At 46.2% G+C, this 144,179-nt stretch overlaps 1 protein-coding gene across 1 annotated transcript; it reads right to left on the reverse strand.

Moving 5' to 3' along the window:
- Positions 1-3,947: 3,947 nt before the first annotated feature.
- On the reverse strand, positions 3,948-120,020 carry abcg2a (ATP-binding cassette, sub-family G (WHITE), member 2a). Its single transcript, XM_070872997.1, has 17 exons — positions 119,967-120,020; positions 119,477-119,620; positions 100,058-100,278; positions 93,065-93,124; positions 87,282-87,396; positions 85,433-85,585; positions 81,242-81,399; positions 69,460-69,611; positions 64,150-64,254; positions 44,131-44,384; positions 40,213-40,295; positions 39,343-39,432; positions 24,234-24,358; positions 18,479-18,633; positions 16,747-16,836; positions 14,025-14,128; positions 3,948-4,803 (listed from the first exon to the last, which is right to left on the reverse strand). Exons 3-17 carry the CDS (start codon positions 100,258-100,260, stop codon positions 4,656-4,658), a joined length of 1,995 nt encoding a protein of 664 aa, XP_070729098.1. The 5' UTR covers positions 100,261-100,278; positions 119,477-119,620; positions 119,967-120,020; the 3' UTR covers positions 3,948-4,655.
- Between the last annotated feature and the right edge of the window lie 24,159 nt (positions 120,021-144,179).

The raw sequence follows: 144,179 nt of genomic DNA on the forward strand, positions 1-144,179 counted from the left end.
GGCACTGGTATCGATACCCTGCCCCGATCGGCTCCACCTCTCGGGCACCAACCGCCACGAGCCTGAAAGAGCAAACGGTGCTACGGCGCAGCTCCCAGACCCCATCACCACCAAGTCCATACCCGGGAACAAAGGGTCACCCGCAACAGTTCTCCCAAAGGGAACCGGGACCAGCCAGGATCCCAAACCAAACGACGCCCAGGCAAGCGAGTCAGCAGCTCCCTGTGCACTGCTAGACGACAGCTCCTCAGGGAGCAGCAGCGACCCAGGGCGCAAAGAAAGGACAGGGAAGTCACAGGCATCTGTGAACCTCCCGACGCTAGGAGCTACGGCAACAGCCCCGGGAACAGGCAACTTGAGCCAACCAGGTTCCCACTGCCGGCACAGGACACCGCGCCGCCACCAGACTGCCTGGACACCATCCAGCAGTTCAGGAACTAGCTTGTCCTTACGTACCGGTTACCGATCCCTTGTATGAATCAAGAATGCATCTCACCAGTCTCATGTACTTGCCTCACAACTGAACCACAAATGTAATGCTGTTAATGCAAACTTTTTTTTCTGGACTTGAATGTATATGTATGTAATGAGCCTCCGAAAATCTATCTGTGGGGGGGGTGGGGGGGCGGAGGGGAAGAGAATGGAGTGGTCAGGGACACACAAGCAGAAAACACCAGCACTCTACTGCCAACGAAACACCAACCACTCACCCAAGATAGAAATGACCCGCCAAAGGTCAACCAGATAGAGCTAAGCCCAGAGCACAGTCAGTGCAGAGGCAATTTGCACTAAAGGCTTAGGGGAGAGTGATATCATGTATGCACTATCACAAGGTGTGCCACCAGAGTACACAGCAGTGGGAGACTTGCTGGTTACCTGTACAGGTGTGCCTGGCCTAGTATAAAAGGCAGGCCACCATATGTGATCCTCACTCTGGAGTTATCAATAAAGGACTAAGGTCACTACAGTTCAAGTACAAAACATTGCCTCATGGAGTCATTATCAGAGCATTTAAATACATAACGGGGGGGTCGCAGTATTGATTAAGAAAACGATTAAAGCTGTGAGGAGGGGTGATATGTTAGAAGGATCATCAAATGAGGCCATATGGGTGGAACGAACAAAAAAGGGGCAATCACACTGCTGGGAGTGTATTATAGACCCCCAAATAGTCCAAGGGGAGCAAATTTGTAGGCAAATTACTGACAAGTGCAAAAACAATAGGGCAGTAATAATGGGGGATTTCAATTACCCTAATATTAACTGGGATACTATCAGTGTAAAAGGTACAGAAGGCACAGAATTCCTAAATTGCATTCTGGAGAACTTTTATTTAAACTAATACATAGCAAGTTCAACAAGAGGGGTGGGAGGGGGCACTTCTGGATTTAGTGTTAGGGAATGAAGCTGGGCAGGTGGAAAGAGAAGCAGCGGAAGAGCATTTTTGTGGTGGTGATCACAATTCAGTTATTTTTAGCATAAATATGGATAAGGCCAAAGAAAAAACAGAAGTAAGGGTTCTAAATTGGGGGAAAGCCAATTTTACTAGGCTGAGAATTGATTGAGCAAAAGTGGACTGGAAACAGTTACTTGAAGGTAAATCAGTGCCAGAGCATTGGGAGGCATTCGAGAGGGAGGTTCATGGAGTTTCGGGTAAACATGTTTCCACAAAGTAATAGGATAGAACTGCCAAATGTAGAGCCCCCTGGATGACTAGGTGCAGATAAGGGCACGATAAGGCAAAAAAGGGAAGCCTAGATCAGATATCGTGAGCTCAATACTACAGAAAGCCGAGAAGAGTATAGAAAGTGCAGGGGAGAAATTATAAAGGAAATTAAGAAAGCAAAAAGGCATGAGAAAATACTAATAAGTAGAATCAAAGAAAACCTAAAGATGTTTTACAATTGCATAAAGAACAAGAGATAAAGAAGGAAAGAGTAGGGCCTATTAGGGACCAAAATGATGATGTGTGTATGGAGGCAGAGTATGTGGGTAAGATACTAAATGAATACTTTGCAGCTGTCTTCACAAAAGAGGAGGACGATGGCGACATTGAAGTTTAGGAGTAAGATAGTGAAATATTCAATGGGATTAACAGTGAAAGAGGAAGTTTTAAGGGGTTTAGCATCCCTGAAAGTAGATAAATCGCTACGACCGGATGAAATATATCCGAGGCTACTAAAAGAAGCAAGGGAGGAAATTGCAGAGGCTCTGACCATAATTTTTCAATCCACCCTGGATACAGGAGTTGTGCCAGAGGATTGGAGAACTGCTAACGTTGTACCATTGTTTAAAAAGAGGGGAAAGAATAAACCGAGCAAATACAGGCCAGTTAGTCTAACCTCGGTGGTGGGCAAATTACTGCCATCAATTCTGAGGGACAGTAGAAACCGGTCATTTCGACAGACACAGATTAACCAAGATCAGTCAGCATGGATTTATTAAGGGAAGGTTGTGTCTGACTAACTTGGTTGAGTTCTTTGAGGAGGTAACAAGGAGGGTCAATGAGGGCAGTGCGTTTGATGTAGTCTACATGGATTTTAGCAAGGCTTTTGATAAGGTCACACATGGTAGGCTGATCAAAAAAATAAAAGGCCATCGGATCCAAAATTGGCTCAGTGGCAGGAAGCAAAGGGTAATGGTTGAGGGAAGCTTTGGTGACTGGAAGGCTGTTTCCAGTGGGGTTCCACAGGGCTCAGTACTCGGTCCCTTACTTTTTATCATATATATTAATGATTTAGACTTAAATGTAGGGAGCATGATAAAGAAAAAAATGGTTGTGTGGTTGACAGTGAGGAGGAAAGCTCCAGACTGCAAGAAGATATCGATGGACTGGTCAGTTGGGCAGTAAAGTGGCAAATGGAATTCAATCCGGGAAAGTGTGAGATAATGCATTTGAGGAGGAGCAACAAGGCAAGGGAATACATAATAAATGGGAGGATACGGAGAGGTGTGGAGGAACAGTGGGACCTTGGAATATGTTCACAGATCCTTAAAGGTAGCAGGACAGGTCGATAAGGTAGTTAAAAGGACAGACGGACTACTTTCCTTTATAGCCGAGGCATTGATTACAAGGGCAAGGAAGTTATGCTAGAACTGTATACAACATTAGTTAGGCCACAGCTTGAGTACTATATGCAGTTCTGGTCACCACATTACAGGAGCAATTACACTAGAGAGAGTACAGAGGAGATTTCCGAGGATGTTGCCTGGACTGGAGAATTTTAGCTACAAGGAAAGATCGGATAGGATGGGTTTGTTTCTTTGGAACAGAGGAGGCTGAGGGGAGACCTGATTGAGGTGTATAAAATTATGAGGGGCCTGGATAGAGGGATAGGAAGGACCTATTTCCCTTAGCAGACGGGGGGTCAACAATCAGGGGGCATAGATTTAAAGTAACTGGTAGGAGGTTTAGAGGCGATTTGAGGGGAAATGTTTTCACCCAGAGTGGTGGGGGTCTGGAACTCACGGCCTGAAAGGGTGGTAGAGGCAGAAACCTTCACCACATTTAAAAAGTACTTGGATGTGCACTTGAAGTGCCGTAACTACAGGGCTACGGACCGAGAGCTGGAAGGTGGATTTGCCTGGATAGCTTTGTCGGCCAGTGCGGATGCCATGGGCTGAAATGGCCTCCTTCTGTGCTGTTAATTTCGATGATTTTATCTCGGAGGGTTGTGGGGCTAGAGGAGGTTACAGAGATAGGCGCACACTGCACAGACACACAATTTTTATTCAGACACTGTGAATGTTGCAGTCAGTTTATATTGAACTCCAGGTATGTACATATATCGTTAACGCAAGTCGCAAAAATTCACAATGTTTTACCACAATTACCGATCCAACAAGGTGATCGCTTTTAAACTAAACGTCTTATAGAAATAATTTGCAAAATATATTTTCCCAAAAATATATAATTAATATTACAAAATTAAACATACCTTTGTCCTTTCTAAGAGTTTATCAAACAGTATTTTCAGTTTAATTACAGACACGGTATTTTACATTTCAAAAGTATATAAAAAAGTTATAGTATTCTCGCTCATACATAACTGTACCACTGGATAGCAGTGTTTCGCAGACCAGCTCGGAGTTTCCAAAGTGGCATCAAAGCACAAAAGATGTCTTACATTTGTCAGGACTAGCAGCAGTGGAATTGATCATTTACAGTGCTTTGCAACTAGCGTTGCCAACCCTGCAGGATTTCTCCTGGAGTCTCAGGGAATTGAGGACAAATCTCCAGAACACTGCTGTGAGCAAAAACCCAGGAGAAAAATCATAGAGGCAATAAAAAAAAATTGTGTTTCAAAATGTTTCAACACTTGAGTAATTAAGAGTCTTTTCGCTTTCCGATTGGCCCCGAGAAGGTGGAGGCGCCACAAGGATGGACGTGTTGTGCGACCAATGGCGGAAGAATTTGGAGGGGCGGTTGGACGCAGGAAGTCACGTGATGAAACCTCCAGGAATATATCCAAACAGAGTTGGCAAAACTAGTAACTCGTGGAGAATGGCTGATCATTTACCCATGAGATCATTTACTAAAATTCAAACAAAAAAGAATCAGTGAGTGTATGAGCGAGGGGTCCACTCCAGTACAATTTACAAAACATCCTCAAAACAATAAAAAAGATGTCAGTCGGTGCCTACTTGCACAATAACTACGAGAATTTTTTCATAAATCGGAGTTTCATGTAAGAAATCGTCAAGAAAATGATCATCATCAGCGCCAAAGCCACATGATTTTGCCACAAGCCCCATTCAGTTGCTTCAATTCCTTGGCTCGCAAGGAATTGCTCTCCAGTGCACCTACAACACACAAGGCGTCAAAACATTTTTATTTAGTCACAAAACAAATTATTTATTGAGCATGAAGATTTTGGTCTTCCGCTCATATTAAACCATTTAGTCGCCTGCCAGCGAACAAAAACACCTTCTTGCATTTATACAGCGCCTTTAACATAGTAAAACATCCCAAGTTGCTTCACAGAAGCAATTATCAAATGAAATTGGACCCCAAGCCACATAAGAAGCTATTAGGACAGGTGGGGTCAAGGAGGTAGGTTTTAAGGAGCCTCTTAAAAAGGAGGAGAGAGGCGGAGAGGTTTAGGGAGGGAATTCACGAGCTTACGGCCCAAGCAGCTGAAGGCACAGCCGTTAATGGTAGAGTAGTGGAAATTGAACAAGTGGCTAGAATTGGAGGAGTGCAGAAATCTTGGGAGGGTTGTAGGGCTGGAGGAGGTTACAGAACTAGGGAGGAGCAAGGCCATGGAGGGATTTGAAAACAAGGTTAGAGAATCAAGGCATTACTGGACTGGGAGCCAATGTAGGTCAGTGAGCACAGTGGGCGATGGGTGAATGGGATTTGGTGCGTTTTAAAATACAGGCAGCAGAGTTTTGAATGAGCTCATGTTTACAGAGGATGCAAGGTGGGAGGCTGGCCAGGCGAGTATTGGAATAATCGAATCTAGAGGTAACAAAGGCCTGGATGAGGGTTTCAGCAGCAGATTTGTTTTTTATTCATCGGATGTGGACAAGGCCAGTATGTATTGGCCATCCCTAATGGCCCTTGAGGTGGTGGTGGCAAGCCACCATTCCAGAGAGCAATTAAGAGTCAACCACTTTGCTGTGGGTCTAGAGTCACATATCGGCCAACCCAGGTAAGGATGGCAGATTTCCTTCCCTGAAGGACATTAGTGAACCAGATGTGTTTTTATGGCTATCTGTTAGTTTCATGGCCACCATTACTGATATTGGCTTTATTTTTTTTAAATTACAAATTTATTTAATTAACTGAATTTAAATTCCCCATTTGAACCCGTGTCTCTGGATCATTAGTCCAGGCCTCTGGATTACTATTCCAGTAACATAGCCCCTACACTACCATTCCCAGATGAGCTGAACATCTGTAAAATGTCCCTACATTTTCCCACCCTTAGGCTTCAGAGTAGAAAGTGATTGTACATCTACAGAATTCATGCACAGGCACCTTCCACCATTTAAAATTAGTTCATCAGTCACCTGAGTACTTATTTTTAATGTGGAAGCAAGTCATCCTCGACCCCGAGGGACTGCCTATGATGATGATGAAATATAAGATAGTCACTAATGAATCTGACAGAGAATTCTGGTTGCTGCGTGATTAAAATGACAGCTCAAAAATTAAGATAAATTTTATAGAATTTAAACAAGAATTAGGAACAGGAGTAGGCCATTCGGACCCTCGAGCCTGCTCCGCCATTCAATAAGATCATGGTTGGTCTTTGACCTCAACTCCATTTTCCTGCACTATCTCCATATCCCTTGATTCCCTTAATATCCAAAAATCTATCGATCTGAGCCTTGACAGCCTTCTCTAGGGTAGAGAATTCCAGAAATTTACCACCCTCTGAGTGAAGAAATTCCTCCTCATCTCAGTCTTAAATGGCTGACCCCTTATCCTGAGACTGTGACCCCTGGTTCTAGACTCCCCAGCCCGGAGAAGCATCCTCCCTGCATCTACCCTGTCAAGCCCTGAAAGAATTTTGTTTCAATGAGATCACCTCCCATTCTTCTAAACTCGAGAATATTGGCCTAGTCTACTAAATCTCTCCTCATAGGACAATTCCCCCCATCCCAGGAATCAATCTGGTGAACCTTCATTGCAATCTCACTATGCCAAGTATATCCTTCCTTAGGTAAGGAGACCAAAATACTCCAGATGTGGTCTCACCAGGGCCCTATATAATTGCAGTAAGATGTCTTTACTCACACACTCAAATCATCTTGTAATAAGAACATAAGAATAGGAACAAGAGTAGGCCATACAGCCCCTCGAGCCTGCTCCGCCATTCAATAAGATCATGGCTGATCTGATTATGGATCCAGCTCCACTTCACTGCCCGCTCCCCACAACCCCTTATCCCCTTATCGATTAAGAAACCGTCTATTTCTGTCTTAAATTTATTCAATGTCCCACAGCTCTCTGAGGCAGCAAATTCCACAGATTCAGAACCCTCAGAAGAAATTTCTCCTCATCTCTGTTTTAAATGGGCAGCCCCTTATCATAAGATCGTGCCCTCTAGTTCTAGTCTCCCCCATCAGTGGAAACATCCTCTCTGCATCCACCCTGTCAAGCCCCCTCATAATCTTATGTGTCTCGATAAGATCACCTCTCATTCTTCTGAATTCCAATGAGTAGAGGCCCAACCTACTCAACCTTTCCTCATAAGTCAACCCCCTCATCCCCGGAATCAACCTGGTGAACCTTCTCTGAGCTGCCTCCAAAGCAAGTATAGCCTTTCGTAAATATGGAAACCAAAACCGCACGCAGTATTCCAGATGTGGCTTCACCAATACCTTTTATAGCTGTAGTAAGACTTCCCTGCTTTTATACTCCATTCCCTTTGCAATAAAGGCCAAGATACCATTGGCCTTCCTGATCACTTGCTGTACCTGCATACTATCCTTTTGTGTTTCATGCACAAGTACCCCAGGGTCCCGCTGTACTGCAGCACTTTGCAATCTTTCTCCATTTAAATAATAACTTGCTCTTTGATTTTTTTTTCTGCCAAAGTGCATGACCTCACACTTTCCAACATTATACTCCATCTGCCAAATTTTTGCCCACGCACTTAGCCTATCTATGTCCTTTTGCAGATTTTGTGTGTCCTCCTCACTCATTGCTTTTCCTCCCACCTTTGTATCGTCAGCAAACGTGGCTCTGTTACACTCAGTCCCTTCTTCCAAGTCGTTAATATAGATTGTAAATAGTTGGGGTCCCAGCACTGATCCCTACGGCACCCCACTAGTTACTGGTTGCTAACCAGAGAATGACCCATTTATCCAGGCTTTCTGTTCTCTGTTAGAAACATAGAAACATAGAAAATAGGTGCAGGAGTAGGCCATTCGGACCTTCTAGCCTGCACCGCCATTCAATGAGTTCATGGCTGAACATGCAACTTCAGTACCCCATACCCCTTGATCCCCTTAGTAGTAAGGACTTCATCTAACTCCTTTTTGAATATATTTAGTGAATTGGCCTCAACAACTTTCTGTGGTAGAGAAGTTTCTCCTCATCTCGGTCCTAAATGGCTTACCCCTTATCCTTAGACTGTGACCCCTGATTCTGGACTTCCCCAACATTGGGAACATTCTTCCTGCATCTAACCTGTCTGAACCCATCAGAATTTTAAACGTTTCTATGAGGGCCCCTCTCATTCTTCTGAACTCCAGTGAATACAAGCCCAGTTGATCCAGTCTTTCTTGATAGGTCAGTCCCGCCATACCAGGAATCAGTCTGGTGAACCTTCGCTGCACTCCCTCAATAGCAAGAATGTCCTTCCTCAAGTTAGGAGACCAAAACTGTACACAATACTCCAGGTGTGGCCTCACCAAGGCCCTGTACAACTGTAGCAACACCTCCCTGCCCCTGTACTCAAATCCCCTCGCTATGAAGGCCAACATGCCATTTGCTTTTTTAACCGCCTGCTGTACCTGCATGCCAACCTTCAATGACTGATGTACCATGACACCCAGGTCTCGTTGCACCTCCCCTTTTCCCAATCTGTCACCATTCAGATAATAGTCTGTCTCTCTGTTTTTACCACCAAAATGGATAACCTCACATTTATCCACATTATACTTCATCTACTATGCATTTGCCCACTCACCTAACCTATCCAAGTCACTCTGCAGCCTCATAGCATCCTCCTCGCAGCTCACACTGCCACCCAACTTAGTGTCATCCGCAAATTTGGAGATACTACATTTAATCCCCTCGTCTAAATCATTAATGTACAGTGTAAACAGCTGGGGCCCCAGCACAGAACCTTGCGGTACCCCACTAGTCACTGCCTGCCATTCTGAAAAGTACCCATTTACTCCTACTCTTGGCTTCCTGTCTGACAACCAGTTCTCAATCCATGTCAGCACACTACCCCCAATCCCATGTGCTTTAACTTTGTACATTAATCTCTTGTTTTGGACCTTGTCGAAAGCCTTTTGTAAGTCCAAATATACCACATCAACTGGTTCTCCCTTGTCCACTCTACTGGAAACATCCTCAAAAAATTGCAGAAGATTTGTCAAGCATGATTTCCCTTTCACAAATCCATGCTGACTTGGACCTATCATGTCACCTCTTTCCAAATGCGCTGCTATGACATCCTTAATAATTGATTCCATCATTTTACCCACTACTGATGTCAGGCTGACCGGTCTATAATTCCCTATTTTCTCTCTCCCTCCTTTTTTAAAAAGTGGGGTTACATTGGCTACCCGCCACTCGATAGGAAATGATTCAGAGTCAATGGAATGTTGGAAAATGACTGTCAATGCATCCGCTATTTCCAAGGCCACCTCCTTAAGTACTCTGGGATGCAGTCCATCAGGCCCTGGGGATTTATCGGTCTTCAATCCCATCAATTTCCCCAACACAATTTCCCGACTAATAAGGATTTCCCTCAGTTCCTCCTCCTTACTAGACCCTCTGACCCCTTTTATATCCGGAAGGTTGTTTGTGTCCTCCTTAGTGAATACCGAACCAAAGTACTTGTTCAATTGGTCTGCCATTTCTTTGTTCCCTGTTATGACTTCCCCTGATTCTGACGGCAGGGGACCTACGTTTGTCTTTACTAACCTTTTTCTCTTTACATATCTATAGAAACTTTTGCAATCCGTCTTAATGTTCCCTGCAAGCTTCTTCTCGTACTCCATTTTCCCTGTCCTAATGAAACCCTTTGTCCTCCTCTGCTGAGTTCTAAATTTCTCCCAGTCCCCGGGTTCACTGCTATTTCTGGCCAATTTGTATGCCACTTCCTTGGCTTTAATACTATCCCTGATTTTCCTTGTTAGCCACGGTTGAGCCACCTTCCCTTTTTTATTTTTACGCCAGATACGAATGTACAATTGTTGTAGTTCATCCATGCGGTCTCTAAATGTCTGCCATTGCCCATCCACAGTCAACCCCTTAAGTATCATTCGCCAATAATCCTAGCCAATTCACGCCTCATACCTTCAAAGTTACCCTTCTTTAAGTTCTGGACCATGGTCTCCGAATTAACTGTTTCATTCTCCAACCTAATGTAGAATTCCACCATATTATGGTCACTCTTCCCCAAGGAGCCTCGCACAATGAGATTGCTAATTAATCCTCTCTCATTACACAACACCAAGTCTAAGATGGCCTCCCCCCTAGTTGGTTCCTCGACATATTGGTCTAGAAAACCATCCCTTATGCACTCCAGGAAATCCTCCTCCACCGTATTGCTTCCAGTTTGGTTAGCCCAATCTATGTGCATATTAACTGCTGCACCTTTATTGCATGCACCCCTAATTTCCTGTTTGATGCCCTCCCCAACATCACTACTACTGTTTGGAGGTCTGTACACAACTCCCACTAATGTTTTTTGCCCTTTGGTGTTCTGCAGCTCTACCCATATAGATTCCACATCATCCAAGCTAATGTCCTTCCTAACTATTGCATTAATCTCCTCTTTAACCAGCAATGCTACCCCACCTCCTTTTCCTTTTATTCTATCCTTCCTGAATGTTGAATACCCCTGGATGTTGAGTTTCCAGCCCTGATCATCCTGGAGCCACGTCTCTGTAATGCCAATCACATCATATTTGTTAACATCTATTTGCACAGTTAATTCATCCACTTTATTGCGGATACTCCTTGCATTAAGACACAAAGCCTTCAGGCTTGTTTTTTTAACACCCTTTGTCCTTTTAGAATTTTGCTGTACAGTGGCCCTTTTTGTTCTTTGCCTTGTGTTTCTCTGCCCTTCACTTTTCCTCATCTCCTTTCTGTCTTTTGCCTCCTTTTTGTTTCCCTCTGTCTCTCTGCATTGGTTCCCATCCCCCTACCATATTAGTTTAACTCCTCTATTAGTTAGTTAGACAATCCTCTATCCATGCTAATATATTACCCCCAACCCCGTGAACTTTTATCTTGTACAGTAACCTTTTATGTGCCAGCATACCATTTGCTTTCTTAATTGCTTGCTGTACCTGCATATTAACTTTCAGTGATTCGTGTAGAAGGTCACCCAGGTCACTCTGAAAACCAACATTTCCCAATCTATCACCATTTAAAAAATACTCTGCTTTTATATTTTTCCTACCAAAGTGGATAACTTCACATTTCTCCACATTATATTCCATTTGCCATATTCTTGCCCGCTCACTTAGTCTGTCCAAGTGGATCCTTCTCACAACTTACATTCCCACCTAGCTTTATATCATCAAACTTGGATATATCACATGGTCCCCTCATCCAAATCATTGATTATAGATTGTGAATAGTGAGGCCCAAGCACTGATCCTTGCAGTACCCCACTAGTTACAGCCTGCCAACTCGAAAATGACTTGTTTATTCCTACTCTCTGTTTTCTGTCCATTAACCAATCCTCAATCCATCTAGTTTATTACCCCTAATCCCATGAGCCCTAATTTTGTTGAATAACCTCTTGTTTGGCATCCTATCGAAAGCCTTCTGAAAATCCAAATACACTACATCCACTGGTTTGCCCTTATCTATTCTGCCAGTTACAACCTCAAAAACATGATTTCCTTTTCATAAATCCATGTTGACTCTATACAATCCTATTAGTGGGCCGAAAATTCCGACCTCGCTGGGTCCGTACGAAGTGCACCCGGATCCGGGCGAGGCCTCGCAAAAGCCAATCTTCGGGGCAAGATGCGCATGCGCCGAAAACCAGCTTTTCCCATCTGCATCCCCGGGAGAAGAACATTTGCGTGGGAGAGACTGGGCTATTTGCACAACTCATGCCCAGCGAATATCCTTCAAACTTTTACACCCGGTAAAAGCAGGCACATAGCTTACTTTTACCAGCGTAAGAGTTTTAAAACATATAAAAATTAAATTTAAGCACTCATTTTTATATTAAAAACCCTGTCTATTAAGGGAAGTTTCTTTTTAACACTATTGAAACATTTTTAAAAATCTGCAAAATATATATTTTTTCTAAAACATTTAATTACACTTAATTTCAATTAATTTTAAATATGAGGTGTTTTATTTATTTATTATACTGTGTTTCGGTGTTTTAGAGGGTTTTCTCATTGATACTAATCGGAGCCTGTACAAACAGCTCCCATTTTTATCAACGAGAATACTGCACAGTGATTGGTGGTCCAGGCCCAAGTGACTCCAGCATGTACGTACGTATGTACCTCAAAGTCATCTCCCCGTGCGCTGCGCAGCCAACCTAGGCCTCCGACCCGTGTCCTACCTTCCTCCGGGACCACCAGGTACTTTCGGAGATTCTTTTTGGGTTGGAGGCGTTCGTACAAAGGAAGCCTGTGACTGCAATTTTCCCCCCATTATTTTTTTTTTTTTAAGTGCCCTGCTACCACATCCTTAATAATAGATTCTAGCATTTTCCCGACAAGATTTTCGGCCCAACTGGTCCATGCCAGGGTTTATATATCTATGTTATTCACTCCCTGTGGCAGCAAGTTCCACATTCTCACCACTGTCTGGGTAAAGATGTTTCTCCTGAATTCTTTATTGGATTTATTAGTGACTATCTTCTTTTTTGGACCCTAGTTTTGGACTACCCCACATTCCAGTTTTATTGGGGGGAACTTTAACTCAAAAGCAGGTGAGTTGGGGTTGGGTGAGAGGTTAAAATATTAAAAATATGAATCCCGGCCCCAACCTCACCCACCTCCAGGTTTAACGGAGACAGGACGATGAGGGGGTGGGGGGGCGCGGGCGCGGAGCTAATTCGTTCCCAGGTGAAAGGTTGGCATTTATATGTTGACTGAATATTCTAACAAGGCTTGAATCCTCTGTATTAATCCTGCGAGCACAGCTTGGAGAGCACTACTTTTGGGCCGGGTGATGCATGAGTGCATCCTCCTGGCCCCCCAAACTCCCCCACCATTAGCACCCTTCCCCTTCCCCCCAGGGTCGGGGATCAGACTCCCTCGGCCCCAGACCAGACCTTCCCCCTCCCTCCATCAAGACTCGCACCAACCTGTGTGGTAGCCTCTTGTCCAACGATCCCCACCCGATGGCAGCCAGCCTGTCGATCAGGCTGACTTCTGGGCTGGGAATCTGTGGGCGACATCGCACGCTCGCTGCAGAGTTAAAATTCCAGTGTGCAGGGAAATCTGAACTCCCGGGTTGTTCACTCTCACACCCACCTCTCCTCCAACCAACACCACCATCCCAGGCAGGTCAAAAACTTTAAATTCAGACCCTTATATCGCAAAGTAAAGGATCTGGTGACTACAACCCCTCTCTGCCACCAGATGCCGGTATTTCACTGTCCTCCAGATATTTTTTTAAATTGTCCAACAATTTCTAATAATTCAATCTATTTTAAAATCATGGAAAAAATATGTTTGATATGTTACAAACTTAGAGATAGGAGATTGGAACCGAGTAGATCTCATAAAGGGTACTAATGATCAGCCAGCGTGGCTTAGTTATAGGGCCTGGAAGACTTCTCGGTCATGCTTCAAATAACCTCAAACAGAAGCCCTAGCAGAATAGGTTGGTTTGAAGTGGACAAAGAGCAGGACACTTATCGGTGATTTATAATTGCAGGTTTTTAGCCAGTTTCCAAGATCCTGAATGATCATAGTAATGATCTTAATCTGCAATCTTTCAAAAAAATAATCAATTCATCGAATGACACAGTACAGAAGGATGCCATTCGGCCCGTAGAGCATCGTGCTTAGTCCCACATCCCCGCATTTCATCCGTAACCCTGTAAGCTCCTCACCCTCAAGTACCCGTCCAACAATTTTCAGGTCGAACGTTACAGATCCTGGCAGATCTCTGAGTGAGAAATATTCTCATCTCCCAGCTAGATCGTTTGCCAATGATTTTAAACCTATAACCTCCAGTTATTGACTCATTCGCCAGGGGGAATCATTTTTCTCCATCTACTCATTGAAGAGGTGAATCTGCATTCACATATGTAAATACTAGCATACACTCGATCTTTGCGACATTAAACTGAAGTCAGCAGTTTATTCTTCTTTAATACACGTATTTGTTTTCAACTTACATCAGAAATTCAGGAAATGTGCTACAGTTGCTTGCATTCGGAGGAGATATCGATTCAGAGTTGTTGCAGAAGTTCAGACCAACAAATTCATTCACCTCCATAGCCTGTGTAAAACCAAAGCAGCACATTGGGTAATTACTGCAGTCTTGGCACTTCCTTATTTCAAATAATATTGAGAGCACAAAGGGTGAAAGAAGCCTCACAATCCAACTTCTGTGCCTAGTTAGTCCACTCATGGTATAGTGTGCTTCATCAAAATTCAAACATGTCGCATGATTATCTGGCCTATTATTTATGACTATATCAAAGAATACGGCATAGAAGGTGGCCATTCGGTTCATCGTGCCTGTGCTGGCTCTTTGAAAGAGCGATCCGATTAGTCCCACTCTCCCTGCTTTTATGTCTAAAGTTACTCTAGAATCTGCTTCCACCGCCCTTTCAGTCAGTGCATTCCAGATCGTAACAACTCGTGTAAAAATGCTTTTCCTTATCTCCCCTCTGGCTCTATTGACAATCACCTTAAATTCGTGTCCTCGGGTTACCAGCCCTCCGACCACTGGAAACAGTTTCACGTTTACTCTATCAGAACCCTACGATCAAATCTTCTCTTAACCTTCTCTGCTCTATGGAGAACAACCCCAGCTATTATAACATATATTTACTGACATCTTAAAACTTATATACCAGGGCAGCATGAAGGTGCTGAATGCTGAGGTACCAGCGTCAAGGAGTAGGAGTGGTCACTTCCATCCTTCCTGTTAGCGTAGTTCCTAATCAGAGTCTTAATAAGCATCATCCATTGTGCACAGTGCTGGTCCCCACATTTTCTTTTCATTCACGGGATGTGGGCGTCGTCGGCAATTACCCATCCCCAAATGCCCTCGAGAAGGTGGTAGTGAGCTGCCTTATACAACTGAGAGCCTTGCTAGGCGATTTTAGAGGACAGTTGACCTCATTGCTGTGGGTCTGCAGTCACATATAGGCCAGACTGGATAAGGGCGGCAGATTTCCTTCCCCAGAGGACATTAATGAACCAGATGGATTTTTACGACAATCTGGTAGTTTCATGGTCCCCAATACTGATACTAGTTTTTATTCTAGATGTATTTACATTTTTTATATAGGCAGTGGAGAAGGTGCAAAAAAGATTCAGAGGATGATACCAGAACTCAGACGATACACTTATCAGGAACGGCTGAACAGGCTGGGGCTCTTTTCTCTAGAAAAGAGAAGATTTTCAGATAATGAGACGGTTCAATAGGGTAGATATAGAAAAGATGTTCCAAAATTAGGGACCATAGTCACTGATAAATCCAGTAAGGAATTCAGGAGAAATGTTTCACCCTGACAGGGGAAGTTAGATAAGCGCATGAGGGAGAAAGGAAGAGGAGGTTATGCTGATTAGATGGGATGAAGAGGGGTGAGAGGAGGCTGGTGTGGAGATAAACACCGTCACGGACCCGTGGGGCTGAATGGCCTGTTTCAGTGCTATCTTGTGTCGATGTATCTTGATGTAATCAGAGCATTAATGCTCGTCATCCAATTTGAGAATACCTTTTGGAATTGGGATCAGCAACGATTTATAAATCCAACATATGCTTAGCAAAATTGAAGCCCATGGGATTAAAGGGCCAGTTGGTGAATGGTTGTTTTCCCAGACTGGAGGGAAGTGTACAGTGGTGATCCCCAGGGGTCGCTATTAGGACCACTGATCTTTTTGATATACATTAACCACTTGATCTTGTGTATAGGGAGCTTAATTTCAAAGTTTGCGGATAACACAAAGCTTGGAAATATTGTAAACAATGAGGAGGATAGTTACAGACATCAGGAGGACATAGACAGTGGTGAATTGGGTGGACACATGGCAGATGGGACATAATGCAGAGAAGTGTGAAGTGATGCAGCTTAGAAGAAAAAATGAGGAGAGGCAATATAAACTAAATGGTACAATTTTAAAGGGGTTGCAGGAACAGAGGGGCCTGGGGGTGCTCGTGCACAAATCTTTGAAGGTGGCAGGATAAGTTGATAAAGCTGTTTTAAAAAAAACATTTGGGATCTTTATAAATAGAGGCATACAGCAAGGAAATTATGATCATACTTTATATATCACTGGTCAGGCCTCAGCTGGAGTAGTGTGTTCAATTCTGGGCACCACACTTGAGAAAGAAGATCCAGGTCTTGGAGAGGGTGCAGAAGAGATTTACTGGAATGGTACCAGGGATGAGGGACTTCAGTTATCTGGAGAGACTGGAGAAGCTGGGATTGTTCTCCTTACAGCAAAGAAGATTATTGGGAGATTTATTAGGTGGTGTTCAAGATTATGAGGGGTTTGATAGAGTAGATAGGGAGAAGCTGTTTTCCACTTGCAGGAGGGTCGGTAACCAGAGGACTCAGATTTAAGATAAGGGGCAAAAGAACCAGGGGGGGAGATGAGGATACTTTTTTTGTACGCAGCGAGTTGTTGTGATTGGGAACGCACTGCCTGAAAGGGTGGTGGGAGCAGATTCAATAGTAACTTTCAAACCGGGAATTGGAGAAATACTAGAAAAGGAAAAAAATTGCAGGGTTATGGGGAAAGAGCGGGGGGAGTGGGACTGATTGGATCGCTCTGTCACAGAGCCGGCACAGGCACGGTGGGCCGAATGGCCACCTCCTGTGCTGTATGATTCGATATTTATACATCCTCTTCCTATACAGATGATAATTCTATGGTACTTACTGTGAGGCCATACCGAGGGATACTGAAATACTGCAGCCAAGACAACCAGCTCACAACACTCGGCAGGTTCACCAGGAGACCCGAGAAGATCTGGAGATAATTACAAATAGTTAGCAGAAGCACGCAGCCCAAGATTCTAACCACATCAGCAATCACTGAGCTCTCTGATAATATTATGCCCCAAAACGTGATCATTAGAAAATGATAAAAAATAATCCCATTTATCATTCATAAGAAATGTTCTAAAACTAATTTAAAATCTACTGCATACTATAGATTCATGTCGCTCCGCTCGTGTTGAACACGTTCACTATTGGCTTTACACACCGGTGAAGATTAGGTGTATATTGGCTCCCGGTTAAGCAACGCCTCGATTTCAAAATTCTCATCCTTGTTTTCAAATCCCTCCATGGCCCTCGCCCCTCCCTAACTCTGTAATCTCCTCCAGCCCCACAACCCCCCCCGAGATGTCTGCGCTCTTCTAATTCTGCCCTCTTGAGCATCCCTGATTATAATCGCTCCACCATTGGTGGCCGTGCCTTCTGCTGCCCAGGCCCCAAGTTCTGGAACTCCCTGCCTAAACCCCTCTGCATCTCTCTCCTCCTTTAAGAAGCTCCTTAAAACCTACCTTTTTGACCAAGCTTTTGGTCACCTGTCCTAATATCGCCTTAGCTGGCTTGGTGTCAACAATTTTTTTTGTGTTATAATATTCTTGTGATGTTTTACTACGTTAAAGGCACTACATAAATACAAGTTGTTTTTTTTTACAACCACTGGCTGAATGTCCATGTCTGCTGCAAGCATGCAATCTGATGGGAAACAAAAAAAAACAGATGTACGTTAAAGCAACACAGCCTTGGCTCAGTGGGTAGCACTCTCTCTCGCCTCTGAGTTAGAAGGTTGTGGGTTCAAGTCCCATTCCAGGAAGTTGAGCACAAAAATCTAGACTGACACTCCAGTGCAGTGCTGAGTGAGTGTTGCGCTGTTGGGGATGCCATCTTTCGGATGAGATGGTAAACCGAGGCCCTGTCTACTCTCTCAGGTGGATGTAAAAGATCCCATGGCACTATTTTGAAGAGCAGGGGAGTTATCCCCGTTGTTCTGGCCAATATTCATCTCTCAAATCAGCATCACTAAAAATAGATTATCTGGTCTTTACTACATTGCTGTTTGTGGGCACATTAGCTGTCGCGTTTCCCACATTACAACAGTGACTACACTTCAAAAAGTACTTCACTGGCTGTAAAGCGCTTTGGGGCATCCAGAGGTGGTGAAAGGCACTATATAAATGCAAGTCTTTCTTTCGCTTTAACAACTTGGGATTTATAGAATGCCTTTAAAGCAGTAAAACATGCCAAGGTGGTTCACAGGAGCGTAACCAGATGAAATTTGTCACCAAGCCACCAAAGGCAATATTAGGACAGAGGACCAGAAGCTTGGTCAAAGAGGTAATTTTTAAGCATTTTTAAAGGAGGAGAGAGGCAGAGGGGTTTATGGAGGGAATTCCAGAGCTTAGGACCTAGGTAGCTGACGGCACGTCTGCCAATGGTGGAGTCATTATAAATCAGGGATGCGCAAGAAAGCAGAATTGGAGGAGTGCAGAGCTCTCGAGGTGGGGTAGGGGGGATGGCGGTTGTATGGCTGAAGGAGATGACAGAGATAGGGAAGTGGGCGAAGCCATGGAGGGATTGGAAACACAAGAGTGAACAAAAATCAAACAGATGTTTCGTACGATCATGAGAACGAAGATAACAGTAATTAAGAGGTTTGCAACAGCTACGATGTTTTGTCCAGTTGCAACAGCCAATCCCAGAGAAGTGGCTGTAAGGGACACTTGGATTAAGGTCAGCAATGCGATGAAAAAGGCACCAGCCTGTAACTTGAAACCTGAAAAATAAAATAAAAACACAAGCTCTAATTTTCAAAGCGACAATCAAATTGTGACCTAGCAAATCAAAAAAAATCAACTCTACTATAAATTTTTTTTCAATAACAGCTGTTGCACCTTTATCAAGAAGCATTTCTAAACAAGTTTCACCTCTGAGCTATGAAGGTTGTGGATTCAAGTCCTATTCCAGAACTTGAGCAGAAAAATTCTAGCTGACACGCAGATGTAGTAAGTGTGCTAGGCAGGTAATGCAGGAGCCCCCCACCGTGAGTCCATCTTGTTTTCAAACCGATATTCATTCTGAGTATCGGTGAGGACGATGGTGCCTCTGGGGAGTGCAGCCAGAGCCAATCCCACGGCACCACGGGTGACTCAGCTGCACAGGGGGGAGGGACGAAGAACAAAAGTGCCCTAGTGAGAGGGGATTCTGTAGTTTGGGGACCAGACAGGCCTTTCTGCGGCCGTAGATGTGACTCCTGGTGGCAGGGTCAAGGATGTCACAGAGCGGACGCAGGGCATCCTGGGGCGGGGTGGAAGGAAGGATAAACAGCGAGAGGTCGTGGTCCATATCAGGACCAACGACATAAGTAAAATGAGGGATGAGGTCCCACAGGAAGAATTCAGGGAGTTAGAAAAAAAATTACAGGGTAGGACCTGAAAGGTAGTAATCTCCGGGTTACTCCCGGTGCCACGTGCTAATGAGTATAAGAATAGAAGGATAGAGAGGAGGAACACGTGGCTGGAAAGTTGGTGTAGGAGGGAGGGCTTTACATTCTTGAGGCATTGGGACCACTTCTGGGGGAGATGGGACCTGTACAAACTGGATGGGTTGCACCTCAACAGCACCTGGACCAATATCCTCACGGGGAGTTTTGCTAGTGCTGTTGGGGAGAGTTTAAACTAGCTTGGCAAGGGGATGGGAACCTGAGAACAAATTCAAAATGGAAGGAAGTAAAGCAGAAATTGGACAGCAACTCTCACTACTTTTAAGAGATGGTTGAATGGGCACCTGACGTGCAGCAACCTGAAGGTATGGACCTAGAGCTGGTAATTGGGATTGGGATTAGACGGTATGACCTTTTGTTGGATGGCGCAGATATAATGGTAAGCACTGCAGGGAATCGAATACGGCTAGGGTGATCTCCTGGACTAGTTTCGATCGCCTGGATGGGTCGGAGAGGAATTTTCCCAGATTTGTTTCTCCCTAAATTGGCCTGGGTTTTTATCTCTCCCAGGAGATCACATGGCTTCAGTTGGGGTGGAGTGTAGAATGTTTCAGTATAAAGGGTGTTGCAGTTGTGTGAGGCAGACTGGTTGGGCTGGGTGCTCTTTGCCTTTCCGTCATTGTTCATAGGTTTATATGAAACCTTTAGGGCTGCTGACCAAATGTCGTGCGGCTCTTTGTCGGCCGGCGTGTCTGAGTTTCTCTGACATTCCAGTTCAGTGCTGAGGGAGCACTGCACTGTTAAGAGGTGCCGTCTTTCGGATGAGTCGTTAAACCAAGGCCGTGTCTGCCCGCTCAAGTGGATGGCACTATTTCGAAGAAGAGCAGGGGAGTTATCTCCAGTGACCTGGTGAATTTATCCCTTAATCAAAATCACTAAAGCAGATTACCAGGTCACTATCACATTGCTGTTTGAGGGAACATGCTGTACCCAAATTGACTATCGCATTTCCTATATTACAAAAATGACTACACGTCAAAAAGTACTTCATTGGCTGTAAAGCTTTGGGACGTCTGATGGTTGTAAAAGGTGCTATATAAGGACTATATTGTGCGAGGCCCCTTGGGGAAGAGTGACCATAATATGGTAGAATTCTTTATTAAAATGGAGAGTGACACAGTTAATTCAGAGACTAGGGTCCTGAACTTAAGGAAAGGTAACTTTGATGGTATGAGCCATGAATTGCCTAGAATAGACTGGCGAGTGATACTTAAAGGGTTGATGGTGGATAGGCAATGGCAAACATTTAAAGATTACATGGATGAACTTCAACAATTGTACATCCCTGTCTGGAGTAAAAGTAAAACAGGGAAGGTGGCTCAACCGTGGCTAACAAGGGAAATTAAGGATAGTGTTAAATCCAAGGAAGAGGCGTATAAATTGGCCAGAAAAAGCAGCAAACCTGAGGACTGGGAAAATTTTGTAATACAGCAAGGAGGACAAAGGGTTTAATTAGGAGGGGGGAAAATAGAGTATGAGAGAAAGCTTGCTGGGAACATAAAAACTGACTGCAAAAGCTTCTATAGATATGTGAAGAGAAAAAGATTAGTGAAAACAAACGTAGATTCCTTGCAGTCAGATTCAGGTGAATTTATAATGGGGAACAAAGAAATGGCGGACCAGTTAAACAAATACTTTGGTTCTGTCTTCACGAAGGAAGACACAGATAACCTTCCAGAAATACTAGGGGACCGAGGGTTTAGCGAGAAGGAGGAACTGAAGGAAATCCTTATTAGGTGGGAAATTGCATTAGGGAAATTGATGGGATTGAAGGCCGATAAATCCCCGGGGCCTGAGAGTCTGCATCCCAGAGTACTTAAGGAAGTGGCCCTAGAAATAGTGGATGCATTGGTGATCATTTTCCAACAGTCTATCGACTCTGGATCGGTTCCTATGGACTGGAGGTAGCTAATGTAACACCACTTTTTAAAAAAGGAGGGGGAGAGAGGAAACAGGTAATTATAGACCGGTTAGCCTGACATCAGTAGTGGGGAAAATGTTGGAATCAATTATTAAAAATGAAGTTGCAGCACATTTGGAAATCCAAGTCAGCATGGATTTATGAAAAGGAAATCCTGCTTGACAAATCTTCTAGAATTTTTTGAGGATGTAACTGGTAGAGTGGACAAGGGAGAACCAGTGGATGTGGTGTATTTGGACTTTCAAAAGGCTTTTGACAAGGTCCCACACAAGAGATTGGTGTGCAAAATTAAAGCGCATGGTATTGGGGGTAGTGTACTGTTGTGGATAGAGAATTGGTTGGCAGACAGGAAGCAGAGAGTTGGGATAAATGGGTCCTTTTCAGAATGGCAGGCAGCGATGAGTGGGGTGCCGCAGGGCTCAATGCTGGGACCCCAGCTATTTACAGTATACATTAATGATTTGGATGAGGGAACTGAGTGTAATATCTCCAAGTTTGCAGATGACAATAAGCTGAGTGGCAGTGTGAGCTGTGAGGAGGACGCTAAAAGGCTGCAGGGTGACTTGGACAGGTTAGGTGAATGGGCAAACGTGTGGCAGATGCAGTATAATGTGAATAAATGTGAGGTTATCCACTTTGGTGGCAAAAACACGAAGGCAGAATATTATCTGAATGGTGGCAGATTAGGAAAAGGGGAGGTGCAACGAGACCTGGGTGTCATGGTACATCAGTCATTGAAAGTTGGCATGCAGGTACAGCAGGCAGTGAAGAAGGCAAATGGTATGTTGGCCTTCATAGCTAGGGGATTTGAGTATAGGAGCAGGGAGGTCTTACTGCAGTTGTACAGGACCTTAAGTGAGGCCTCACCTGGAATATTGTGTTCAGTTTTGGTCTCCTAATCTGAGGAAGGACATTCTTGCTATTGAGGGAGTGCAGTGAAGGTTCACCAGACTGATTCCTGGGATGGCAGGACTGACATATGAGGAGAGGCTGAATCGACTGGGCCTGTATTCACTGGAGTTTAGAAGGTTGAGAGGGGATCTCATAGAAACATATAAAATTCTGACGAGACTGGACAGGCTAGATGCAGAAAGAATGTTCCCAATGTTGGGGAAGTCCAGAACGAGAGGACATAGTCTAAGGATAAGGGGTAAGCCATTTAGGACTGAGATGAGGAGAAACTTCTTCACTCAGAGGGTTGTTAACCTGTGGAGTTCCGCAGAGAGTTGTTGATGCCAGTTCATTGGATATATTCAAGAGGGAGTTAGATATGGCTCTTACGGCTAAGGGGATCAAGGTGTATGGAGGGAAAGCAGGAAAGGGGTACTGAGGGAATGATCAACCATGATCTTATTGAATGGTGGTGCAGGCTCAAAGGGCCGAATGGCCTACTCCTGCATCTACTTTCTATGTTTCTATGTTTCTTTAAATACAAATCTTTCAAGATTACAAAAAGTATTGCCCAGCACAATGCTGCGGAAGATGCTATCTGAAATTTTAAAATTTTGCATATGACATAAATGTCATATTTTGGGGACGATTTGCTGAGTGCACTCTGTGTGAATCCATTTTTAAAGAACAGGTTTATAACTAATGTTCTCTTTAAGCTGCGCAAAAGTGCAGTGATCTGGAGGTCCCACACAGGCCGTTGGGCTTCTTTTAAATGGAAAATTAGCGCATGTAAATTGGAATGGGCCGTGCAGCCCGTTAAAGGGGCCACACACCCAAAGAAAAATTAGCGGGAACATTGCTTGTGACATATTTCTCTTTTATTGAGGTACCCTGACATGCTACACAGTCTCTGAATTTCACGTTTTAACTATCACGACTTTAAATTTACCTGTGATCAGTTTTAAAAAGGTTTCCTAAAATAAAATCTATTTGTTGTTGAAGGCATTGGATTTCGGATCGACCTTGTATTCACATTTTTCACAGCTGCTCCCAGTGAACATTTGCCCACTATTTGTCCCAGAATGTGGTAGACCTGAAATATTCCCATACCAGTGGTCACTGGGGTTATATTACTGGGTTAAAAACAGAAAATGCTGGAAATCTCAGAAGGTCAAACAGCATCTGTGGAGAGAAACAGAGTTAATGTTTCAGGTCTGTGACCCTTCGTCAGAACTGAAAGAAGGGTCATCGACCTGAAACGTTAACTCTGTTTCTCTTTCCACAGATGCTGCCTGACCTGCTAAGATTTCCAGCATTTTCTTCTTTTAATTCAGAGTCCAGCATCCGCAGTATTTTGCTTTTGCTATATTACTGGGTAGTAGCCGGAGATTAGATGTAGTGGCAATAGCAAGATAGCTGTTCAATTTTCCAATTATTATATTGAATTAATAGAGTTAGGGATCTGGGAAGTGTGTGGAGCTATCAATTCACCAATTCAAAGTTTCCATTTTATATTGAATACAACTGACAACAGACGCCAGATTATCCCCTCCCCAGTTCGACATGATTTACCCCAATTATAGCAAGGGCTGGACAGTGCTCAGTCTGTGCACACCCCAACGATAGGTCCATTGGGAGAGATTTGATCCCCATTTCTCATATATTAAATGTACTTGATAGATATTTTAAATTTTGGAACATAGGAACAGGAATGGGCCATTCAGCCCTTTGAGCCTGTTGCGCCATTCACTGAGATCATGGCTGATCTGTATCTTCACTCCATCTATCCGCCTTGATTCTGTAACCCTCAATGCTCTTGTTCTGGACTCCAACCCCCAACGCCCCCACCACCCCACCCCGCACACCAGAGGAAATAGTTTCTCTCTGTCTACTCTATCAAATCCTTGAATCATCTCAAACACCTCAATTTGATCACCCCTTAATCTTTTAGCACTGCTATGTGTGATTGAAAGATGTATTGGTGCCATTTACATTTACTGCCCTCCGTAAAATTATGCCCTTGGAAGCTCGAGACTGAAAATGATGAAATTCTGCTACTCACCCATTAGGAAGTAAGTTACACCTGTAAATAATATTGCTGGTATCGCCCTCATGGGGATCAGATCAACCAATAACTTTGCTATGAAGTAGGCAGCTATTCTGTAGTATCCACTGATATATTCATGCCTGTAAGTAAGATAAAATCACCATAACATAGGATCAAATTACTATCACCAGAGATCAGAGATAGAACACCACCTTACCATATACGTGCATCAAAACATACATGCATTCCTCTGTAAGTACCCACACAAGTAATTTACTGACTTTGTGCTGCTGCCTAGGAGCCTTACTCATCGGGAGCACTAATCAGAAATTCAGACACTCACTGCGCACAGTTTTCTAACCAATATTTTTAAAGAGGACAGAAGATTGTGTTGCCACTGAATTTGACTGCCCTCGTCATTAGTTTGTGGATCCAGTTCTCACCGAAATAGGACATTCTCCTCGTTGGGTCATAGGTTGGGGAAACATTCTCCTCGTTGGGTCATGGGTTGGTGGAACATTCTCCTCGTTGGGTCATGGGTTGGGGAAACATTCTCCTCGTTGGGTCATGGGTTGGTGGAACATTCTCCTCGTTGGGTCATGGGTTGGGGCAACATTCTCCTCGTTGGGTCATGGGTTGGGGCAACATTCTCCTCATTGGGTCATGGGTTGGGGCAACATTCTCCTCGTTGGGTCATGGGTTGGGGAAACATTCTCCTCGTTGGGTCATGGGTTGGGGAAACATTCTCCTCGTTGGGTCATGGGTTGGGGAAACATTCTCCTCAGGGCATGGATTGGTGGAACATTCTTCTCGTTGGGTCATGGGTTGGGGTTTCTAGTGCTTTAAAGCAGAATCTCTATCCAGGTTCCGAGGGTTGGATTTTCATTTCGATTGTGCCTCTGCGAGCACCCCGGGGAGTGGTAAAGGGTCTGGAAATGATTACTGCCCGGGTTGCCAGCTTCCAGCACTCCGCCGGGAAATTTGTTGCTGGTTTTGCGGCGGGGCTGAGCAGTACCGCCTCGGAGCGTCACGAACACCTACTGTATCGTCCCGATCTCAAAATTTGATTTGCGCTGACCCCGTAGCCAACCTGCCCAAGAAAGCTGGCGGTCCGAGCTGTTCCAGTGATGGTGAGGGAAGGAATGACTGCATGAGGTAAGTGTGATTGTTTTGTTTTGTTTTATTTTTGCGATTTATATTTATTTGGTGTGAGCAATATATTGGTAATTTTTTTGTGCTGATTTTCTGTTCCAGGGAAGCCTCTCTTAGGGCGTTCCAAAGCCGGCTCTTTAGCAACGGATTTCCAGTTGCTCACTCGGCCTAGCACCCCGAGAGAGGTGTGGAACATCTCCCCTAGCCCTCCGCTCCACACTCAGATAGTAGCAACTGAATTTGTTGGCTGCCGTCGCAAATCATTTTCCGGCGCAAAATTTTAAGCCCCCCTCCCCGGGGTGCTTGCAGAGGTGCAATCAAACTAAAAATCCAATCCTCGGAACCTGGATAGAGGTTCTGCTTTAAAGCACTAGAAATCCCAACCCATGACCCAACGAGGAGAATGTTCCCCAACCCATGACCCAACGAGGAGAATGTTTCCTCCAACCCATGCCCCGAGGAGAATGTTTCCCCAACCCATGACCCAATGAGGAGAATGTTCCCCCAACCCATGACCCAACGAGGAGAATGTTTCCCCAACCCATGACCCAACGAGGAGAATGTTTGCCCAACCCATGACCCAACAAGGAGAATGTTTCCCCAACCCATGACCCAACGAGGAGAATGTTTGCCCAACCCATGACCCAATGAGGAGAATGTTTCCCCAACCCATGACCCAACGAGGAGAATGTTCCACCAACCCATGACCCAAAGAGGAGAATGTTGCCCAAACCCATGACCCAACGAGGAGAATGTTCCACCAACCCATGACCCAACGAGGAGAATGTTCCACCAACCCATGACCCAACGAGGAGAATGTTTCCCCAACCCATGACCCAACGAGGAGAATGTTTCCCCAACCCATGACCCAACGAGGAGAATGCTCCACCAACCCATGACCCAATGAGGAGAATGTTGCCCAAACCCATGACCCAACGAGGAGAATGTTCCACCAACCCATGACCCAACGAGGAGAATGTTCCACCAACCCATGGCCCAACGAGGAGAATGTTTCCCCAACCCATGACCCAACGAGGAGAATGTTTCCCCAACCCATGACCCAACGAGGAGAATGCCCTATTTCGGTGAGAACTGGATCCACAAACTGATGAGGCCAGTCAATTTAGCGCCCTAAGAAGCCTACAACCAAAAATCCAGCCCTGAATATTCTGGAGATTGATGCATTTTACATTCTTTCACACAACTCTTTGGAAGCTGGCCATCTTCTTATGAAGAGTTTAGACAGAGTAAATAAAGAGAAACTGTTTCCAATGGCTGAAGGGTCGATAACCAGAGGGCATGGATTCAAGGTGATTGACAAAAGAACCAGAGGCGACATGAGAAAAAACCTTTTTTTAATGCAATGAGAGGTTAGAATCTGAAATGCACTGCCTGATTGTGGATGGTGGTAGCTTTCAAAAGGGAGTTGGATAAATACTAGCATGAGAAAAAAATGGCAGGGATATGGGGAAAGAGTGGGGCGGGGGTGGGACTGACGGGATTGCTCTTTGAAAGAGCCAGCGCAGACTGGATGGGGTGATTGGCCTCCTTCTGTGCTGTATTATTCCATGATCTGATCATTCTCCACATAGTCAGGTGGAAATATTGGGCTCACAGCACATCAATCCACCCACTGAGATCTGTTACGGGAGGTACCTCATTTCTCCACTCGGCATCTCAGGAGGCCATCAAATGGAGAGCCAAACTAGGGCATCCCATCATAAGATTTTTCGCGTCATTTGAAACAACAGTTAGTTTGTTTTCGTGCACCATTTATAAAATTATGGGGTGACTACTGTTTTGAGTTTGTATCTGACCCAACACTGACTTAAGTCTGATACCAATTGCCACTGCGATTGATCATTGATGCACAGCATTTACACAAAGATTTATGACTTGTACTGAATGCATATTGAGAAATAGCCTGTTGTGAATTTACACAGGGTACAATAGGCAGCAACCTTCCCTATAAGCCGCGCGGCGCCAGGGAACCTGCACAGCTGGCTTGTCAATGTAAAAACCGCGCATGGGCGTCATTTTGAATGGCAACCCCAAAATAAACTGGAGGGAACATTGATGGGCAGTGTATGTTTTGTCGCAGTATACGGTGAATAATCCCGTGAACTGCTGCAAAAAATAGTCTAATCGCATCTACTTGTCCCATGGCTTTGTGACCCTTTAGTGTTTTAGTCACTTTGGGCTTTCAAAACCTTTCACCAGTTCTATGGATGTTGAAGTCCTGCTTTACATCGGAACAGGAGGAGGCCATTCAGCCCCTTTGAGGCAGTTCTGCCAATTAGATCATAGCTCACTGTATCTTAACTCCATCTACCCCCCTCGCTTCCATAGCAATCACAATTAAAAAAAAATTAAATTGACCCCCAGCCTCAGCAGCTTTTTGTGGGGGGGGGGGGGGGGCGGGAGTGTTCCAAATTCTCACTACCTTTTGAGTGAAGAAGTGTTTCCTGACATCACCCCTGAACGGCCTGGCTCTAATTTTAAGGTTATTTCCCCCCCCCCCCCCCACGCCTCGTTTCTAGACTCCCCCACCAGAGGAAATAGTTTCTCTCTATCTACCCTATCAACTCATTTAATCAACTTAAACACCTCAATTATGAGGTAGCGCTGCACTTTCAGATGAGCCCTTAAACTGAGGCCCTGTCTGCCCTATCAGGTGGATGTAAAAGAAAGCATGGCACTATTTCGAAGAAGAGCAGGGGAGTTCTCCCTGGTGTCCTGGGGCCAATATTTATCCCTCAACCACCATCACTAAAAACAGATTATCTGGTCATTATCGCATTGCTGTTTAAGCGAACTTGCTGTGCACATATTGGCTATAGTGGCTACATCTCAAAAGCACTTAATTGGCTGTGAAGTGCTTTTGGATCATATGAGGTCGCTACAGAAATGCAAGTCTTTCTTCCATCAAGCATTGTTCTAGGCGTGAACAGCTAATTTGGGGAGAGTTGCCATGATCAGGAGAGTTTGTGATTCACAGCTACTTCACACAACAACGAAATTGGGATCAACATCTATGGTCAAGTTCCTTAAGGACAATGTGGCACTCAGTCCAGTGATGAAAATAACTCTCTGGGAATAATTTGTGCTGTCTCCTACTGTCATATATGTATGCTTGGGGTTACTAGCCACCAGGTAGCGCCACTGTCGGAGGTCATTGGGCTGTATGCACGTGTGCGCGGCCCAGGTATAAAAGGAAAGCCATCATGTAATATAATCACTTTCGGTCATAATAAAGCAGAGCCAGGTTTGTACCTGTGTTAGTTTACAGTATTCAGTCTATCGAGTTATTACATACATAACATTTGGCGATGAGGTAATTTAAGAACCTTCGCATGCAAAAATGAGCACAATTGGAATTCTGGAGAGATTCGTGGAGGGCGAGGACTGGGCAGATTTTGCAGCTCGCCTGGACCAGTACTTCGTGGCAAACAAAATGGAGGAACCCACTGATGCAGTTAGGCGCAGGGCGGCCTGCCTCATGGTTTGCGGTCTGAAAATCTATGGACTCAAAGAATCTTCTCTCGCCTGCAAGTCCAACGGACAAGGACTATGAGGAATTGTATGCTTGGTACGTGACCATCCCAAACCAGAAGAAGGCATCATCATCTCACGATATCGATTCTACACGCACATTCGTTCTGAGGCCAGTATGTGTCAGAATTCATTGCCAACCTAAGACGTCTAGCTGGATTGTGTAAGTTCGAAAACGCTTTGGGAGACATGCTGCGGGACTTCTTTGTAATCAGCATCAACCATAAAGTGATCCTGCATAAGCTACTGGCGGTGGAGGCGCTGGATTTGAGCAAGGCCATCACGATTGCCCAGGCATGCATGACGACGGACAAAAACTTAAAGCAGATATCATCGAAAAGTCGGAACTCGGCAAGTACTGTAAACAAGATTGCATCGTCGTTTGGCAGAACTGCATATGGTAGGGCCTACTCGACTGCGTATATGAAACCTGTGGCTGCCCAAAGTCAGCCAACGGGAATTAATCCGATTTCACCTTGTTGGCATTGTGGGGACAATCATCGGGCTCATCAGTGTCGGTTTAAATAGTACATTTGTAAAGGCTCTTCGAGACTGGGGCATCTCCAGCGCATGTGTCCGCAACTGAGCAAGCGTGCTGCGACACACCATGTGGAGGATGATGACCAGTTTAGCACGAATCCAGATATGCAATCTGAGATACCAGAGGAGAAAGTGTATGGACTGTATTCGTTCCTAACAAAAGAGCCAACCGATAATGATTAATGGGAAACTTAAAGGTATGCCAGTACGGATGGAATTGGACACGGGTGCGAGTCAATCAATAATGAGCCACAGGACATTCGACAAGCTGTGGGATACTAAGGCTGTGAGGTCTAAGCTGAGTCCAGTCAATGCCAAGTTGTGTACGTACACTAAAGAACTCATAACGGTGATTGGCAGTGCAGTAGTCAAGGTGTCATATGATGGTGCGGTTCACAATTTACCGTTATGGATTGTTCCAGGCAATAGTCCAACACTGTTCGGCAGGAATTGGCTAGAAAAAAAATCAAATGGAATTGGAACGATATCAAAGCGTTGTCGTCAAGAGGATGATACTCCATGTGCTCAAGTGCTGAGCAAGTTCCCCTCACTGTTTGAACCAGGCATTGGCAATTTCACGGGAGCCAAGATGCAGATCCACGTGGACTCGAATGCAAGACCTGTCCATCATAAAGGTCGGGCGGTTCCGTACAAGGTCGAAATCAAACTGGACAGACTCCAGCGTGAAGGGGCATATCACTGGTCGAATTTAACAAATGGGCCAGCCCTATTGTTACTGTGTTGAAAAGTGATGGCACTGTCAGGATTTGTGGAGACTACAAGGTTACGATCAACTGAGTTTCGAAACAGGATCAATACCTGTTACCGAAGGCTGATGACCTGTTTGCAATGCTAGCCGGGGGGGAAGTCGTTCACTAAACTGGATCTGATGTTGGCCTACAGGAGTTGGTCGAGACATCGAAGAAACTTACATGCATCAACACTCAAAGGACTGTTTATCTACAACAGGTGTCCTTTCGGAATTCGCTCGGCTGCAGCCATATTTCAGAGGAACATGGAGAGTCTACTGAAGTCCGTCCCTAGAACCATCGTGTTCCAAGATGACAGCCTGGTCACAGGTAATGACACCGCTAAACATCTGAGCAACTTGGAAGAGGTTCTACATTGTCTGGAAGGTGGGACTCAGACTGAAACGTTCGAAGTGCATCTTCATGGCACCGGAAGTCAAATTCCTGTGGAAGAAAATTGCTGCTGATGGCATCAGGCCTATAGACTCGAAAACCAAGGCCATCAAAAATGCACCCAAGCCTCAGAATGTGACGGAGCTGTGTTTGTTCCTTGGTCCAATCAACTACTTCGGTAATTTCCTACCTATATTGAGCACTTCATTAGAGCCACTGCACATGCTGCTCAGAAAAGGAGACAACTAAGTTTGAGGTGCATCTCAAAATAGAGCTTTTGAGAAAGCTACTCATCTGCTTTGCTACAACAAGCTGCTGGTATGTTATGATCCGTGTAAGCGTCTACTATTGGCCTGTGATGCTTCGTCATATGGAGTTGGTTGCGTGCTCCAACAAGCTAATGAGTCAGGTAAACAAAACCTGTTGTGTATGCTTCTAAAAGTTTGTCAAAGGCGGAAAGAGCCTACAGCATGGTAGAAAAAGCATTAGCCTGTGTGTATGGGGTTTATGGGGTTAAAAAGATGCATCAGTACCTGTTTGGTCTTCGGTGTGAACAAGCTAATCATTGCATTGTTTTCGGAAAACAAAGGTATCAATACCAATGCATCATTCTGCATCCAGAGGTGGGCACTTACATTATCTGCCTATGATTATGTCATTCGCTATAGACCTGGCACCGAGAATTGTGCCATTGCCCACACCGGAGGTGGAGACGCCACAACCTGCAGACCTACTATTAGTTATGGATGCTTTTGAAAGTGAAGGAACCCCCGTAGCGGCTCAACAAGTTAAGACCTGGACCAAACAGGACCCGATATTATCGGTTGTGAAACGCTGTGTCCTTAGTGGTGATTGGTCTGCCATACCTAAGCAAATAAGTGATGAGATCAAACCTTACAACTGTCGCAAAGACGAACTATCCATTCAGTCAGATTGTTTACTGTAGGGTAATCGTATTGTTATGCCTAAGAAAGGCAGAGAGAAATTTGTACATGATCGACATAGCACTCATCCCGGTATTGTCATGATGAAAACCATTGCCAGGTCTCATGTATGATGGCCTGGAATTGACTTTGATCTGGAATCATGTGTGCATCAGTGCAACACTTGCATGCAGCTAAGTAAAGCGCCAGCGGAATCGCTGCTGAGTCTGTGGTCTTGGCCATCTAAACCATGGTCCAGGATCCACATCGACTTTGCAGGTCCCTTCCTGGGAAAGATGGTTTTAGTTGTGGTGGATGCATATTCCAAGTGGATAGAGTGTAAAACCATTGAGAGCCTTCGTGTCATATTTGCCACTCATGGTCTGCCTGACATCGTTGTAAGCGACAACGGATCTTGCTTCACTAGTCTGGAGTTTCAAGAGTTCATGAAACTCAGTGGTATCAAACATGTGAGGTCAGCACCATTCAAACATGCATCGAATGGTCAAGCAGAGCGTGCTGTCCAAATCATCAAGCAGAGTATGAAACGTGTAACTCAAGGTTCACCGCAGACTCGCTTGGCATGCAAATTGCTTAGTTACAGGACAAGACCCCACTCGCTTACCGGGGTCTCCCCTGCTGAACTATTGATGAAGAGAGGTTTCAAGAACAAGCTTTCTCTTGTCCACCCTGATTTGAATAATCATGTTAAATACCGACGTCAAAGTCAGCAGTGGTATCATGATCGCGACATTTCTGATATCGATCCTTTGTATGTTAATTATGGTCCCAAGTGGATCGCCTGTACTGTTACGGCCAAGGAGGGTAACAGAGTGTTTATTGTCAAGCTCAAGAATGGGCAGACATGCAGGAAATACATTGATCAGATAAAGCTGCGGCATACGGATGAACCGGAACAGTCTGAAGAAGACACAATGAGTGACCAACCAACCTACCCTCAGTCATCAGAGATATCCGCTGTCATTAATGAATCTGGACTTTCAATCCCTGGCATGGTCATTGCCACTCCCATCAGATCAGCTACTCAGCCCCCAGTCATAACAGACTCAAAACATTCGCCCAAGGCTGGAGTTGAACTGAGACGATCAACTCGGGAGTGGAAAGCCCCGGACCGTCTCCATTTGTAAAAAGACTGTTACTAATCTCTTAAAGGGGTTTGTATGTATGCTTGGGGTTACTAGCCACCAGGTGGCACCACTGTTGGAGGTCACTGGGCTGTACGCACGTGTGCGCGGCCCAGGTATAAAAGGCAAGCCATCATGTAATGTAATCACTTTGGACCCTAATAAAGCAGAGCCAGGTTTGTAACTGTGTTAGTTTACAGTATTCAGTCTATCGAGTTATTAGATACACAACACCTACAGACTTTACAAATTAAATAGAAGTTCTGGTAATTATGCCCATCAAACCTTTGCATGTGTAAGACTTGAGGTGAAGAACAAAAATAAAGTTCCAGGTTTAAACCGAGACCACTATTTAATTTGTTAACCAGAGCATTACCCTCATCATTTCAATTAAATTGGCATATTACTGGGGGCTGAAAATATTAGTAGAATTCCTGTCATTCTAAATATGAGAATTATCACCGGTACACTTTAGTCGACACCAACACCTTGGCTCACCGTGTTTGCAAACATTGCACCACCACACCTGTGCCGCGAATATGCAGTCTCCAGAGAATGCAACTGCAAAGGTATGCCGATCCAAGCTGACTTGAACGATTTACCATCAACCCGTCTCAAATCTAGGTGGCCATTTTGGACCATCGCTGAAGCTCTTCAGCCTCGATGACCGACGGCGAAATGCTTGGATGAACTGTGACATACAGAATGGATTCCTTATCGAGGAGCCCACAGTACAACCTGAAGGATTAAACCTTCCTCGCAAACAGTGGACAACCAGCCTCAGAACTGGCCATGGTAGATGCTGCCACCTTCTCCATAAATGGAAGATTAAAGCATCCCCATCATGTGACTGGAGCTCCTAATATCAGACCCTGGAGCACATTACTGAGCACTGTCCTCAGAGGAAATTCGCAGGCAGCCTACAAGATGTCCATGTTGTTACACGGAAGCTTTGGCCTGGTTAACCGACTTAGATATTGACATTGGATTTGATACTACCATAAGAAAGATGATAAAATTAGTGTCAATTGATTCAATTTTGTTACGATACCATTGTGATATCTCCAATACCCTTTATCCTCAATGTAAAGAATGTTGCTCAATTTAAGGAATAATAATTTGATGGTGTAGAACAATTTCAGAAATGAACGATATCTAACCAAAAGGACATACAATGTGGCCAAGACGAGTGGGAGGCCAAAGGATTGGGAAACTTTTAAAAGCCAGCAAAGAACGACTAAAAAAATAAAAAGAGGGAAGATAGATTATGAAAGTAAACTAGCACAAAATATAAAAACAGATAGAGTTTCTACAGGTACATAAAAAAGAAAAGAGTGGTTAAAGTAAATATTGGTCCCATGGAGGATGAGACTGGGGAATTAATAATGGGGGAACAGGGGAATGGCAGAGACTTTGAACAAATAGTTTGTATCAGTCTTCACAGTAGAAGACACTAAAAACATCCCAATAGACGAAATCAAGGGGCTATAGGGAGGGAGGAACTTAATACAATCACTATCACTAAAGCAGTAGTACTTGGTAAAATAATGAGACTAAAAGCAGACAAGTCTCCTGGACCTGATGGCTTGCATCCTAGAGTCCTAAAAGAAGTGGCTGCAGAAATAGTGGATGCATTGGTTGTAATCTACCAAAACTCCCTGGATTCTGGGGAGGTCCCAGTGGATTGGAAAACCGAAAATATAATGCCCCTATTTAAAAAAGGAGGCAGACGGAAAGCAAGAAGCTATAGACCAGTTAGCCTAACATCTATCGTTGGGAAAATGCTGGAGTCCATTATTAAGGAAGCAGTAGCAGGATATTTGGAAAAGCATAATTCAATCAAGCAGAGTCAGCATGGTTTTATGAAAGGGAAATCATGTTTGACAAATTGCTGGAGTTCTTCGAGGATGTAACAAGCAAGATGGATAAGGAAGAACCAGTGGATGTGGTGTATTTGGATTTCCAGAGGGCATTCGATAAGGTGCCACATAAAAGGTTACTGCACAAGATAAAAGTTCACGGGGTTGTGGGTAATATATTAGCATGGATTGAGGATTGGCTAACTAATAGAAAAGAGAGAGTCAGGATAACAGTAACTAGTGGGGTGCCACAGGGATTGGTGCTGGGGCATCAACTATTTACAATCTATACTAATGACTTGGATGAAGGGACCGAGTGTAATGTAGCCAAGTTTGCTGATGGTACAAAGATGGGTGGGAAAGCAAATTTTGAGGAAGACAAAGAATCTGCAAAGGGATATAGCCAGGCTAAATGAGTGGGTAAAAATTTGGCAGATGGGAGTACAATGTAGGAAAATGTGAGGTCATGCACTTCGGAAGAAAAAAATAGAAAAGCAGATTATAATTTAAATGAAGAAAAATTGCAAAGTGCTGCAGTACAGAGGGACCTGGGGTTCCTTGTGCATGAAACACAAAAAGTTAGTATGCAGGTATAGCAAGTAATCAGGAAGGCAAATGGAATGTTGGCCTTTATTGCAAGGGAGATAGAGTATAAAAGCAGGGAAGTCCTGCTAAACTGTACAGGGTATTGGTGAGGTCACACCTGGAGTACTGCGTGCAGTTTTGGTCTCCATATTTAAGGAAGGATATATTTGCATTGGTACCTGTTCAGAGAAAGTTCATTAGTTTGATTCCGGAGATGAGCGGATTGACTTATGAAGATAGGTTGAGTAGGTTGGGTCTATACTCATTGGAGTTCAGAAGAATGAGAGGTGATCTTATCGAAACATACAAGATAATGAGAGGGCTGGGCAAGTTGGATGCAGAGTATATTTCCACTCATAGGGGAAATTAAAACTAGGGGGCATAGTCTCAGAATAAGGGCCACCCATTTAAAACTGAGATGAGGAGGAATTTCTTCTCTCAGAGGGTTGTAAATCTGTGGGATTCTCTGCCCCAGAGAGCTGTGGAGGCTGGGTCATTGAATATATTTAAGGTGGAGATAGACAGATTTTTGAGCGATAATGGAATAAACATAAGAACATAAGAACTAGGAGCAGGAGTAGGCCATAAGGCCCCTCGAGCCTGCTCCGCCATTCAATAAGATCATGGCCGATCTGATTATGGACTCAGCTCCACTTCCTTGCCCGCTCCCCATTACTCCTTATCCCTTTATCGTTTAAGAAACTGTCTATTACTGTCTTAAATTTATTTAATGTCCCAGCTTCCACAGCTCTCTGAGGCAGCAAATTCCAGAGATTCACAACCTTCAGAGAAGAAATTTCTCCTCATCTCAGTTCTAAATGGGCGGCCCCTTATTCTAAGATCATGCCCTCTAGTTCTAGTCTCCCCCACCAGTGGAAACATCCTCTCTGCATCCACCTTGTCAAGCCCTCTCATAATTTTATATGTTTCTCATTCTTTTGAATTCCAGTGAGGAGAGGGCCAATCTACTCAACCTTTCCTCATAAGACAACCCCCTCATCCCCGGGATCAACCTAGTGAACCTTCTCTGAACTGCCTCTACAGCAAGTATATCCTTTCGTAAATATGGAAACCAAAACTGAATGTAGTATTCCAGGTGAGGACTCACCAATACCCTGTACAGTTGTAACAAGACTGCCCTGCTTTTATACTCCATCCCCTTTGCAATAAAAGCCACGATATCACTGGCCTTGCTGTACCTGCATACTATCCTCTTGTGTTTCATGCACAAGTACCCCCAGGTCCCGCTGTACTGCAGCACTTTGCAATCTTTCTCCATTTAAATAATAACTTGCTCTTTAATTTATTCTGCCAAAGTGCATGACCTCACATGTTCCAACATTATACTCCATCTGACAAATTCTTGCCCACTAATTTACCCTACGTCCTCCTGCAGCCTCTTTATTTCCTCCTCACACATTGCCCTTCCTCCCATCTTTGTAACGTCAGCAAACTTGGCTACGTTACACTCAGTCCCTTCTTCCAAGTCGTTAATATAGATTGTAAATAGTTGGGGTCCCAGCACTGATCCCTGCGGCATCCCACTCATTACTGATTGCCAACCAGAGAATGAACCATTTATCCCGACTCTCTGTTTTCTGTTTGTCAGCCAATCTTCTATCCATGCTAATATATTACCCCCAACCCAGTGAACTCTTATCTTGTGCAGTAACCTTTTGTGTGGCACCTTGTCAAATGCCTTCTGGAAGTCCAAATACACCACATCCACTGGTTCCCCTTTATCCACCCTGTTCGTTACATCCTCAAAGAATTCCAGCAAATTTGTCGAACATGACTTCCCCTTCATAAATCCATGCTGACTTTGCCTGACTGAATTTTGCTTTTCCGAATGTCCTGTTACTGCTTCTTTAATAATGGACTCCAACATTTTCCCAACCGCAGATGTTAGGCTAACTGGTCTATAGTTTCCTGCTTTTTGTCTGCCTCCTTTTTTGAATAGGGGCATTACATTTGCAGTTTTCCAATCTGCTGGGACCTCCACAGAATCCAGGGAATTTTGGTAAATTACAACCAATGTATCCACAATCCCTGCTGCTGCTTCTCTTAAGACCTTAGGATGCAAGTCATTAGGGCGAGGGGATTTATCTGCCTTTCGTCCCATTATCTTATTACAATCGCCTCCTTAGTGATTGTGATTGTGTTAAGTTCCTCCCCCCCCCCCCCCCCCGATAGCCCCTTGACTATCCACTGTTGGAATATTGTTAGTGTCTTCTACCGTAAAAACTGATACAAACTACTTGTTCAGAGTTTCTGTCATCTCCATGTTCCCCATTACTAATTCCCCGGTCTCGTCCTCTAAAGGACCAACATTTACTTTAGCCACTCTTTTTCTTTACCTATAAAAACTCTTACCATCTGTTTTTATATTTTGTGCTAGTTTACTTTCATAGGGCCCAAGTTTCCACATGATTCGCGCCTGATTTTTTAGGAGCAACTGGTGGAGAACGGACTATTTTAGAAATCGCAATTCTCCACATTTTTTTTTCTGCAGTTCTAGTCAGGTAGAACAGTTCCAGTTTAGAACAGAATTTTTTCTTCAAAAGGGGACGTGTCCGGCCACTGACGCCTGATTTGAAAGTTTCCACAGTGAAAATGTACTCCAAACTAAAGTAGAATGGCGCCAGTGAAGATTTTTGTAGAACTGAAAAAACCTGTTCTACACATTAAAAAATCAGGCGCAGGTTACAAATTAGGCGCCCAGAACGAGGTGGGGGGAAAGGGAACTCATTAAATTCGACAATAAATCCTTATTTATACTTCTACAAATATTATACAAATAAATCCAACCTGAATAAACAATTATAAGCCAAGAAAAGATTAAATAAACCATCTTCCTACCTGTGTGAAAGTGCTTCAGCCAGGGTTAATTCTGCAGCTGTTCGTGCCGCTGAGCGAGAGAGGGAGGGAGAGAGGGGAGAGAGAGAAGGGGAGAGGGAGGGAGGGAGGGGAGGGAAGAGGTGGGGGGGGTCGGGGAAGAGGAGGGGGGGAAGAGGAGGGGGGGGTCGGGGAAGAGGGGGAGGGGTCAGGGAACAGGAGCGGGTGTCGGGTCGGGGGGAGTGGGTCTCGGGGGGGGGGGGGGAGAGCGGGTCTCTGGTCTCGGTCGGGGCGGGGGGGGGGAGCGTGTCTCGGGGGGGAGCGGGGGTCGGGTCTGGTCGGCGGGGGGGGGAGCGAGTGTCGGGTCTGGTCGGGGGGGGAGCAGGAGCTGGCCGTGGGAGGAGCCTCATTCACGCAGCCCCAGTGAGGCCATTGGGCCAGGGCTAGGGGCTGCGTGCTTCGGGCCCCTCCCACACAGTTCGGCGCCTGGAGCTACTGCACTTGCGTGCCGACTGTAGCGCGCATGTGCAGAGGTCCCGGCACTGTTTTCAGTGCAGGGACCTGGCTCCGCCCCCCCACAGCTCGTGCCGGCTGCGCCGAGTGCCACAGGACCTGTAAGTCGGTGGAGAATACCGAGGATTTTTTTAGGCGCCGTTTTAGGCGCGAAAAACGGGCGCCCAGCTTGGAGGGGCACCCGTTTTTTTTCTTGTGGAAACTTGGGCCCTTTGTCCATCTTCCCTTTCTTAATCATTTTTTTAGTCATTCTTCGCTAGCTTTTAAAAGCTTCCCAATCTTCTGTCCTCCCACTAGTTTTGGCCACTTTGTATGCCCTTGTTTTTAAATCGGATACCGTCCTTTATTTCTTTAGTTAGCCACAGATGGCTTTCTTTTCTCTTGTACCCTTTCCTCCTTATTGTAATGTATTTTTCTTGAGAGTTGTAAATATCTCTTTAAATGTACACCACTGTTCATCAACTGTCCCACACTTCAATCTGTTTTCCCAGTCCATTTTAGCCAACTCTGCCTGATACCTTCATAGTCTCCTTTATTTAAGCTTAGTACGCTGGCTAGAGGGTTATGGGGAATGCGTAGGGAAGTGGAACTGAGTCCATGACCAGATCAGCCACGATGGTGGACAGGCTCGAGGGGTCAAATAGCCGACTTCTGTTCTTATGTTTAAAAATAAATGTATTGCATAAGTTGTATGACTTTATTCCAAAATGCAGTATGTCTAGCCCACACAAAAGTATCAGGAGTTCATCAAATTTTCAAACTTTGAATGTGTTGTCAGCTGCAAATAGATCTCCATCACAATTCTAATTACAGAAAAACAAAACGGTTTGGCATTAATGTCGTAAATTTTAAAATCAACAAAGTCAGTTGTCACTTACATGAAAATCTTCTTTTCGGTGATAAACAGCTCAATAACAGATAGGCTGCTAAAACACTGATTGGTGTTCAAGAAGAACATTGCACCTACTCTGAAAGAAAGCAGAAATTACATGAGTGGATGTTACTTGTAACATATTTGCCCATTGCAACATCAACAACAACTTGTATTTATACAGCGCCTTTAATGTAGTAAAATGTCCCAAGGTGCTTCACTGGAGTGTTATAAAACAAAATGTGACATTGAGCCGCATAAGGAGATAATAGGACAGGTGACCATAAGCTTGGTCAAAGAGGTAGGTTTTAAGGACCAAATCAGAGGAGGAGAGGCGCGGAGAGGTTTAGGTAGGGAATTGCAGAGCTTAGGGCTCAGGCAGCTGAAGGCATGGCCACCAATAGTGGGGCACAGGAAATATGGCTGCACAAGTGTCCAGATTTGGAGGAGTGCAAATATCTTGTTGGGCTGGAGTAGGTTACAGAGATAGGGAGGGGCGAGGCCATGGAGGGATTTGAAAAAAAGGATGAAATTAATATCTCCTTTAAAATGAGTTTTATTTCAGTAAGCAAACAGCTATTTATAAATTTTCACAATGAAGCTTACGTGTGTAAGATTCTATTTTCTAAATGATCACAGTTAATTGAGAAGATTATAGGGTTAATTTATTCATGGTTAACAAGCTAAAGGATTAAAACAGGGGCTCAGTATCAAATGTTGTTGGATAATGCTCCTGCGAAGCACTTTGGGACGCTATACTACATTAAAGGCACTATATAAATGCAAGTTGTTGTTATACTGGCCTGTCATCTGTCATGTTCTTCTTAGGGACTTAGATTTTTCAATTAAGAGATGAAAACTGTGAAACTCTACTAACCTGTTCTGAATTCCAGTCATATCATCTTGCACTCCAAAAAATATGGCTCCCATAATCAGACCCAGAATAAGTGAAACCATCACCTAATGAAATGAGCAAAATTGGTTAGAATAAAGAAATGTTTCAAAATTGTATGTTCTCCCCTCCCCCCACCGCCTCCCAGTTCTTATGTTTCTATCCATTTTCTCCCCTGCTGAAGAACATGGACTCCTTGGTGGGGGGTACACAGTTCCACCAGCATTGGGTTGCCTTCTGGTCCTCAGACGAGTGGCCATTCTCCATGCCTAAGCCAAGAGAGAGAGCCTTGGAGGCAACACAACTGATGCTGATCCCACCTTTGCTTGCCGACAGTGCACATGGACTATCCATTGGTAATTGTTGGGGAGTGCATCAGGAGGAGGAACCGCAGCAGATGGTCTCTTCCTTACCTTTAAAGGGAGTTTAGATCAACTGTGGAACTCCCACTTCCCCAGTCAAACTGAGCAAAGACTGGGAATTGAATCAAGAACCTTCCTGGAGTCTGTGGCTCGGCTACCAATACTTAAACCAGCTGAACCGTCAAGTGCCATTAGGAAAGTAAACAGAATTGTGCAGAAACATTGGTCAACACCATGCAAGATATTTGGGGCTGGATCTTCGCCCTCTGTTAGCACCCTGGAGGGTCTGCAATGGTGGCAGTAAGCACTTCCGGGCGGGTGGCCAGCTTCCAGCTCCCCGCCGGGACTTTCGGTGCCGGTTTGGACAGAGCGTGGAACATTACCGCCCGGAAGATACAAGCCGGTGTGCAACGCCCCGGCTCAATTTTTGGCTCCCGCCCGATCCGTAGCACCCCGCAGAGCGCCCCCTGCTGGGACCGCCTGTGGAAGCTCGCAGTTCGAGCTGCAGCGGCCGCAGTGAGGTCAGTCATGTCCACCTCAGGTAAGTGTGATTGTTTTTTTTTCGCGATATATGTTGTGGTAGCGTGCCTTATGTATTGGAAATATTTTTGATGTTTTTTTTTCAGGTTTTTCTTTCCTCCACCCACCCCGCAGGCCCCTCTCGGAGCGCTCCGAGGCCGGCTGTTTAGCTCGGGATTTTCGCTTGCTCAGCCAGCCTAGCGCCCTGAGAGAGGTGTACAACGCCTCCCTTAGCGCTCCGCCCCATACTCAGGGCCCAGGTGCCGAATTTTGCTGACTGAGCTGCAAACTGTTCCCGGGCGCAAACATTACCGCCCCGAAATGAGCAGAACCGAAAATCCAACCCATAGTCCCATCATTGAGGAAACTCATTCTACAAAAAGCATCCATTTAACTTTTTAGCTGAGCTTTCCAACCACTGAATCCAGTCATGCAAACTGCATTAAAGCACACCACTGCACTGCAGGAACAGCACCATGTTGCTGCATGGATGCGTGGCAATGAAAGGGATATGTAGCTACTGCATCTCTTCAGCAACTAAGACACCACCTTATTTTATTCAGTACCAGTGTGCTTCACAATATTACACAGTATCATGGGAGCTTTAAATGCTAAAATTAAAAGTCAAACAAGGAGGACAGTAGGCTGCTGAAATAAAATCGATGCGAGCGGAGTGCTAAGTTGAAGGAAAGAAAGACTTGCATTTATATAGCGCCTTTTACGACTCCCGGATGTCCCAAAGTTCTTTGCAGCCAATGATTTGCTTTAAGTGCAATCACTAGGATTACATAGGATATACAGCACAGAAACAGGCCATTCAGCCCAACCAGTTCATGCCCACTGGAGCCTTCTCCCATCTTTCCTCATCTAAATCTATCCACGTAACCCTCTATTCCTTTCTCCCTCATATGGTTGTCCAGCCTCCTCTTAAATGCATCTATACTATTTGCTTCAACCACTCCCTGTGGCAGCGGGTTCCACATTGTCACCGCTCTTTGGGTAAAGAAGTTTCTCCTGAATTCCCCATTGGATTTCTGGGTGACTATCTTATATTGCTGGCCTCTAGTTATGCTCTTCCCCACAAGTGGAAACATTTTCTCTGTATCCACTCTATCAAAACCTTTTATAATTTTAAAGACCTCAGCCATTTTTAAAGAGTTGTAATGCAGGGAAATGCTGCAACCAATCTACGCACAGCAAGCTCCCACAAACAGCCTTGAGATAATGGCCATATAAACTATTGGTTGGCCAATATATATTGGCCCAGGACACTAAAGGTAGTCACCTCAGAGTCTTGTTGCACTGCCAGCAAGGAAATAGCTCCGACCCTCCAGTTATGCGAAGTGTCCAATGGATTATTGAAGAAAAATAACTTGTAATTTAATTACTGGCCAGACACTAAAGGGAAGTTTATTAGACTATTTAAAGGAACATTGTTCTGCCAAAATGGGAAAGCAGGTATTACACCTCCAGCCAGCTCATGCTGTACTTGACCAGGGAGTACCAAATACTGAGAAGTACAAACGGTTGGAAAGTATTCCATTCTGCAACATTAACAAGGATCATAATAATGAGCACAAAAATACAATTAAAATGTTATCTTTACCATCTTTCAACTTAGTGCATTCCTGAAAGAGCTGAGGCAATTTCTTTTTCAGGTCGTTCTTTGCCCAGAGAACATAGCCGACATATTTACTGAGGCGTACGAAAGCATGGCCTTACGCTAATCATCCGTAAGACAAAGATCATCCACCAACCAGCCTGTCCTCGCCACATAGCACTGCCCCCACCCCCCCACGCAAGTCATCAAGATCCACGGCGCGGCCATGGACATCGTGGACCATTTCCCATACCTCAGGAGCCTCCTATCAACAAGAGCAGGCATTGATGACGAGATTCAACATTGCCGCCAGTGCAGCCTTCGGCCTCCTGAGGAAAAGAGTGTTTGAAGACCAGGCCCTTAAAACTTCCACCAAGCTCATGGTTTACAGGGCTGTAGTAATACCCGCCCTCCTGTATGGCTCAGAGACATAGACCATATACAGCAGGACATCTCAAGTCGCTGAAGAGATACCATCAACGATGTCTCCGTAAGATCTGACAAATCCCCTGGGAGGACAGACGCATCAACATTAGTGTCCTCGAACAGGCCAACATCCCCAGCATTGAAGCACTGACCACACTTGATTAGCTCCGTGGGGTAGACCACATTGTTCACATGCCTGACACAAGACTTCTAAAGCAAGCGCTCTACTCGGAACTCCTTCATGGCAAACGAGCCAAAGGTGGGCAAAGGAAACGTTACAAGATCACCCTCAAAGCCTCCCTGACAAAATGCAACATCCCCACTGACACCTGGGAGTCCCTGGCCAAAGACCGCCCTAAGTGGAGGAAATGCATCCAGAAGGGCGCTGAGCACCTCGAGTCTCATCGCCGAGAGCATGCAGAAAACAAGCGCAGGCAGCGGAAAGAGCGTGCGGCAAACCAGTCCCACCCTCCCCTTCCCTCAACGACTATCTGCCCCACCTGTGATAGAGTTTGTGGCTCTCGTATTGGACTGTTTAGCCACCTAAGGACTCATTTTAAGTGTGGAAGCAAGTCCTCCATGATTCCGAGGGACTGCCTATGATCATGAGACAAGAACAGTGACTGTGCTTCAAAGTAATTTATATGAAGTGCTTTGAGATCAATGTCCCCTCTAATGTTTTTTCCCTGTGTGGGCCCTTTAAATCTGCTGCACAGCCGTGCATGTGCGGTATCTCCTCCAACAGCAGCAGGTAAGCGACCTGCACGGGACCTTGCGATTGATGCGCGGCCACACAACTTAGGGGGAAAACATTGTTTGGGATGTTTCGGACAGATTTGATGAGGCACTACATAAATCCAAGTCTTTCCTTTTTGTAAAATGCTCCAAGACCCTGTTCTCTATGTAGCCAGAAATAGCAGGAACTAAATGAGAGCAATCCTGTACTTGGAATTTCATCATCATGAAGCATTTAACAGTGGAAATATTCAATCTTACCTGAGCAACAGAAGCCTGGGGATTCCTAAGGAGGTTTTTGAATGATCGTTTAGTCACCCACTTCAGTTGCTGACAGAATGATGTTGCATATGTGATCCTTCGAGAAACTGATATAGAATCTCCATTTTTACCCTGAGACAGCTTGTTTAGTTCGGAGATCATTTCATGGTAGTGCGTGGATCTGGAGTAATCCTCGGCTAAGTTCTCTGCTATGGTCCTTTCCTTCTTTACAGCAGATTCATCAAGAGCCATTTCTTTGATGGAAGGAAAAATAAACATTTTAATAAGCATTTTAATCAAACCTGTTGTGGAAGAAAGAATCTATGAATCTATGGCTTATGGTTTTGCTATATTTGAAGAAATAATAGGACTAGAACACCACCCACACTTTTTAGCCTTAAAACTTAGAAATGTAATTAAATGACTATCTGGTATTAAAAGGGAGTCTCCTGATATTCTGCTTATCAGACTGTGAACAGGGTGAAATTATGCAAGGACAGATAGAGTGTGTGCCTCCCGAGATGACCTTTGTACTCACGGAACTAATGAATAAGATTCCTTTTCTCTTTCTGTATTCTATTTCTGTATAAAGATAGGGACAATTTGCTTGTAGAGCAGAGTCTTCTGCCTTGGTACGGTCCAAGCAGGCTCTCCGAGATCTCTCGCTTTTTAAAAATAAAATTCTCTCGAAGTGCAATTCTGAAAGTTTCCGCCTGAGTTAATTTAAGCTAAATATTTCCTCGACAGATTCTGGCGTAGTCGGCAGGATATCATTTAAAAAAAACGAGATCCAAAAGAACTAAATTTAACTTTTAAAGAGAAAAGTGGAATTTTAAGGACCTTCCTAGCTGAAAGGAGGAAGGTGCCTAGGCCGTCCTAGCAAAAGGGGGACAGGCCGCCGAGATCCCCTGAAGGGCGAGGCATAATTTAAGGTAGCTACCGCAAAGAAGCTAAAATAACAAAAAGGCAAAAGGAGACCCCGAGCTGAGAAGAAAAGAGAACACAGGTGAGCGCTTTGTAAATTATTGTATATTTTGTAGGATTGTCCTAACTCTCATTTCAGAAAAGATCGCGAGACGTTGCACCCGGAAGAATGGGAAACGGCTCTAGTCGAGCAGGGCGCTCGCGCCCAGCTCCTAGAAAAGGAAAGAAGGACGACCTCTCAACTGAAAGAATGAATGTACATCCTAAAACTGAGTAAAGAATCTGTAAGGTAGCAAAGCAACGAGAGAAGGTAGGAGATCCTATTGTGCCGCCCGGCTCGCCGGCGGACACTGTAATTAAAGAAACAGGAGACGACAGATACACGGTAACGTTTAGTAGCGATTTGTACGGTTGGTCTGATGGGGATTGGCAATATGGAGGAAGTTTTAAATTGTCCTTAATTGAGGAATGGAGACAGACCACCAAAGATGGGGCAGGGGACCCCACTTGGGATAAAAACTATATGGAGAATTGTTTTAAAAAATGGACTGAGGTGGCAAAAAGGCACCAGCCCCTGAAAAATAAAAAGAAAGAGGAGGAGGGCAAGGAGAAGCCCCCTCCCTCTTACAGCCCCCCGAGTGCCCCAGTTATGACCGCTTCCCCTGTCGGCTTATATCCCTGTCTTCCAACCACCAAGCCGGATGATTGGCAGGAAATTATAGAAATAGTGGCCGCCCAGCTAGATCAGGCCTCCAGGCGACGAGCCCACACACAAGACCCACCAGAAGATGAAAATGGAGAAGGGGGGGCGGATGAAGGAATCGAGAATAACGACACCCCCCTAACCCAGGAATGAGTACCAGGACCACTGTGAGGCAGGCTGATTCCACCACTATCCCCCCGTGTAATGATCGGAACAACTGCTGTTCTAAAGCCCTGGACACCGGGGGAGGCTCGGGATATGATATCAGCCGCCCCTAACCCTGTTAAGAAGCCAGTAGCCTTTCACAACTGGCTTGAGCAAACCTGTACCATATATAACCCCCTCCCCGGAGATGTGAAATTATTACTGCAGGCAGCATATGGGTCCTCTTGGCAGGGGGTGAAAGACATGTTCCCTATACCCGCTGGCGAAAATGGGGATTGGCGGGAAGACAATGAGGAAGAAGGAAATGAGTCCCGGGAACATTGGTTGCAACACAGGGGCAAGGATGCCATATTAAAGGGAGCTAAAAAGCACGGAGATATAGGGGAAGTCACACGCTGTCTGCAGAAAGCAGAAGAATCAATGATAGATTTTGCAGGTAGATGGAAAAATAGTTGGGACGAACATGCAGGAATCCCGATGGATCAAAATGAACCTTTGGCAGTATAAACCTTGCTAAATTGCATGTTGCCGCAACAAGCAAGAACATACAAAATTAAGGTCTTGGACTGGCAAGGAAAAAGTTGGAAAGAAACGATCACAGTAGTGGCCAACATGGATAGGGAGGGACTATTCACCTATAAGGAAAACAAGGCTAAAACAGGTCAGTACTATCAGCAAAAAGGAAGAGGACAAGCGCAGAATAATAGAGGAGGATATGGGGGACGAGGACGAGGAAGAGGGAGAGGACAGTGGCCCCAAAGAGACCGCTCCCAAGATGAGTGTAGAAATTGTGGAAGAAAAGGGCATTGGGCTCGCGATTGTAGGTGCCCCCCCGAAACAGGGTGGAGGATTGCAAGGGGGTTTCCCCGAACCTCCACCTCCCTTGGCCCCTCAGTTTTCGTTCTCTAACCCCAACCCGCACCAATCAGCATAGGGATGCCCCGGAGGCTTAGTGGTACAGGCGCCAGCCCTCCGCCTATCAGCGGACATAGAAGAAAACCCTCTGGCAGTAGTAAAAGTAGGAGACACTTATGTGAAGTTCCTGGTGGATACCGGTGCTACTATGTCTTCTGTACCATCCTCTGTGGGATTACCTGTAAGCAACACCACCGTCTTAAGTATGGGTGTGGCCGGTATCCCCATGAAAGAATTTTTATCTGAACCTACCAAATTGATAATTGAAGGACAACCAGTTAATGATGAGACTTTGAAAGTCTCTAAAACAACATCTCTCCCTTTATTGGGAAGACAGACTTTGTGCAAACTAGGAGCCACAATTTATTGCACAAAGGAAGGAATGTACATGGAGCTCCCTCCAAATAAAATTCATCAGTTCTTTAATGGGATTAAAGAAGAGAAAAGGGAGGATAACAAAGAAAAGGCTGCCCTCTATTGTTGGCAATTGAATGGCAATTTCTACTCCCCTTTGATACATGAAGTTATACAAAATTTAAAAGCTAAAATCGATCCCAATACTGAAGAATTAATGTATATAATTTTGACAAGCTTTGAGGCAGTTCAGCTTCACTGTACAGCCTGGTACACTCACCAAAGAGCTGAAACTTACCAGTGTCTGGTACAATCCTTTTTGAACAAAGAAGAAATAATAGAGGCTACGCCCCGCATTTATTTTGGACCCGAAGGATTGGGGGTAGCCATTGACTTGACACCCTTACAGCAGCAGCGGTATAGAGAAGCGAACTCGATACCCCATCTGACATTGGCTGTAAAACCGCCAGCGAAACCTAAAGATATGGGTCCGATGATTGTAGGAATAGAAAAAGAAAAACAGCAACAAGGTTATCAACCTTGGGCAGTAATAAAACTGCAAAATGTTCAGATAGACTTTATCACCCACAACAGGGGGATTCTCCAGTGGAAAGGTAAAAATCATGCCTCCACTTTTGAAAAACAGCAACCCCCGGAACAACCAAGCCCTAAGCTGTCAATGGCATTGAATCAAGTATCTTCTGAACTTTGGGCAAAGCATAAGAATCATGTTGGGCAAGTTCATTCTGCAGTACCCCATTGGGTACAATTGATAAAGAACGCCATGTTACCAAGCATTAGGCAGTACAGACTGCCTCCAGAGGCAGAAAATGGGATAGAGCCAGTCATTTCTGCATTGTTGGAACAAGGAGTTTTAAAAAAGACACAGAGCCCGTGTAGCACTCCGATACTGCCCATACCAAAGGTTAATAGGCCGAATGAATGGAGATTTGTGCAAGATCTGAGAGCTATTAATAAGATAGTAGTCCTCATCACCCCTGTGGTACCGGACACCAACATTATACTATCTGCTATACCACCAACAGCAACTGTCTTTACTGTGATAGACCTGTGTTCAGCTTTTTTCTCCATCCCGTTAAATCAAGAAAGTCAGTATCTGTTTGCTTTCACCCACAAGAAGCAGCAGTACACATGGACCAGATTGCCCCAAGGATACACCGAAAGCCCCGCAGTATATGCAGCAGCCGTAAAAAGGGACCTTGAAGACTATTCATTATCAGACCAGTCTATGCTGTTGCAGTATGCGGACGATTTGCTTGTGGCTTCTAGCCACGGATACAGGTGCATGCAAGACTCCCTGAAACTGTTACAGCACCTATGTGAAAGAGGGCACCGAGTGTCGTTACCAAAGTTACAATTTTGTCAGACTCAAGTCCAGTACCTGGGTTTTCACATATCTCAAGGGCAGAGGCAGCTAGGACCAGAAAGAATTCAGACAATTCAAAGACATACCAAAGACAAAGAAGGATATCTTGTCATTTTTGGGGATGGTTGGGTACTGTAGACAATGGATCCCCGATTATCGAGAATGGGATGCGGTCCTAAGATCAGCTGTCCTAAATGATGCCCCACCCAAGGTGGAGTGGACCCCAGAGAGAGAGGAGGCATTTAAACAGTTAAAGAAAGCCATTACTAATGCTCCGGCGTTGGGACTTCCAAATTATGGTAAACCTTTTCAGATGTATGTGAACGAGAAAGAAGGATTCGCAACCGCAGTACTAACCCAAGAACATGGTGGGGGAAATAGACCAGTTGTTTATTTTTCGGTTTTGCTGCCTCCAGTAGTAAGGGGAATGCCAGCATGTCTACGTGTTGTAGCTGCTACTGCGGTCATGGTGGAGAAGTCGGTACCTATTGTTTTGGATTATCCATGTACTGTCATTACAGCCCATGCTGTGTTATTACTTTTGAATTTAGCTGCCACACAACACTTTACAGCGTCAAGAAGAACAGGTTATGAAGTATTATTGCTGTCACACCCTAACTATACCTTTCGACATGCACCAGTAGTGAACCCAGCCACCTTTCTTCCTACTAAAGAAGTAGAGGATCCAGACCAGCATGATTGTCTGTTAATGGTGGAAATAGCCACCTTACCAAGACCAGATTTGCTCACAGAGCCCATGGACAATCCTGATCTTATTCTCTATACGGATGGATCATCGTACAGGCCGTCGGATGACTTGCTATTGACAGGCTATGCTATTGTAAATCCCCACGAAACTGTTGAAGCATTCGCCCTGCCTCCTGGAACCTCGGCTCAGGCTGCTGAATTGTTTACCCTCACTAGAGCATGTATAATAGCTAAAGATCAAACTGCTAATATCTATACTGATTCTAGATATGCATTTGGTGTAGTCCATGATTTTGGACAACTGTGGAAAAGCAGAGGCTTTATCACCTCTGGTGGAAAGCATATTAAGCACTCTCAACTGGTGCTTAATCTATTAGATGCCATTCAGTTGCCAAGTAAGGTAGCCGTTATCAAATGTGCAGCTCACACAACCGGTGAAGATGAAGTATCAGTAGGAAATAGGAGGGCTGACGAGGCAGCCAAACAGGCCGCTTCGGCACAGGCAGACTGCCTTCAAGCAGTCTCAGTTTCCCCTCCACAGGTACTTGACATCCAACAACTTAAAACAGCCCAACAAGTTACTATGCAAGAAAGAAGAACTTGGGAAAACCAGGGTTGTTTTCTCAGAAACGACATCTGGTGTCACCCTGATGGGCGAACTGTTTGCCGTAGATCTCTATTTTTTCCCCTGTCTCGCCTAGCACACGGTCAGGCTCACATGGGCAAAGGAGGGATGATACATGCTATTAATGCACAGTGGTATGCACCAGGAATAACAGTGGTAATTGAGAAAGTTGCTAGAACATGCCAAATTTGTCAACAAAATAACAGAGGTAAAACACCTGCTGAATATGATCATCTACCCCAGCCAAGTATGCCCTTTGAGAATTTGCAAATTGATTTTGTCCACATGCCTCCAGTATCAGGTCTTAAGTACCTATTAGTCATAGTAGATATGTTCACAAGGTGGGTAGAAGCGTACGCCACTAGGAGAGACGATGCCCGAATAGTAGTAAAAATTCTATTTAAAGAAATAGTACCAAGATATGGGATACCTATGGGAATCAACAGTGACAGGGGAACACACTTCACCGGAAAAATAGTGCAAAATCTTGCAGAAGCGTTAGGTTTCCAGTGGAAGTTACATATACCATATCAGCCACAGTCCTCGGGAATGGTAGAAAGAGTAAATGGGATAATAAAATCTACCCTTACCAAGGTATGTCAGGAGACTGGACTAAAGTGGCCAGATGCCTTACCATTGGTATTGTATACAATGAGAAACCAGAAAAACCGAAACACTGGTTTGACACCACATGAAGTCTTGTTGGGAAGACCAATGCCTACTGGCGTAAAACCACCACTGGCAGCTGAAAAAATAGCATTAATTTGGAATGATGAAAAATCACCAAAGTATGCTCAGGCCATGTGTGAAATAGCAAGGAGTCTGCATGAACAAATAAAGCAGACACAGGTGCCCCCGTCGGAAGGAAATATGCACCCTTTTAGGCCTGGAGACCAAGTGTTGGTAAAAACATTAAACAAAGAATCCTTTTCTCCTAGGTGGAAAGGACCATATCAGATAATTCTCACAACACGAACCGCGCTGAAGTTGGAAAAGCATCCAAATTGGGTGCATGCAACCCGTTGTAAATATTATTTTCCCGACGAAATACAGCCAAAAGAAAAGGCATTGAACCAAGACGTACTACGATTGCCTGACGAAGGAAAAGGCCATCTTCTCGCTGAAGAACTGTACCTGCTCTTGTACTAAATTAAATATTTGGACTTGAAAGTACTGCCCAAAAGTTCAGGAATGGATGTCAGAGCTCATTTGTGTGCCAGTTTGGGCCTTTATTATTTGGGTCACTGTTACTATCGTGTGGACGTGTTGTTATTGTAACGACTTAATTCAAGAGTGGTATAGAAACAAACAAGAAAGGGAAGATGGGAAGGGACTCTTGGAAAAATGGACGTTAGGTATACTGATCATTTTAGCGACAGGGAACTCCCGGCAGGAGGAAGAGGTCCTAAAAGAAGGAAGAGTATGGAAGGAAAATATGGTATGGGAAAAAAGTAATAGTGCAAGGCAGCAAGGCAATTTTATATGCCCAGTAGGCCAAAGTTGTAAAGTAGGGAATTTTACAGCACGATGTGAAGCATGTGGAATGAAGGAAGAAAGAGGGGAATTCCAGTTTATATTGGGGAAAGGGTATCAGTTGTTCATAGAATACCAGGCCGATGTGTGGATGAAGTGTACCCGGAGCACAGGGAAAAACAAGAGATGGGGGTACATAGGAGGGCCGGACGAGAGAAAAGACTTCCTCCATTATTCATTTACAAGTATGGTAGATGGGCAGCGGATGTTGTGCATGAATAACACCCCGGTGAATGGAGGAGACCCATTCGTGGTAAAATGGTCAGTAAAAGAATCCGGCCACCCAGAAGACCGGGACCCGGGACATCTAAAAAGGATACTGACCACTTGCATCCCAGTGGTAAGATCCCCAGGTGTATTAAATCTAACAATACGAATTAAATATCCCTCAAAGAAGATGGTTGCCACACAACCAGTGTTAAGGTATCTTTTGAAAAAGAAAGACCCCAAAGAAAGAAACGAGATGTATTAGAGACTGTGTTAGGTGGAGTGGGAGCAGGAATAGGAGCATTGAACTCCATGGATATCGAGACCCTACAAAATAAAATCCAGGCCGTCGGGGGACTGGTAGGGGAAGATATAAAGATCAGAAATGCCTGGGATGAAGGATTACAGCAATTCAGATATCAGGTTACGTCATAAATGAAATGACCTGGGAACAGAATGAAGGGATAGAGAAGGAAATAGAGAACCTAATGAAAGAACAACAGGGAGTAAACAAGTACACCCATTGCCTGTTTAAAGAAATGATCAGACAGCTATTAAGAGCCGAGTTAGAAAGGAAAATATTATCCTTCCATGCTAACACATGGGAAAGGTTGCTGGAAATTAACAAAAGGGATAAGCTTCTTAATTTAACCATTAACCCTCAAAAAAGATATACCAGTTGTAATTCAAAAGGATGTAACGTTACTATGGAGATAGTAAGTAAGATACAAAAAGAAATTTGGTGTCAGTTCCAAGTAATGCCCCAGCTGTTTGGACAGAACTTCTGGTACCCAGAATTTAAAGGAGATTGGGTCGATGAGAAGAATATGACACATCACCAGAGGGGATGTGCTAGGTGGCCATTCAGAATGGTATGTCCCCATCAGACCGCCATATACGAACTATGCTCACTGCAGCACTCCATTGGAGTATGTAAATTGGAATTAAAGCTAACAAATGACACTGATATTACGGAAATAGGACAGAATGAGATCTGTGTGACAGGAAATAAACCTGTCTATCTGGATGGAATTTTGTATAAACCCCCCATTAATAAATGCATGAGAAGAGTCTACACCCTGTATGACCCTGAAGAAAAAAGAACTTATACCTTTGGGCAGTGGCAAAATGTAGAAAAATATTTGTCAATGCACAAGATTGAACCCTTATCCCCTGTAATTAATCTGACCAGACTGCACAATTTGATACGGAATGACAAGAAAATTGAGGAAGCTCTGTCAAAGCAAGGCAGAGACATCCACCAATTTAGAGTCGAAATGAGTTACAAGAAGGGGCAGCTAGTGAGAATCGCAGACGAAGTCACCTCTTTGACAGTACACCACTGGTGGGATGTGTTTACCGGATGGTCCCCAAAAGCTACAGCAGTACTGAAGCTTGCTATACATCCCATAGTAATCGTAGGTGTGGTTATGCTTGTATTATTAATAATCCTTTGCGGAATGTGGATAAAATTAAAAAATGGAATTAGTCAAGTAATAGGCCTGATCTCCGAAATAAAAAGGAAAAGTGTGTGCATGAAAGGAACTGTGCCCAATCCTATTATTATTTTTTAAGTGCCCTGTTGCCACGTCCTTAATAATATTCTAGCATTTTCCTCATACTGATGTCAGGCTAACTGGTCTGTAGTTGCCCGTTTTCTCTCTCCCTCCTTTCTTAAATAGCAGGGTTACATTAGCTACCTTCCAATCTGTGGGAACCATTCTAGAATCTAGAATTTAGTTGTATCTACTGCATAAATACAGGAACTTCACGCCGTTCAATGATGAGCCAGACAGCGGGATGCCGATTTTGCAAAGCTAACGACATTTAAAATGATTTAAATTTAAATACTACAGGTGTCGAGGAAATATTTAGCTTAAATTAACTCGGGCGGAGACTTTCAGAATTGCACTTCGAGAGAATTTTATTTTTAAAAAGCGAGATATCTCGGAGAGCCTGCTTGGACCGTACCAAGGCAGAAGACTCTGCTCTACAAGCAAATTGTCCCTATCTTTATACAGAAATAGAATACAGAAAGAGTAAAGGAATCTTATTCATTAGTTCCGTGAGTACAAAGGTCGTCTCTGGAGGCACACACTCTATCTGTCCTTGTATAATTTCTCCCTGTTCACAGTCTGATAAGCAGAATATCAGGAGACTCCCTTTTAATACCAGATAGTCATTTAATTACATTTCTAAGTTTCAAGGCTAAAAAGTGTGGGTGTTGTTCTAGTCCTATTATTTCTTCAAATATAGCAAAAACAGAATTTAACCCTTCCCTTTACCATAAGCCATAGATTCATAGATTCTTTCTTCCACAATTCCCTCCTTGTTGATCTTTTTTTTTAATTTTTAGATCAACACAATTTCCTATATTCTCTTCTTGCTGAAAAAGGGGTTCATACCCTTCAGAAGAGGGTCGCATTTTGAGATATTCGTCTTCATCAACCTTTTCCTCTAAGCGACTTAAGGATTTATGAAAGGGAAATCATGTTTGACAAATCTGTTGGAGTTTTTTTGAGGTTGTAACTAGCAGAATTGATAAGGGGGAATGAGTGGACATGGTGTATTTGGATTTTCAGAAGGCATTCGATAAGGTGCCACACAAGAGGTTATTGAACAAAATTAGGAATCATGGGATTGGGGGTAATATACTAGCATGGATTGAGGATTGGTTAACGGACAGAAAACAGAGAGTAGGAATAAAGCATTTTTGGATTGGCAGCCTGTAACTAGTGGGGTACTGCAAGGATCAGTGCTTGGGCCCCAGCTATTCACAATCTATATCTATGATTTGGATGAGGGGACCAAATGTAATATATCCAAGTTTGCTGATGATACAAAACTAGGTGGGAATGTAAGTTGTGATACAAAGAGACTTCAAGGGGATATGGACAGGCTAAATGAGTGGGCAAGAACATGGCAAATAGAATATAATATGGAGAAATGTGAAGTTATCCACTTTGGTAAGAAAATAGAAAAGCAGAGTATTTTTTAAATGGTGAGAGATTGGGAAATGTTGATGTTCAGAGAGACCTGAATGTCCTTGTTTACGAAGCGCTTAAAGTTAACATGCAGGTACAGCAAGCAATTAAGAAAGCAAATAGTATGTTGATCTTTATTGCAAGAGGATTTGAGTATAAGAGTAAAGACGTCTTACTGCAATTATATAAGGCCCTGGTGAGACCGCACCTGGAGTATTGTATACAGTTTTGGTCTCCTTACCTAAGGAAGGATATACTTGCCATTGAGGGAGTGCAACAAAGGTTCACCTTTCACCCCACCAGCCTCCACGTTCAACGGATCATCCTGCGCCATTTCCACCACCTCCAGCGTGATCCCACCACCAATCACATCTTCCCCTCCCCTCCCCTCTCCGCATTCTGAAGGGAACGCGACCCCCTGGTCCGTTCCGCAATCACCCCCAGCACCCCCTCCCCTTCCCACGGCACCCTCACGTGCAAGCGCAGGAGATGCAACACCTGCCCTTTTACCCCCTCCCTTCCCACTATCCAGGGCCCCAAACTCACCTTCCAGGTGAAACAGCGATTTACTTGTTCTTCTTTCAATTTAGTATACTGTATTCGCTGCTCACGATGTGGTCCCCTCTACATTTGGGAGACCAAGCGTAGATTGGGTGACCACTTTGCGGAACACCTCCGTTCAGTCCGTAAGTGTGACCCTGAGCTTCCGGTCGCCTGTCACTTTAATTCTCCATTCTACTCCCACTCTGATCTCTCCGTCCTCGGCCTCCTACACTGTTCCAATGAAGCTCAACGCAAGCTCGAGGAACAGCATCTCATCTTTCGTTTAGGCACTTTACAGCCTTCTGGACTCAACATTGAGTTCAACAATTTCAGACCATAACCTCTGGCCATCTTTGGCTCCCTTCCCCCCCCCCCCCCCCCCACCACACAATGTTATGGTTTTTTTCTTTTTTTTCCTCTTTGTCTCCAATGGCAGTAGGTCATTATTCCGCCATTCACACCCTATCCAGATTAACCTTTTTCGAACTTCTGCCATTACCATTTCAATCCGGCCCATCATTCCTTTTGTCTCTCTAATCTCTTCTGTCTTCCACCCTATCCCAGATCTTCCCTTTTGTTCTTTCCTCCCCTCCCCCTTCTTAAGAATGTGTTCTTTTCGAACATTCGCCGGTTCTGGCGAAGGGTCATCGACCTGAAACGTTAACTCTGTTTTGCTCTCCACAGATGCTTCCTAACCCGTTGAGATTTTCAGCATTTTCTGTTTTTATTTCAGATTACAGCATCCGCAATATTTTGCTTTTGTTCACCAGACTGATTCCTGGGATGGGGGGATTGTCCTATGAGGAGAGATTGAGTAGACTAGGCCTATATTCTCGCGAGTTTAGAAGAATGAGGTGATTTCATTGAAACACACAAAATTCTTACAGGGCTTGACAGGGTAACTGCAGGGAAGATGTTTCCTTTGGCTGAGGAGTCTAGAACCAGGGGTCACAGTCTCAGGATAAGGGGCCAGCCATTTAGGACTGAGATGAGGAGAAATTTCTTCATTTAGAGTGATGAATCTTTGGAATGTTCTACCCCAGAGGGCTGTGGTTGCTCAGTCATTGAGTCCATTCAAGACAGAGATAGATAATTTTTTGGATATTAAAGGAATCAAGGGATATGGGGATAATGCAGGAAAGTGCAGTTGAGGTAGAAGATCAGCCATGGTCTCATTAAGTGACTGAGCAGGCTCGAGGGACCAAATGGCCTACTCCTGCTCCTAATTCTTATGTTCTTATGTTTTTAAACTTGCCACGGAAAGTTACCTTGTCCCTTTCAGTCTAAGTACCCTTTTAATGACGTGAACTGTTAATTACTGCAAAACAACCTCTCTGCCACTGGGAATTAACTAGTACAAGTGTGGGGTCTCATTCCTTTAAGTTTCAATTGTTTAAAACACGATTTCCCTTTCATAAAACTATGTTGACTCTGTCTAATCATGTTATGATTATCTAAATGCCCCGATACCACTTCTTTAACAATGAATTCCAGCATTTTCCCAATGACTGATGTCAGGCTAACCGGCCTGTAGTTCCCCATTTTCTTTCTCCCTCCTTTTTTGAATGGTGGTGTTATATTTGCTACCTTCCAATCCGCTGGGACCATTCGAGAATCTAGAGAATTTTGAAAGATAAAAACCAACGCATGCACTATCTCTGCAGCCACCTCTTTTAGAACCCTAGGATGTAGGCCGACAGGTCCAGGGGATGTGTCTACTTTTAGTCCCATTAGATTCTCTAGTACTTTTTTCTCTACTTATATTAATTACTTTAAGTTCCTCACCCTCATTAGACCCTTGGTTCCCCACCATTTTAGATATGCTTTTTTCGTCATTTACTGTGAAGACAGATACAAAGTATTTGTTTAACGTTTCTGCCATTTCCTTGTTCCCCATAATAATTTCTCCTGCCTCAGTCTCTAAGGGACCAATGTTTACTTTTGCTACTCCTACTTTTTACATACATATAAAAGTTCTTACAATCCGTTTTTATATTTCTCTCTGTTTATTTTTTCCCTTTTTAATCAATTTTTTGGTCACCCATTGCTGGTTTCTGAAACTCTCCCAATCCTCAGGCTTACCACTATTCTTCACAATATTACAAGGTTCTGCTTTCAATCTAATGCTATCCTTAACTTCTTTCGTTAGCTACAGTTGGACCACTTTTCCTGTGGAGTTTTTGTTTCTCAATGGAATGTACTTTTGTTGAGAATTATGAAATATTTCTTTAATGCTAGCCACTGCTTATCTACTGCCATACCTTTTAATCCATCTTTCCAATCTACTTTAGCCAACTCACTATTCATACCTATGTAATTGGCTTTATTTAAGTTTAAGTCCATGGAGGGATTTGAAAACAAAGATTAACATTTTAAAATTGAGGCGTTGCTGAACCGGGAGCCAATGTAGGTCAGCAGAAGAGGTGTCAGAGGGAGTATGGAAAGACAAATATAGCGGGCTCAATTTACACAGCCAGTGTGTAATAAATAGGACAGCAAGTTGGATGGAGCAAAATTTGAGTAGATGGGAATTTCCAATCAAAGAAAACAGATCAGCTGATGGGCAACCAAGTCATTGGAAGCTTTCAGATGTGAACATTCTGTCAAGGAGGCAATTTCTCAATTTAAAACTAATGCTGACTGAGGAAACTTTTCATGATACCAGAACTAAGAGGTTATAACTATCAGGAAAGACTGAGCAGCTGGAGCTTTTTTCTCGAGAAAGAGAGAAGACTGTGGGGTGACCTGATAGGGCAGACGGAGAAACTTTGGGCCCAAGTTTCGAGCCGCGCCTAGAACGGCGCAGTCCCGACCTGGACGCCCGTTTTTCGCGCCACAAAGTGCGCCTAAAAAAAACCTCCGTATGTGCGCTACATTGGTCACGCAAGTGCAGTAGCTCCAGGCGCCCGAAACTGTGTGGGAGGGGCCCGAAGCCCCTAGCCCTGGCCCAATGGCCTCACTGGGGTTGCGTGAATAAGGCTCCTCCCACGGCCAGCTCCTGCTTCCTCCCGACCCGACTCGACTCCCCCCCCCCCGCCCCCGGACCGGACCCGACACCCGCTCCCCCCCCCACCCGGCCCCTGGACCCGACACCCGCTTCCCCCCCCCCCCCGCCCCCGGACCGGACCCGACACCCGCTCCCCCCCCACCCGGCCCCTGGACCCGACACCCGCTTCCCCCCCCCCCCCCCGCCCCCGGACCGGACCCGACACCCGCTTCCCCCCCCCCCCGGCCCCTGGACCCGACACCCGCTTCCCCCCCCCCCCCCGCCCCCGGACCGGATCCGACACCCGCTCCCCCCCCTCCGCCTCCAGACTGGATCCGACCTGACCTCCCTCTCCCTCCCTCCCCCCGACCCGAACGAACCGATCTCCCTCCCACCACCCCCCCGACCCGACCCAACGCCACCTACCTGTAAATTTGGTGCTGGGGACGGGCCCTGCCCGAAGTCTCGGGCCCGGCCCGTTCAGCCTCCCTCCCCCTTCTCCCCCACCCACCCCCCCCAATCTCCTTCCCCCCTCCCCCCCCACCCCCCCCCAATCTCCTTCCCCCCTCCCCCCCCACCCCCCCCCCAATCTCCTCTCCCCCCACCAATCTCCTTCCTCTACCCCCCCTCCCCTCGCTGTCAGAAACACAGACACTGACAGACAGAGAATGAGAGACACACAGACAGACAGAGAGATAGAGACACTGACAGAGACACACTGAGGGGGGCATCCCAGCACGCTGTTGGAGGGCTCCCGGTGCTGCAGTCGGTAAGTAAAAAATGTTTTATTTATTGATTTAAAAAAAAATTATTTCTTATTAATTTTTTTTGATTGATTTATTGGTTGATTTATTGATGTATTTATCATTTATTATTGATGATGGCTTTTTATTTGTAAAACTGAAGTGTTTAATGTTTGTAAACTTCCCTTTAAACCCCCTCCCCACCATTCCCTACGCCTGATTTATAACCTACGCCTGATTTTCTAAAGTGTAGACAAGGTTTTTTTGAGCGTACAAAAATCTTCACTTACTCCATTCTAAGTTAGTTTGGAGTAAGTTTTCACTCACGAAACTTTGAAATCAGGCGTAAGTGGCCGGACACGCCCCATTTTGAAAAGAAAATTCTGTTCCAAAGTGAAACTGTTCTACCTGACTAGAACTGGAGCAAACTAAATGTGGAGAATTCCGATTTCTAAGATACTCCGTTCTACACCAGTTGCTCCTAAAAATCAGGAGCAAATCATGTGGAAACTTGGGGCCATAGAAATATAGAAAATAGGTGCAGGAGTAGGTCATTCGGCCCTTCGAGCCTGCACCACCATTCAATATGATCATGGCTGATCACTCCCTCAGTACCCCTTTCCTGCTTTCTCTCAATACCCCTTGATCCCCTTAGCCGTAAGGGCCATATCTAACTCCCTCTTGAATATATCCAAGGAACTGGCATCAACAACTCTGCGGCAAGGAATTCCACAGGTTAACAACTCTGAGTGAAGAAGTTTCTCCTCATCTCAGTCCTAAATGGCCTACCCCTTATCCTAAAACTATGTCCCCTGGTTCTGAACTTCCCTAACATCAGGAACATTCTTCCCGCATCTAACCTGTCCAGTCCCGTCAGAATCTTATATGTTTCTATGAGATCCCCTCTCATCCTTCTAAACTCCAGTGAATAAAGGCCCAGTTGATCCAGTCTCTCCTCATATGACAGTCCAGCCATCCCTGGAATCAGTCTGGTGAACATTCGCTGCACTCCCTCAATAGCAAGAACGTCCTTCCTCAAATTAGGAGACCAAAACCGAATATTCCAGGTGAGGCCTCACGAAGGCCCTGTCCAACTGCAGTAAGACCTCCCTGCTCCTATACTCAAATCCTCTAGCTATGAAGGCCAACACACCATTTGCCTTCTTTACCGCCTGCTATATCTGCATGCCAACTTTCAATGACTGATGAACCATGACACCCAGGTCTTGTTGCACCTCCCCTTTTCCTAATCTGCTGCCATTCAGATAATATTCTGCCTTCGTGTTTCTGCCCCCAGAATGGATAACCTCACATTTATCCACATTATACTGCATCTGCCATGCATTTGCCCACTCACAACCTATCCAAGTCACCCTGCAGCCTCTTAGCGTCCTCCTCACAGCTTACACCGCCACCCAGTTTCGTGTCATCTGCAAACTTGGAGATATTACACTCAATTCCTTCATCTAAATCGTTAATGTATATTGTAAAGAGCTGGGGTCCCAGCACTGAGCCCTGCGGCACTCCACTAATCACTGCCTGCCATTCTGAAAAGGACCCGTTTATCCCGACTCTTTGCTTCCTGTCTGCCAACCCGTTCTCTATCCATGTCAGTACATTACCCCCAATACCATGCGCTTTGATTTTGCACACCAATCTCGTGTGCGGGACCTTGTCAAAAGCCTTTTGAAAGTCCAAATACACCACATCCACTCATTCTCCCTTGACAACTCTGCTAGTTACATCCTCAAAAAATTCCAGAAGATTCATCAAGCATGATTTCCCTTTCATAAATCCATGCTGACTTGGACCGATCCGGTCACTGCTTTCCAAATACGCTGCTATTTCATCCTTAATGATTGATTCCAACATTTTCTCCACTACTGATGTCAGGCTAACTGGTCTATAATTACCCGTTTTCTCACCCTCCTTTTTTAAAAAGTGGTGTTACATTAGCTACCCTCCAGTCCATAGGAACTGCTCCAGAGTCAATAGACTGTTGGAAAATGATCACCAATGCATCCACTATTTCTAGGGCCACTTCCTTAAGAACTCTGGGATGCAGACTATCAGGCCCCGGGGATTTATCGGCCTTCAATCCCATCAATTTCCCTAACACAATTTTCCGTCTAATAAGGGTGCCCTTCAGTTCCTCCTTGTCACTAGACCCGCTGTCCCCTAGTACATTCGGAAGGTTATTTGTGTCTTCCCTCGTGAAGACAGAACCGAATTATTTGTTCAATTGGTCTGCCATTTCTTTGTTCTCCATTATAAATTCACCTGAATCCGACTGCAAGGGACCTACATTTGTCTTCACTAATCTTTTTCTCTTCACATATTTATAGAAGCTTTTGCAGTCAGTTTTTATGTTCCCTGCAAGCTTCCTCTCGTACTCTATTTTCCCCCTCTTAATTAAACCCTTAGTCCTCCTCTGTTGAATTCTAAATTTCTCCCAGTCCTCAGGTTTGTTGCTTTTTCTAGCCAATTTATATGCCTCTTCCTTGGTTTTAACACGATCCTTAATTTCCCTTGTTAGCCACGGTTGAGTCACCTTCCCCGTTTTATTTTTCTCCAGACAGGGATGTACAATTGCTGAAGTTCATCCATGTGATCTTTAAATGTTTGCCATTGTTTATCCACCATTAACCCTTTAAGTATCCTCTGCCAGTCTATTCTATCCAATTTACGCCTCATATCGTCAAAGTTACCTTTCCTTAAGTTCAGGACCCTAGTTTCCGAATTAACTGTGTCACTCTCCATCTCTATAAAGAATTCTACCATATTATGGTCACTCTTCCCCAAAAGGCCTTGCACAACAAGATTGCTAATTAGTCCCTTCGCATTACACATCACCCAGTCTAGGATGGCCAGCTCTCTAGTTGGTTCCTCGACATATTGGTCTAGAAAACCATCCCTAATACACTCCAGGAAATCCTCCTCCACCGCATTGCTACCAGTTTGGTTAGCCCAATCAATATGTAGATTAAAGTCATTCATGATAACTGCTGTACCTTTATTGCACACATCCCTTATTTCTTGTTTGATGCTGTCCCCAAACTCACTACTACTGTTTGGTGGTCTGTACACAACTCCCACTAGCGTTTTCTGACCTATGGTATTCCGCAGCTCCACCCATACCGATTCTACATCATCCAAGCTAATGTCCTTCCTTACTATTGCATTAATTTCCTCTTTAACCAGCAACACCACCCCGCCTCCTTTTCCTCTCTGCCTATCCTTCCTAAATGTTGAATTCCCAGCCTTGGTCACCCTGGAGCCATGTCTCCGTGATGCCAATTACATCATATCTGTTAACTGCGATCTGCGCAGTTAATTCGTCCACCTTATTCCGAATACTCCTCGCATTGAGGCACAGAGCCTTCAGGCTTGTCTTTTTAACACACTTTGCCCCTTTGGAATTTTGTTGCAATATGGCCCTTTTTGTTTTTTGCCTTGGGTTTCTCTGCCCTCCACTTTTACTATTCTCCTTTCTATCTTTTGCTTCTGCCTCCATTTTATTTCCCTCTGTCTCCCTGCATAGGTTCCCATCCCCTTGCCATGTTAGTTTAACTCCTCCCCAACAGCACTAGCAAACACTCCCCCGCCCCCCCACCCCACGACATCGGTTCCGGTCCTGCCCAGGTGCAGACCATCCGGTTTGTACTGGTCCCACCTCCCCGGAATTTGAATCCCTCCCTTTTGCACCATTCCTCAAAAATATTTCCATTTGTGGGGGAGACCAGAACTAGGGGCCATCAATATAAGACAGTCACTAATAAATCCAATAGTGAATTCAGGAGAAACTTCTTTACCCAGAGAGCAGTGAGAAAGTGGAACTCGCTACCACGGAGTGGTTGAATCGAATAGCAGAGATGCATTTAAGGGGAAGCTGAATAAACACATGAGAGGGAAAGGAATATGCTGATAGGGTGAGATGAAGAGGGTAGGAGGAGGCTAGTGTGGAGCATAAACACCGACATGGACCAGTTGGGCCAATTGGCCTCTTTCTGTGCTGTAGACGCGATGTAAAGTGTCTTGTTTTTCTATCGGGTAAATAGCTATCAGAGTCATTCTGTTATGAAAACACCAAATGGGAATCTCCGTGGTTAGATAACACAGAAATGACAAACCATGCCTGCTGCATGTAGAAATAATAGGATTTTAACATGAGCCATCAATCTTCCCTGATAAAATACCAAATGCGAACACTAACTCCTGGACTATGGGTGGATAGGATACTTCATGTCCTAATTCAACATAGAGTTGAGCTATTTTTTCCACCCAACTGCTCAGAGAAGTATTCAACTGAGTGAGGGAGCAAAGGCTGAAAGATGAAATGCTTCGGTGCACTTTGGCACACCATGATCAGCAATTACTAAACCCTTGGCTGTCTGGAATCTTCAGAACTCAGAAGCTTGGACTACTACTCATGGAAATGAAAGAGGACACAAAAAATCCCGCCTTTGCCCCCTGAAAACAAGACTTTCAAGTTTAAAAGGAAGTGAACCTTTGAATGACAGGGCAGTTGAACACAACTCATTCAATATGGGGCCTTACAGGCTTAATCATTATTGAACAAAACAAGCACCTGGAGGTTATGTGTGAACTCAAGTGAAACAAAAGTCAGTATGACAAACATAGCTTCTAAAATGTGGGTGTCACATCAATGCTACCTCATAATGTTTCCGGTCCTTGTGCACACTTGAAACTGGAGTGGCTCACCATTCTGGGTTCTTAAAGCTTATTAGAGAGGGGATTTGGGAGGTGCAGTTCATTAATAGTAGCCAACATGGTTGACTGTTAACTACCCTCTGAAGTGGCCCAAGCAAGCCTCTCAGTTGTCTTAAAGTGTCACAACAGCCATTCAAGAAGAGCGCTCACCATCTTCTTCGGGTAACTGGGAATAGGCAATAAATGCCAACCTTACCAGTGATGCCCTCATCACAAGAATTCATTAAAAACAATTAATCTCAAATCCATGCTTGGAAATGGACAATTTATACATTTTCTGATGGGATAAAAGGTTCCTCTCTTTGCCAGCTGTAAGAGACCCAATAAAGGTGAGTTTGAGTAGTTCATACCGCTGTAGTAAAGGGTTTTCTGAAAGTGGGGACAAGACATATTCTGGGGTAGATCTTTGAAGGTTTCAAAAGGAAAGGCAGCATTCAAGTGTTAATCAGCAGAGGGGTGGTTATTATGATCAATCGGCCAATATTCTTTATTTAAGCCCCGTCATATGTACCTAGATCACGGTCTACAGCTTTTTGTGAGTTCACGGCAGTCGAGTCTCCGTTGATGATGTCAAGGAAAAAGTCAGCAGGGTTGTTAAATGGCTCGCAACTGTATCCTATTTAATATATCAAAAGGAAAAGTCAATAAACAAGGGCAAATGCTTAACAAAGAATATTAGAACATTACTGGCAGTTTGGGTTGTCTCAATCCAGATCCTAACGGGCCTGGAACCCGTCAATTTGTCCACCAATTTGTGGCAATTCACAGCCCACAGGGTATCTCTTCCTCACCGCTGATTGGTGGTGTCATATATTCAACTATCATTGTATAAGCTGACCTAAGTTGTACACCTTGAGAACATTGACCACAAGGGGTGAACTTGTGGGAGATACTCCTAACCTGGACTTTCAGGTATAAAAGGGGAAGCTCCACCCACCTTCATCACTTGAGGTCTTGGTAATAAAGGCAACTGGTCACAGAGTGACCTTCTCTCAAGTATGGGCCTCGTGTGCATCTATACTGTATAGTAAGGACTTATCATTGGCGACGAGAAACTGGGATTTAAACCACACGAGCATGGCCACTAGCAGCACAGAAGAGAGGTACTGTGTTGGTGATGATTGGGACGACTTTATTGAGAGACTACAGCAAAGTTTTGTCATTAAGAAATGGTTGGGACAGGATTCGGCCGACAAACGCAGGGCTCACCTCCTGACGGTTTGTGGATCCAGAACGTACTCCCTGATGAAGGACCTTCTAGCGCCAGAGAAGCCAGCAGACAAGACGTTCGAAGAGCTCAGTAAGTTGATCGGTGAACACCTGAAACCGGCAAGCAGCATGTACATGGCAAGACACCGGTTTTATACGCACCGGCGGCAAGAAGGGCAAAGCGTTCCAGACTTCGTGGCAGATCTCCGGCAACTGGCGAGCCGATGTAAGTTCCCAGATGCTGCAAGACTTTTTTTTATTGAGGGCATCGGGCACACTAGGGTTTTCAGGAAACTAATTGAGACCAAAGAATTGACCTTGGAAATGGTGGCTCTGATAGCCCAAACATTTATCTCAGGGGAGGAAGAGACCAGAATGATGTATGACAAAAATCTTGGCTCAAATGCGGCAAACGATCAGGGAGTCAACATTGTTAACGGGGCACACAGTTCTCTAGGCAGGCAAGGGCAATCAGACATGCCCCAGCATGTAGTCGAACCCAAAGGGGGAATTCAACAGAGACAATGGCTAGCTGAAGGGTGATTTATGCCATCGCAATGGACAATGCGGCCAGTAATGGGGCATCAACACCGGTTAATGGTGCGCTTAAGGACAGTTACAGAGACAGTCAGAGACGATCGACTGGTAATGAACCTTTTGTTTCCAACAACGGAACCTCCAGCTCATGCTGGAGGTGTGGAGGCAAACACCCAGCCAGAGCTTGCAGGTATCAGCAATATACCTGCAGAAACTGCAATGTCAGCGGTCACTTGGATTGTATGTGCAGGAAGCCTGCAGCCAGATTGATGTACGAGGAGGACGGGCCCGATGTAAGCCCTATGAGGCCAAATTAATACTGGGGGAAATCACTGGAAGCTGAAGTTCAGTGAGTTCATGTGGAGCACATATACAGTTCATATACCAGGACGCCACCGATAATGATGAAAGTGCTCCTCAATAGCATTCCAGTATTAATGGGGCTAGACACGGGGGCCAGCCAGTCCCTGATGAGTATCAAACAGTTCGAAAGGTTGTGGGTGTCCAAGACCAGGAGGCCAAAATTATTGCCGATTGACGCACAGCTACGTCCATTTAGAAAGGAGGTCATTCCGGTGCTAGGCAGCGCCACGGTAGTTGTGACCCACAAAGATTCGGAGAACAGGTTGCCACTCTGGATTGTCCCAGGGGACGGTCATGCACTGCTGGAGAGGAGTTGGCTTGCTGTCATGAACTGGAAATGGGGCGATGTCAATGCAATTTCTTCTGTGGAGCGAGCATCAGGCTCACAGGTCCTGGACAAATTTGACTCATTATTTCAACCCGGCATCTGCACTTTCATGGGGGCCAAGGTAGTGATTCACATAAACCCGGACGCCAGACCAGTACACCACAAGGCCAGAGCGGTGTCGTACATGATGTGAGAAAAGATAGAATGTGAATTGGACCGCCTGCTGAGGGAAGGCATCATCTCGCCAGTCGAATTCAGTGACTGGGCGAGCCCGATTGTGCCGGTGCTCAAGGCTGATGGGTCAGTCAGGATATGTGGCGATTACAAGGCCACCATCAATCGGGTGTCACTCCAAGACCAGTACCCGCGACCGAGAGCGGAGGACCTCTTTGCGACGCTATCCGGTGGCAAACTTTATTCAAAATTGGGCCTGACCTCAGCTTACATGACCCAGGAGCTGGCGAGTGAGTCGAAGAAGCTGACCACCATCACAACACACAAGGGGTTGTTTGAGTATAACAGATGTCCGTTCGGGATTCGTTCGGCCGCCGTGATCTTTCAGCGAAATATGGAAAGCCTCCTCAAGTCGATTCCAAGGACGGTGGTTTTTCAAGATGACATCCTCATCACGAGTCGCGATACTGAAGAACACCTCCACAACCTGGAGGAGGTGCTACGCAGACTGGACCGGGTAGGGCTACGACTGAAAAAGGCGAAGTGCGTCTTCTTAGCTCCAGAGGTAGAATTCCTGGGGAGGAGGGTAGCAGCAGATGGGATCAGACCTACTGCGTCCAAAGCTGAAGCGATCCAGAGAGCACCCAGACCCCGTAACACGACGGAGCTGCGTTCGTTCCTGAGGCTCCTGAACTATTTTGGTAACTTTCTTCCCAAATTGAGCACGGTGTTAGAGCCGCTACACCTGCTCCTGCGCAAAGGTTGCGATTGGGTCTGGGGGGGGACAGCCAGGAAAAGGCTTTTGATAGAGCACGCAATTTGTTATGCTCCAACACATTGTTAACGTTATATTACCCGTGTAAGAAACTTGTTTTAACATGCGATGCGTCGTCCTATGGGGTCGGGTGTGTGTTGCAGCATGTGAATGCCAATTGTCAGTTACAGCCAGTAGCTTATGCCTCCAGAAGTCTGTCCCGGGCAGAAAGGGGCTACAGGATGGTAGAAAAGGAAGCGCTAGCATGTGTATATGCAGTAAAAAAAATGCACCAGTACCTGTTTGGCAGGAAATTTGAGCTGGACACAGATCACAAACCCCTAACGTCCCTTTTGACCAACAAGGCCATAAATGCGAATGCATCGGCCCGTATACAGAGGTAGGCACTCAAGTTAGTCGCCTAGGACTACACAATTCAACACAGACCGGGCACTGAAAACTGCGCTGATGCACTCAGCAGGCTCCCACTAGCCACCACTGAGGGGGCAAAGGAGCATGATGCTGAGATGGTCATTGATGTTGAAGCTTTCGAAAGTGAAGGCTCACCTGTGACAACCCGTCAGATTAAAGTCTGGACAAATAAAGACCCGCTACTGTCTTTAGTTAAGAAATGTATCCTGAATGGGGACTGGGCAGCCATGTACAGGACATGCCCGGAGGAATTTAAACCGTTTCATAGGCGCAAGGATGAACTCTCGATTCAGGCCGATTGCCTACTGTGGGGAAACCGAGTAGTCATGCCCCAGAGGGGCAGAGAGGTATTTATCAGAGAACTTCACAATGAGCATCCAGGCATTGTCATGATGAAGGCAATTGCCAGATCACACGTTTGGTGGCCAGGGATAGATGCAGACCTGGAACTTTGTGTTCGCAGGTGCAACACGTGTGCTCAGCTGGGCAACGCGTCCAGGGAAGCCCCCCCTTAGCCCCCGGTCCTGGCCCGCCAAGCCATGGTCACGCATCCATGTGGACGACGCAGGTCCTTTCATGGGAAAAATGTTTTTTGTTGTAGTCGACGCCTACTCCAAATGGATTGAGTGTGCCATTTTAAATTCAAGCACATCCTCTGCCATGGTAGAAAGTCTACGGGCAATGTTCGCCACCCATGGTCTACCGGATGTCTTGGTCAGCGACAGTGGCCCGTGCTTCACAAACACTGAATTCCAGAACTTCATGGCAGGCAATGGAATCAACCATGTCAGAACGGCACCGTTCAAGCCGGCCTCAAACGGCCAGGCGGAGCGAGCAGTGCAGATAATCAAACAGGGGATGCTCAGAATCCAAGGGAGTTCCCTACAAAGCCGCTTATAACGCCTCCTGTTGGCCAATAGATCCCGACCACACTCGCTCACAGGGGTTCCACCCGCAGAGCTCCTAATGAAAAGGACCCTCAAAACCAGGTTATCCCTTATACACCCTACTATGAAAGAAATTGTTGAAAGCAGGCGTCAGTCACAATGTGACTACCATGACAGGGATGCGAGGGTGCGATGTATTGATATCAATGACCCGGTCTTTGTCCTTAATTATGCTGCAGGGCCCAAATGGTTTGCAGGCACTGTGATTGCCAAAGAGGGGAATAGGGTTTTGGTAGTTAAACTTACCAATGGACAAATCTGCTGCAAACACGTGGATCAAACTAAAAGGAGGTTCAGCAACCCCATAGAAGAAGCAGAGGAAGAACACGATGTTGAGTTTACTCCACCACAGGTGACCGAACACCAGAACCAAGTGGAGGAGAGCCCAGACACTGTGGACAGTCCGGACAGGCCTGAGGCACCGTAAACAGCAGACACTCAGGCCAGCGCCCAACAACCGGAGCCCCAACTCAGGCGCTCTACAAGGGAGCGTAAACCACCAGAGAGACTTAACCTGTGATCCCAATAAGACTTTGTGGGGGGGGGGGGGGGGGGAGAGGTGGTGATGTCATGTATTCAACTATCATTGTAACCCATGTATAAGCTGACCTAAGTTGTACACCTTGAGAACATTGACCACAGGGGGGTGAACTTGTGGGAGACACTCCTAATTTAGACTTTCAGGTATAAAAGGGGAAGCTCCACCTACCTTCATCACTTGAGGTCTTGGTAATAAAGGTAACTGGTCACAGAGTGACCTTCTCTCAAGTATGGGCCTCGTGTGCATTTATACTGTATAGTAAGGACTTATCAGGTGGGTTATTTCGATGCTAATAAGGAGGTGAGAATTAAATTCCCCACCACCCCATTGTTTTCCCAGCAAATTCTGAGCCGTTACATTTGTACAATCAATAAACTGGTAGAATACAGCTGAACTTTAGAACAAGACTGAACTGGAGTGAGATGTTGTAACTTTGGCAAACAGATCTTCCAAGTACTTTACTACACCAAGCACTTCTGCCCTTGCAAACTAGAATCTCAGCAATAAAGCCATTGGCTTTGTTTATAAACACTCACCGATTGCCGCGAAATAATCCAGTGCCTCCATGGCTGGACCATGGAAAACCAGTCTGCCGCCGGCCAGAAGTGTCAAGCTGTCAAACAGTTTAAAGATAGAATACCTGGGCTGGTGGATTGAGAAGATAATTGTTTTACCCTTTCTTGACATCCTGTGGGAAAAAATATCAAAAGTAAAATAACAAATTTTCATTCTACAAAATAAAAGTCTTAAGTTATCGGGCAATATTTGCTACATGGGAAATGCTACACTAATTGAGGGTGGTTTAATGTTAAAGCAGCTATCCCAGGTATTGACTTGTAAGTTCACAACAACTTGCATTTATATAGCGCCTCTAGTGTAGTAAAACATCCCAAGGAGCTCGACAGGTTGCATTATCAACCTACATTTGACACTGAGCTGCACAAGGAGATATTAGGACAGGTGACACAAAGCTTGGTCAAAGAGATATGTTTTAAGGAGTGTCTTAAAGCAGGAGAGAGAGGTGGAGAGGTTTAGGGAAGGAATTCCAAAGATTAGGCCGCAGGCAGCTGAAGGCACGACGAAAAACGGGGATGCTCAAGAGGAGGAGTGCCGAGATCTCTGAGTATTGTATGGCTGGAGGAGTTTAGAGAGATAGGAATGGGCGAGGTATTAGATTGTTCATCCATGTACAATTAAATACTTTATGGCCCAACTGGGTCGGGTAACACACAACACTGTCCCTTTAAGAGTTTAGTGACATGCTGGAGGCATTCTGATCATCTACTCCTTCCTATTCTCTGCCTCCCTTGTGTACGAGGCCCTTGTGTGGATTCACCCTGGTTCTTTGCAGGAGAAATTAGAGATATTTAAACACACAAATGCCAATAGGGAATTCAGGAGAAACTTCTTTTACACAGAGAATGGTAAGAAAGTGGAACTCGCTACCACATGGAGTACTGGAGAGAAATAGTCATAGGGAAAATGCTAGAATCTATTATTAAGGATAAAAACTTAGAAACATAGAAAATAGGTGCAGGAGCAGGCCATTTTAGCCTGCACCGCCATTCATTATGATCATGGCTGATCATTCAACCTCAGTACCCCACCTCAGCCTTCTCTCCATACTCCCTGATCCCTTTAGCCGTAAGGGCCACATCTAACTCCCTTTTGAATATGTCCAACAAACTGGACTCAACAACTTTCTGTGGCAGAGAATTCCACAGGTTCACAACTCTCTGGGTGAAAAAGTTTCTCCTCATCTCAGTCCTATCAGGAGATAAGATGCTCACCACAGAATACCCAGCCTCTTTCCTGCTCTTGTAGCTACAGTATTTATGTGGCTGGTCCAGTTACGTTTCTGGTTAATGGTGACCCCACGATGTTGATGGTGGGGGATTCGCTGATGGTAATGCTGTTTAATGTCAAGGGGTGGTGGTTAGACTCTCTTGTTGGAGATGATCATTGCCTGGCACTTGTGTGTCGCGAATGTTACTTGCCACTTCTCAGCCGAATCCTGAATGTTGTCCAGGTTTTTCTGCATGCAGGCATAGACTGCTTCATTATCTGAGGAGTTGCAAATAGTACTGAACACTGTACAATCATCAGCGAACTTCCCCAATTCTGACCTTATGATGGAGGAAAGGTCATTGAGGAAGCAGCTGAAGATGGTTGGGCCTAGGACATTGCCGAGGAACTCCTGCAGCAATACGCTGGATGATTGACCTCCAACAACCACAACAATTTTCCTTTGTGCTATATATGACTTCAGCCAGTGGCAAGTATTCCCCCTGATTCCCACTGACTTCAGTTTTACGAGGGCTCCTTGATGCCATACTTGGTCAAATGCTATCTTGATGTCAATGGTAGTCACTCTCACCTGACCTCTGGAATTCAGCTCTTGTCCATGTTTGGACCAAGGCTGTAATGAAGTCTGGAGCCGAGTGGTCCTATCGAAACATAGAAAATAGGTGCAGGAGTAGGCCATTCGAGCCTGCAGCACCATTCAATAAGATCATGGCTGATCAGTCCCTCAGTACCCCTTTCCTGCTTTTTCTCCATACCCCTTGATCCCCTTAGCCGTAAGAGCCATATCTAACTCCCTCTTAAATATATCCAATGAACTGGCATCAACAACTCTCTGTGGTCGGGAATTCCACAGGTTAACAACTCTGAGTGAAAAAGTTTCTCCTCATCTCAGTCCTAAATGGCCTACCCCTTATCCTAAGGCTATGTCCCCTGGTTCTGGACTTTCCCAACATCAGGAACATTCTTCCCGCATCTAACCTGTCCAGTCCCGTCAGAATCTTATACGTGTCTATGAGATCCCCTCTCATCCTTCTAAATTCCAATGAATAAAGGCCCAGTTGATCCAGTTTCTCCTCATAGGACAGTCCAGCCATTCCTGAAATCAGTCTGGTGAACATTCACTGCACTCCCTCAATAGCAAGAACATCCTTCCTCAGATTAGGAGACCAAAACTGAACACAATATTCCAGGTGAGGCCTCACCAAGGCCCTGTATAACTGCAGTAAGACCTCCCTGCTCCTATACTCATATCCCCTAGCTATGAAGGCCAACATACCATTTGCCTTCTTTACCACCTGCTGTACCTGCATGCCCACTTTGTGACTGATGAACCATGACACCCAGGTCTCGTTGCACTTCCCCTTTTCCGAATCTGCCGCCATTCAGATAATATTCTGCCTTTGTGTTTTTGCCCCCAAAATGGATAACCTCACATTTATCCACATTATACTGCATCTGCCATGCACTTGCCCACTCACCTAACCTATCCAAGTCACCCTGCAGCCTCTTGGCATCCTCCTTGCAGCTCACACCGTCATCCAGTTTAGTGTCATCCGCAAACTTGGAGATATTACACTCAATTCCTTCATCCAAATCGTTAATGTATATTGTAAAGAGCTGGGGTCCCAGCACTGAGCCCTGCGGCACTCCACTAGTCACTGCCCGCCATTCTGAAAAGGACCCGTTTATCCCGACTCTCTGCTTCCTGTCTGCCAACCAGTTCTCTATCCATGTCAGTACATTACCCCCAACCATGCGCTTTGATTTTGCACCAATCTCCTGTGCGGGACCTTGTCAAAAGCCTTTTAAAAGTCCAAATACGCCACATCCACTGGTTCTCCCTTGTCCACTCTACTAGTTACATCCTCAAAAAATTCCAGAAGATTTGTCAACCATGATTTCCCTTTCATAAATCCATGCAGACTTGGTCCGATCTTGTCACTGCTTTCCAAATGCGTTGCTATTTCATCCTTAATAATTGATTCCAACATTTTCCCCACTACTGATGTCAGGCTAACCGATCTATAATTCCCTGTTTTCTCTCTCCCTCCTTTTTTTAAAAAAAAAAGTGGTGTTACATTAGCTACCCTCCAGTCCATAGGAACTGATCCAGAGTCGATAGACTGTTGGAAAATAATCACCAATACATCTACTATTTCTAGGGCCACTTCCTTAAGTACTCTGGGATGCAGACTATCAGGCCCCGGGGATTTATCGGCCTTCAATTCCATCAATTTCCCCAACACAATTTCCCGCCTAATAAGGATATCCTTCAGTTCCTCCTTCTCACTAGACCCACTGTCCTCTAGTACATTCGGAAGGTTATTTGTGTATTCCTTCATGCAGACAGAACCGAAGTATTGGTTCAATTGGTCTGCCATTTCTTTGTTCCCCATTATAAATTCACCTCAATCCGACAGCAAGGGACCCACATTTTCTTCACTAATCTTTTTCTCTTCGCATATTTATAGAAGCTTTTGCAGTCAGTTTTCATGTTCCCTGCTAACTTCCTCTCGTACTCTATTTTCCCCCTCTTAATTAAACCTTTAGTCCTCCTCTGTTGAATTCTAAATTTCTCCCAGTCCTCAGATTTGTTGCTTTTTTAAGTCAATTTAATATGCCTCTTCCTTGGCTTTAACACTATCCTTAATTTCCCTTGTTAGCCATGGTTGAGCCACCTTCCCCGTTTTATTTTAACTCCAGACAGGGATGTACAATTGCTGAAGTTCTTCCATGTGATCTTTAAATGTTTGCCATTGCTTATCCACCGTCAACCGTTTAAGTATCCTTTGCCAGTCTATTCTATCCAATTCACGCCTCAAACCATTGAAGTTACCTTTCCTTAAGTTCAGGACCCTAGTTTCCGAATTAACTTTGTCACTCTCCATCTTAATAAAGAATTCTACCATATTATGGTCACTCTTCCCGAAGGGGCCTCGCAAAACAAGATTGCTAATTAGTCCCTTCTCATTACACATCACCCAGTCTAGGATGGCCAGCTCTCTGGTTGGTTCCTCGACATATTGGTCTAGAAAACCATCCCTAATACACTCCAGGAAATCCTCCTCCACCGCATTGCTACCAGTTTGGTTAGCCCAATCAATATGTAGATTAAAGTCGCCCATGATTACTGCTGTACCTTTATTGCACACCTCCCTTATTTCTTGTTTGATGCTATCCCCAACCTCACTACTACTATTTGGTAGCCTGTACACAACTCCCACTAGCGTTTTCTGCCTTTTGGTATTCCGTAGCTCCACCCATACCGATTCCACCTCATGCAAGCTAATGTGGTAACAGGGCACCCCGAACTGCAAGAGGACACGACTGGAGGTCAGGAGTATAAGAACTGAAGCATGCCACAATAACTTCCAGTGCGAGCCACCCCAAGTGTGCGACGGCTTCGAGGTGCACGACTGGGTGACGTCATCAAATCCCAGGTTGCCGTTTGGAGCATGGGCAGCAGAGGAGCAGGAAGATCGGGGCGGATGAGCGGCGAGAGATCGAGGCAGAAAGCCGGTGGATAATTGGAACGGAGGAGTGGTGAGGGATCGTGGCTCAGAGTCGGCGAGCGATCGTGGCAGAAGTGCGGCGAATGTTTTGTGGCAGTGGAGCAGCGAGAGATCGTAGTGGAGGAGCGGTAAATGGGGGTACGGGGCCCAGAAGAGCCGAGGGCCCAGGGGCAGCACGGGCCCAGCGCACACTGCGATGTGTGCGCGCACTAGGTCTGTGCAGCAGAGCAGGTCTCCAGTCGTCCTGGTTTACCCTCCTCACTGGATAAAAGCCTAAGCTCCGTCAAGCACTAGTGGTGGATGATGTGCAACGGTCACCACACGTTAAAAAAAAATCTACGCACAAGCATCTTCTACCCCTGGAGTTCAGGACTGGAATATCAGGTCCTTCATTCAAACATCTGCAAACTTTTGGTATGAAAGCAAGTCATCCTCATTTGAAACCCCGCCTATGATGATGAACAGGCACTTGGAAAATAATAATAGGATTGGGCAGAGTCAACACAGATTTATGAAAGGGAATTCATGTTTGACAAATCTGTTGGAGTTTTTTGAGGTTGTAACTGGCAGAATAGATAAGGGGGAACCAGTGAATATAGTGTATTTGGATTTTCAGAAGACACTTGATAAAGTGCCACACAAGAGTTTATTGAACAAAATTATGGCATATGGGATTGGGAGTAATATAGTAGCACGGATTGAGGATTGGTTAACGGACAGAAAACAGAGAGTAGGAATAAACAGGTCATTTTCGGGTTGGCAGGCTGTAACTAGTGGGGTACCACAAGGATCGGTGATTGGGTCTCAGCTATTCACAATCTATATCAATGATTTGGATGAGGGGACCAAATGTAATATATCCAAGTTTGCTGATGATACAAAGCTACGTGGGAATGTAAGTTGTGAGGAGGATGCAAAGAGGCTTCAAGGGGATAAAGACAGGCTAAGTGAGTGGGCAAGAACATGGCAAATGGAATATAATGTTATGAAGTTATCCACTTTGGTAGGACAAATAGAAATGCAGAGTATTTTTTTAAATGGTGAGAGTTGGGAAATGTTGGTGTTCAGAGGGACCTGGGTGTCCTTGTACACCAATCACTGAAAGTTAACATACAGGTATAGCAAGCAATTAAGAAAGCAAATAGTATGTTGGCCTTTATTACAAGAGGATTTGTGTATAATTGTAAAGACGCCTTCCTGCAATTATAGGGCAGGGAGTCACAGTCTTAGATTAAGGGATCGGCCATTTAGGACTGTGATGAAATTCATTCAGGGGGTGGTGAATCTTTGGAATTCTCCACCCCAGAGGGCTGTGGAGGCTCAGTCGTTGATTATATTCAAGGCAGAAATCAATAGATTTTTGGATATTAAGGGAATCGAGGGATATGGGGAGAGTGGAGTTGAGGTAGTAGATCAGCCATGATCTTACTGAATGGTGGAGCAGGCTTGAGAGTCCACATGGCATTCTCTTGCTCCTATTTCTTATACCATACAAGCATTTAAGGGGAAGCTAGATAAATACATGAGGGAGAAGGGAATAGAGTGTTATGCTGATAGGGTTAGATGAGGAAGGGTGGGATAAGGCTTGTGTGGAGCATAAACACGAGAATGGACCAATGGAACTGAGTGGCCCGTTTGTTTGCTGTAAATTCTAAAAAGAAAAAAAGACTTGCATTTCTATAGCAATTTTCACGACCTCAGGACTTCCAAAAGCACTTTACAGCCAATGAAGTACTTTTGAAGTGTAGTCACTGTTGTAATGTAGGAAACTTAGTAATTCTATGTAATGTGTAAGTTGCAGCAGGCAAGAGAAGCAAGAGGCACAAAGGCTGCGTGCGAACTGTGTCTGTGGAAGTTGGACTATGTTCAAAATTTGAGAAAAGCCATATCTTCTGTGAATAATTAACATTCTTCATTTATTTAACCTCTACATTCAAAAGATTTGTGCCCAAGTAATATAAACACTGAAGATGGGCATCCTTAACCTAAATGTTGAGGCCGGCAAGCTAGATGAACATATAAGGGAGAAAGGAATAGGTGGTTATGTTGATAGGGCAAGACATAGGGTGGGAGGAGGCTCGTGTTGCAAGAATGGACTGGTCAACGGAGATTCAAGTTCCATTCTCCCATTCCCCCTGCAATCACTAACCTACAGCTCCCAGTCCAGCAACGCCTCAAATTTAAACTCCTTACCCTGGTGTTCAAAACCTTCCATGGCCTCACTCCATCCTATCTCTGTAACCTCCCCCAGCACTACAACCATCTGAGAACTTTGTGCTGCTCCAACTCTGGCCTCTTGTGCATCTCCGATTCCCTTCGTCCCATCATTAGCCTCCTGCCTTCAGCTTTCTCGGACTCAAGCTCTGGAATTTCCTCCCTAAACCTCTCTGCTTCTCTCTCCTCCTTTAAGACACTCCTTAAAACCTCTCTCTTTCGCCAAGCTTTTGGTCATCTCCCCATATATCTCCTTATGTTGCTCGGTGTCAAATTTTGCGTGATAATCGCTCCTGTGAATCGCCTTGGGACGTGTTACTATGTTAAGCGCACTATATAAATGCAAGTTGTTGTTGATGAATCGTCTGGCAAGGCCTTGGAAAATTTCTCCCATGGAGTGAATTAATAATAGGGATGATAATCATCAGGAGAAGATTGCTTTACTCATTTGTGCCCAGCATCCTACTCAAACCTGGTACTGAAACAGGGTTCAGGGGATGCCATAAAACAGGCCACCACCTCATCAGACCCCTATTAAGAGTAGAGTATGAAGCGCACCCTCTAAAATAACCTCAGCTTGTAGCCTGTATAAAGCCATTCACATAGATCCCACATAATGTTACTGATAAAAAGGTTATAAAACTCCCCATTTAAAGAATGTACAGTAGGTAAGGGGCATCATGGGATAAGGATCAAAAGGCAGGTAAATGGAGTTGAGGTACAGATCAGCCACAATCTAATTGAATGATGGAACAGGCTCAAGAGGCTGAATGGCCTCCTCCTATTCCTATCATGCTAACTCTCTAACCAGAGATCCTATACACTCAATAGTCCTTACAAAACTGCCAAACTGAACCTACAATGCATCTCAAGTGAGATTCCCCACAGAACGTAAAGCTCCCCAAAAATCCTACAAAGCTTCCCCTTCACCTCCCCAAATTAGGGAAACATAATAGGAGCAGGAGTAGGCCATTCGGCCCCTCTAGCCTGCTCCGCCATTCATTAAGGTCATGGCTGATCTGGTCTTGGCCTCAACTCCATTTTCATGCCTGCTCCCCATAACCCATGACTCCCCTATCTTTCCAAAATCTGTCTATCTCCACCTTAAATATATTCAATGACCAGCCTCCACAGCTCTCTGGGGCAGAGAATTCCAAAGATTCGCGAACCTCAGAGGAAATTCCTCCTCATTTCCGTTTTAAATGGGCGACCCCTTATTCTGAAACTATGCCCCCTAGTTCTAGATTCCTCCCTGCATCTACCCTGTCAGGCCCCCTCAGAATCTTATATGTTTCAGTAAGATCACCTCTCATTCTTCTAAACTCCATTGAGTACATGCCCAACCTTTCTTCATAAGTCAACCCCCTCATCTCCAGAATCAACCTAGTGAACCTTCTCTGAACTGCCTCCAATGCCACTATATCCTTCCTTAAATAAGGGAGACCAAAACTGTACGCAGTACTCCAGGTGTGGTCTCACCAAAGCCTTGTACAGTTGTAGCAAGACTTTCCTTCTTTTATACTTCATCCCCCTTGCAATAAAGGAAACAATTGAGTTCTAAAGATGTTAAAAGTTACCTAGTTATAAAGTTATCATACTTTACAACCTTCTGGACTCAACATTGATTTCAGATCATAGTTACCGCTCCCATTTTTTCCAGACAGCAGGCAACACATTTGATGTTGCTATTTACACCTCCTCTGGACCAGGTTCTGGTTTCTTGTCCCATTACCATCCCCTTTTGCCTTGCACCACCATCTCTTTTGTAATTTTGATCACTCCTGCCTTCCACTCAATCATATATCTTCCCTCTTGTTCTTTCCTCCCCCCCACTGCCTCCCCCCCTTTACATCTCCAACTTCTTCCAGTTCTGGCAAAAGGTCATCGACCTGAAATGTTAACTCTGTTTCGCCCCCTTTCCGGATGCGCTCATTTGTACTGCCAAAATGGCCGCCTTGTCTCCGATTGGCTCTCTGTTATCACATGATCGATTGCTGATTGGTCCCCTTGGAGGATAAGCCACACCCTGAAGATTCTTTGGAATGTGTAACTGGAACCGCCTAGCCCAAGTTCTGACTGACTTTGCAAATTGTAATTCGATCCATTTAACTTCAGAAGCCACAGAGGATATATCTCCGCAAAAGCCACCAAGTTCCAGCCAAAGTCCCTTACCCCAGTGCAAGTGCATCTTTCCGCCAGCTGAAGTCCCTTACCCCAGCGCAAGTACATGACCTTTCCACCCCACCTGCCATAGATGGGACATTGTGTGGGGGTCACGGATTGTTAACATGTTTATTGGGTATGAAGTGAATAGTGACAGTGTCGTGACTTCTAGATTTCATCCACTCCAATGATGTCCCTTGTAACACACGCACCGAGCTTTCCGAGAAATTGGGTGTGGAATTGGGTGTGGGTGTAAAGGGGATTGGAAGAACGTGACCCATCTTTCCTGAGTTCCCTCTCTCCCCATCTCATCATCATGAGGCAGTCCCTCAGAATCAAGGAGGACTTGCTTCCACTCTTAAAATGAGTTCTTAGGTGGCTGAACAGTCGAATACGAGAGCCACAGACTCCGTCACAGGTGGGGCAGATAGTCGCTGAGGGAAGAGGTGGGTGGGACTGGTTTGCCCATGCTTTTTCCGCTGCCTGCGCTTGATTTCTACATGCTCTTGGCGATGAGACTCGAGGTGCTCCCCTCCTACTTCCCCCCCTCTCTCTCTCTCTCCTCCTCCCTCTCTGCCCCCTCCTCCTCCCTTCCCTGCCCCCTCCTCCTCCCTTCCCTGCCCCCTCCTCCCTCCTTCCCTCCCCCCTCTCTCTCTCTCTCTCTCCTTCCCTCCCCCACCTCTCTCTCTCTCTCTCTCCTTCGCTCCACCCCCCTCTCTCTCTCTCTCTCTCCTTCCCTTCACCCCCCTCTCTCTCCTTCCCTCCACCCCTCTCTCCTTCCCTTCCCCCCTCTCTCTCTCTCATTCCCTCCACCCCCCCCCTCTCTCTCCTTCCTTCCCTCCCCCCTCCCTCCCTCTCTCCTTCCCTTCCCTCCCCCTCCCCTCTCTCTCCTTCCCTCCCCCTCCCCTCTCTCTCCTTCCAAGGGAGAACCAGTTGATGTGCTGTATTTGAACTTTCAGAAGGCTTTCGACAAGGTCCCACACAAGAGATTAATGTGCAAAGTTAAAGCACATGGGATTGGGGGTAGTGTGCTGACATGGATTGAGAACTGGTTGGCAGACAGGAAGCAAAGAGTAGGAGTAAATGGGTACTTTTCAGAATGGCAGGCAGTGACTAGTGGGGTACTGCAAGGTTCTGTGCTGGGGCCCCAGCTGTTTACATTGTACATTAATGATTTAGACGAGGAATTAAATGTAGTATCTCCAAATTTGCGGATGACACTAAGTTGGGTGGCAGTGTGAGCTGCGAGGAGGATGCTATGAGGCTGCAGAGTGACTTGGATAGGTTAGGTGAGTGGGCAAATGCATGGCAGATGAAGTATAATGTGGATAAATGTGAGGTTATCCACTTTGGTGGTAAAAACAGAGAGACAGACTATTATCTGAATGGTGACAGATTAGGAAAAGGGGAGGTGCAACGAGACCTGGGTGTCATGGTACATCAGTCATTGAAGGTTGGCATGCAGGCAGTGAAGAAAGCAAATGGCATGTTGTCCTTCATAGCGAGGGGATTTGAGTACAGGGGCAGGGAGGTGTTGTTACAGTTGTACAGGAACTTGGTGAGGCCACACCTGGAGTATTGTGTACAGTTTTGGTCTCCTAACTTGAGGAAGGATATTCTTGCTATTGAGGGGGTGCAGCAAAGGTTCACCAGACTGATTCCCGGGATGGCGGGACTGACATATCAAGAAAGACTGGATCAACTGGGCTTGTATTCACTGGAGGTCAGAAGAATGAGAGGGGATCTCATAGAAACGTTTAAAATTCTGATGGGTTTAGACAGATTAGATGCAGGAAGAATGTTCCCAATGTTGGGGAAGTCCAGAACCAGGGGTCACAGTCTAAGGATAAGGGGTAAGCCATTTAGGACCGAGATGAGGAGAAACTTCTTCACCCAGAGAGTGGTGAACCTGTGGAAATCTCTACCACAGAAAGTTGTTGAGGCCAATTCACTAAACATATTCAAAAAGGAGTTAGATGTAGTCCTTACTACTGGGGGGATCAAGGAGTATGGCAAGAAAGCAGGAATGGGGTACTGAAGTTGCATGTTCAGCCATGAACTCATTGAATGGCAGTGTAGGCTCGAAGGGCCAAATGGCCTACTCCTGCACCTATTTTCTATGTTTCTATGTTTCCCTCCCCCCCTCTCTCTCCTTCCCTCCCCCCCTCTCCCCCCCCCTCAATCCGCCTACCCTCTCTCTCTCTCTCTCCCCTTCCCTCCCCCCGCTCTCTCTCTCTCCCCTTATCTCCCGCCTGCACTCCCTCCCCTTCCCTCCGCCCCCCCATCTCTCTCCCCTTCCTTACCCCCGCTTTCTACACTCTCCCCTTCCCTCCCGCCTGCACACTCTCCCCTTCCCTCCCCACCGCCGCCCGCAGCCTCTGGAGGAACAATGTGGTCTGTCCATTGTGGGACCCCATTTCCAGTTCCGGTTTCAGGTGGGAGGCATCGAGAGCGGAGTCAAGAGGTCGCAGGTGCAAAAAAAGGACAGTACAAGTCGACACTCCGTCCCTTTCCACAAATGCTGCCCAACCTGCTGAGAGTAATCCAAGCACTTTTCTGATCTCCAGAATCTGCAGTATTTTTGCTTCAGTTAAAATTTCCCCAGTTAGTTATATGAAGACACCTTTGTAGCAGCATCAGGACAGCAAGGGCTGTGCTAGCATCCAAGCCCGTGGTAGGTTCATCCAAGAACAGGACAGGTGGGTCGATGATCAGCTCCATTCCAATATTGGTCCTCTTTCTTTCTCCACCAGACACTCCCCGAATAAATGGAGTCCCAACCTGTTTTAAACATCAAAAAGGAACAATTACAGGGAGTGTTCTCTCCCTTTCTCCCTCCCACAATGAGTGCATCCATGTAATACAATACTAATTTAAAAAGAAACATTTGGCACTAATTGGAAATCTCAACTCAAGGAGGCCATGGGACAGTGTGAACAAAATAAAGACTTGCATTTATATAGCGCTTTTCACGATCTCAGGATGTCCCAAAGTGCTTTACAGACAATGAAGTACTTTTGAAGTGTAGTCACTGTTGTGATGTCGGAAACGCGGCAGTCAATTTGCGCACAGCAAGCTCCCACAAACAGCAATGTGATAATGACCAGTTAATCGATTTTATAGTGGTGTTGGGGGATAAATATTGTTCCAGGACACCGGGGAGAACTCCCCTGCTCCTTTTTGTAATAGTGCTCGAGGGGCTGAATGGCCTCCCCCTGTTCCTACGGGTGCAATGAATGGGACTGTTGGATACACAGGAAGGAAGGAAGGGAGACAATTTCAGGCACCGGGCAATGCTTCTTAATAGGATCAATAAACATAGCTGGAAACTACAGACCAGGACGTTTAACAACAGTTGTAGGGAAAGTCTTTGAAATAATTTTGAGAGATCAAGTGAACAAATACATGGAGAAACAGAACTTGTTAATGAGCAGTCTGTGTGGCTGCAGCTTGCTGGAAACAGTACTGGCGGGAAGGCAATGCAGATTATACTTTGATTGTCTGAAAATCTGACAAGCACTAGTGATTGACTAATTTAAGGGGTGGGCAATTAGGGCACTGGTTAATTAGCTTAAAACAGGGTCCAGAGGGAGACCTTAAACAAAAATATTTCAGGCTGGAAAAAGTTTAGGAACGAGACTTCCAATTAGTTTCATTTATTGTCTTTGAAGAGAAGAGAGCCAAGTTGTTACCCTAAACTCTCATCATTCTCAATCCGATTGCACTGTTTCTCATTATCTGATCTGCCATCTATTTTGCCATCATCTGCAAACCCAGAGATTTGCCCAAGAAACCGTATATCCTATTAGTGATGAGAGAGCAAGGATACAGCAAAGATTCTCTTTTCTCCTAAACATTCTATATATAGCCAGGAATGTTTGGTTCCCAGACTCGCCCGGTTGAAGCCACATTTCCATCACGGCTACAACATCATGTCCCACCATCATAGATTTGTAGAGCCCATTTGTTTGGCAGCAAGAGCTAACCAACGCCCAAGAAGCTGAACTGAAGAGGTAGTGGGGAAAAGAAAGAAACATTAGAACGATCCTGGTTACCGTGGAGACAGGAGTATTATGGGTTCAGCTCACCTACTAATTCATGATATGGGATGAACGACATGATGGGGTAGCAGAGTTGGACCCGGGGGCAGGGCGGTGGGGGGCGGGAGTGGATTGATGTTACTGGTGCTGCACCTGGGCGGACCAATCACTAGGGCACAGTGACTACAGGAAAATCAGGCAGGGTGGGGGCACACCCAGTGTTGCATCCACTAATGCATCCCCACTGACACCTGGGAGTCCCTGGCCAAAGACCACCCTAAGTGAAGAAAGTGCATCCGGGAGGGCGCTGAGCACCTCGAGTCTCGTCACCGAGAGCATGCAGAAATCAAGCGCAGGCAGCGGAAGGAGCGTGCGGGAAACCAGACTCCCCACCCACCCTTTCCTTCAACCACTGTCTGTCCCACCTGTAACAGAGTCTGTAGTTTTCGTATTGGACTGTTCAGCCACCTAAGAACTCATGTTAAAAATGGAAGCAAGTCTTCCTCGATTCTGAGAGACTGCCTATGATGATAATGATGATGACGACTCAAGGTGTAAAACTACAGATCAGAACCTCTGCCCCCAGTTTTTCAGGTGGCAGCTGTTGTTGACAATTCTGACATTCCCATTTACACCTCCTCTTGTCCCATTACCATCCGCTTTTACCTTGCATCATCATCCCTTTTGTTATTCAATCTCTCCTGCCTCCCACTCTATCACAGACCATTCCTTTTGTTCTTCCCTCCCCTCTTTCCCTGCCTCTGCACTTCCTTAAAACCAGCCACATCTTCTGACGAAAGGCCACCGACCTGAAACGTTAACTGTTTCTCTCTCCATAGATGCTGCCTGACCTGCTGAGCATTTCCAACATATTCTGTTTTTATTTTACATTGCCAGCATCCACAATATTTTGCTTTTGTAGAACTACAGAGTCAGATATTAAACGTAACTGTGGAAGCTAGCACTGAGCAATCGCAGGATTGAAATGAAAGTTATTCTACTGTCCAAAACTGCCCATTAATAAGGCACATCTGTAATAATTATCAATGCATTTCACTGAAGGCCATAGATTGGCCCAAGAGTTCCATCTCGCGGTGAGCGCTGTGAATTGCATTTCTTACCTCATCCTTTAGATTGTATTATTTTTTCATAGAATCATAGAACGGTTACAACACAGTAGGAGGCCATTCGACCCGTCGAGCCCGTGCCGATTCTCTGCAAGAGCACTTCAGCTAGTCCGTCTCCCACGCCCTATCCCTGTAGCCCTGCAAATCTTTTTCCTTCAGGTACTTATCCAATTTCCTTTTGAAAGCCATGACTGGGTCTGCCTCCACCACCCTTTCAGGCAGTTCCATCCAGATCCTAACCACTTGTGGTGTAAAGTTTTTTCTTATATCGCCTTTGGTTCTTCTGCCAATCGCCTTAAATCTGTGTCTTCTGGTTCTTGACCTTTCCACCTATGAACACTTTCTCTCTGTCTACTCTGTCGCATTACTTTTGCACCACACATTTCTGGAAGTGCAAGCGGATAACAGTGAGGGGAGAAGGCAACGGAGCATCTGGGATCTCCCGAACATCAGGTGCAACAGTGTGCCTCCTTAACCAATGAGATTTAAGGATAGAGAAATAAACAGAGGAATGACGGAGAAGGAAATAGGGTGAATTAGAGTCAAATCAAGTACAGAAAGAGGAATAAAGAGAGGGAAAGAAAAAGATTGGATTAAGAGACAAAAAGAAAAAAAATGAATTTAAAAAACATCGGGATAATTTACTATCTGTAGGAGTGAGACTCCACAATTTCAATTGTTCTCTTTCTGGGCTGAAGTGTTTCATGTCAGAACCATAAATCACGTCATTAACAGGGTCCTTGTGACATGAAATACCAGAACTAGTTTCCTTACATAAGGAAGGATATACTTGCCACGTGCAATGAAAGTTCACCAGACTGATTCCTGAGATGGGGGGGATTGTCCTATGAGGAGAGATTGAGCAGACTAGGCCTATATTTTCTAGAGTTTAGAAGAATGAGAGGTGATCTCATTGAAACATAGAAAATTCTTACAGGGCTCGACAGGGTAGCTGCAGGGAGAATATTTCCCCAGGCTGGGGAGTCTAGAACCAGGGGTCACAGTCTCAGAATAAGGGGGTTGGCCATTTAGGACAGAGATGAGGTGGAATTTCTTCACTCAGAGGGTTTGTGAAACTTTGGAATTCTCTACCCCAGAGAGTTGTGGATGCTCAGTCGCTGAGTATATTTAAGACTGAGATCTATACATTTTTGGACTCTAGGGAAATAAAGGGATATGGGGATAGTGCAGGAAGGTGGAGTTGAAGTTGAAGAGCAGCCATGATCTTATTGAACGGCAGAGCAGGCTCAAGGGGCCGAATGGCCTACTCCTGCTCCAATTTCTTATGTTTTAAGTTCTTTTGTTCTCGCAAAATTCATTCATTTACAGTGCAAATCCGGCAATTTCACGGCACACAATTAATTGGGAGGCTCACGGCCAGATGCTAATTTTATTTTGTTTTTCCGAGAGGCTAATGGCGCAAATCGTCCAGCGATTTGCGACAAATTGCAACTCACGGCTCTTCCTTGTCATAAATTTCTGGGGGTGGGGGGGGCGGGTGGAGGGGGTGTTTTACGCACCAATAATGGTGAGTGCCATTAAACCCGCCGCTATTTTTCCAGCGATTGCTGGCCCATAAATTCTTGCAAGGGGTTAAAAAAAACGTTTCAGCTTTCATCAGAGAAGAGGATAAGAATGCTCTTGTACCTTGGAGTCCGCTACCTTGGTCAATCCGAGCTCTTTGATGACCTTGTTTATCCTTTCGTTCTTTTCCCTGATGCAGATACTCCTCGGTAAACGCAGTGCAGCAGAAAACTGGAAATTCTCTCTCACTGTCAGCGTGCCCATTACCACGTCGTCCTGGAAAACAAAAAGGTTTGATAACATTAAGAAAACAGCCAATGCATTGATCAACCAGAGCCAAAAAATCATTATTAGATTGAGCCAAATGGTCCAGAAACATATGGGAAGCTGACAATTCAATTAGACATCAGGTCAGCCATAATCTTATTGAATGGTGGAACAAGCTCGAGGAATTAAATGGCCTCCTCCTGTTCCTATGGTCCTAGAAAGAAGAACCAAAGAAAAAAGATCGGCATTTATTTAACGCCTTTCACAACCTCAGGATGTCCCAAAGCGCTTTACAGCCAATGAGGTACTTTTGAAATGTAGTCACTACTGTAACGTAGGAAACACGGCAGCCAATTTGCACACAGTAGGCTCCCACAAAAAGCAATGTGATAATGAGCAGATAATCTGTTTTTAGTGATGTTGGTTGAGCGATAAATATTGGTCAGGACACCGGGGAGAACTCCCATGCACATCTTCCAATAGTGCCATGGAACCTTTTACATTTGTCCGAGGGCAGACGGACCGTCGGTTTAACATCTCATCCGAATGATGGCACCTCCGACAGTGCTGCACACCCTCAGGACTGCACTGGGAGTATAAGCCTAAATTTTGTGCTCATGTCTCTGGAATGGGACTTGAACCCACAACCTTCTGAGTCAGAGGCGAGAGTGCTACCCACTGAGCCAATAAGCAATGCGGGAGATAAGAATTGGAACATAAGAACATAAGAAATTAAAAGAGTAGGCCATTCAGTCCTTCAAGCCTGCTCCGCCATTCATCATCATGGCTGATCTTCTACCTTAACTCCACCTTTGCTAGAACTAGAACATCAGAACATAAGAAGTAGGAGCAGGAATCGGCCATTTGGTCCCTCGAGCCTGCTCCACCATTCAATAAGATTATTACTGATCGTCTACCTCAACTCCACTTCCCTGCACTGTCCTTAATATTCAAAAATCTATCGATCTCTGTCATGAATATACTCAAAGACTGAGCCTCTACAGCCCTCTGGGATAGAAAATTCCAAAGATCCACCACCCTCTGAGTGAAGATGTTTCTCATCTCAGTCCTAAATGGGCGACCCCTTATTCTGAGATGGTAACCCTTGGTTCTAGACTCCCCAGCCCGGGGGAAACATCCTCCCTGCATCTACCCTGTCAGGCCCTGTAAGAATTTTGTGTTTCAATGAGATCACCTCTCATTCTTCTAAACTCTAGAGAATATAGGCACAGTCTACTCAATCTCTCCTCATAGAACAATCCCCCCATCCCAGGATACAATTGTCTTCCAACAGTTGCTTCAATACGCAACACAATATATCTCTCTCTTGCTGGATACCTCGGTCATCGGAAAGTGTTGCAGGAATGGCCAATCATGATCATATCCCTACATAACAATGGTGACTACACTCCAAAAGTACTTCATTGGATGTAAAGTGGTTTGGGACGCCCGGTGGTCACGAAAGACGCTATATAAATGCAAATCTTTATTTTCTTCTTTCTTCATCATTGATGCCATCTTGCAGGCCTCCAGAGTTGAAAAATGGAGCAGTAGGTCATTTGAGGTTCAGATGTCTGATTTGTTGACCCCCTATCCACAAGCAACAAGGTTGCATTTGCACGAGAGGAACCTTGGAAAATCAAGGCTGTCCTAAATATAATGCTTCAAGTGTCTTTTTCAGAAGGTGCAGCAAAATAATTCTCACCTGTACAACGTAACCAGAGATACACTTGAAGTTAGAAGGCTGCGGAGTTCCATCTACCAGCACATCCCCTTTCAAGCCAGAAGGGTCTTTCCTGGCAGCCAAAATATCTAATAACCTAGGAAGTAACAAGCAGCAGTTTTTACTTAATCGAAAAATAAATCCATTAAAAGGCATTAGCTGTTCGCTCATGGCATTGCATGGAGAGAATCAGGACATAACGTAAGAATTCAGAGCAGGAGTAAGGCCTTTCGGCCTCTTGAACCTGCTCTGCAATTCAATAAGATCATGGCGGATCTTCTACCTCCACTTTCCCGCCCGATCCCCATTTCCCTCCATTCCCCGAATCTCCAAAAAAGGACCAAGTGTGACCTTCTGGCGAAAAAGGGGGTTAGAAGGCAGAGGATAATTGGACTAAAGTAATTCAATCCCCAACTAAAGTCATGCATTCTGCTATTTTTATATAATATAGTTTACCTTTATAGCATTCATAGTTAAATAGTAAAACTTATAGAAATTTGGGAATCAGAGAAGTAGAGTTGATTAAATCATTAGCTTCTCTACAATAAAGAAAGTCTTGCATTTATATAGTGCCTCTCTCGACATCCCAAAGTGCTTCACAGCCTTTTGAAATTGAATCACTGTTGTAATGTAGGAAGACAGACAGACAATATGCACACAGCAAGGTGCCACAAACAGCAATGTGATAATGATCAGATAATCTGTTTTAGTGATCTTGGTTGAGGGATAAATATTGGCCAGGACACCGGGGAGAACTTCGATTAGTGCCATGGGATCTTTTATGTCCATGAGAGATCAGATGGGGCCTCAGTTTAATGGTTCATCTGAAAGACGGCACCTCCAACAGTGCAGAGCTCATTCAGTACTGCTGCACTGGAGGGTCAGCCTGGATTTTGAGCTCAAGTCTCTGGAGTGGACCTTCTAACTCAGAGGCGAGAGTGCTACCCACCAATGGTCCCTCTAAGCTGGCAAAGGTCCCGCGCAGGCTGCTCTGCGGATTTCCCGCCGTAAGTACCGCGCACGTGCAGAAATCTAAAGGGACCGCACAGTAAAAGAAACAGTCCTCGAAGAACAAAATCCAGCTCACGGGGAACATTGCTACCCACTGAGCCGCAGCTGGCACAACAGGCTGAGAAGCTGGTAGATGTAAAACTGAGGCACTGTAGGAAACAGGCAGCAGAGTATTGAATGTGCTAAAGTTTACGGAGGGTGGAAGATGGCCGGCCGGCCAGAAGAGCATTGGAATAATTCAACAGTTCAACGACTACCTGTCCCACCTGTGACAGGGACTGTGGTTCTCGTATTGGACTGTTCAGCCACCTAAGGATTCATTTTTAGAGTGGAAGCGATTCCGAGGGACTGCTTATGATGATGGGGGAATAGTCGACTCTGGAGATGACAACGGCAATAGATGGGTTGAGGCAGGAGTGAGGATGGAAGTTGGCAATCTTTGTGATGGATTGATTATGGGATTCGCAGCTCAGTTCAAAAAGTGTGGAGATCCTACAGTACTTTGTGGGTGTCACCTCAAATCCATAGAATCAGATTATAACCACTCTCAGCTGCCAAGTGCAGGTTGCATATCAGAATAAATGTGTATAGTATTTTTTTTTTTAAATCTGTGCTAACTAATTACTGAGATCGACTGAAATTGTGATTCCAGTTACTGAACCCATGTAGCAGCTACCTAAACAATTTACAAACAGCTACTCTGGAACAGTTCAATCCCACTGGATAACTGAGAAAATATAGGTAGTAAATTACCAACCATTAGTAAGCCCAGTCTGCTTCACCCTATCGAACAGCACTGTGGGAATACCCAATCACATGGACTGCAGCACTTCAAGGCGGCAGCTCACCACCACCTTACTGGTACGGTAGCACAGTGGTTATGTTACTGGACTAGTAATCCAAAGGCTGAGACTAATGATCCGGAGACATGAGTTCAAATCCCGATTTAAATTCAGTTATTAAATTAAAAATCTGGAATAAAACGTGAGTCTCAGTAATGGTGACTATGAAACTACCATAAAAACCCATCTGGTTCACTAATGTCCTTCAGGGAAGGAAATCTGCCGCACTTACCCGGTCTGGCCGATACGTGACTCCAGACCCACAGCAATGTGGTTGACACTTAACTGCCCCTCTGAAATGGCGGCTCACCACCACCTTCTCGAGGGGTAATTAGGGATGGGGATGGGCAATGAGGAGGTGGGTGGGGTGGCTTGACCCATCCACCTCTACGGAGGTGTGTGGGGGACCTGACCCATCCACCTCCATGGCACGAACCTGGTATTGCAGTAATTCCAGGAACGGTGCAGTGGCTCTAGGCCTTTTGGCTAAGAGCATTGGCGCAGAGTGATCCTTGGCGTGTGCAAGGTGACCTCTGGCGTTTGTGATTTGACAAAGAATTGGAACGATTGGCTACGAATTTCAAAAAAAAAAAAAAAAATTAGGGATGGGCAATAAATGCTGGCCTTGCCGGCAACGCCCACATCCCAGGAACAAATTTTTAAAAAGTGATGGGCACTAAATGTTGGTCTTTCCAGCAATGCCGACATCCCGTGAATGAATAAATGAAATTAAAATTTTAATGGTCAGTTTTTTTCATCAACTAGACTGTGTCAGCATCTTAAATGCATACCTACCACATGTTTTGGTAGTCTGTCCCAGAGGGCTATGACTCTGCAAACAATACTTCTAGTTATCTAACCCAACTCTTTGCCTCTAGTTTTCTGTTTTGCAGGGAAGTGGATCTCTACTTAAAATTTGCAGGGCTATGGGGAACAATAGGGGCCAGAAAAGGGGCCAGAAAAGATCACAGCATGCCAACCCAACACTTACAACACTGACCCCACCCTTTAACCACATATTCTATTCTCAGATTCCCTAAGGCATTCACACAAGCTCCATGACACCATGGTAGCCCATAATTATCATAATCGCAGCTAATTTGAAATTTACCCTCTGACTAGAAATGTTCTTTACCCTCAGGAACTTCTCAACTTCCCTTTTAAAGGCGTGTATTAAATGCATACCTACCACATGTTTTGGTAGTCTGTCCCAGAGGGCTATGACTCTGCAAATAATACTTCTAGTTATCTAACCTAACTCTTTGCCTCTAGTTTTCTGTTTTGCAGGGAATTGGATCTCGATTTAAAATTTTCAGGGCAATGGGGAAAGTGCAGGGGAGTGGGACTAATTGGTAGCTCATTCAGAGAGTCAGCATGGGCACGATGGGCCAAATGGCCTTTTTCTGTGCTGTATGATTCTAATACAAAAAAGACAGTTTTACCAGCCCTATTCACCTCAAAATAACCCATTCAACAGGATAGTCCAATCTCTTCAACATATCAAAATCTCATTCATATCCCCTTATACCTCCCCCCATTTCTCCAAAGTAAATACCCCAACTCTGGGAGACCATTCTCATCAATAAGCATGCTAAGGTTAGGTTTCTCTTGGGTCATCCTTCTCTGCAACTTCTCCAGATCCTTGCTATCCCTTACCACGTGCGGAGATCAAAACTGCACACAATACTCCAAGTGTGGATGTATCCATGTCTTATATAATCCAAGTAGAGCATTCTTCATTTTATACACGGCGATCCTAGAAATATATCCTAAATCCCCATTGGTTTCCCTACCTCACACTGCATGTGCACCTTAAGGAGTAATCAATAGCAGTCCCCAGGTCTCTTTCGTGAAGATGCCTAGGTTTTGCACAACCCCAATAAAGCTCAACATTGCACTTCTCCACATTAAAGGGTATCTGCCATATATTAAGTAGATTGGGCCTATACTCTCTGGAGTTTAAATGAATGAGAGGCATTCTCATTGAAACGTACAAGATTCTGAGGGGGATTGACAGGGTAGATGCCGAGAGATTGCTTCCTCTGGCTGGAGAGTCTAGAACCAGGGGGCAGTGTCTCAGGATAAGGTGTCAGTTATTTAACACTGCGATGACAAGGAATTTCTTCACTCAGAAGGTTGTGAATCTTTGGAATTCACTGATAAAATGCCTTTCTTTGGATGCTGAATCGTTGCGTATATTCAAGGCTGAGATAGATAGATTTCTGGACTCTTGGGGAATAGGGGGATAGGGCGGGAAAGTGGAGTTGAGGTCGAAGATCAGCCATGATCTTATTGAATGGCAGAGCAGGCTCGAGGGGCCGTGTGGCCTTCTCCTGCTCATAATTCTTATGTTCTTATGTATTAGCCCATTCCCCTCGCTTGACCGAATTGGCCCTCAACTTGTTGATTTGGTCAAAATTACTAACCCTTGTGCACATTTTCATTGTATCAACGATTTATATAAAACACAATCATCATTTCAAGAAGCTGTGAAAAATGTAACCCATGAATCTCTAATATTTTCTAGTGAGAGGTGCTTTGATAACAATTAAAAGATGCAAAGAAAGCATTTCTAGAGGAATAGTATTCAAAAGCAGGGCAGTTATGTTAAGCTTGTACAAAACCTTGGGTAGACCAAACTTGTGGGTACAGTTCTGGTCTCCATTTTACAGAAAGGAATAGAGGCACTGGAGAAGGTACAAAAAAGATTTACAAGTATGATACTGGAACTGACAGGTTATACCCATCAGGAAAGACTAAGACAGGTTGTGAGCCTTTTCTCTAGAAAAGAGAAGAATGAAAGGTGACCTGATTGAGGTCATTCAAATTATGAAGGTGTTTAATAGGGGAGACATGGAAAAGATATTTCCACTCATGGGAAGTCCCAAATTTAGTGGCCATAAATACAAGATAGTCGCTAATAAATCCAATAAGGAATTCAGGAGAAACTTCTTTGCTCAGAGAGTGATGAGAATATAGAACACAGGAACAGGAGTAGGCAATTCAGCCCCTCAAATCTGTTCCACCATTCAGTTCGATCATGATTGATCTGGAGTGCGCTGGGCAGGCCACACTGTCCGCATGCCAGACACGAGACTCCCAAAGTAAGCGCTCTACACAGAACTCCTTCACGGCAAACGAGCCAAAGGTGGGCAGGGGAAATGTTACAAGGACACCCTCAAAGCCTCCCTGACAAAGTGCAACATCCCCACTGACACCTGGGAGTCCCTGGCCAAAGACCGCCCTAAGTGGAGGAAGTGCATCCGGGAGGGCGCTGAGCACCTCGAGTCTCGTCGCCGAGAGCATGCAGAAATCAAGCGCAGGCAGTGGCAGGAGTATGCGGCAAACCTGTCCCACCCACCCTTACCCTCAACGACTATCTGTCCCACCTGTGACAGGGACTGTGGTCTTCGTATTGGACTGTTCAGCTATCTAAGAACTCATGTTAAGAGTGGAAACAAGTCTTCCTCGATTCCGAGGGATTGCCGATGATGATGATTGATCTGCATCCTAACCCCATCTACCCGCTTTGGTTCCGTATCCCTTAATATCCTTGCCCAAAAAAATCTATCAATCTTAGTTTTGAAATTTTCAATTGGCCGGCCCCCCCCCCCCCCAACCTCAACATCATTTTCGGTGGGGGTGGGGGGTGAGTTTTCCATATTTTCACTATCCTTTGTGTGAATATCGATACCACATGAAGTGGATGAGCCAAATAGCAAAAGATGCATTTAAGGGGAAGCTAGATAAACATGAGAGAGAAAGGAAGAAAAGGTGATGTTGTTGGGGTGAGATGAAGTAGGGTGGGAGGAGGCTCGTGTGGAGAATGAACACTTGCATGGACCTATTGGGCCAATTGGCCGGTTTCTGTGCTGTAGACTCGATGTAATTCTATGTTCCCGTGATACTCACGATGACTTTCCACTGCCTGTGGGACCCAGAATAGCATTCATCCCAGGCCTCATGATGCCACTGCAAAGAAAAACAAGAAACAAAGGTTGTATAAATATTTTGAACCATTACACAAGATCATATTTGCGAAAAGCAATGTCAGAAACAAATCATGTACTTTATGTGACTCATATCTGTGAAAGTTATACACCAGAACACCCAGGTTCACCATTACTGCATGGAGGAAAAGAAAATATATATACATGGGATAATAACTTAGTTGAAGTTAGAAGGGGGTGCTCGAAGTAGTATGTAGAAGAAAGAAAGGAGTACGCAGGGTAGATGCAAAACAAAGAACTTGTCTCAGAAATGTGATCCCACACTGCTGCCGCCTCAGCTCGGGGGGACCAGTATTGACAGGGACTACCAGAGGGTCATATCACTCCTACAATCTGTTCTTGCGCAGACCCCTTTAGTGCTGAGACACGGCCTCAGGAGAATGACGTTGGCTCCAGGGGAAGGAGCCATCCGTCTTCTCTCAGGATGACAATATGCTTGCTGCCCCAGTCAGTGCCACACAGCCGGCTGGGCCAGGGACTGTCCAGGTCCAGGCTGAGAGGGTGCGGTCAGCAGCCGGGGCCCTGCGGCACAGAGCTGCTCGAGGTCGCCAGCCACGGCCATTTGAATGCTCCTCAGTGGGAGTTCAGCAGCCTCCGGGGAAACTGGAGGAGCATTAGGGTAGGTAAACAAGCACAGAAGGCAGGCACTGAGGAAATTCCTAATTATCCTTGTTAAATATTATACACAGATGGAACTGAGTTGCTGAATACATTTTTTTTTTCCTGTTCTTGATTTGATGTCGGTGTTAACACTTGGAGAGAATGGAGGACAATACCCAGAAGGCTGAACTGAAGGAAGGCAATCGAATGGTGGTGATGAGGATTGCGGTGTGTTGGGGATGGTTGACGTAAAGCGGTCTTGAACGAGCTGCTCTAAGGAGCTCCGGCAGCTAGAGGCCGCTGGTGGTCGATGGTCCTCCTGCTGCCCAGGCGGTGGCAAGGACGCTCGCTGATGGTCACAAAGTTACGCCACATGCAGCACACTCTCGGGCATGGGTAATGGATTTCCCCTGCATGCCATACATGCAGCCGACAGAAGGAAACTGGCAGAGGAACCGAGGTGAAGAGCCACAGACTAAAGTTTAAAGAGGAGACAAGCTAAAATCGCGAAGCTATTAATAAAAACATAAGAAATAGGAGTCGTCGGCCACTGACCCCTCGAGCCTGCTCCGCCATTTAATAAGATCATGGCTGATCTGATCATGGACTCAGCTCCACTTCCCTGTCCACGCCCCATAACACTTTATTCCCTTATCGTTCAAAAATCTAACTCCGCCTTATTTAAGTGAGCGAATTTCAGTTTTCAGGTCCTGAGAATTGGATGTCCATACGTGATTGTCGGCATCAGTATATTAGTCCAGTTGATGATAATTGCCAGCCACACTGAATTTTTGATTTGTAAACTTGTGCAGTGATGAAGCTGAACAAAGCAGCCCTCATCATCTTGTCAAAGGAAAATGTCCACCAACGCTCTCCTGGCCGGCCCCCCACCTTGCACTCTTTGTAAACTTCAGCTTCTCCTAAACTCTGCTGTCCGTGTCCTAACTCGCACCAAGACCCGTTCACCCATCACCCCCTGTGCTTGCTGATCTCCATTGGTTCCTGGTCCAGCAACGCCTCGATTTTAAAGTTTTCAAATCCCTCCATGGCCTCACCCCTCCCTTTCTTTCTCTGTACTCTCCTTCAGCCCGACAACCTTCCAGGATCGGTGATGCTCCAATTCTTGCCTCTTGAGCATCCCTGATTTTCATCGCCCCCACCATTGACGGCCGTGCTTCCAGCTGCCTGGGCCCCAAGCTCTGGAACTCCCTGCCTAAACCTCTCCGTCCTCCTTAAAACCTACCTCTTTGACCACCTGTCTTAATATTTTCTTATGTGGCTCGGTGTCAAATTTTGTTTGGTAATCGCTCCTGTGAAATGCCTTTGGATGTTTTAGGAGCTATATAAATACGAGTTGTTAAACAGGTAAAGGCTTGTCTTCAGTGCAGCAAGACAGAATTTATGTATCTACTTTAAATGTCTTACTTAATATTTTCTTCATCACTCATGATCTCAACAGTCAAACACGAAACTAAGGAACTAAGAATCATCATAAGCAGTCCCTTGGAATCGAGGAAGACTTGCTTCAACTCTTTACATGAGTCCTTAGGTGGTTGTACAGTCTAATATGGGAACCACAGTCCCTGTCACAGGTGGGACAGACAGTGGTTGAGGGACGGGGAGAGTGGGGCAGGTTTGCCGCACGTTCCTTCGCTGCCTGCACTTGGTGTCTGCATGCTCTCGGCAATGAGACTCGAGGTGCTCAGCGCCTTCCCGGATGCAGTTCCTCCACTTAGGGCAGTCTTTGGCCAGGGACTCCCAGGTGTCGGTGGGGATGTTGCACTTTATCAGAGAGGCTTTGCGGGTGTCCTTGTAATATTTCTGCTGCCCACCTTTGGCTTGTTTGCAGTGAAGGAGTTCAGAGTAGAGCGCTTGCTTTGGAAGTCTCGTGTCTGGCATGTGAACTATTTGGCCCACTCAGCGGAGCTGATCGAGTGTGGTCAGTGCTTCGATGCTGGGGATGTTGGCCTGGTCGAGGACGCTAATGTTGGTGCATCCATCCTCCCAGGGGATTTGTAGGATCTTGCGGAGACATCATTGGTGATATTTCTCCAGCGACTTGAGGTGTCTACTGTACATGGCTCATGTTTCTGAGCCATACAGGAGGGTGGGTATTACTACAGCCCTGTAGACCATGAGCTTGGTGACAGTTTTGAGGGCCTGGTCTTCAAACATTCTTTTCATCAGGCGGCCGAAGGCTGCACTGGAGGCGCTGTTGGATCTCGCTGCCAATGTCTGCTCTTGTTGATAGGAGGCTCCCGAGATATGGGAAGTGGTCCACTTTGTCCAGGGCCGTGCCGTGGATCTTGATGACTGGGGGGTAGTGCTGTGCGGCGAGGACAGGCTGGTGGAGGACCTCTGTCTTACTGATGTTTAGCGTAAGGCCCACGCTTTTGTACGCCTCAGTAAATATGTCGACTATGCCCTGGAGTTCAGCCTCTGTTGGGTTTCTACACAGCGAGTAACTGATTAAAAGCAATTGCCACCTTGCACACCGATCAATAATCCAGATAATTTATTTACTACACAGCAAGGTGGTTTTATGACAAAGTTATATCATTTTACAGTTTGAAACCGATCTGTGGAGTGATTTAAAAAAAATACACACCATTATTACTCTGTCAATTGGCAAATACACCACCCAGCACAACTAAATCCAAGGTCTGTTTTATGTTTGGGACATAAGGGTATGTTTTAGGAGCCAATATGGGCAAAGATCCCGTTCATTGGTTTCAAACTTTATAAACAAACAGCAAAATCTTTTCCCTGCTGGCCATGGAGAAGGATTAGTTAAAAACCCACCATAAGTCTGACAAAGTTAGGGTGGGAATATATATCTTTAAAAAAAAAAGAGACAACGCATTCTTATGGTTCCAAGAATGTCAACCGAAGTGCAGGACCAGAAGGGTGAGTTGGACCGCCCCCCCCTCCCCTCTCCCTCCCCTCCCTTCCCTCCAAAGCCAAAAAGTAGTTGGCCTTTTGCTCCTGTAGAGGAAAGGGGGGCTGGAGAGATACATCCTGAGAGAGAGGAGGGGTGAGAGAGAGAGCGAGAGGCTGCAATGGCCTAGAAAAGGAGAATTCTGTTGCAGTTCCTCTCGCCGAATGTTCATTTATAGAAAAGAGAAGGATGAGGAGTGATCTAATAGAGGTCTTTAAAATTATGAAGGGATTCGATAGAGTAGACGTAAAGAAAATGTTTCCACTTGTGGGGGAAACCAGAACTAGGGGGCCATAAATATAAGACAGTCACTAATAAATTCAATAGGGAATTCAAGTGAAACTTCTTTACCCAGAGAGTGGTGAGAATGTGGAACTCGCTGCCACAGGGAGGGGTTGAAGCAAATCACATAGTTGCATATAAAGGGGAAGCTAGATAACACATGAGGGAGAATGGAAGAGAGGGATATGCAGATTGGGTGAGATAAAAAGGAGTGGGAACTGGCTCGAGTGAAACGTAAACACCGACACGGACTGGTTGGACCGAATGGCCTGTTTGAGCTATAAATTCGATGTAATTCTAGTAACCTCAGGCAGGCCAACAAATCTAGTCCAAACCTTACCTTATTTCTATAATGCAGGGAAACAAGAGTCGTATTGGCATCAGAATAAAGGATAGCATTCAGAAGGTTACCAATTTTTGTTATACTATTTGCTATATACTTGTTGTCACAGTAACTTCACAATAATTTTAGATTTTGCAATCCAGCTTCACGTGATTCCCTTCACAATGGGACAGAGTTCACTCACTTCCTATTAGTTTATCTGCACTTTCAAAAGGGCAGGAGAGTTCATTCTCAGAATAGTCCTGTACAGTGTGAAGATTTAGTTTCATTTAGTCACCCAGTAACAGGTCAGCACAATAAACCAATCACAACAACAGCTTGCATTTATATAGCACCTTTAACATCGTAAAACGTCCCAAGGCGGTTCACGGGAGCAATTATCAAACAGAATTTGACACCGAGCCATGTAAGGAGATATTAGGGGAGATGACCAAAAGCTTGGTCAAAGAGGTAGGTTAAAAGGAAGAGAGGTAGAGAGACGGAGAGGTTTAGGGAGGGAATTCCAGACCCTAGGACTTTAGCAGCTGAAGGCACGGCCGCCAATGGTGGTGTGATGAAAATCGGGGAGCAATGTTCCCTGCTATTTTCTTCGGGCCAGGGTCATGCGGCCCATTCAAAATACCGCGCATGCACGGGTTTTCCATTGCAAAGCCGGCTACAGGGAACATTGGCGCAGATATCTCAGAGGGTTGTGGGGATGGAGGAGATTACAGAGATTGGGAGGGGCGAGGCCCTAGAGGGATTTGAAAACAAGGATGAGAATTTTTAAATCGAGACGTTGACAGACCTGGAGCCACGTGATCCTAAATATCGAGAAACAAATTGCAGATTGTTCTGACATGACCTCGGAAGAAAGGCCGATGGTACCACAGGAAGCACCGATCTTGATGATTAATACTCAATGATTAACATGAGGGTTTTCCTCACATGTTTGATGCTGCCAATTACATATATTCTAAAGTTGGTATAAAATGAAAAAATATATAATCCAAGCCCAATGTTAAGTAAGATTACTTGGCTGGAAACAATCAAAACTATTGGGTTTTCATAGAATCCCAGAGCCCCTTTCTCGAACCTAAGAGCCAGAAAACACCACATGTACGAAAAAAAGTGAATAAAGTTACTGAGTAAATCGCGTGCAGAGCCATTTACATGACTGAAGGTGCAGATCAAGTTACCTTTACCTTTGATTTCACTATGATAAACCAGGTTAACGATTAACCAGGTATCTTGCATTGGCATAGCATCCGCATAGGGGTTGTTATCTCAGGGCAGTCAAAGAATTTACAGTCAAAGGCTGAGATAATAAACTATTAATCATCACACGAACATCCGACTGGCTAGTTCCAGTGTTACTGGCTTGGCTTGTGTTTTAGAGCTCAGCCAAACAGCCAGTTCATTCCATTTCGGCTTTCCGCTTTAAAGTGTGCGTAGCCAAAGCTAACAGCAACAAGTTGGAAAGAGTCACTTCTTGGAGGCTGCTTTCAGAACAGAGTATGTGATGGCTGATAGCTCCCCCCAATCCCGCCAATTATCTGCCGGGGAACGTCCCCATGGATCCCGAAGGCAGCCTCCTGTCGCTTGTTCCCGCTCAGACAGCCAAGGCTGTCAACCCAGCTAAGCTGTCGGGCGGGAGACTGCAGCATGTTATTTAAAGCAAGCGCTCCCAAAGCAAGCGCTCTACCCGGAACTCCTTCACAGCAAACGAGCCAAAAGTGGGCAGAGGAAATGTTACAAAGATACCCTCAACGCCTCCCTAATAAAGTGCAACATCCCCTCTGACACCTGGGAGTCCCTGGCCAAACACCGCCCTAAATGGAGGAAGTGCATCCGGGAGGGCGCTGAGCACCTCGAGTCTCGCCACCTGAGAGAGCATGCAGAAACCAAGCGCAGGCAGCGGAAAGAACGTGTCCCACCCTCTCTTTCCCTCAACGACTATCTGTCCCACCTGTGACAGGGACTGTGGTTCTGTATTGGACTGTTCAGCCACCTAAGGACTTATTTTAAGAGTGGATGCAAGTCTTCCTCGATTCTGAGGGACTGCCTATGATGATAATGATTTAAATGAGGCCCTGCCGTTAAGATCAGCAGGGCCCTTAAGTCCCCAGGCTGTGCCGGGTTTCCGACGGGCCACTTCACTCCACCGCACGCCCTCTGCTCCCCGTTAATCCCACGCCAGGGTTTTGAACACAAAAAAAATCTAGTCTGATACTGAGGGAGCGCCGCATTGTTGGAGGTGCCATCTTTCGCATGAGACGTTAAACCCGTCTGCTCTCTCAGGTGGGCGTAAAAGATCCCATGGCACTATTTCAAAGAAGAGCAGGGGAGTTATCCCCGATGTCCTGGCCAATATTTATCCCTCAATCAACATAACAAAAAAATCAGATTATCTGGGTCATTATTACATTGTTGTTTGTGCGAGCTTGCTGTGCACAAATTGGCTGCCGCATTTCCCACATTCAACAGTGACCACACTGCAAAAGTACTTCATTGGCTATAAACCCCTTTGACGCTTCTGGTGATCGTGAAAGGCACTATATAAATCCAAGTCTTTCTTTTCATATTGGGGCCAATGTTCCCAGTCACATCTTCAGCCAGCGCCTCTCTATTTTTTAATGTGGTGACACTGTGGTCCTTTTTTGTAGTCTACACACTTCAGGACAAATCCCATTCCTGCACACGTTATAGTTACACTTCCGCCCCAATTCAAATCGAAGAATAAAAATACATACTTGATATCGCTGAGGATTTCCTTCAGGTTGGTTTTGCGACGACACGGAAATCCGCTCTTGACTTTCACTGTGTAGCAAACATTGTGGAAGGTGACTGTCGATCCACGAGATAGTTCATGTTTATCCAACTTTGGGAGACCCTGTTCCAGGGCAGAAGGCGCATCATTCATCTCCAAAGAGTTAACAGAGTTACTCTTTTGCATGTTAGCAGGTTACCACCGCTGTATGAAATATACAACAAGCGTTTTTCAGACTTACAGTCCTGTAAATTTATCCTTAGCTACTTCCCTCCCCATGATCTGTAGCACTTGTAAATTTCATCAAATTACAACCAGTATATTAAAGCCATTGACCAGTGGTAAACACTGACCGCACTTTTTCCCAAAAGATAAACTAGAAATAAATTATTGAAATTCAGAGGATAGTTTTGTCACATGTGCCAATACAAGCTCAAATAAAGACCATACAAATGCATTACATTTATGGCACAGGAACAGGCCATTCGGCCCAACTGGCCCACACGAGCCCCCTCCTTCCTCTCTTCATCTCACCCTATCAGCATCTCCTTCTATTCCTTTCTCCCTTGTGTGTTTACTAGCTTCCCCTTAAATGCATCTAAACTATTTGCCTCAACCACTCCCTATGGTAGCGAGTTCCACATTCTCACCACTCCCTTGGTAAAGAAGTGACCTCTATCAGGTCACCCCTCAGCCTTTTCTTTTCTGGAGAAAAGAGCCCCAGCCTGTCCAGTCTATCCTTCAGTTCTGGTATCATCCTTGTGAATCTTTTCTACACCTCCTCCAGTGCCATTAAAACAACCAAATACTCGGGTGGAAATTCACCTCGGCCATTGGCAGACCTGGGGCGATATCGCATCCGCTGCCCATTCCACACCATGCCAGATATTCGGTTCCAGGCGGCCTGTACGATACGCCCAAGTTGCGCTACTGCCTCAAGACAAATTTCTAACTCAATAAATTTGACATACTAATGCAGAAATAAACTCACAATCTGCACTTGTCCACACTTGGAAATAAAGCATTACATTTCAAAAATGCACTTCCACATTTCCTGTACGTCGAGACTAATTGATTTTTGTTAGGTCAGCGCATTAAGGCATATGGAACCAAGGCGGGTAAATGGAGTCGAGATACAGATCATCCATGATCTAATTGAATTGTGGAACAGGCCAAGGGGCTGAATGGCCTCCTCAATGTTCCCAATACTATGATTTGTTAAAAAAAACTAGAGGCCATCAATACAAGATAGTCACCAAGAAATCAAATAGGGAATTCAGAAGAAACTTCTTTACCCAGGGAGTGGTGAACTCACTACCTTATTGCCCTGCAAACTCCTCCTTTTTGAAGTATTTATCTAATTCTCTTTTGAAAGTTACTATTGAATCTGCTCCCACCGCCCTTTCAGGCAGCGCGTTCCCGATCACAACAACTCGCCGCGTAAAATAAATTCTCCTCATCTCCCCCCCTGGATTTTTTTGCCGATTAGCTTAAATTACTAGATTTACCGAATTCCAATTGTACAACTTGCCAAGGTGGGATTTGAACTCATGTTCCCTCAGGCTGCTCTGCCAAGACCAGCTCGGTAATGTTCTCGCTCTTCATTCAGCTAATCGGCAGTTCATTATGAAAGCACCTATTATCTGCTGCCTTCAATACAATCTTTATGAAACTAGGGGACTTTGACTCCATGTTGCATTTTATGGAATGGTGCAAGGCCATAATTATAGCACTGGCTCATGAGATGGGCGTCATAAGAGCATGTGTGTTTATAGAATCTTACAGCACGGAAGGAGACCATTTAGCCCATCGTGCCTGTGCCAGCTCTTTGAAAGAGCTATCCAATTAGTCTCACTCCCCCGCTCATTCCCCATAGCCGTGCAATTTTCTCCCCTTCAAGTATTTATCCAATTCACCTTTTGAAAGTTACTATTGAATCTGCTCCCACTGGCCTTTCAGGTGGTCTCTCCTGTGATGCTGCTCACAGCAGGCCCCCGGGAGCGGAGATGGAAGGCCAACGTGGCTGGGAAAAGCAAGAACTGGACCCATGGAGCGGTTGCCAGATGGGAGGGGATGGGTTGAGAGATTGAGCCTGACAGAGACTGGGAGCAATGACAGAGCTGGTGGAAGGCTGGAACTGATGATGGTGAGGTCCTCTGAGGTGGATGTAAAAGATCCCACAGCCACAATTAGAAGATAGGCAGAGGACTTCTCCCTGGTGTCCTGGCCAATATTTATCCCTCAACCAACAGCATTAAAAAAAAGATAAATTGAAAAGACTTCCATTTATATAGCGCCTTTCATGACCCGCAGACATCCCAAAGCCCTTTACAGCCAATGAAGTACTTTTTGAAGTGTAGTCGCTGTTGTAATGTAGGAAACGCAGCAGCCAATTTGTGCACAGCAAGCTCCCACAATCAGCAATGTGATAATGACCGGATAATCTGTTTTAGTGAAGTTGATTGAGGGATAAATATTGGCCTCAGGACACTGACACTATTACTGTGCTACCCACTGGCTGACAATTGGGATTGAGGTAGATGGATCAGCCATGATTTTATTGAATGGCAGAGCAGGCTTGAAGGGCCAAATGGCCTGCTCCTATTTCTCATGGTCTTATGAACACCTTCCCTTTTGTCCTTCCCTCCCCTCCCCTTTCCCTGCCTCTGTACTTGTTTAAAATCTGTTACATCACTGACATTTTCCAGTTCTGATGAAAGGTCATCGACCTGAAACGTTAACTCTGTCTCTCTCCTCAGATGCTGCCTGATCTGCTGAGCATTTCCAGCATTTTCTGTTTTTATTTCAAAAGTACTTTATTGGCTGTAAAGTGCTGTGTGATGGCGTGAGGTTGTGAAAGGTGCTTTAGAAATGCAAGTTTTCCTTCCTTCCTGGCTGGCTGAGGAAGCAACACAGCAACACAAAGGAATCATGAAAATCAAGCTTGTTTTGGTGATTTGATTGGATGGGTTTTGTGTAGATTCCTACCCATTTATATGTGAGTGACTCTGTATTACATAGAAATGACAGCACTAAAACAAGCCACTCGGACCAACTGGTCCATGCCGGTGTTTATGCTTCACATAACCTTATCAGCATAACCCTCTATTCCTTTCTCCCTCATGTGTTTATCTCCCTTCCCCTTAAATGCATCGATACTATTCGCCTCAACACTCCCTGTGGCAGCGAGTTCCACATTCTCACCGCTCTCTGGGTAAAGAAATTTCTCCTGAATTCCCCATTGGATTTATTAGTGACTATCTCATATTTATGACCCCTAGTTTTGGTCTCCCCCACAAGTGGACATATCTTCTCTACTCTTCATAAACTTTAAAGGCCTCAATCAGGTCACCCCTCAGCCTTCTCTTTTCTAGAGAAAAGTGCCCCGGCCTGTTCAGTCTTTCCTGTTAGTTTATAACCTCTCAGTTCTGATAATCATGCTTGTAAATCCTCAATCGAGACTCTGCCTTTGACTTGAGTGTTCTCGACTCAATCCCGCAGCATGCTACCCGCCACCACCTCAGTAAAACCCCCAACACTGTTGTAATATGGAGACCCGAACTGTGCACAGTACTCATTAGTGTGATCTAACCACGGTTCTTATATAAGTTTAACATAACTTTCCTAGATTAACTTAACAGATAGCGGCTATGTGACCCAACTGAAAAAACATTAAAGACTTGCATTTATACAGCGCCTTTCACAACTTCAGGATGTCCCAAAGCGCTTTACAGTCCATAAAGTACTTTTAAACTGTAGTCACTGTTGTAATGTAGGAAACACGGCAACCAATTTGCACAGAGCAAGATCCCACAAACAGTAATGTGATAATCCATTTTAGTGATGTTAATTAAGGGATAAATATTGGCCAGGAGCACCCGGGGAACTCCCCTACTTTTAGAAACATAGAAAAATAGGTGCAGGAGTAGGCCATTCGGCCCTTCGAGCCTGCACCACCATTCAATATCATGGCTGATCATTCACCTCAGTACCCCTTTCCTGCTTTCTCTCCATACCCCTTGATCCCTTTAGCCGTAAGGGCCACATCTAACTCCCTCTTGAATATATCCAACGAACTGGCATCAGCAACTCTCTGCGGTAGGGAATTCCGCAGGTTAACAACTCTCTGAGTGAAGAAGTTTCTCCTCATCTCAGTCCTAAATGGCTTACCCCTTATCCTTAGTCTGTGTCCCCTGATTCTGGACTTCCCCAACATCGGGAACATTCTTCCTGCATGTAACCTATCCAGTCCCATCAGAATTTTATATGTTTCTATGAAATCCCCTCTCATCCTTCTAAACTCCAGTAAATAAAGGCCTAGTCGATCCAGTCTCTCCTCATATGTCCGTCCAGCCATCCCGGGAATCGTCTGGTGAACCTTTGCTGCACTCCCTCAATAGCAAGAACGTCCTTCCTCATACCCCTTGATCCCTGAACGAGCAGTTGAGGCAACCCAACCTGAGGATGAAGAGGAAGTGTATGGGGTACACACCTTCACCGCCAAAAGCCCTCCGATAATGTTAAAAGTTAAACTTAACGGCATTCCAGTCTCCATGGGGGCGAGTCAATCAATCATGAGCCAGAAGGTTTTTGAGAAACTGTGGGGCAACAAGGCCAAAACTGAGCCGAATTCACACAACACTACAACAGCAAAGAACTCATACCTATTATCGGCAGTGCGGCAGTGAAAGTATCATACTATGGTACTATGGATTGTACCAGGCGATGGCCCAACGCTGTTCTGCAGAAGCTGGCTGGGAAAGATCCAATGGAACTGCGGCGACATGAAAGCACTGTCTTTGGTGGATGACGCCCCGTGCGCCCAGGTGCGAAACAAATTCCCAGCGTTATTCGAGCCAGGCATTGGCAACTTCACAGGTGCCAAGGTGCAGATCTATCTTGTTCCTGGGGCACGGCCCGTTCATCACAAGGCCCGAGCAGTCCCATACATGATGCGAGAGAAAGTTGAGATCGAGTTGGACAGACTTCAATGAGAGGGAATCATATCGCCAGTCGAGTTCAACGAGTGGGCCAGTCCAATCGTGTCGGTGCTAAAGAGCGATGGTACGGTCAGAATCGGCGGGGACTTCAAGGTAACGATCAACCGAGTCTCGTTACAGGACCAGTACCCACTACCTAAAGCGGAGGACTTACTCGCAACGCTAGCAGAGGGAAAGTCGTTCACCAAGCTAGACCTAACCTCTGCTTACATGACACAGGAGCTGGCTGAATCATGAAAGTAGTTGACGTGCATCAACACGCACAAAGGACTGTTCGTGTACCACAGGTGCCCCTTTGGGATTCTCTCGGCTGCGGCCATCTTCCAGAGGATTCATGCACCGTGGTGTTCCAAGATGACATCTTGATCACTGGCCATAACACCACCGAACACTTGCACAACCTGGAAGAGGTTCGAAAGCGACTGGACAGAGTAGGACTCAGGCGGAAATGCTCCAAGTGTGTTTTCCTGGCGCCAGAGGTCGAATTCCTGGGGAAAAAGATTGCGGCGGAAGGCATCAGACCCATGGACTCCAAGATGGAGGCCATCAAGAATGCACCCAGACCACAGAATGTGACGGAGCTGCGTTCGTTCCTGGGACTCAACTATTTTGGTAACTTCCTATCGGGGTTGAGCACTTTGCTGGAACCCTTGCATTTATTGCTACACAAGGATGACGACTGGGTTTGGGGTAAATCTCAAGAGACAGCCTTTAATAAGGCCAGAAACTGCTATGCTCGAACAAGTTACTTGTATTGTATGACCCATGTAAACGGTTAGTACTAGCTTGTGATGCATAGTCGTACGGGGTCGGTTGTGTGTTACAACAAGCAAAAGTGTCGGGCAAATTGCAACTGGTTGCATATGCGTCCAGAAGTTTATCCAAGGCTGAAAGAGCCTACAGTATGGTTGAGAAAGAAGCGTTGGCATGTATATACGGGATTAAGAAAATGCACCAATATCTATTTGGTCTCCGGTTCGAGCTCGAAACCGACCACAAACCGCTTACGTCACTGCTCTCAGAAAGCAAAAGGTATCAATGCCAATGCTTCATCCCGCATCTAAAGATGGGCACTAACATTGTCTGCATATGACTATATAATCCGCCACAGACCAGGCACTGAGAACTGCGCTGATGCCTTCAGTCGGATGCCATTGCCCACCACCGGGGTGGAAACGGCGCAACCCGCAGACTTGCTTCCGGTAATGGATGCTTTTGAGAACGAGGGGGTCACCCATCACGGCTCGCCACATCAGAACCTGGACTAGCCAAGACCCTGTGCTATCACTAGTAAAAAGCTGCATTTTCAATGGCAACTGGTTGGCGGTTCCCGGGGAAATGCAAGATGAAATTAAGCCATTTCACCGACGTAAAAATGAATTGTCCATCCAATCGGATTGTCTCCTATGGGGGAATCGCGTGGTTTTGCCAAAAAAAGTCAGGGAAACGTTTATACGCGGCCTACACAATACCCACCCAGGCATAGTCATGATGAAGGCTATCGCCAAGTCGCACGTTTGGCGGACTGGCATTGACTCCGAATTGGAGTCATGCGTACACCAATGCACACTTGCTCACAGTTGAGCAACGCACCCAGGGAGGCCCCGCTGAGTCTGTGGTCATGGCCCTTGAAACTATGGTCCAGGCCCGCTCCCCATATCCCTTAATTCCCTTATTGGTTAAAAGTTTATCTATCTGTGATTTGAATACATTCAATGAGCTAGCCTCAACTGCTTCCCTGGGGAGAGAATTCCACAGATTCACAACCCTCTGGGAGAAGAAATTCCTTCTCAACTAATATGGCAAGGGGATGGGAACCAATGCAGGGAGACAGAGGGAAACAAAATGGAGACAGAAGCAAAGGACAGAAAGGAGATGAGTAAAAGTGGAGGGCAGAGAAACCCATGGCAAAAAACAAAAAGGGCCAATGTACAGCAAAATTCTAAAGGGTCAAAGTGTAATAAAAAGGCAAGCCTGAAAGCTTGGTGCCTCAATGCGAGGAGTATTCGGAACCCAGGAGAGGGCTCTGAGCAAGTTAGAGAGGGTGAGAGCGCAGATGAACAGGACCCCAAGAAAGAATGCAAAAGGCAGGAGGCAACAGAGCAGAGTAGCACTGGGGTAAGTGTAAACCACAAGGTGATAGGAAGGGACAATATGTATGAAGATAAAGGAGCTGCAGGAGGGGTCAAAACTAAAAATCATGGTTTAAAAGCTAGTATTAAAACACTCTACCTAAACGCACGCAACATTCGAAATAAAGTAAATGAGTTGACGGCACAAATCATTACAAATGGGTATGATTTGGTGGCCATTACAGAAACATGGTTACAGGATGGCCAAGACTGGGAATTAAACATACAGGGGTATCTGACAATTCGGAAGGATAGACAAGGGAAAGGTGGTGGGGTAGCTCTGTTAATAAAGGATGATATCAGGGCAGTTGTGAGAGATGATATTGGCTCTAATGAACAAAATGTTGAATCATTGTGGGTGGAGATTAGAGATAGTAAGGGGAAAAAGTCACTGGTGGGCGTAGTTTATAGGCCCCCAAATAATAACTTCACGGTGGGGCGGACAATAATCTAGGGAATAATAGAGGCATGTGAAAAAGGAATGGCAGTACTCATGGGGTATTTTAACCTACATATCGATTGGTCAAATCAAATCGCACGCGGTAGCCTTGAGGAGGAATTCATAGAATGCATACGGGATTGTTTCTTAGAACAGTATGTTACAGAACCTACAAGGGAGCAAACTATCTTAGATCTGGTCCTGTGTAATGAGACAGAAATAATAAACTATCTCCGAGTAAAAGATCCTCTCGGAATGAGTGATCACAGTATGGTTGAATTTATAATACAGATTGAGGATGAGGAAGTAGTGTCTCAAACGAGCGTACTATGCTTAAACAAAGGGGACTACAGTGGGATGAGGGCAGAGTTAGCTAAAGTAGACTGGGAACATAGAATAAACGGTGGCACAATTGAGGAACAGTGGAGGACTTTTAAGGAGTTCTTTCATAGTGCGCAACAAAAATATATTCCAGTGAAAAAGAAGGGCGGTAAGAGAAGGGATAACCAGCCGTGGATAACCAAGGAAATAAAGGAGAGTATCAAATTAAAAACCAATGCGTATAAGGTGGCCAAGGTTAGTGGGAAACTAGAAGATTGGGAAAATTTTAAACGACAACAAAGTATGACTAAGAAAGCAATAAAGAAAGGAAAGATAGATTACGAAAGTAAACTTGCGCAACACATAAAAACAGATAGTAAAAGCTTTTACCGATATATAAAAAGGAAAAGAGTGACTAAAGTAAATGTTGGTCCTTTAGAAGATGAGAAGGGGGATTTAGTAATGGGAAATGGGGAAATGGCTGAGACCTTAAACAATTATTTTGCTTCGGTCTTCACAGTGGAAGACACAAAAACTATGCCAAAAATTGCTGGTCACGGGAATGTGGGAAGGGAGGACCTTGAGACAATCACTATCACTAGGGAGGTAGTGCTGGACAGGCTAATGGGACTCAATGTAGACAAGTCCCCTGGTCCTGATGAAATGCATCCCAGGGTATTAAAAGAGATGGCGAAAGTTATAGCAGATGCATTGGTTATAATCTACCAAAATTCTCTGGACTCTGGGGAGGTACCAGTGGATTGGAAAGCAGCTAATGTAACGCCTCTGTTTAAAAAAAGGTGGCAGACAAAAGGCAGGTAACTATAGGCCGGTTAGTTTAACATCTGTCGTGGGGAAAATGCTTGAAGCTATCATTAAGGAAGAAATAGCGGGACATCTAGATAGGAATAGTGCAATCAAGCAGACACAACATGGATTCATGAAGGGGAAATCATGTTTAACTAATTTACTGGAATTCTTTGAAGATATAACGAGCATGGTGGATAGAGGTGTACCGATAGATGTGGTGTATTTAGATTTCTAAAAGACATTCGATAAGGTGCCACACAAAAGGTTACTGCAGAAGATAAAGGTACACGGAGTCAGCGGAAATGTATTAGCATGGATAGAGAATTGGCTGGCTAACAGAAAGCAGAGAGCTGGGATAAATGGGTCCTTTTCAGGTTGGAAATCGGTGGTTAGTGGTGTGCCACAGGGATCGGTGCTGGGACCACAACTGTTTACAATATACATAGATGACCTGGAAGAGGGGACAGAGTGTAGTGTAACAAAATTTGCAGCTGACACAAAGATTAGTGGGAAAGCGGGTTGTGTAGAGGACACAGAGAGGCTGCAAAGAGATTTAGATAGGTTAAGCGAATGGGCTAAGGTTTGGCAGATGGAATACAATGTCGGAAAATGTGATGTCATCCACCTTGGAAAAAAAAAACAGTAAAAGGGAATATTATTTGAATGGGGAGAAATTATAACATGCTGAGGTGCAGCGGGACCTGGGGGTCCTTGTGCATGAATCCCCAAAAGTTAGTTTGCAGGTGCAGCAGGTAATCAGGAAGGCGAATGGAATGTTGGCCTTCATTGCAAGAGGGATGGAGTATAAAAGCAGGGAGGTCCTGCTGCAATTGTACAGGGTATTGGTGAGGCCGCACCTGGAGTACTGCATGCAGTTTTGGTCACCTTACTTAAGGAAGGATATACTAGCTTTGGAGGGGGTACAGAGACGATTCACTAGGCTGATTCCGGAGATGAGGGGGTTACCTTATGATAATAATTGAGTAGACTGGGTCTTTACTCGTTGGAGTTCAGAAGGATGAGGGGTGATCTTATAGAAACATTTAAAATAATGAAAGGGATAGACAAGATAGAGGCAGAGGTTGTTTCCATTAGTCGGGGAGACTAGAACTAGGGGGCACAGCCTCAAAATACGGGGGAGCCAATTTAAAACCGAGTTGAGAAGGAATTTCTTCTCCCAGAGGGTTGTGAATCTGTGGAATTCTCTGCCCAAGGAAGCAGTTGAGGCTAGCTCATTGAATGTATTCAAATCACAGATAGATAAATTTTTAACCAATAAGGGAATTAAGGGTTACGGGGAGCGGGCGGGTAAGTGGAACTTAGTCCACGGCCAGATCAGCCATGATCTTTTTGAATGGCGGAGCAGGCTCGAGGGGCTAGATGGCCTACTCCTGTTCTTATGTTCTTATGTTATGTCCATGTAGATTTCGCTGGCCCTTTTCTCGGAAAGATGTTTCTAGTAGCAGTGGACGCTTATTCTAAATGGAATAAATGTATAATAATGTCATCATGTATGTCCACTGCCACCATTGAAAGCCTCAGGACCATGTTCGCCACCCATGGTTTGCCCGACGTCCTTGTTAGTGACAATGGACCATGTTTCACCAGCTCGGAATTCAACAAGTTTATGACCCGCAATGGCTTTATGCATGTCAGGTCTGTCCCATTTAAGCCCACATCCAACGGTCAAGCGGGACGTCCAAACCATCAAGCAGAGCTTGAAACGCGTAATGGATGGCTCCTTGCAGACCCGGTTATCTCGGGTCCTGCTCAGCTACCGAACGCGTCCCAGAGCACAGGAGAGAGAGTGGAGAGCACCAGTTCCCACTGTCACAGGACAGAGAGTGGAGAGCACCAGTTCAAACAGTCACAGGACGGGAGCGCGGAGAGCACCAGTTCCAACTGTCACAGGAGCATCCAGTCGTGCCCCGGTAACTGCCCCCAAAGGAAGTGGAGTGTGGGAAATTGCACTCCGCTTCCATTGAGGGGGGGGGGGGGTAAGGTCAATTCTGCGGCGGGAGCAGGACTTCCACGCTGGGGACTAAAATTCCCTGCCCAAGAAGGTTACCGCCCCCAAGATGGGAGACTGTGAGGGGAGGCAGAGGGAAGACGAGGGGAGACAGGGGCGGGGGATGGAGGGGAGAGTGGTGGAGGTGGGGCGCGGAGAAATCCAGGGCGGGGGACAGGAGGGGCCACATTGCAGCGAAGGTCTGGGGGAGCGGGCCTGAGGGCTCGGTGCGGGGAGTGTTCGGAGTGGGATAGACGGGTTGACTGCGCAGATGGCGGTTGGTTGATGTGGTGTGGTTGGCGTCGCGGGGGCGTGGCTCCGGGGTGGCCGGGGCTGGTGGCTCGATATCGGGGGTGGTCGGCATTTGGGAAGGATTCTGGCGGGACGGGGCGGGTTGGGTGCGGGGGGAGTGTTCCCGGTGCTGGGTGGGTCCGGAGCCGAGGGGTGGCACACTCTTGGGATGGGGGGTTGGCTGTTTGTGGCTGGGATTGGGAGCGACTTCTTCACTCGGGGAGTTGTTGGCCTGTGGGGTTCCCTGCCGCCGAGAGTTGTTGATGCCAGTTCATTGGATGTGTTCGGGAGGGAGTTGGATGTGGTCCTTGCAGCTGGGGGGTCGGGGGGGGGGGGGGGGGTTGCTGGGGTGGGTGATCAGCCGTGATCTTGTTGAATGGCGGTGCAGGCTCAAAGGGCCGAATGGCCTACTCCTGCACCTATTTTCTATGTTTCACTCACCGGGGTTCCCTCTGCAGAATTGTTAATGGAGAGCACTCAAAACCAGGCTCTCCTTAGTCCTCCCGGATCTCAATGATCACGTAGAAACCCGGCAGCACTGGCATAACGTGTACCACGATCGCGCAGCGATGTCGCATGACATTGAGGTTAATGATCCTGTGTTTGTTCTAAATTACAGTCACGGTCCCAAGTGGATTGCTGACACTGTCTTAGCCAAGGAGGGGAATAGTGTGTTTGTTGTTAAATTGTTGAATGGGCAAATGTGCAGAAAGCACTTGGATCAGACCAAACTGCGATTCACGGACAACCAAGAACAGTTTGAAGAAGACTTTACCATCTATGATCCACCAACACACACCCAACCAGCAATCGACCTCGCTGTCAACCACGAGGATGAACCCACCATGCACGACAGTCCGGCCAGACCAGCCACACCACAGTACAGCAATGATCCGACTGACTCACCCAGGCCAGGACTTCAACTCAGGCGATCGACCCGGGAACACAGAGCGCCAGATCGACTCAACCTGTAAATAACTTGTACGTAAGACTTTGGGGAGGGGGAAGTGATGTTATGTTTGCAAATCTCACCTATGTGTAAGACTTGCCACTAGGGGACACACGTGTGAGAGACCTATGGGTCACCTGTGCACCCTGGAGAAAGCAGGTATAAAAGGCAGTCCACCATGCTGTTGCCTCACTTTGGAATTACATTAAAGAGACCAAGGTCACAATAGCTTGAGCTTACAACACAGTCTCGTGGAGTTATTCTGAACGTAATACTTCATGCCTACGTTTTCCTTTTGGGAGCTGATCATGTGCTCACTGCTTCATGGAATGTACAGAGCTGGACATGTTTTAGATCTAGAGATACCACAAATATCCAGAACTCTATTGCTCGGGCGAATGCTGATTTTATCATTCAGGATAAGGGAGGCATGTTTTGAGTTTTAAGTTGCTATGCATCAATATTTTGTCGCTGTAAAACCTTCTTCTCTCTTCTTCCACTCCATCCCCCCTCCCCCCCCAATTGTAGAATCCAAACGGTTCTTCAATAATTCCCTGGTTTTTGTCTCCGGTTCTCTATCTATCCCATGGATTCATAATTTTTTGAACAACTTCCTGATATTAGTCCTGAATTTGTCCTTCACCTGTGTCCTCTTGTTCTACACTTGTGATTTGATCCAATTACCATACTTCCTATTCATAGAATGATGCAGCACAGATGGAGGCCATTCGGCCCATCGTGCTTGTGTCGGCTCTTTGGCAGAGCGATCCAGTCCAATCCAGTTGTGGGGGAGTCCAAAAATCTAGGGGTCATGAATATAAAAGATAGCCACTCATAAATCATAAAGGGAATTCAGGAGAAACTTCTTTACCCAGAGAGTGGTGAGAATGTGGAACTCGCTGCCACAGGGACTGGTTGAGGCGAATAACGTAGATGTATTTAGAAAGACTTGGATATATATAGCGCTTTTCACGACCAACGGAAGTCTCAAAGCACTTTACAGCCAATGAAGTGCTTTTGGAGTGTAGTCACTGTTGTAATGTGGGAAGCGCGGCCGCCAATGTGTGCACAAGCATCATCATCATCATAAGCAGTCACTTGAAATCGAGGAAGACTTGCTTCCACTCGAAAAGTGAGTTCTCAGGTGACTGTACAGTCCAATACGGGAATAGTCTCTGTCACAGGTGGGACAGACAGTGTTTGAAGGAAAGGGTGGGTGGGGAGTCTGGTTTGCCACACGCTCCTTCTGCTGCCTGCACTTGTTTTCTGCATGCTCTCGGCGAAGAATATGGGAGGCCAGCCAGGAGTGCGTTGGAATAGTCAAGTCTAGAAGCAACAAAGGCTTGGATGAGGGCTTCAGCAGCAGATGAGCTGAGGCAGGAACGGAGACGGGCGACAGAAACATAGAAAATAGGTGCAGGAATAGGTCATTCGGCCCTTCGAGCCTGCACCACCATCCAATATAATGGCTGATCATTCACCTCAGTACCCCTTTCCTGCTTTCTCTCTATACCCCTTGATCCAAACAGTAGTAGTGATGTTGGGGAGGGCATCAAACATGAAATTAGGGGTGCATGCAATAAAGGTGCAGCAGTTATAATGGGTGACTTTAATATGCACATAGATTGGGTTAACCAAACTGGAAGCAATACGGTAGAGGAGGATTTCCTGGAGTGCATAAGGGATGGTTTTTTAGACCAATATGTCGAGGAACCAACTAGGGGGGAGGCCATCTTAGACTGGGTGTTGTGTAATGAGAGAGGACTAATTAGCAATCTCGTTGTGCGAGGCCCCTTGGGGAAGAGTGACCATAATATGGTGGAATTCTGCATTAGGATGGAGAATGAAACAGTTAATTCAGAGACCATGGTCCAGAACTTAAAGAAGGGTAACTTTGAAGGTATGAGGCGTGAATTGGCTAGGATAGATTGGCGAATGATACTGAAGGGGTTGACTGTGGATGGGCAATGGCAGACATTTAGAGACCGCATGGATGAACTACAACAATTGTACATTCCTGTCTGTCGTAAAAATAAAAAAGGGAAGGTGGCTCAACCGTGGCTATCAAGGGAAATCAGGGATAGCATTAAAGCCAAGGAAGTGGCATACAAATTGGCCAGAAATAGCAGAGAACCCGGGGACTGGGAGAAATTTAGAACTCAGCAGAGGAGGACAAAGGGTTTGATTAGGGCAGGGAAAATGGAGTACGAGAAGAAGCTTGCAGGGAACATTAAGGCGGATTGCAAAAGTTTCTATAGATATGTAAAGAGAAAAAGGTTAGTAAAGACAAACGTAGGTCCCCTGCAGTCAGAATCAGGGGAAGTCATAACGGGGAACAAAGAAATGGCGGACCAATTGAACAAGTACTTTGGTTCGGTATTCACTGAGGAGGACACAAACAACCTTCCGGATATAAAAGGGGTCGGAGGGTCTAGTAAGGAGGAGGAACTGAGGGAAATCCTTATTAGTCGGGAAATTGTGTTGGGGAAATTGATGGGATTGAAGGCCGATAAATCCCCAGGGCCTGATGGACTGCATCCCAGAGTACTTAAGGAGGTGGCCTTGGAAATAGTGGATGCATTGACAGTCATTTTCCAACATTCCATTGACTCTGGATCAGTTCCTATGGAGTGGAGGGTAGCCAATGTAACCCCACTTTTTAAAAAAGGAGGGAGAGAGAAAACAGGGAATTACAGACCGGTCAGCCTGACATCGGTAGTGGGTAAAATGATGGAATCAATTATTAAGGATGTCATCGCAGTGCATTTGGAAAGAGGTAATATGATAGGTCCAAGTCAGCATGGATTTGTGAAAGGGAAATCATGCTTGACAAATCTTCTGGAATTTTTTGAGGATGTTTCCAGTAGAGTGGACAAGGGAGAACCAGTCGATGTGATATATTTGGACTTTCAGAAGGCTTTCGACAAGGTCCCACACAAGAGATTAATGTGCAAAGTTAAAGCACATGGGATTGGGGGTAGTGTGCTGACATGGATTGAGAACTGGTTGTCAGACAGGAAGCAAAGAGTAGGAGTAAATGGGGACTTTTCAGAATGGCAGGCAGTGACTAGTGGGGTACCGCAAGGTTCTGTGCTGGGGCCCCAGCTGTTTACACTGTACATTAATGATTTAGACGAGGGGATTAAATGTAGTATCTCCAAATTTGCGGATGACACTAAGTTGGGTGGCAGTGTGAGCTGCAAGGAGGATTCTATGAGGCTGCAGAGCGACTTGGATAGGTTAGATGAGTGGGCAAATGCATGGCAGATGAAGTATAATGTGGATAAATGTGAGGTTATCCACTTTGGTGGTAAAAACAGAGAGACAGACTATTATCTGAATGGTGACAGATTAGGAAAAGGAGAGGTGCAACGAGACCTGGGTGTCATGGTACATCAGTCATTGAAGGTTGGCATGCAGGTACAGCAGGCGGTTAAGAAAGCAAATGGCATGTTGGCCTTCATAGCGAGGGGATTTGAGTACAAGGGCAGGGAGGTGTTGCTACAATTGTACAGGGCCTTGGTGAGGCCACACCTGGAGTATTGTGTACAGTTTTGGTCTCCTAACCTGAGGAAGGACATTCTTGCTATTGAGGGAGTGCAGCGAAGGTTCACCAGACTGATTCCCGGGATGGCGGGACTGACCTATCAAGAAAGACTGGATCAACTGGGCTTGTATTCACTGGAGTTCAGAAGAATGAGAGGGGACCTCATAGAAACGTTTAAAATTCTGACGGGGTTAGACAGGTTAGATGCAGGAAGAATGTTCCCAATGTTGGGGAAGTCCAGAACCAGGGGACACAGTCTAAGGATAAGGGGGAAGCCATTTAGGACTGAGATGAGGAGGAATTTCTTCACCCAGAGAGTGGTGAACCTGTGGAATTCTCTACCACAGAAAGTTGTTGAGGCCAATTCACTAAATATATTCAAAAAGGAGTTAGATGAAGTCCTTACTACTAGGGGAATCAAGGGGTATGGTGAGAAAGCAGGAATGGGGTACTGAAGTTGCATGTTCAGCCATGAACTCATTGAATGGCGGTGCAGGCTAGAAGGGCCGAATGGCCTACTCCTGCACCTATTTTCTATGTTTCTATGTTTCTATCCCTTTAGCCATAAGGGCCATATCTAACTCCCTCTTGAATATATCTAACGAACTAGCATAAACAACTCTCTGTGGTAGAGAATTCCACAGGTTCACAACTCTCTGAATGAAGATGTTTCTCCTCATCTCAGTCCTAAATGGCTTACCCCTTATCCTTAGACTATGACCCCTGGTTCTGGACTTCCCCAACATCGGGAACATTCTTCCTGCATCTAACCTGTCCAGTCCCGTCAGAATTTTATATGTTTCGATGAGATCCCCTCTCATTCTTCTAAACTCCAGTGAATACAGGCCCAGTTGACCCAGTCTCTCCTCATATGTCAGTCCTGCCATCCTGGGAATCAGTCTGGTGAACCTTCGCTGCACTTCCTCAATAGCAAGAACATCCTTCCTCAGATTAGGAGATCAAAACTGAACACAATATTCCAGGTGAGGCCTCACCAAGGTCCGTACAACTGCAGTAAGACCTCCCTGCTCCTCGGCAGGGAGGAGGTGGATATAGGCGGTTTTAGTTATGCTGCGGATATGTGGTCGAAAGCTCATTTCAGGGTCAAATATGACACCAAGGTTGCGAACAAAAAGGGCCACTGAATAAAAAGGGGCTGCAGGAGGGGTCAAAACTAGAAATCATGGTTTAAAAACTAGGATTAAAACACTCTACCTAAACGCACGCAGCATTCGAAATAAAGTAAATGAGTTGACGGCACAAATCATTACAAATAGGTATGATTTGGTGGCCATTACAGAAACATGGTTGCAGGGTGGCCAAGACTGGGAATTAAACATACAGGGGTATCTGACGATTCGGAAAGATAGACAAGAAGGGAAAGGAGGTGGGATAGCTCTGTTAATAAAGGATGATATCAGGGCAGTTGTGAGAGACGATATTGTCTCTAATGAACAAAATGTTGAATCATTGGGCCCAAGTTTCCACATGATTTGCACCTGATTTTTAGGAGCAACTGGTGGAGAACGGACTATCTTAGAAATCGCAATTCTCCACATTTTTTTTTCTGCAGTTCTAGTCAGGTAGAACAGTTCTACTTTGGAACAGAATTTTTTCTTCAAAAGGGGGCGTGTCCGGCCACTGACGCCTGATTTGAAAGTTTCCACAGTGAAAACGTACTCTAAACTAAAGTAGAATGGAGCGAGTGAAGATTTTTGTAGAACTGAAAAAACCTGTTCTACACATTAAAAAAATCAGGCGCAGGTTACAAATTAGGCGTCCAGAACGAGTTGGGGGGGAGGGAAGGGAACTCATTAAATTCTATAATAAATCCTTATTTATACTTCTACAAATATTATACAAATAAATCCAACCTGAATAAACATTTATAAGCCAAGAAAAGATTAAATAAACCATCTTCCTACCTGTGTGAAAGTGCTTCAGCCAGGGAGAATTCTGCAGCCGTTCGTGCCGCTGAGCGGGAGGGAGGGGGAGAGGGGGAGAGGGAGGGAGGGAGAGAGAGAGAGGGGGAGGGAGGGAGAGAGAGAGGGAAGGGAGGGAGGGAGAGAGCGAGAGCGGGGGGGGGGGAGAGAGAGAGAGGGGAAGAGAGAGGGGGGGTGAAGAGAGAGGGGGGGAAAGAGAGAGGGGGGGAAAGAGAGAGGGGGGGGAAAGAGAGAGGGGGGGAAAGAGAGAGGGGGGGGAAAGAGAGAGGGGGGAAAGAGAGAGGGGGGAAAGATAGAGGGGGGAAGAGAGGGGGGGGAATAGAGAGGGGGGGGGGTGGGGAAGGGAGAGGTCAGGTCGGATCGGATCCAGTCCGGGAGCGGGAATCGGGTCCAGTGGTGGGGGGGCGGGGGCGGGTCGGGTCGGGGAACAGGAGCGCGGGTTGGGTCGGGTCAGTCGGGGGGGGGGGGCGGAGTGGGTGTCGGGTCTCGGGTCGGGGCTGGGGGGGGGGGGAGCGGGTGTCGGGTCTGGTCCGGAGGCGGGGGGGGGGGGGGGGAAGCGGGTGTCGGGTCTGGTCGGTGGCGGGGGGGGGGGGGGGGGAAGCAGGAGCTGGCCGTGGGAGGAGCCTTATTCACGCAGCCCCAGTGAGGCCATTGGGCCAGGGCTAGGGGCTGCGTGCTTCGGGCCCCTCCCACACAGTTCGGCGCCTGGAGCTACTGCACTTGCGTGCCGACTGTAGCGCGCATGTGCAGAGGTCCCGGCACTGTTTTCAGCGCAGGGACCTGGCTCCGTCCCCCCACAGCTCGTGCCGGCTGCGCCGAGGGCCAGAGGACCTGTAAATCGGTGGAGAATACCGAGGATTTTTTTAGGCGCGAAAAACGGGCGCCCAGCTCGGAGGGGCGGCGTTTTTTTTCTTGTGGAAACTTGGGTCCATTGTGGGTAGAGATTAGAGATAGTAAGGGGAAAAAGTCACTGGTGGGCGTAGTTTATAGGCCCCCAAATAATAACTTTACGGTGGGGCGGGCAATAATCAAGGGAATAATGGAGGCATGTGAAAAAGGAACGGCAGTAGTCATGGGGGATTTTAACCCACATATCGACTCAGAGGCGAGGGCTGAAGATTGTGCATTTGGATACAAGTCAATCTCACACATACGGATGGAGGCTGCAGTGGGGTTTTTTGTAGATACCAGAACGGATGGTGCAGATGTTGACTGGTTAGTCTTGGATCAGTTTGGAAACAATGCACTCTGCAAAACGATACACAATCGAGTGGCAAAAGTGTAGAGTGACGATGCTGGCATGTCATACAGAACTGATGCTGTGAGGGGTGGGGGTGAACACATGTAGCTGTAATGACTGCACAAGTGGAACTGCCAGTGCGGAGAGAGTGTTGATGGACAATTTGCTGGTCACAGCAGAAAGAACGGGCAGAGTGACGGAAAGGTTGGGAGAGTGGGAAGGAGACCAATGACACTGAAGAAGAGCCGGTGTGTGCCACTGTGGAAGGAAGGGGTGTGTGAGAGTACGCGGAACTTGTGATGGAAGGAGAAAGTACTGTTGGCAGTCCCACTGACTGGAGGACGAAGACGATAGCATTTACAGGCACTGCGAGAGATGATCTGTAACTCATAGGCAACACACGCCTATCAGAAAAATACAAAGTATGGGGTTTGCAATTTGGTTTGATGCCAAGATTGCTGTTACACAACAAACCCAAATTGACTAGCAGAAAAAGACCACCAAGCCGACCCAAACCATGGCGATATGCTTATGTTGCACGAACTTTGAGTTCTTTACATTCATAGTTGCGTATTAATTATTAGTTACATCAATGTTAAAAAAAATGATGTTGCATAAAATGACGCTGCTTAAATATTATTACATAAAAATTGCATTACATAAAAATTCTGAGTTTCATAATAATTGATACCCTTCTCTCCACATTCAGATCACCAGCTCACCAATGTCACTCCACACCCAGTGTCATTCAGCAGGAACAGAGAGTTTTAAACCTCCCGTCACTGCCCAGTGATGTTCTCAGTCTCCCAATGTCTGACCTGATCGGCCCGATCGGAGCTGGGTGGCACACAGCTCCTGCTTCCAACCTACAACAGGTAGAGGTGTCAAAACACAACACTCTCAACATCACCTTAACTTAACTCGCCAATTAAGTATCCCCCTGAATTAACCCCCCCTCCCCCGAATACTACATTAATCCCCTCCCCCCGAATACTACATTAATCTCCCCCTCCCCCGAATAATACATTAATCCCCTCCCACCCGAATGATACAAGAAACCCCACTCCCCCCTGCCCCGAATGATACAAGAGCTCCCTCTCTCCCCCCCCCCCCGAATGATACAAGAGACCCCCTCTCCCCCCCCCGAATGATACAAGAGACCCCTCTCCCCACACTCACTATGAATGATACAAGAGCCCCCCCTTCACTTACTATGAAGCAGCCCAGCGCTGTGTGCCGTGGGACCAGCGGAGGGTTTACCCGACGGGATCAGGTCGCGGTCACTCGGAGAAATGTCAATTTCCTCTCAGCAGCTGCCGCGGGTGCGCGCTTTGCTCGTGTCTGCGGGAGTGCACTGGCACCTCCCTCGGCCACACGCGGCACCGCCTCTTCCTTCCTCTGTAACACACTGCCCTGTTACACAAACACTGGGAACTCACACTGCACCGAGCCCCGTTACACTGGGAACTCACACTGCACCGAGCCCTGTTACACAAACACTGGGAACTCACACTGCACCGAGCCCCGTTACACTGGGAACTCACACTGCACCGAGCCCCGTTACACAAACACTGGGAACTCACACTGCACCGAGCCCCGTTACACTGGGAACTCACACTGCACCGAGCCCCGTTACACTGGGAACTCACACTGCACCGAGCCCTGTTACACAAACACTGGGAACTCACACTGCACCGAGCCCCGTTACACTGGGAACTCACACTGCACCGAGCCCCGTTACACTGGGAACTCACACTGCACCGAGCCCCGTTACACTGGGAACTCACACTGCACCGAGCCCCGTTACACTGGGAACTCACACTGCACCGAGCCCCGTTACACAAACACTGGGAACTCACACTGCACCGAGCCAAGTTACACAAACACTGGGAACTCACACTGCACCGAGCCCCGTTACACAAACACTGGGAACTCACACTGCACCGAGCCCCGTTACACTGGGAACTCACACTGCACCGAGCCCCGTTACACTGGGAACTCACACTGCACCGAGCCCCGTTACACTGGGAACTCTCACTGCACCGAGCCCCGTTACACTGGGAACTCACACTGCACCGAGCCCCGTTACACAAACACTGGGAACTCACACTGCACCGAGCCCCGTTACACTGGGAACTCTCACTGCACCGAGCCCCGTTACACTGGGAACTCACACTGCACCGAGCCCCGTTACACAAACACTGGGAACTCACACTGCACCGAGCCCCGTTACACTGGGAACTCACATTGCACCGAGCCCCGTTACACTGGGAACTCACACTGCACCGAGCCCCGTTACACTGGGAACTCACACTGCACCGAGCCCCGTTACACTGGGAACTCACACTGCACCGAGCCCTGTTACACAAACACTGGGAACTCACACTGCACCGAGCCCTGTTACACTGGGAACTCACATTGCACCGAGCCCCGTTACACTGGGAACTCACACTGCACCGAGCCCCGTTACACTGGGAACTCACACTGCACCGAGCCCTGTTACACAAACACTGGGAACTCACATTGCACCGAGCCCCGTTACACTGGGAACTCACACTGCACCGAGCCCTGTTACACTGGGAACTCACACTGCACCGAGCCCCGTTACACTGGGAACTCACACTGCACCGAGCCCCGTTACACTGGGAACTCACACTGCACCGAGCCCCGTTACACTGGGAACTCACACTGCACCGAGCCCCGTTACACTGGGAACTCACACTGCACCGAGCCCCGTTACACTGGGAACTCACACTGCACCGAGCCCTGTTACACAAACACTGGGAACTCACACTGCACCGAGCCCCGTTACACTGGGAACTCACACTGCACCGAGCCCCGTTACACTGGGAACTCACACTGCACCGAGCCCTGTTACACTGGGAACTCACACTGCACCGAGCCCTGTTACACTGGGAACTCACACTGCACCGAGCCCCGTTACACTGGGAACTCACACTGCACCGAGCCCCGTTACACTGGGAACTCACACTGCACCGAGCCCCGTTACACTGGGAACTCACACTGCACCGAGCCCTGTTACACAAACACTGGGAACTCACACTGCACCGAGCCCCGTTACACTGGGAACTCACACTGCACCGAGCCCCGTTACACTGGGAACTTACACTGCACCGAGCCCTGTTACACTGGGAACTCACACTGCACCGAGCCCTGTTACACTGGGAACTCACACTACACCGAGCCCTGTTACACTGGGAACTCACACTGCACCGAGCCCCGTTACACTGGGAATTCACACTGCACCAAGCCCCGTTACACTGGGAACTCACACTGCACCGAGCCCTGTTACACTGGGAACTCACACTACACCGAGCCCCGTTACACAAACACTGGGAACTCACACTGCACCGAGCCCCGTTACACTGGGAACTCACACTACACCGAGCCCTGTTACACTGGGAACTCACACTGCACCGAGCCCCGTTACACTGGGAACTCACACTGCACCAAGCCCCGTTACACTGGGAACTCACACTGCACCGAGCCCCGTTACACTGGGAACTCACACTGCACCGAGCCCCGTTACACTGGGAACTCACACTGCACCGAGCCCTGTTACACAAACACTGGGAACTCACACTGCACCGAGCCCCGTTACACTGGGAACTCACACTGCACTGAGCCCTGTTACACAAACACTGGGGGAACTCACTGCACCGAGCCCTGTTACACTGGGAACTCACACTGCACCGAGCCCTGTTACACAAACACTGGGAACTCACACTGCACCGAGCCCTGTTACACTGGGAACTCACACTGCATCGAGCCCTGTTACACTGGGAACTCTCACTGCACCGAGCCCCGTTACACTGGGAACTCACACTGCACCGAGCCCCGTTACACTGGGAACTCTCACACTTTCACTCACCCTCACAGCTGTGAACTCACACATCCCCACTCACCCTCACAGCTGTGAACTCACACACCCCCGCAACACCTGAAGCTGGCTGAAAATTCTCCCGGGACACAAACTAGATCAAGAAAAACAACGAGAACACTGGTTATTAACTAGCAGCTGGAAGAAAGAACATAAGAACATAACAAGTAATAGGAGCAGGAGTAGGCCATTCGGCCCCTTGAGCCTGCTCCGCCATTCAATAAGATCATGGCTGATCTGATCATGGACTCAGCCCCACTTCCCTGCCCACTCCCCATAACCCTTTACTCCCTTATCGCTCAAAAACCTGTCTATCTCCGCCTTAAATATATTCCATGACCAGCCTTTCGCAACTCTCTGGGCAGCAAATTCCACAAATTTACAATCCTCAGAAGAAATTTCTTCTCATCTCAGTTTTAAATGGGTGGCCCCTTATTCTGAGACTATGCCCCCTAGTTTTAGTTTCCCCTATGAGTGGAAACATCCTGTCTGCATCTACCTTGTCGAGCCCCCTTATTATTTTACATGTTTCAATAAGATCACCTCTCATTCTTCTGAAGATTATGCACCGCTACTTCAGTTGGTGTATGGCTATCTCTGTAGTTGGTGTATGGCTATCTCTGTAGTTGGTGTATGGCTATCTCTGTAGTTGGTGTATGGCTATCTCTGTAGTTGGTGTATGGCTATCTCTGTAGTTGGTGTATGGCTATCTCTGTAGTTGGTGTATGGCTATCTCTGTAGTTGGTGTATGGCTATCTCTGTAGTTGGTGTATGGCTATCTCTGTAGTTGGTGTATGGCTATCTCTGTAGTTGGTGTATGGCTATCTCTGTAGTTGGTGTATGGCTATCTCTGTAGTTGATGTATGGCTATCTCTGTAGTTGGTGTATGGCTATCTCTGTAGTTGGTGTATGGCTATCTCTGTAGTTGGTGTATGGCTATCTCTGTAGTTGGTGTATGGCTATCTCTATAGTTGGTGTATGGCTATCTCTGTAGTTGATGTATGGCTATCTCTATAGTTGGTGTATGGCTATCTCTGTAGTTGGTGTATGGCTATCTCTGTAGTTGGTGTATGGCTATCTCTGTAGTTGGTGTATGGCTATCTCTGTAGTTGGTGTATGGCTATCTCTGTAGTTGGTGTATGGCTATCTCTGTAGTTGGTGTATGGCTATCTCTGTAGTTGGTGTATGGCTATCTCTGTAGTTGGTGTATGGCTATCTCTGTAGTTGGTGTATGGCTATCTCTGTAGTTGGTGTATGGCTATCTCTGTAGTTGGTGTATGGCTATTCGGTGCCGAGCTTGCAGCCAACATCTCGTCGTAGGCAATTAGGCTCATACAGCAGTGCCTGGCCTCCAGTCGTCTTGGACGCCCTTGCCACTGGACCAAGACCTTACTCAGCTAAGCCCGTGTGGTAGCCTGTGTGCAATGGCCACCCCATGTTAAAATAACTCACGCACAGGCATCTTCCACTTCGTTAACATGAAGTTTGGGACTGGAACGTTAGGACCCTCCTGGATAACTCCAACAGTGACAGGCCGGAATGTCACACCGCCATAATTGCCCATTAACTTAGAAGCTTTGACATAGACATCGCCGCCCTAAATGAGACCTGGCAAGCAGGGGACGGCCAGCTCAAGGTGGAGGTTACACCTTTTTCTGGAAAGGGAAGCCAGAGGAGGAACGCCGCCTTCACGGAGTTGGCTTTGCCTTCAAAAATGAGCTGGTCTCTGTAGTTCATGCATTACACAATGTGCATTTACCTGAGATTTGAACTCGATGAAGCTCAAACGGAAACGCCCTCGACTGGCTGCGGGCAGGGTGGGGTCACATATCTTTATGTCACAGTGACACTGTACAGTGGGGTGGATTTTCGGCTTAGCTGATTTCGGGGCAGCAATGGCGGTTGGCAGTAAAGTTTGCGCCCGGGAACAGTTTGCGCCTCAGCCAGCAAAATTGGGCAGCTGGCCCGGAGTGTGGGGCGGAGCGCTAAGGGAGGCGTTGTACACCTCTCTTAGAGTGCTCGGCCGGCTGAGCAAGGGAAAATCCTGAGCTAAGGAGCCGGCCTTGGAGCGCTCCAGAGAAAATAAACCTGAAAAAACCCACCAAAAACGTTTCCAATACAAAGCTCACGCCACTACAACATAAATTGCAAAAAAAAAGAAAAAAACAATCATACTTACCGGAGGTGGACATTACTTACCTCACTGCTGCCGCTACAGGTTGGACTGCCCGCTTTCACAGGCGGTCCCAGCACATCACTCTATGCAGCACTATGGATTATGCGGAAGCCAAAAATCGAGCCAGTGTCACAAGCAGGGGCGTTGCACACCGGCTCGCCTCTTCCGAGTGGTAATTCTCCGCGCCCCACCGAAACCGTCCCCAAAAACCCCAGCAGGGTGCTGGAAGCTGACCACTGCCACTGCCGTCCCTCCGGGGCAAAACCAAAGACAGCATCGAGCCAAAAATCCAGCCCTGTGGGTATACAATGCAGGGTCGCCAACTCTGGTTGGATGGATTCCTGGACTCCCGCCATTGGTCGCCCGACACATCCATCATCACGGTGCTCCGTCTCCCCACAGCCAATCGGAAAGCGAACAGACTCTTCAGTTACCTGATTGGATGATTATTGACTGTTGGTTATACAGCCCTCCCCTTCTCCCAACTGCTATATTTTTATCACTAATAGAAAGAAAGACTTTCATTTATATAGCGCCTTTCATGACCACTCGACATCTCAAAGCACTTTACAGCCAATGAAATGCTTTTGAAATGTTGTCACTGTTGCAATGTGGGCAACGCGGCAGGCAATTTGGGCACATCAAGCTCCCACAAATAATGACCAGATAATCTGTTTTTGGTATGTTGATTGAGGGAGAAATATTGGCCAGGACACACAGAAGTGTTCAAAGAACACTTTCCCCCAGGTTTTGCTTGCAGCAGTATTCATTCCTGGAAACTCCAGTGCAATCCAGGAGAGTTGGCAACCCTACAACAATAGCAGCAACAAGTTTTATTTATGCAGTGCCTTTAACCTGCCAAAGCGCTTCACAGGAGCGTTAGCAAACAAAAACCGACATCGAACCATATAAGAAATTAGGGCAGGTGACCAAAAGCTTGGTCAAACAGGTAGGTTTTAAGGAGCATCGTAAAGGAGGACAGAGAGGTAGACAGGTGGAGAGGTTTAGGCAGGGAGTTCCAGAGCTTGGGGCCCAGGCAACAGAAGGCACAGCCACTGATGGTTGAGCGATTATAATCAGGGATGTTCAAGAGGGCAGAATTAGAGGAGCGCAGACATCTCGGGGGGTTGTGAGGCTGGAGGAGATTACAGAGATAGGGAGGGGCGAGGCCATGGAGGGATTTGTAAACAAGAATGGGAATTTTGAAATCGAGGCATTGCTTAACCGGGAGCCAATGTAGGTCAGCGAGCACAGGGGATGATGGGTGAGCGGGACTTGGTGCGAGTTAGGACACGGGCAGCCATTTTTTTGGATCACCTCAAGTTTACGTAGTATAAGATAAGAAATAGGAGCAGGAGTAGACCATACAGCCCCTCAAGCCTGCTCCGCCATTTAATAGGATTATGGCGGATCCGATCATGGACCCAGGTCCACTTCCCTGTGGGAGGCCAGCTCGGAGTGCTTTGGAATAGTCAAGTGTGCAGGTAACAAAGGCATGGATGAAGGTTTCAGCAGCAGATAAGCTGAGGCAAGGGCAGAGACGGGCAATGTTACGCAGGTGGAAATAAGTGGTCTTAGTTATGCTGCGGATATGTGGTGGTAAGCTCGTTTCAGGGTCAAATATGACACCAAGGTTGCAAACAGTGACCAGGGTGTGGGATGGAGTTGGTGGCTAGGGAATGGAGTTCAAAGACAATGGCTTAGGTTTCCCCAATATTTAATTCGAGAAAAATTCTGTTCATCCAGTACTGGATGTTGGATAAGCAGTGTGTCAATTTAGAGACTGTGGAAGGGTCGAGACACATGGTGGTGAGGTAGAGCTAGGTATCGTTTGTGTACATGTGGAAACTGACTAACCCTAAAAGGATGCAATGGCATTTTCACCACATTGAAAGAAGAAAGAAAGACTTGCATTTATGTACCACCTTTCATGACCACCAGACGTCCCAAAGCACTTTACAGCCAATGAAATACTTTTTGAAGTGTAGTCACTATTGTACTGTCGGAAGTGCAGCAGCCAATTGGCACACAGCAGATAATCTGTTTTAGTGATGTTTGTAATAAAGCTTCACCTAGTGGACTATTGCTCCACTTAGTGGACTACTGTGAAAATGCAACGGCAGATGTATATAATAAAAGCATCATGTGACAAGATAGAGCCATGTTGTGTATGTGTGTGTTTGTGATGTTGTGAAGAATATATCACATTGGCAACATAGGATAGGATAATCGGATTCCCTAGCTGAAATTTGTGTTGGGGGATGATTCCAGTCAAAGAACAGAGACTTTAAGAGGTTCTTGTTTTGCAGCACAGCTAAAAATCCAAGGTAAATTTCAAGTACACTGTTGATAGTGCCAGAGTCCAGATGGCTGCACATATGAGAATAATAGAATGGATGAGTTCCATCACGGCCGAGAGATTTTCAGAATGCATGTGGAACAGCTAGAAATGTCTTTCACCGCAAATTGTATCGTCGAAGTTCTCGATGGTGAAAACCATAACCGAATGCTGTTGGAAAGAAAATGGGCTATTTTCCTGACTCACGCAGGCCCCGAAGTGTATGAAAACCTAAAAAAGCTGCTTGTTCCCATCAAGCCAAAGGGAACGCCACTGATGGAGATTCTAACCAAGTTATAACAGCACTTCAGTCCTGAGCCTCTGGAAATTGCTGAAAGTTATCGTTTTGGAATATATAATCAATTACATGATGAGAGTATCAGTGATTACATTGTAGCTTTAAAGAAGCTATCCATTCACTGTTATATTGGATATTTTTAGGACCGAGCATTGCGTGACCGCTTGTTTTTGGGATGAAAAATGAAGCAAACAGAAGAAAGTTGTTGTCAATCCCTAACTTGACTTTTGTTCAGCTTGTCAGACAGCTATATTGATGGATATGGCCGGCCAACACTCACGAGAATTTCATGCCATTTCCAGTCGTCAGACAACCGAGGTGAATCGCCTGCAGGTTAAAAGTAAAAGGCAGTTGGGCCCAAAGACCTCAGCAACTGGCACATTGAAGTCGTGCTATTGGTGCCTGGGACAACACGTTGCTCAAAGTTGACCATCTATGAAAGCAGAGTTTTTCCTCTGCAAGAAAACCATCATCATCATAGGCAGTCCCTTGGAATCGAGGAAGACTTGCTTCCACTCCTGAAGTGAGTTTTTTGGTGGCTGAACAGTCCAATACAAGAGCCACAGACTCTGTCACAGGTGGGACAGATAGTCGTTGAGGGAAGGGGTGGGTGGGACTGGTTTACCGCACGCTCTTTCCGCTGCCTGCGCTTGGTTTCTGCATGCTCTCAGCGATGAGCCTCGAGGTGCTCAGCGCCCTCCCGGATACACTTTCTCCACTTAGGGCGGTCTTTGGCCAGGGACTCCCAGGTGTCGGTGGGGATGTCGCACATTATCAGCGAGGCTTTGAGGGTGTCCTGGTAACACTTCTGCTGCCCACCTTTGGCTTGTTTGCCGTGAAGGAGCTCCGCATAAAGCACTTGCTTTGGGAGTCTCGTGTCTGACATGCGAACTATGTGGCCTGCCGAGCGGAGCTGATCAAGTGTGGTCAGTGCTTCAATGCTGGGGATGGAGCATCCTAGTCCAGGCTAACATCCCCAGTATTGAAGCAAGAAAACAGGGCATCTTGCGAAGGCATGCTGACTGAAGAATCATCATTGTCATAGACAGTCCCTCGAAATCGAGGAAGATTTGCTTCCACTCTAAAAGTGAGTTCTCAGGTGACTGTACAGTCCAATATGAGAATTACAGTCTCTGTCACAGGTGGGATAGACAGTGGTTGAAGGAAAGGGTCGGTGGGGAGTCTGGTTTGCCGCAGGCTCCTTCCGCTTGGTTTCTGCATGCTCTCGGCGACGAGACTCGAGGTGCTCTGCGCCCTCCCGGATGCTTTTCCTCCACTTAAGGCAGTCTTGGGCCAGGGATTTTCAGGTGCCGGTGGGGTGGTTGCAATATATCATGGAGGCTTTGAGGGTGTTCTTGAAAAGTTTCTTCTGCCCATTTGCCATGTAGGAGTTCCGAGTAGAGCGTTTGCTTTGGGAGTTTCGTGTCAGGCATGTGGGCGATTTGGCCCGCCCAACGGAGTTGATCGAGTGTGGTCAGTGTTGCGATGCTGGGGTTGTTGGCCTGATAGAGAACACTGACGTTGGTGCATCTATCCTGCCAGGGGATTTGCAGGATCTTGCGGAGGCAACGCTGGTGGTATTTCTCCAGCTCTTTCAGGTGTCTACTGTATATGGCATAAACTGTATCTGGCATATACTGTACATATAGGTGTCAGAGACTCCCGCTGCAGGATAAGCGAATGTCTCATGACTCTCCGGTTCACATTATCCCAGAACCAGTGCGCCACAATTATCAGCGCGTATGTCCCAACACTTGACGCAACAGATGAGGCCAAAGAGGAATTCTACTCCTGCCTCGAACAATCCCTGTCCCAAGTCCCTACGGACGACGAACAAGTCCTCCTCAGCAACTTCAACACCAGAATCGGTAAGTACACAGACTTCTGGGGAGGGAAGGGGTAGGGAAAACCTACTCCAGCGGTACTCTGCTCCTGACAAAATGTCTAGAACATAACCTTGTCATCACCAACACCTTGTTCCGCCAGAAGGACAAGTACAAGGCATCGTGGCAACACCCTCACTCCAAGCACTGGCACCTGCTCGACTGCGTCATCGTCCGAGCGAGGGACTGCAACGACTTGCACATCACCCGCTCCATGACCAGAGCTGACGACTGCTGGACGGACCATTGCCTAATCCGTTCCATCATCAGCATTAATGTAGCCCCAAAGTGGCGTTGACAACATAAGCAGTGCCGCAGAAAAATCAACACCGGGACACTCAAAGACCCAGTTAAGGGAGCCCTATACAGCCAGCACCTCACTGCCAACCTGGTGACCCTCGACTGAGAAATAAACCGATGTTCAAGGCTAGAAGTAGCAATCGGCAGAGACTACATAGCATTGAAGAGAAGCAGCAGGACGAGGAAGTTCTGGAGATACACGTCATCAGGAGCACGAGGGTCTCTAACAACGATTCGCGATGTATTGTCATCCAAGTAGACATTGCAGGAACCAAGATACCCATGGAAATCGACACTGGAGCATCCGCGAGGGTAGTACCGGAATCGCTATATCTCGACAAGCTACATGATTTTCCACTGGATAAGTCGAAGATAGAGCTGCGAGGCTACTCAGGAGAACAAATTCCTGTGGTAAGACGTATCACCATACTGGTGAAACATAAAGATCCATTTCAGAGCTTGCCTCCCTGAGTAGTAGCAGGAGACAAGCCTGCCTTAATAGGTAGAAATTGTTTGGAATCACTCAAGCTGAATTGGAGATTTTTTGTGTTGAAACGAGATTTGCATCGAAGGATGATGTCATCAAGCAATATCCGAAGGTGTTCCACGAAACGGGTAGTCCGATCCAAGGCTTCAAGGTGAGTGTCAGGGTACAGAAGGACTCTGGACCAGTTTACTGCAAGCCACGTCCCGTACCATACGCACTCAAGGAGAAAGTTGAGCAACAACTCAAAAGACTAGAGACAGTGAAGATTATCTCTAAGGTAGATCTAAGTAATTGGTCTACACCCTTTGTTGTTGTAGCTAAGTCAAATGCTAATACTGATGCTATGTCTAGGTTGCCATCCCCATCTCAAGAGAAGAAGTGATCTGTTTTTCATACATTAATGAACTTCCAGTCACAGCTGAAAAGATTGATAGAGCAACCAAACATGACCGAGTTATGTCAAAGGTGTATGATTATGTCTGGCAAATCAGGTATCAGAGAAAGATATTCATCCATACATCTTTCGTAGGAATGAATTATCAGTGGATAAAGATTGTATCATGTGGGATGCAAGAGTTATTCCAAATATCATCATCACCATCATATGCGGTCCCTTGAACCGAGGATGACTTGCTTCCACATTAAAAAGTTCACAAGTGTTTCAATGATGGACCTAAAATTCCAGGTCCGAACTAAATCTTGAAGAGTGGAAGATGCCTGTACGTGGATTTTTTTAACATGAGGTGGCCGTTGCACACCAGCCAACACACGGGCTTGACAGAGCTAGGTCTTGGTCCAGTAGCAAGGATTAACCACGACGACTGGAGACCTGCTCTGCTGCACGGACCTAGTGCTCACACACATTGCAGTGTGGGCTGGGCCTGTGCTGCCCCTGGGCCCTCGCCTCTTCTGGGCCCCGAACTCGCGCCTCTCCTGGGCCCCGATCACGTCCCTCTACAATCTCTCGCCGCTCCTTCGCCCCGACCTCGCCGCTCCTGCTGTACCTGCCCACGCTCCGATCACCGACCTGGACCTTGATTACGTCCCTCTTCACTGCTGTTGCTCTCCTGCTCCAGAACGTGCTGCTCCCTGGAATGGTACACCGCTACGCTGCTCCTTTTGCTCCCTGGCCTGCTCTGGTGGTTCAGGTCCAAATTGTTAGGAGATCTTCATGACCAGCATCTGAGAATGTGCTTGACCAAGAGTTTTGCACGCAGTTACTTATGATGGCCAGGTTTAGATAAAGTTATAGAGTACATCGTTAGTCAGAGTACAACATGTCAATCGGTAAGCAAGAACCCACTGTCGGTACCATTACAGCCTTGGAAATGTCCTCCCGGCAAAGGCTACATATAGATTTTGCTGAGTAGAAGGACAACAATTGTGATTGATAGCCATTCGAAGTGGGTAGAGGTGTTTCCGATGCGTAAAATAACAACAAGTAAAACACTAGGTGCCTGAATTTGATGGACTCACCGCCCACTGCCACCAACATTCCTCTTCGGGTTTCACTCAGTGCCACTTTTGATTTGGGCTGGAGCAGGTGGGAGGGGAGAACCACTGGGAACTACCCGCTAACGTCAACGGACGGCCGAGTGGCATAAGTGGACTCCCGCCCGCCAAGATGCTGTATTGATGCAGGCGGGAGTCGGCGCCAGAACGGGGGTGGACTGCTGGCTGGAGGAAGGTCTGTCCCTGACGGTGAGTATGAAGATCTTAAAAAAAGGTTGGTAAACATTTTTTAAATATTCTTTTCACGGTGACTTACCTGATTGGGGTCCCCCGAAGGTGTTCAGATGTTTCTTTTTCCCGAAGCTTTTTCTTTGCAGGTCTTCAACCCTCCATAGGCCCAACTCCATCCCCAGCAGCACTTGGGCGGCAAGCGCCTTTGCCGCCGAGAATGAGAGCTCACGCCGGCTGCCGCCCAGATTGGTGGCATAAGTCCCTCATTAGCCGCCCACCGATCTTTGAGGGGCCTCTTTGATGAAAACCCCGCCCAAAGTACTGTCAAGTACCTCAGCGGCCATAGGCGGTCCTTTGGGTGGCACTTAGGCGGGCGGAGACCTTAATCAAATTTGGGCGCTAAACAATTTGCGAAGATTGTTTTCTTCATATGGCCTCCCAGAAGAAATTGTGTCTGATAATGGGCCACAATTTTGTTCAGAAGAATTTGCACAGTTCATGAGCAGAAATGGTGTGAAACATACCAAAGTTCCACCGTATCACCCTGCTTCAAATGATGCAGCAGAGTGCACAATACAAATTGTAAAACGCGCCCTCATCAAGCAAATGTTGGATTCAAATCCAAACAAATGGCAGTTGTCATTGGGCCACAAATTGATAATTTTCTAATTACTTATCATAATACTCCTCATACAACTACTGTAGAACACCAGCAGAGTTGTTTCTCAAATGACAGCAACGAACCAGATTCTCATTGTTAAAGCCAAACTTGGTACAGTCAGTAGAAGAGAAACAATTAAGACAGAAAGAGAATCATGATATATGTAGAATAAGAGAGAGAAGTATGAAATTGAATCAGAAGGTTAGAGTGAAAAACCATCACCATAAATGGTTAAAGTGGTTACCAGGAAGAGTAGTGAAGATATGTAGTCCTTGCACATATTTGGTCAAGATGTTTGATCATGGACAGGTTCGGTTGGTTCACAGTGATCATATTTTACCTACAGATGTGGAAGGAGTTGAAAGTTGGAATGATTCGATTATTTCTGATGAGTCAGATAGTCTTGTTACAAGCAGAGTACCAGTAGCAAATCCTATATCAGATGTACTAGAAACAAGTCCAAGAGAAAGTCAAAATTTAAGTCTGAGTCCGAGTCAGGCAGACAAACAGTCTGTTGTAGAGAATCAAAATGTAGATCAAGGGTTGCCCTTGGAGAAAAACTTTCCTCAGGCTCAACCTAGAATGAATCTAAGTTCGACACATGTTTGGAAAGTTCTGTTCTGGTTAAGTTTGATTTGTAAATATGGCAAAATAAGTCCATATTTTTTTTAATGTGTATAACAATGCAAATTATGTATGATGATTATTTTGTTATGATTACTTCTTCATTAATGAGGGAGAAGTGTAATATATATAGCTCCACCTAGTGGACTACTGCACCACCTGGTGGACTACTGTGGTAATGCAACTGCTGCTCTATATAATAAATGCAAGGTCACCTGACAAGTTTCTGTTAGAAACATCTTGAAGTCGGTATCTTTGGGATGTCGTAAAGAAAATACTGTATCACAATGCTCATTGAGGGATAAATATTGGCCAAGACACCGGGGAGAACTCCTCTGCTCTTCTTCGAATCGTGCCATGGGATCTTTTGCGCTCACCTGAGAGAGCAGACGGGACCTCGGGTTAACGTCTCATCCAACACTGCACTGGAGTGTTGGCCTAGAATTTTGTGCTCAAGTTTCTGGAGTAGGACTTGAACCCACAACCTTCTGACTCAGAGGCATGTGTCACCCACTAAGCCACAGTTGAAATGACTGTGATGCCGTTTGTAGCACAGAGATTGTATTGCATCACGATTTTGCTCTCAATGCCGCATATTATTCAAGGGATTCCCTCACTAAACCCCTCCGCCCTTCCACCTCCCTCTACTCCCTTTAACCTCAATACCCACCTCTTTGATCAAGCTTTTGGTCCCAATATCTTGGCTCAGCCTCAATCGTTTTCATACGACTCTGTGAAGCACCTTGGGGCATTTTTCTGCATTAAAGGTTCAGTCCCCACTATTTATAGCAAGCAAGTTCGTGCGAAGCTGATTTGCCCGCTTTTCGCGATGTAGAACTTGGTAGCACTATTAATAGAAAGAAAGACGTGCATTTCTACAGCGGCTTTCACAACCACCAGATGTTCCAAAGCGCTTTACAGTCATTAAAGTACTTTTTGGAGTGTAGTCACTGTTGTAATGTGCCCAACAAAATCGGCATGAAAATATGGGTCACCACTGTACCTCATCATCATAGGCCGTCCCTCGTATCGAGGATGACTTGCTTCCACACCAAATAGGGATGAGTTCACAGGTGTTTCAATGAAGAACCTAATATTCCAGGTCCTGAACTACGTGTTGAAGGGTGGAAGACGCCTGTGCGTGGATTTTTTAACATGTGGTGGCTGATGTACACCAGCCACCGCACGGGCTTGACAGAGCTAGGTCTTGGGCCAGGGTTACCCAAGACGACTGGAGACCAGCTCTGCTGCATGGACCTAATGCGCACACATACTTCAGTGTGGATTGGCCCGTGCTGCCCCTGGGCCCTTGCCTCTTCTGGCCCCCGAACTCACGCCTCTCCTGGACCCGATCTCATCCCTCTACGAACTCTCGCCACTTCTTCGCCCCGACTTCCTGGCTCCTGCTGTATCTGCTCACGCTCCAATCACCGACCTGGATTTGGGCGATGTCAAATCCAGTCGCCCTCTTCAAAGCCGTCGCCCTCCTGCAGCACTGTACACACACATGTTAAGAAGTCAAATCTGTCGATTAATGTGCTGGGAAGTAAACACAGAAAGACTTGCATTCCTATATCGCTTTTCACGGCCTCAGGACATCCCAAAGCGCTTTACAGCCAATGAGGTACTTTTTGGAGTGTAGTCACTGTTGTAATGTGGGAAACACAGCAGCCAATTTGCACACAGCAAGCTCCCACAATCAGCAATGTGATAATGACCGGATAATCTGTTTTAGTGATGTTGATTGAGGGATAAATATTGGCCTCAGGACACTGACACTATTACTGTACTCTGCCACAAGAACAAGAACGGTGTGATTCATGACTGCATTCAAAGCAAGCCGCATTATTGAAGCAGCAGTCAGTGCTGAGCACAAACTGAAACCCTACACCCATTAGAGGGGATTAGTCAGGCTTAAGTACACAAAGGTAATTGAACATCAACAAGATATTATTTACATATCTTTGTTCTGTGCACATTAACCAGGTACCAACTAGTGAGGAAGCACAGCCGTTACTGCCCGAAATAAGCGTTGCCCGTGAGCCACTGTAACCAGCAACATTAAAATTGATGTTGGTGCAAATGGATAATGGTTATCGTTTTTGGGCGGTATCAGTGAGTGCCCATTTTAAACGCAGATGGTTTTAGTGGTGGGGAATTGTACTATTTAAAGGTTGTTGTTGTCGAGTAACAATTCCTTTAATAAAAACAGTAAATGCTGCAAAATACTCTAACAGGTCGGGCAGCGTGTCTGTGGAGAGAGAAACCGTTTCAGGTCTTTTGGCAAAACTTATTTTCTGTTTTTATTTCAGATTTCCAGCATCCACAATATTTTGCTTTTGTATTAGTGTATAATTGATTCTTAACTATCCTCTGAAATGGACATGTTTATTTGTACTGCAAAAATGGCCGCCATGCTCCACCCTTTGCCTATGATTGGTCCCCTCTGAGGATTAGCCACACCCTGAAGTTTCACAGGGATGTGTAACTGGAACCACTCATCCCAAGGTCTCACTGACTTTGCAAATTGTAACTCGATCCACTTTGACTTCCTGAAGCGACAGAGGACAGAGCTCCCCAGAAGACAGCAAGGGCCAGCTAAAGTACCTTACCCCAGTCCAAGTACATCCCTCCCCCAGCCAAAGTGCCTTACCTTAATCCAAGTACATCCCTCCCCCAGCAGAAGTGCCTCACCCCAGCACAAGTGCATCCTCCCCCAGCCGAAGTGCCTTACCCTAGTCCAAGTACATCCCTCCCCCAGCAGAAGTGCCTCACCCCAGCACAAGTGCATCCTCTCCCAGCCGAAGTGCCTTACCCCACTCCAGGTACATCCCTCCCCCAGCCGAAGTGCCTTATCCCAGTCCAAGTGCCTCACCTCAGCACAAGTGCATCCTCCCCAGCCGAAGTGCTTTACCCCAGCGCAAGTGCATCCTCCCCCTTCCCCACCCCATAGATGGTGCATTGTGTATGGATTGTTAACAGGTTTATTGGGTATGAAGTGAATAGTGACAATGTTGTGACTTCTGAATATCATCCACTCCAACGATGTCCCTTGTAACACACGCAACGAGCTTTCCGAGAAATTGGATATGGGTGTAAAGGGGGTTGGAAGAAAGTGATCTGTCTTCCCACCATCTGTGTGTCTCTCTCTCCCCCCAGTCTCTCACTCTCTACACCCCCTCCCAGCCTCTCTCTCTCCCCAGCCGCCTCTCTCTCCCCCCCGCCCCCCAGCCTCTCACTCTCTTCCCCCCCCCCCGCCAGCCTCTCTCTCTGCCACCCACCCCCCCCAGCCTCTCACTCTCTTCCCCCCCTCCCCAGCCTCTCTCTCTCTCTCCCCACCCCTGCCCCCACAGACTCTCTCTCTCTCTCCCCTCCCTGCCCCCCCCAACCTCTCACTCTCTTCCCCCCCTCCCCAGCCTCTCTCTCTCTCTCCCCACCCCTGCCCCCACAGACTCTCTCTCTCTCTCCCCTCCCTGCCCCCCCCAACCTCTCACTCTCTTCCCCCCCTCCCCAGCCTCTCTCTCTCTCTCCCCACCCCTGCCCCCACAGACTCTCTCTCTCTCTCCTCTCCCTGCCCCCCCCAACCTCTCACTCTCTTCCCCCCCAGCCTCTCTCTCTCACTCCCCTGCCCCCCCCCACCCTCTCACTCTCTTCCCCCCCCAGCCTCACTCTCTCTCACTCCCCCGCCCCGCCCCCCACCACCTCTCACTCTCTCCCCCTGCCCCCTTCAGCCTCTCTCTCGCTCTCTCTCTCTATCTATCTCTCTTCCCCACCCCACCCCCAGCCTCTCTCTCCACCTCTCTTTCGCTATTGTGCCCACGCTGGCTGCTCTCGGCCCCCCGCCGCTCTCGGGGTCCCCCCCTGCCACTCTCCGGGTGGGGTGGGAGAGAGTTGGAGCCTCAGGTTCTGCTTCTCGACACCACATGAGTGGAATGATTCGGGCCGGGCGGGTGTGGGGGGTGGGTGGAGCTTGAAAGGGGGCGGGGCTTGTTGCCTGTTGGTCAAAGAAATGCAATACGGGCAGGGGGGGGCGGGGCTTGACAGATGCCTGTCTGTCAAAGAAAAGCGCAGTACAAATAGTTACATCGCTGTGAAATGGTGGCTCACCACTGCCTTCTCAAGGGTAATTAGGGATGGTCAATAAATGCTGGCCTTGCCAGTAACGCCCATGTCCTGTGAATTAATTTTTTAAAAGTCCGCAGCCCTCCACCCACGCCACTCCCAGCACCCCGCTCCCCTCCCTCATTGGACAGAAAGACATGTCCAATCTCACTGATGGAAGATTAGTCTGTCCCGGCCTCCTAATCCTGTTCAAAATCTCCCAGTCAAAAAACCCACCAGCATTCCTAACTGAACTAGATAAACAGCTGGAGTTCATCAAATCTGTTCCTCAAACAGGTTCTGATGAAACGTCATCGACTTGAAATGTTAGCTGTGTTTCTTTCCCCACACAAACCGCCTGACCTGCTGAGTTATTTCCTGCATTGTCTGCTTTTTTATTTTGGATTTCCAGCATCCACAGTATTTTGCTTGTGCAGATAAACAGGTAGTTGAGTCATAGAATCACACAGCACTGAACGAGGCCATTGGGTCCATTGTGCCTGTGCTGGCTCTGTGACAGAGCGATCCAATCAGTCCCATTCCCCCTCTCTTTCCCCACAGCCCCGCACATTTGCTCCCCTTCCAGTATTTATCCAATTCCCCGTTTGAAAGTTACTATTGCATCTGCCCTTTCAGGCAGCGCGTTCCAGATCACAACTACTCGCTGCCTAAATTTTCTTTCATCTCCCCCTCTGGTTCTTGTGTCCTCTGGTTACCGACCCTCCTGGAAACAGTTTCTCCTTATTTACTCTATCAAAACCCTTCATGATTCTGAACACCTCTATCAAATCTCCTCTTCGCCTTCTTTGCTCTAAGGAGAACAACCCCAGCTTCTCTAGTCTGTCCACATAACTGAAATCTTGCATCCCTGGTAACAACCTGTTAAATCTCCTCTGCACTCTCTCTAAGACTTTGACATTTTCCTAAAGTGCGGTGCTCAGAATTCGAGACAGTACCCCAGCTGGGGTCTGACCAGTGATTTATAAAGTTTTATACAAGGCCACTATTAGCACCAGAGATGGGGCGCTGTGGAGCTGCTAACCACCTCCTGCCGCGAACTTCAGTGAAGGTTTAGTAGCAGCACTGACAAATTGTGCTGTGCTTGCTAGCCCCGCCCACTGGGTGACATCACCATGGCCCCGCCTTTGCTAAATTCACTCTTTCGCCTGCAGTAGCCCCTGGCGCTGAGACCGGACGGGGAAAGCAGTCGGTCCAGCGACGGTCCCAGGGCGATATCGTCCGGAGTGCACGGTAAGGGCAGAAATGTCACTTTTTCAACTCCTATGTATTTGCTGCAGTAGTGGGGAAGTGTGTCGGCATCCTAGCGCCAGAACCTTGAGTGGGCCTCCTGCGCTATCGCTCCGTTAGTGCCTGAAGAGTAGTGTGGAACACTTCCCTTAGCGCACGGTGAGGCGGTAAACATTGCCTGGCACCAAAGGTAGCGCTCCGGCGCCATCACCGCTTCCGCCTCAAAGAGGGCGGTACTGAATTTCTAGCTCTCTGTGTTAAATTTCCTCTTCCACGTGTCTGCCCATTTCACCAGTCTGCCTACGTCCTCCTGGAGTCTGCTACTATCCTCCTCGCTGTTCACTACATTTCCGAGTCTCATGTCAGCTAACAAGAAAATGAATCCTTTTCCCTGAGCCTAGTACATAGCTCACCGGAAGAGGAAAAAGAAAACTTCTGCCCTGCCAAAGTGAGCAAACCTCTTTACCATAAGTAAGTTTGCAAAGAACGGGCAGAGATTGCTTGCAGCCACTGTCCCTGTGCAATTACAAGATGATTTTCATGGATTCCCAACACAGCAACAATAAATTGTATTTATAAAGCACCATTAATGTAGTAAAACGTCTCAAGGCACTTCATTTGCTTTAGAGGCGGTGCAACGGAAGTTCCCCAGATTGATTCCTGGGATGAGAGGGTTGTCCTATGAGGAGAGATTGACAGAATGGGCCGATACTCTCTGGAGTTTAGAAGAATGAGAGATGATCTCATTGAAACATACAAGATTCTGAGGGGAATTGACAGGGTAGATGCAGGGAGGATGTTTTCCCCGGGCTGGGCAGTCGAGAACCAGGGGTCACAGTCTCAGGATAAGGGGTTGGCCATTTAAGACTGAGGTGAAGAAGAAGGTTGTGAATCTTTAGAATTCTCTACCCCAGAGGATTGTAGATGCTGAATTGTTAAGTATATTCAAGATCGCTAGAATTTTAGACACCAGGAGACACCCTGCGTCATCACGCCAACCCTTTTCTCGATCTTCCTCGCTGCAATGCTCCACCTCATGCTCAACAAGCTCCCCGCTGGAGTGTAACTAAACTACAGAACCAGAGGGAACTTGTTCAACCTTCGTCTCCTCCAGACTAGATCCAAGACTGTCCCATCCTCTGTCATTGAACCACATATGTGGACGACGCTTGCATCTGCACACTTTCAGAGGTTGAACTCCAAGCCATCATCAACATCTTCACTGAGGCATACGAAAGCATGGGCCTTACTCTAAACACCCATAAGACAAAGGTCCTCCACCAACCTGACCTCACCACACAGCACTGCCCCCCGGTCATCAAAATCCACGGCGCGGCCTTGGACAACGTGGACCGGGCAGACATCAACGACGAGGTTCAACATCGCTTCCAGTGCGCCAGTGCAGCCTTCGGTTGCCTGAGAGAGAGAGTGTTCGAAGACCAGGACCTCAAATCTGACACCAAGCTTATGGTCGACAGGGCTGCAGTGATACTCGACCTCCTATATGGCTCAGAGACGTGGACCATATACAGTAGACACCTCAAGTCGCTGGAGAAATATCACGAACGCTGTCTCTGGAAGATCCTGCAAATCCCCTGGCAGGATAGACGCACTAATGTCAGTGTTCTCGATCAGGCCAACATCCCCAGTATTGAAGCACTGACCACACTCGACCAGCTCCATTGCAGCTCCAGCCACATTGTCCGAATGCCCAACACAAGGTTCCCAAAGCAAGCGCTCTACTCGGAACTCCTACACAGCAAGCGAGCCCAAGGTGGGCAGAGGAAACATTTCAAGGACACCCTCAAAGCCTCCCTGATAAAGTGCAACATCCCCACCGACACCTGGGAGTCCCTGGCCAAATACCGCCCTAAGTGGAGGAAGAGCATCCGGGAGGGCGCTGAGCACCTCGAGTCTTGTCGCCGAGAGCATGCAGAAACCAAGCGCAGGCAGCGGAAGGAGCGTGCGGAAAACCAGTCCCACCCTCCCCTTCCCTCAACCACTGTCTGTCCCACCTGTGACAGAGAGTGTAATTCCCGTATTGGACTGTTCAGTCACCTGAGAACTCAATTTTAGAGTGGAAGCAAGTCTTCCTCGTTCTAAGGGACTGCCTATGATGGGTCAAAGAGGTAGGTTTTTAGGAGTGTTTTAAAGGATAGAGAGGTGGAGAGGTTTAGAGACAGAATTGCGGAGCTTCAGGCCTTGGCAGCTGGAGACACGGCCACCAATTAAAATCAGGAATGCTCAAAGGTCAGAATTTGAGCAGTGCGGTGATCTTGAAGAATAGAGCAGCTGGAGGAGATTCCAGAGATAGGGAGCTGCGAGGCCGTCGGGGGATTTGAAAACAAGCATGAGAATTTAAAAATTGCTGTATTGCTCAACTGGGAGCCAATGTAGGTCATCGAGCACAGGGGTGAGGGGTGAACGGGATTTGGTGCGAGTTAGGACAGGAACAGCATAGTTTTGAACTACCTCAAGTTTACGGACGGTATAATGTGGGAGGCCAGCCAGGAGTGCGTTGGTATTGTTAAGTCTAGAGGTAACAGAGGCAGGGATGAGGGTTTCAGCTGCAGTTGAGCTGAAGCAGGGGCGGAGTCCGGCGATGTTACGGAGGTGGAAATAGCCGGTCTTAGTGATGACGCGGATATGTGGCCAGAAGCTCATCTCGGGGTCAAATATGACGCCAAGGTTGCGAACAGTCTGGTTCAGTCTCAGACAGACGCGAGGGAGAGGGATGGATTCCGTGGCTAGGGAATGGAGTTGGTGGAAGGCACTGAAGACAATGGCTTCGGTCTTCCCATTAGTTAGTTGGTCACCTTGGTTGATTCCATGGTCACAATCATCCACTTGAATTCCAGCTCTGCTCATGTACTTTGGTTTGTCAGCTGGCTAAAGTAACACATTGTTGCTCCACAAAAGGACCTGTTCCTTATCTGAAAAAGACAGAACTTGATACTAAAGTCTAGCAGAAATGTTTATGGCGTGAGTTTATAGACCAATTTGCTGTATTTTCATAACAACTGTGCATTGACTTGGATTTATTACCAGTCTTGATGCACCGAAAGTCTAGAACAAGGGGTCACAGTCTCAGGATGCGGGGTAGGAAATTTAGGACTGAGATGAGGAGAAATATTTTCACTCAGAGGGTGGTGAACCTGTGGAATTCTCTACCACAGAAGGCTGTGGAGGCCAAGTCACTGAATATATTTAAGAGGGAGATAGATAGATTTCTAGAAACAAACGGCATCAAGGGGTATGGGGAAAAAGCAGGAATATGGTGTTGGGATAGAGGATCAGCCATGATCATATTGAATGGCAGTGCAGGCTCGAAGGGCCGAATGGCCTACTACTGCTCCTATTTTCTATGTTTCTATATCTGTTAATGAGGATATTCTAATCTACACGAGAGTTTACTGAACAACATTGACTTGATCCCCTGTGGCTCAGTGGGTAGCATTGTTGTCTCTGAGTCAGAAGGTTCAAGTCCCACTCCAGAGACTTGAGCACAGAAATCTAGGCTGACACTCCAATGCAGTGCTGACAGAGCGCTGTACTGTTGGAGGTGCCAACTTTCAGATGAGATGTTAAAATGGGACCTTGTCTGCCCTGTCAGGTGGATGTAAAATATCCTGTGGTACTATTTCAAAGAACATCAGGGGAGCTATCCTTGATATCCTGGTCAATATTTATCCCTCAATCAACATCTGCAAAACAGTTTATCTGGTCCTTATCACATTGCTATGTATGGGAGCTTGCTGTGAGCAAATTGGCTGTTGCATTTCCCACATTACAACAGTGACTACACTTCAAAAAGTACTTCATTGATTGTCAAACGCTTTGGGACGTCTGGTGGTTGTGAAAGGCGCTCTATAACAACAACTTGTATTTATATAGCGCCTTTAACATAGTAAAATGTCCCAAGGCCAAATATTTGACAGCGAGCCACATAAAGACAAATTATCGCAGAGCTTGGTCAAACAGGTCAGTTTTAAGGAGCGCCTTAAAGGAGACAAAAGAGATATAGAGGCAGAGAGGTTTAGGGAGGGAGGTCCAGAGCTTGGGGCCCAGGCAACAGAAGGCACGGCCACCGATGGTGGAGCGATTATAATCAGGGATGCTCAGGAGGGCAGAATTAGAGGAGCTTAGATATCTTGGGGGGTTGTGGGGCTGGAGGAGATTACAGAGATAGGGAGGGGCGAGGGCCATGGAGGGATTTGAAAACAAGGATGAGAATTTTGAAATGGAAGCATTACTTAACACAGGGGTGATGGGCGAGCAGGACATGGTGCGAGCCAGAACTGCCGCATGGGCTTTGTATATTGGAAAGTCATTTAAACTATTCAGAGATGGCTGAGCCAGACCAGACAGCCACATGTGTGAGGAGAGCCAATAAGGAGCTGCCCTGGAGCCAAGATCCAATCGGGAGGCTTTCTGAGGACAATGGCCTTGAGGAATATAAAAAATGCAAGCCAGGAACTTTTCTCTCCTCTCTTCTCTCTCTTGGACACACGGCACGAGACATCCCTGAAGACCAGCTAAAGCAGCATGCCGTGTGTCCAAACCAGCCAGCAAAAGGGACGTAACGTATATCACTCGTTATTATAACCTCATTGTAGCTCTGTTATAACATAATTGACAACTGTTGGTAATGTGCTTTTGTGTTTTTTTTTAAGATAACTGATCACTGCTGCTAATGTGCATGTGTATATGTTTTTAATAAACTCTTCTAATTGTTTGGAAAGAATCATCTCACTGTCAAATGTAAGCCCAAAGAGATTCCGAAACCCTATAGGCTTCAGCAGCGGATGAGCTGAGGCAAGGGCGGAGACGAGCGATGTTACGGAGTTGAAAATAGACGGTCTTAGTTATGCTGTGGATATGTAGTCGGAAGCTCATTTCAGGGTCAAAAATGACACCAAAATTGCGAACAGTCTGGTTCAGCCTCAGATAGATGTTGGGGAGAGGGATGGAGTCAGTGGCTAGGGAACAGAGTTTGTGGCGAGGACCGAAATCAATGGTTTTGGTCTTCCCAATATTTAATTGGAGAAAATTTCTGCTTATTCAGTACTGGATGTCAGACAATTTAGAGTCTATGGAGGGGTCAAGAGAAGTGGTATTGAGGTAGAGCTGGGTGTCATCAGTGTACATCTGGAAACTAATGCAGTGTTTTTGGACGAATTTGCCGAGGGGGCAACATGTAGATGAGAAATAGGACAGGGCCAAGGTTAGATCCTTGGGCAACACCAGAGGTAACAATGTGGAACCAGGAAGAGAAGCCGTTTCAGGTCATTCTCTGGCTACAAATAGACAGATAAGAATGGAACCAGGGCGAGTGCAATCCCTGGATGATGGTGGAGTGGCGTTGGAGAAGGATAGAGTGGTCAACCATGTCAAAGGCTGCAGTCGAGAAGGACGGGGAGTGATAGTTTGACTTTGTCACAGTCATAAATAATGTCATTTGTGACTTTGATGAGAGCAGTTTCAGTACTGTGGTGGGGCGGAAACCGGATTGAAGGGATTCAAACATGGAGTTCCGGGAAAGAGGGGCACGGATTTGGGAGGCGACAACACGTTCAAGGACTTGAGAGGAAAGGGAGGTTGCAAGGATGTGGTGACTGGCTGGTTTTTTTTTTGAGGAGAGGGGTGATGATGGCAGATTTGAGGGAGAGGGGGACAGAACCTGAGGAGAGAGAACCGTTAACTATGTCAGCTAACATGGGAGCCA

This window comes from Pristiophorus japonicus, chromosome 2, assembly GCF_044704955.1.
Source record: "Pristiophorus japonicus isolate sPriJap1 chromosome 2, sPriJap1.hap1, whole genome shotgun sequence".
NCBI classification, from domain to species: Eukaryota; Metazoa; Chordata; class Chondrichthyes; family Pristiophoridae; genus Pristiophorus; species Pristiophorus japonicus.

Excerpts from the sequence above, each read along its gene's own strand:
- abcg2a (XM_070872997.1), bottom strand. The coding sequence starts at position 100,260 with ATGCAAAAGAGTAACTCTGTTAACTCTTTGGAGATGAATGATGCGCCT. Across the intron at positions 64,255-69,459 it reads GGATTATTTCGCGGCAATCG|GATACAGTTGCGAGCCATTT; the intron begins GTGAGTGTTTAT and ends TATATTAAATAG. Across the intron at positions 14,129-16,746 it reads TCCCTCGGTATGGCCTCACA|GCTATGGAGGTGAATGAATT; the intron begins GTAAGTACCATA and ends GGTTTTACACAG.